Source organism: Mesoplodon bidens (genome assembly GCF_964165515.1).
Source record: "Mesoplodon bidens genome assembly, chromosome: 15".
NCBI classification, from domain to species: Eukaryota; Metazoa; Chordata; class Mammalia; order Artiodactyla; family Ziphiidae; genus Mesoplodon; species Mesoplodon bidens.
This window is the reverse complement of record NC_138171.1, coordinates 28309515-28449549: the sequence shown is the minus strand read 5'-3', so window position 1 is coordinate 28449549 and position 140035 is coordinate 28309515. Positions and strand designations below refer to the sequence as shown.

At 45.6% G+C, this 140035-nt stretch overlaps 4 protein-coding genes and 1 pseudogene across 10 annotated transcripts; 2 read left to right on the top strand and 3 right to left on the bottom strand.

Annotated features, from left to right (window-relative positions):
- The first annotated feature begins 26433 nt into the window (after positions 1-26433).
- On the top strand, positions 26434-45267 carry SDCBP2 (syndecan binding protein 2). Its single transcript, XM_081255222.1, is given in 10 exon segments — positions 26434-26503; positions 35328-35400; positions 36068-36075; positions 36077-36129; positions 36753-36853; positions 41074-41232; positions 41889-42064; positions 42144-42315; positions 44313-44404; positions 44662-45267. Coding segments are annotated over 9 exon segments (870 nt in total). The 5' UTR covers positions 26434-26503; positions 35328-35346; the 3' UTR covers positions 44717-45267.
- A 3676-nt stretch (positions 45268-48943) lies between these two features.
- On the bottom strand, positions 48944-86601 carry SNPH (syntaphilin; the record flags this gene model as incomplete). 4 transcript variants are annotated; one of them, XM_081256184.1, is made up of 6 exons in its annotated part: positions 48944-50173; positions 53348-53497; positions 57804-57911; positions 58595-58691; positions 86222-86328; positions 86573-86601. In XM_081256184.1, the coding sequence occupies 4 exons, from the start codon at positions 58642-58644 to the stop codon at positions 48985-48987; spliced, it is 1497 nt and encodes a 498-aa protein (XP_081112310.1). In that variant the 3' UTR covers positions 48944-48984. The 4 variants fall into 4 exon arrangements, with proteins under 4 accessions (XP_081112310.1, XP_081112307.1, XP_081112308.1 ...); XM_081256181.1 differs by lacking the exons at positions 86222-86328; positions 86573-86601 and having other exon boundaries at positions 57804-58010; positions 58595-58776; XM_081256182.1 differs by lacking the exons at positions 86222-86328; positions 86573-86601 and having other exon boundaries at positions 58595-58776.
- Positions 86602-102933: 16332 nt separating this feature from the next.
- RAD21L1 (RAD21 cohesin complex component like 1) lies at positions 102934-132342 on the bottom strand (the record flags this gene model as incomplete). Of its 3 annotated transcripts, none has more annotated exons than XM_081255614.1 (13): positions 102934-103122; positions 110719-110796; positions 113338-113433; positions 115640-115764; positions 118783-118882; positions 119114-119340; positions 120669-120779; positions 121750-121845; positions 122793-122963; positions 127211-127317; positions 128988-129081; positions 130655-130784; positions 132199-132342. In XM_081255614.1, 13 exons carry the CDS (start codon positions 132340-132342, stop codon positions 102934-102936), a joined length of 1668 nt encoding a protein of 555 aa, XP_081111740.1. The 3 variants fall into 3 exon arrangements, with proteins under 3 accessions (XP_081111740.1, XP_081111741.1, XP_081111742.1); XM_081255615.1 differs by having other exon boundaries at positions 113338-113430; XM_081255616.1 differs by lacking the exon at positions 120669-120779.
- On the top strand, positions 105081-105258 carry LOC308628560 (small ribosomal subunit protein eS27-like; annotated as a pseudogene). The gene has a single exon. The product of its transcript is annotated as a small ribosomal subunit protein eS27-like (transcript).
- On the bottom strand, positions 116422-118176 carry LOC308628559 (non-selective voltage-gated ion channel VDAC1-like). The gene has a single exon (XM_081255617.1). The coding sequence runs from the start codon at positions 118116-118118 to the stop codon at positions 117267-117269; it is 852 nt and encodes a 283-aa protein (XP_081111743.1). The 5' UTR covers positions 118119-118176; the 3' UTR covers positions 116422-117266.
- Positions 132343-140035: the final 7693 nt, after the last annotated feature.

Sequence of the window (140035 nt, the reverse complement as noted above, 5' to 3'; positions counted from 1 at the left end):
ACTCTGTACCTATTTATCACATATTTATTCATCCCTCTGTCAGTCTGTCCCTTTATGTTACATTTCAGAATAAACAGCAGACATCACTACAATTTCCCCTAAATAGGTATCATTAGAATTTAATGTTTGTTTACACTTTTGTACCCTGAAACCCTATCAAAATACAGAAAATCATCTCAGAAAGTTCCCTTATGCCCTTTCCCAGTCAGTCCCCACCCCACTCCCAGAGGCAACAATTGTTTTGTTTTTTCTACCATAGTGTTGCCTGTTACAGAATTAAATTTCAGTATGATCTTAAATGCTATGTCTTCCTGCACTCAGACACATAGGGAAGCTTTTAGTTCTCACCGAACTTAAAAGTTCAAAGAAATCATCTGGATCAGGGTCAGGTATCTGTGACAGGCAGAACTCATGGCCCCAGAGATGCACACATCCTGATTCCCAGAGCCTGTGAGTACCTTACATGGCAAAAGGGATTTTGCAGATGTGATTACATTAAGGGCCTTGATGTGGGGAGACTGTCACAGATTACATTGGTGGGTCTAGTGTAATCACAGGGGTACTTAAATGAGTCAGAGATGTGAGGACAGAAAGACATCTGAAGATGCCATGCTGCTGCCTTTGAAGATGGAGGAAGGGGCCACAAGCCAAGGAATGCTGGCAGTCTCTAGGAGCTGGAAAAGGTGAGGAGAAGAATCCTCCCCTAGGGCCTGAAAGAACCAACCCTGCCAACACTTGGATTTTAACCCTGTGAGACCCATTTTGGACTTCTGACCTCCAGAACTGTAAGATGATAAATCTGTGTTATTTTAAGCCACTAAGTTTGTGGTGATTTGTTACAGTGGCAGTTTGAGCAAGAGGAAACTCATACAGGGTCTTTGTTTCTTTTAATGTATAACAGAACAGAATAATAACAAATCAGGATTTTAAAAAAATCTCCAGGATGCTACAGCTCTAACAAATCAGACTTCAGTTTTCTTTCCTTCTTCCCCTCTAGTTCTTGCCCTAGGCACCTGCCATTTTTAGTTTTAGTCACACAGCCTAGTATAAATTTTGCATTCTGGTTTTTTCTCCACTGAATGTTTTTGATTAAGAATATTTGTTCTTGTTGCTGTAAGGTCTTTATAACTATTTTAAGAGGGCTGTAAATAAAATCAAATGAATACACTAAATTTAACTGCCTTTTTTTTTTTTTTTTTTTTTCTGTCCACGGCTTGCAGGATCTTAGTTCCTCGACCAGGGTTTGAACCTGGGCCCCAGCAGTGAAAGCACCAAGTCCTAACCACTGGTCCGCCAGGGAATTTCCCTTAACCACCTTGTTAAAGGACAAATGTTTTTAGGAAGTAAAATCATGACTCAAATACAAAATGAACATGTGAAAGATTTTAGTTAACTCATTAATTAATGAGAGAACCGGTAAGACGTTTTAATAATAAGCCCAGTAGGAATGCTGAAATGAATTTGCTTAATAGATACAAAACTGGCAAAATTGGCCAGTATCCACACACAATGAGTTAAATTCCACTGGATGAAATCTGCATTTCTCTGCACAAGAATCATCTGCATTATCAAGTTTCCCTCAATGTACATCATTGTAAAGTAGCTTAAAGAGAGTGAAAGGTGGAGACAACCCAGAAGCGGGTGGAGGGTGGATGGGTAAATGGAACACCCAGTAACTGGGGAGGGAGGGAAGCTCTTTCAAAGTCTTTCACATTTCCTGACACCCTATTGTTGGTTACTTAGGTTATTTCCAATCTTCTGCTTTTATTAAAACAAAAGGTCAATATACATCTTTAAACATGTAGTTTTTTTCTTTCCTAAATATCTTGATTCTATAGGATAAAACACTAGAAGGAGGACTGTAGGGTCAAAAGAGATTTTTATGACTTTCAGTTTGTGTTGCCAAGTTGTATAAGCCTTCTCCCACGCACCGAAAACAAACCCCACCTACGTTGCATGGCAGAAAATGGGTTGTCCCTTCCATGGTCTCCTTAAAAAACAAGCACTTTCTTTTTCAAGACACCCACCCACCCACCCACCCACTTTTCCCTCATGTTCCTTGGTCAGAATTAAAGCTGTGGAGAATTGACTGATCTGGACCAGAGACACATCACCCCTTCCCCAGTGCTGGCTCCCCTGAAGCCCAGAGCCTCTGAGCCCCACCCAGAACAGTATCCAGGATCTTCTGACGTTATTTTCCTCTTCTTCATTTTTGTTTTATTTTTGAGAAGCATGACGGTTATATTCACAGTTCTAAGGTTCAGGAGAACTCTAATTCTGCTTCTGACCTTTGCTACAGCTTAGACACTGAACTACCCTGTGTCTGAGTGTTTCCATTTGTTGAATGGATTCAGGGTGGGGGCTGGGGCATGCATGGTAGGTCAGAGTGACCAGGTGAACTTTAAGATAACTTCCAACTCTAAAACTGTAATTATCATTTGGCCACACACTCCCCCGCCCCCCAATAACCAGGATGACAGTTCTGAATATAAAAAAGCATTCTACTGACCCCTATTTGTTCCAGGAAAGGGCTGGCCACACACCCTCTGCCCCTTATTTGAAATGTCCCCAAACTGCCTGGCCCCTTGCAGCTAACCGAGGATGGCCAAATGTACTTGACTGGTTAGTCTGTCCCTCGTTCCACAAATCCTGCCTTAGGGAACGTTTTCCAATGAGATACTGCGTCAGTATTTCCTTTTTATTCAATAAAATACACTCCCTGACACCTTTGAACCGCTGCTGAAGCAAAGGTGACAGCAAAAGAGTTCCCATGCTGCAAGTTTCTGAATAAACAGGCTTTATTAACTTTATCTTGGACTTAGATTTGTCTTTGACACATGTGGGATGTGTGTCTGTAAGAATTCTGCCCTCAGCATGCACCTGCTTCCTGGATAAATGTGGGTTCACTTTGGTTGACAGCCTTGGACTGAACCGTGTTCTTAGGAACCACCGAGAAAGCAGAGTTTAGGGATTCTTGTTCAGCTCTCTAATTAAATTCAGTGAATTAATAAGAGACAGCTGACACCAAAAATGCATTAAAATTAAAATGCCAAGGGCAGCACTCCCCTGGCTTCTGCCCAGAGTGGGTCTTCTGAGTTCCCCGAGTTCCCTACATGCATCGGGCAGATTGATTACAGACCATCAGAAGCCAGGCTTTGCAGCAGCTGCCCTATAGAGTACACGGGAAAACAGCTGTCAGCTTTTATTAGGAAGGTGGAAATATTTGCTAGTCAGTATGTAGGTCCGATATATTGTTGGATCTGTCTGCCAAATGCCACTGTAGTTTTTCCTAGTTGAGAATTAATTTGTATATTTCTCAAAGCAATAGATGCCCAAGATTTAGGGAAATAAATTCAGTTAATCACAGAGTATATTTATGGTATGCCATCCCTGTGATCAGTGCTGTTCTAGGTGTTAGAAGTGAGTACAGGATAGGAAAGAGAAAGGTGCCACCTGCAAGGACCTTCCATTCTAGTGGAGTTCCAGAACATGAACGAATAAATACTGTCCGGTATCCAGCGTGTGACAGCGGTGAGGAGAGCGGTGAAGTAGCCACAGCTGAAGGCTGAGAGGAGAACTGTTCCAGGATAATGGAACAGCAAGTGCAGAGGCTCTGAGAGGTGGTGAACTAGGGGTGCCGGGAGAACAGCAAGACCTTTTGAGGAGAGCAGAGGTGTGAGGGGAGGAGTTGGGCAAGGGCCAGGTAAGGCAGGGTGTTACGTTACAGGTTTATATAGTGAGCGTGGTGGTGGCACTGGTGGATTTCAGCCGGGGAGTGATGTCTTTGTTTTTAGAAGATGTCTCTGGAAACCGGAAAATTGAAGGAGATCATGGTAGCTGGTCTCCACAGACGGCCCCCAGTGATTCCTATACTCCCCTTGATTCTGGGCTGGCCTCGTGACTGCTTTCACCATTAGCAGGCAGTGGAAGGGATGTTCTGGGACTTCCAACCCCAGACCTTAATAGGACTGCCAGCTTCCACTTCTTTCCTCTTGGAAGCTACACGGAAAGGCCAAATGGAGGAGAATTGAGGCCTGCAGCCCACAGTCCCAGCTGGTGACCCAGCCAACTTCCAGCACCAACTGCCAGCCAGGTTGAGTGAGCCACACCTAGACATTCCACCCAGCCAAGGCCCCAGCAACAGCACGTAAACGATCAACCACCTCAGCTCAGGGAAACCACAGAACCGTGAGACTTAAGACCCAGGTTTCAAAGTGGTTTATTTCACAGCCATGGATAATTGAAACGGGGTTAAGGAGGGAAGCACACACCAAGGAGCTGGCTGTTGGGGTTGCTTCGGCCAGAGATGAAGGAGGCCTTGACCCGACTGGTAGGAGCGAGGGTAGTAAGGAAGCGGTCAGGTTCAGGATACACTTTATCAGTGTGACTTTCAGGCTGGACTGTGAGGGAAGGAGTTCTCCTTTCCTGCCTGGCCCTTACTCCAGCCAATCCATAGAGACAACTACTTCAAACTCCTCACTGTCTCTTCTACAGCTACCACCATGTTGCACCAATTGCTTATACTGTTGTTGTTGTTGAAGAATATAAGATTAAAGTAAAACTTTAGAAAGAGCCTGCTTAATCAAGAAACAGAATCTCAGAGACATAAGGGAAATTATTGATAGATGTGACCACCTAAAAATGAAATAAAGAACAAAAGTTCTGTATCATAAATACCATAAGCAAGAGAGCCATAATGGAGAGAAAATTTTTGCAAAATACAACAAAAATCTCATACCCTAAATATATAAATAATTCTAAAGAAAAAGGCAATTTAGTAGAAAATAACATTAAGCTACTCTAAGAATTTTACATTACATTTCTGTGTCTTGACCTATCACTTTTAGATATCTTCTCATGTGGCCTCTTGTCCTCCACTAGACATGCCCAGGCCTCTTCACAGCATGGTGGTCTCAGCTTCACCCTGCACTAATGTGATCAGGGTGCTATGGACAGCGCAGGGTGGAGCCCTGTCATTCTCCTTGCTCTGCACTAAGCAAAGGTTCAAAGGGGCAGCACCCACCCCCTCACAGCCAGAGTGTGGGGGGAGGGTTACAGAGAAGGGGGAGCTGCAGAAAGATTCTTTCAGTTTGTGTATGAAGTCCTGGGCACACACTCAAGTGTCCTATGCGTGAAACCCACCAGAATTAACATACAAAAATCGTTGAGAACTGAACTGTGAAGTGGAATACTGCATGGTTTCAGATTGGCTTCTGGGTAGCGCACAAGCGAGGCAGACCAAAATAGCCCTGAATTTGGAACTAAATTGACATTCAAACACACAGACCACAAAAGTGAGCCATGATGTGCATTCTGAACTGAAACAGGTTGAATGAATGCTAAAATGGAAGGTTTAAAAAGGGAACAGAGTCTTGTAACATAATACCCAAAGAAGTCCAGGATAAAATCAAATATTACCAGTCTGAACTGGAATGAGAAAAGGCAATCAACAGATGCCAACATCAAGATGACACAGATGTTGGGATCATCTGACAAGGATTTTAAAGCAGCCATCATAAGAAAAAAGGAAGAGGGGAGGGGGAGGAAGGAAAAGGATCAACAAGCAACTATTAACACCCTTGAAACACAGAAATACAAGATATAAAGGAAAACCAAATGGAAATTTTAGAACTAAAAAATACAAAAATAAAAAACTCGTTGGATGGACACAGTGGCAGAATGGAGATAACAGAGGAAAGAAGCAGTGAACCTGAAGATATACCAATACAAATTATATAACCTGAACAAAGAAACAATAGATGAGAAAAACAAACAGAACTTTAGGAGCCTGTGGGACAATACCCAATCCGCCAATACTTATGTCATTGGAGTCCCAGAGGAGAGGAGAAAGAGTGCAGTGCAGAAAATATACAAACAAATAATAACAGGAAAATCCCCAAATTTGGCAAAAGAACATAATAAACCTTCAGATTTAAGAAGCTGAGTGAACCCCAAACTGAGAAGACATAACAGTCCTAAAATAGTATGCACTAAAAGCCAAATTCATAGAGACAGACAGTAGAATGGTGGATTCCAGGGGCTGGAGATGGAAGAAACTGGGAGGTATTGGTCAAAGGGTACAAACTTCCAGTTGTAAGATGAATAAATTTTGAGATCTAAAGTACTGCATGGTGACTATAGTTAACAATACTGTATTATGTACTTGAAAGTTACTAAGAATGTTTTCACCACAAAAAAAGAAATGGTAGTTATGTGAAGTGATGGAGGTATTATCTAATGCTACTGTGGTAATCATTTTGCAATACATAAATGTATCAAATCGTCACATTGTATACCTTAAACTTACACAATGTTATACGTCAACTATATCTCAATAAAGCTGGAAAAAATGCAAAGTGGAAAAAAAATCTAGAACAGAATATCTATGAATTGTGGGACATTTACAAAAGATATAACATACACATAATGAGAAAATGAGAAGGAGAAGAGAGAAAGAAGCAGAAGACATATCTGAAGTAGTAATGACTTACAATTTTCCAAAATTAATGATAGACACCAGACTACAAATCCAGGAAGCTCAAAAAATACCAAGCAGGATAAATACCAAAAAGTATACAATTAAGCATATCATATTCAAACTACAGGAAACCAAAGACAAGAGAAAATCTTGAAAGAAACCATAGGGTCGGGGGGACATCTTACTAGCAGAGGAACAAGGATGAAAATTACACTGGCCTTTCTCATCAGAAACCATGCAAGCAAGAAGAGAGTGGAGTGAGATATCCAAGTGCTGAAAGAAAATAACCACCAACCTAGAATGTTGTATCCAGCAAAATTATCATTCAAAAATGGAAAAGCAAACTCTTTCTCAGACAAACAAAAAAGTGAAGGAATTTGTGCCAAGTAGACCTGCCCTGCAAGAAATGTTAAAAGAAGTTCTTCAGAGAGAAGGAAAATGATACAGGTTGGAAACTCAGATCTACATAAGGAAGGAAGAGTATCAGAGAAGGAAGAAATGAAGGTAAAATAAAATCTTTGCTCCTAGTCTTAGAGATAATTATTTGTCCAAAGTAATAATAGCAAGAATGAACTGGGTGATTATAGCATATGGAAAGTGAAATGAATGGCAGCAATGTTACAAGGGATGAGAGGGAGGAATTGGGAATACACTGTTATAAGGCACCTGTACTGTATACCCATGAAGTGGTATAGTGTTATTTGAAAGTGGACTTATAAACAAATATCAAATCATTATGTTATACACCTTTCAGGTAATATAATGTTATATGTCAGTTGTATCTCAATAATTAAAAACGTAAAAGAAAGTGGACTTAAATTAGTTGCAAACATATATTGCACACTCTATGGAAACTGTTAACAACTTTTTTAAAGAAGTAATTGAGAGAAGAGAGAAAATGGAATCATAAAATTAAAACCCAGAGAAAGTCAGGAAAAGAGGGGAAAATTTTAAAAGAAAAAGCAGAATGAATACAAAACAGTTACAAAACAGTAATAGCAATAATTACTTTAAATGTGAATGGTTTAAATACACTAACTAAAAGATCAATTCAAATCCATTGTCAGCGTGGATGAAAAAACAAGACTCAGCTATATGTTTTCTACAGGAAACCCACTTTATAAAGACACACATGGATTAAAAAGTAAAGGGATGGAGAAGGATATACCATGCCAACATCAATCAAAGGAAATCTGGAGTAGCTATATTAATTTCAGACAAAGCAGACCAGAGCAAGAAAAATTATCAGGGATAGAGAGGGGCATTACATAATGATGGAGTCATTCTATAAGAAGCAATAAAAATCCTTAATTTGTATGCACTTAACAACAGAGCAAAAAAGAATATGCAAGGCAAAAACTGATAGGACTGTAAAGAGAAACAAATGAGTCCACTGTTAGAGTTGGAGATATCAACACCTCTCAATCAGTAACTGACAGATCCAGCCGGCAAAAAAATCAGTAAGGATGTAATTGAACTGAATAGCACCAATGATCAACTAGATCTTACTGATGTTTACAAAATACTTAACAGCAGCTAAACTCACATTCTTGTGAAGTTCACATGGAACATTCACCAAGACAGACTACATTCTGGGCCATAAACACACCTTAAAATTTTGAAAGAATAGAAATCATACAAAGGTTGCTTATAGACCACAATGGAATTAGTTAGAAATCAATAACAGAAAGACAACTAGAAAATCTCAAACTATTTAGAGACTAAACAACACACTTCTAAATCGCACATGGCTCAAAGAAGCCTTGAGAAATTTTAAAATATTTTGAGCTAAACGAAAGTGAAAATACAACTTATCAAATTTGGGGGATGCAGTAAAAGCAGTGCTTAGGGGGAAATTTATAACATTAAATACATACTTTAGAAAAGACTATTGATTAATCTTTTTGCTTAATTATTGATTAAGCAATTATCTGAGCTTCCACCTCAATAAATGAAAGAAGAGTAATATAGGCAGAAGAAAAGAGATAATAAAAAATTAGACTGGAAATTAATGAAATTGAAAACAGGAAATCAACGGAGATCAATGAAACCAAAACTGGTTCTTTGAAAAAAAATCAAGAAAAAAAGAAAGAAAACACAAATTACAAATATCAGAAATGAAGGAGGGGTCATGTTTATTGATCGTGTGGACATTGAAAGGATAGTAGAGGAATATTATGAATAGCTTTATGCCTACAAATTTGATAACGGGTGAAATGGACCAATTCCTTAAAAAACAAAAACTACCAAAACTTATAAAAAGAGAAATAGATAATCTGAATAGACCTATATCTATTAAAGAAATTGAATCAATGATTAATAACCTCGCAAAACAAAAAGCACAAGGCACAGATGGTTTCACTGGCTAATTCTACCAGACATTTAAGGAATAAATGATATCAGTTCTCTATAATCTCTTCCAGAAAATACTTATAGAAGCAGAGGTAATACTTCCTAACTCATTCTGTGAGGCCAGTGTTACCCCAATACTAAAAGCAGATTAAGACATTTATAAGAAAGGAATATTACAGACCCATATCTCTCATAAACACAGATGCAAAGATCCTCAAAAAAATCAGTAAATTGAATCCAACAATGTATAGGAAATTATACAGCATGACCAAGTGAGATTTATTCTAGGTATGGAAATCTGGTTCACCGTTCAAAAATCAGTTATAATCCCTCACATCGATAGGCTGAAGGAGAAAAATCATACGATCGTATCAATAGATGCAGAAAAAGCACTTGACAAAATTTAACACCCATTAATGATAAAAACTCAACGACCTAGAAATAATAGGGAACGTTCTCAAACATTGATAAAGGGCATTTACAATAATCCTACAGTTAGCATCATACTTAGTGGTGAGAAATTGGATGCTTTCCTCCTAAGATTAGGGAATGCAAAGATGTCCTCTCTCACCACTCCTATTCAGCATCATACTGGACATCCTAGCTAATGCAATAAGTAAAAGAAAGGTATACAGATTGGCAAGAAAGAAATAAAACTGTCTGTGGACAGATGACATGATTATCTATTTATAAAATCATAAAGACTTGACCAAAAAAAAACTAGAACTAATAAATGATTATAGCAAGGTCACAGGATATAAAATTAATATGTAAAAATTGATTGCTTTCCTATACGCCAGCAATGAACAGTTGGAATTTGAAATTAGAAACACAATACCACTTACATTAGCACCAAAAGTGATTAAGTACCTAGGCATAAATCTAACAAAATATGTACAGGGTCTACATGAGGAAAGTTATAAAACTCTGATGAAAGAAAGAAATAAATGGAGAGATATTCCCTGTACATGGATAAAAAGATTCAATATTTCTAAGGTGTAAGTTCTCCCCAGTTCAATCTATAGATTCAACACAATCTGAATAAAAACCCCAGTAAATTTTTTTGTTGACATTGACAAACTGATTCTAAGTACATATGAAAAGGCAGAAGATCCAGAACGGCCAGCACAATACTAAAGAAAAGTCAGAGGATTGACACCACCTGACTTTGAAGCCTTATTATAAAGCCACAGTAATTAAGACAGTGTGGTATTGGTGAAGGAATAGACAGATTGATCAATGAAACAGAATAAATAGCCCAGAAATAGACCCACACAGATATAGTCAACTGATCGTTGACAAAGGAGCAAAGGCAATTCAATAAGGGAAAGGATAGTCTTTTTAACAAATGGTGCTAGAAGTCTTTTTAACAAATGGTGCTAGAATAATTTGACATCCATAGGCAAAAAAAGTGAAGCTAGACATAGCCTTTAAATTTACTGCAGAAGTAAATTAAAAATGGATCTTAGACCTAAATGTAAAATGCAACACTATAAAACTTATAGAAGATAAATTTGAGCAAATCCAAGTGAACTTGGGTTTGATGATGAATTTTAAATTCAGCACCAAAAGCACGATCCATAGAAGAAAAATTGATTACACTGGACTTTATTAAAAGTAAAAACTTCTGCTCTGTGTTAGAATGTTAAGAGAATGAAGAGGTAAGTCACAGATTGGGAGAAGATATTTGCAAAACACATATCTGATAAAGGACTGGTATCCAAAATATACAAAGAACATTTTAAATTCAACAGTAAGAAAACAAACAACCCAATTCAAAAATGGGCAAAAGATCTGAACAGACACCTCACCAAAGAAAATGTACAGGTGCAAAATAAGCATGTGAAAAAATGCTCAACATCATATGTCATTAGGGGATTGCAAATTAAAATGAGATATCACTCCATACCTTTTGGAATGGCTAAAATCCACCGTACTGACAATACTAAATGCTGACAAGGATACAGACCAAAAAGAACACTTATTCACTGCTGATGCAACTGCAAAACAGTACAGCCACTTTGGAAGACGATTAGCAGTTTCTTACAAAACTAACATATTCTTACCATACGATCCAGCAATTGTGCTCCTAGGTATTACCCAACTGAATTGAAAACATATCTACACAAAAAACTGCACATGCATGTTTATAGCAGCTTTATTCATAATCTCCAAAAACTGGAAGCAACCAAAATGTCCTTCCGTTGGTGAAAGGATAAACAAACTTTAGTAACAAACCTTGGTAACCATTCCTTTTGGGGAACTACCTATATTACTATATTGGTTCTCCTGGAATTCGAGGGAATGTGAATGTGAAAGACCTTGTGGCATAGCAAGCACTCAGCCTTTTTCTCTGCTCTGGAAGGATCCTACCCACTCAGAGAAAGTAGCAACAACTGCCAGGTCCTACAGGGAAAGGGAGAAGCCCAGCCACCACCTGCTGCATCTGCTCTTGCCCCTGTGGCCACCTTGCTTCCATGAGATCTGTACCCTTGGCTAAATCCTTTTGATATTAGGGTGTGCATTTGAGTGTGTATTCTCTTCCAGGCAGCCTGGTGTCCCCACGGCCATCAGATTAAAAGTGGAAAGGGAGCAGATGTTCGGAGCAGGGAATGAGGCTGTCTCTTAACCAACCTCCCCTGCAGCACAGCCTACAAGAAAGCAGACGGCCGAGTGACAGGATTGAAAGAGGAGGTCTTTTGGGGCCCCAGTCCGGGGCTGTGGGGCCTCTGCAACAGCTGGACACTGGGAGGACATTTCTGTACAGGCTGGGAAAGAGGTGGCCACAATGGCAACCATGTGGCAACTCCAGTGGCAGGGGTCACTGGCAGTTGGGGGCATCCAGGGCACTGGAGATCAGCCCCTTCACGTGGTGGGGGGGGGGGATTAAAGGCCTACGGATAGCTAGGCAGCTGAAGCAGGACGGGTAACAGCAAGCGAGGCTGTGCCAGCGTGGGTTCGACTCCTAGAGAGGTGTCCAGGGTTGGAGCAGGCATGCATTTGTCACTTGCTTCTGCCCCTAGGCCTGACCTCTCCATCACCCAGGCTGAGTAAAGCAGGGGAGGGATAACCCATCCCGTTGGAAGCACAGAGAGGGTGTGACTTCTTAAAGACACACAGCTTGTTATAACGAGTCAGGCCTGGGACTCAAGAGGCGATGGCTCCCTGTTCTGGGCTCCCTCCCTCCTTCCCTCATTCACCCCTCTCTGGGGATGCCCAATGGTTAAAGCTTGCGTTGATCATCAAAATGACACTTACCAGGGAATGAGCACAGTGGAGGGCCAAGGGTGGGCAAAGGCAGGTTGCGCAGTGCAGGCAATGAGCGGGGTGTTATCTGTAGAGAGTTCAGAAGCAATAATGAAAGCACTGAAAGTTGCCTGCTTTTTGTTATCACCCTGCACTGGCAATTCTAACCGAAGTCAGTGATTAAATTTCTCCTCCTGGTAAAAATTTTTTGTTAGTCTAGGTTCTAAATAGTCACTGTAGTTACTGTTAAGTTTTAATAATAGGCTATTAGCACATTTTAAAACTACTTTTCCTGTAATAAACACTGTGTTCTGCATGGAAGCTAATGCAGAGAACTTCATCATACACTTGGCTCCCAACACACCCAGATTCAACTACAGGCATCCGTTTCAAGTTTGGTAACATTTTGTAATGGTTAAACTCAACTCCAGACACAGCTGGTGCACCCTCCGGTGCTCTGCACACCCCTGCACCTGAACAGCAAGTGAATAAGCAGTGACAGCGCTGTGACCGTGAGGGGCAGAAACAGAGCCCGAATGACCTCACACCATCGCTCCATGTGCAGATCACACTCCAAACTTCTCGGATTCACTTTTTTGGAAGCATTTCTTAATGTGTTGTTTTTTGTAAAAACAACAACAACAACAAAAACACATTAATATGACTTAAAAGTATGAATTCATTACTGTTTTCCTCTTTTTTGTACTATAATACTGTATTTGTTGATTTAGTTCATTTTTTCACTGCCACAGTTATATAAATGTGAAGTCTAATAAAAGAACATTTTCACACTGAATTTCTTTTCTGTACATTATTCTTATTATTTATTTTATTTTGTGATCATTAATGACAATAACTATGTTGCATACAGGAGCGGGTAGTGAGAAAACAGCTGATCATGAAGGCTAATTACTAGTCAGGCTGTGCTCAGCCCTGACCTCAGCCAAAATTTTACATCGACCCCATGAGATGGGCTTTTGTAGCCCATTTTACAGGTGAGGAAACTGAGGTTCAGAGAGCGGGGGAAAGAACCCAGGATTACACAGGTAATAACTGGCAAGAAGAGGATTCAAATCCAAGCTTGGCCTGACTCCAGAGGCCATGTCTGAAATGCCAGCAAGTATTGAGACCCTGCCAGAGAAATGAACAGGGACATGGACTAGGGTGGTCAGGGAGGGCTTCTTGGAGGACGTGGTGCCAGGAGGGTCTATGGGGAGCAGTGAAGCATGAGGACCATGTGAGGATTCAGAGAACAGGGGTTCCAGCCTGAACCCAGGTCACTCCCTGGCCATATGGCCTTGGACAAGTCCCTGGACCTTGGTGTTTCCTCTCTGGAGTTTACAAAGGCCCAGGATTCATGAATCAGGCTGAGACAGTGGTCTGGGCAGTGAGCTTGGCTGGTGAGCGAGTATGATCTTTCCCTGCCCCGGCTAAGAATTGGACCCACAAGCCCTCCCTGGCCCACCCCACCCCAAACCTCTGGGGTTAGGAGCCCCGCTCCTGGCTGGAAGTCCAGGTGGCATTAGTTACAAACATAAGGCTGGGGACTGGACAGGCCTGGCTTTGAGTCCCAGATCCACCACCTCCTTCTCAGATGAGTGACCCTGGACTTGACACTTCTTGTCCCTGTTCTTAGTGTCCTAAACCTTAAAGTAGATCATATTGTTCTCAAAGAGCAGTTGTGAGAATGAAACAAAATGATAAGACCTGATATTTATTGGGCAATTCTGATATGCCAAAACTGCTCTAAGAGTTTTACATTGATTTTTCTCATTAAATCTTCCCAACGACCCTGTGAAACTATTATTCTCATTTACAGATGTGGCAGTTGTGGAAGAGAGTGATGTTACTTGTCTAAGGTCCCACCTCGTTCTGCTTAGCTCAGTGCCTGTCCCACAGCAAATGTCTCATAGTTATGATCGTAGCTACAGTAGTTCTGACACATGGGTCCCACACACACATTTCACCGGTTCTGGAATGAGGAGGTGTCCCACAACTGATGTCCAAGGAACATGCCAGCCAGCAGGCAGAGAGGGAGTTTGGTGTCCTCACTGTCTGCTTCCAGTTGCTCGGGTGGCTGAAATCCAAGCCTGATGGAATTTTACCAGATTGGATCCTTAATTATCACTTAAAGTGACTTCTGAAGTGATGCCACATGGAAATAAAAGGTTACTGAGTGTTCAAAAGGCTATCATCAGCCAGGAAAAATAAAAATTGCGGAATTCATCCAAAGAATGTGAAGAACTTTGATCAAGTCACCAAAGAGACTTGATGTGCAATTTTAGAAATAAAAACATACTACTGTCCATTTTTAAAGGGCACACCTAATATGCTTCTTTTTTTTTACCAAGAAGTTATTAAATACTGTAGATATATTTTTCTTAAAAAAAAATCTTACAATTGATGGTGTCATAGAATCAAGTAAACCCCAAAATGGTCATGATTCTTTAGGTTGTGAGCACCAGAAAACCCACTTCAAAAGGGCTTAAGTGGAAAAGGTATTTTATTGGCTCTTGGACAAGGAAAACCTAAGGGTAGGCAGTAGGCTTCTGGCACAGCTGGACTGGAGGGATGAGGCTACAGCGCCAAGCCCTGACGCCCCAGTCCCCAGCTCTGCCTGCTCTGCAAAGGCTCCATTCCCAGCAGAGGCAACTCCAGCCGCCAGCCCTCCCAGGTTTGATGCTTCCATTCTTCTCAACATTTGGGACAAGTCCTAAGCCCGACTGCTGGTGACTGGAACAGGGCTGCATGACTACCCCCTGGACAGTTCACCAGAGCCTCGGGGAATGGAACTCGGGTGTCGGCCTGGCCTGGTCACTCTTGTCCCCTTGTAGTCAGGGATAGACTCAACTCCACCCACTGCATGAGGCTGAGGTGGGAGGAGGAAGGCTTCCCCTGAAGAAAATTGGGGGTTGATACCATAAGAAGGGAAAGTGGATGCTGGGTGACCCCCAAATTACAGCCATCTTTGGAAGATAATAATTGGTGATGAAAGGAAGATTCAGAGAGGTGACTTGTACCAGATCATACACCTGGGCAGCTCAGGTGGCCCCAGAAAGGGAAAGTGCTGTTGTCAGACCACCTGTCAGAGTGGGAAGAGTCCTTGGAGGTTCCTGGTGTGGTAGGGATGGGAAGCTAGAGGCCCAGAGAGGGAGAATGACTGGTCCAAGGCCATACAGCAGCCCCCAGAGGGGATAAAACCAGAACACAGATCTCAGGTATCCTGGTTCCCCATCCAGTGCTCCCAGCTGACCTTGTGAGGGCAAGAAGGCTTCGGGAGGGGGGCCTCCAGCTGGTTCATCATTTTTGGAGGAGAAGCCCCATCAGCCTCTTTGGGAAAAGGGCTTTCTCCCAGCAGATGTAGTGGAGTGGCTTTAACAATCCCCCGCCTCATCCCTGCTGCACGTGGGGATCCCAGTCTGTCTCTGTTGGGAGTAAGAGGTGCCCTAGATTCTCACGTGCCCTTCCAGTCGTTGGCGGTGCCAATTTGACGCCTTAATCTTTTGTATAAAGTGCAAGCCCCAGCCCAGCGCCTCTACCTGCTCCAGCTACCCAGGCCTTCTGGAGATTCTGGAGCCACCACCGCTGGCCAGGCTGGGTCTTCCTGTGTCTCCCACGGCTCTGGGAAGGGCCGGTCTTCACCCAACCGGATCCTAAGAAACCTGCAGTGTTTCCTCACCTTGTGTTCAAAGCTGGGAACCGGGCAAGCACGAACCCACCAGCCTGCTGTCTCCGGAAATTCTCTGTGGGAGGAGCTTGGGTGCAGCAGTCTAATTGGAGTGGGAAGGAGGCGGGTCTTAAAGTTTCATTTGCGTAATAAACACGTCATTTTATCTAGATGGTGCGTCTTTTTAGGTGGTGAAGGTGCTTCTGATGGAGATTAGGAGGTTCTTAAGCACCCACGAGCCCACCCCTGGGTGCCACCAATTTAAGTTAGAGGAACCAAACCTAACTCAATGATAGGGCACCAGTGGTGGAAATCCAGGCGCCTCAAATGGTGGGAAAGACGTAGGGGGTGGGGGCAGGGCGCATGGACAACATCTCCCCAGAATGTTAGGACTTTAAACAAGGCTAACTGAGGACTATATTTATGACATAGAAAGCTGTTAATGCTTTAAGTGAAAAAAGGAAATTTACGAGAAAATGTGGGGGTCGGGTGGGGTAGGGTGTATAGTTTATGGTGGTTAAAAGCATAGGATTTGGAGCCACACTGACTAGGTTCAAATCTCGCTTTCACCTCTTACTTACCTTGGGCATTTTATTTAAACTCTCTGTGCCTCAATTTCTTCATCTGTAAAATGGGGCTAAATAGGGATAAGGTGTGGATTCCTCTAAAGGGTTGAAGGCAGGTCCTGGCATACAGTGAGTGCTCAAAAGATGTTAGTCGTTAATCTCATTAGTCTCCTGCTCAGGGATCTCGTTCCCACAGTCTTTGTGGCCGCCAGGCCCCAGCCCGCCCCACCCCTGCTCCGGAAACCAGCAGCCCCGCTGCAGCCGCGGCCCATTGTTCCCACCTTCCTGCTCAGCCCTGCTCTGGGAACCCGGCGGAGCAGCTCCAGCCGGCTGAGGGCGCATCCGGGATGAGGGGCCCGGCCCCGCGCCCCGCCCCGTGTGGCGCTCCGCCAGGCCCCTCCCGCGTTGAGCGCTGTGGGTTGGAGCACTGGACTGCGAGTCCCGAGGCCTTGGTCATACTCACCCTAGTTTCCTCTCTGGAAAAATCGAAAACAGCGGAGGTGCTCAACTCACAGGGTCGCCTGAGGGTTCAATGAGATCACACGTGCAGAAGACCGAGCCCCACGCCTGGCTTCCCACCCTGAGCACAGCTGTCCTCGCAGGTACTGTCTCCCTGGGGTCGGCTCGCCAGGATGCAAGGGGGACCGGTTCAGTCCTAGTGTCTGGACCTGAGTGGAGTTCTTAGATCACGCTGCCTCTCCTCATCCCACCCGCTCCACCTCTCCCCCAGCACAGGCCAAAAGTGGGTGAAAGGGCTGGGCAGCTTTCCCAGGCTGGCAGCCAGAACAGATAGGACCTGGAGTCCCTGCATCCTGTCTCTGCTATGGAATTGCTGTGCGACCTTGGGCAAGGCCTTCCCCTCTCTGTGCTCCAGTTTCTATCCTCCAATGGCTGTAGACCCCTGGCTGTACCACTGGCTGGCTGGGTTACTGTGGGAAAGCTGGGCCCTCCAGGACTCCGTTTGTCCTATCTGCCACATGGCCTGCACACCTAGATTAACAGGATAACTCCAGATCTCGGGAAGTTTCTTTCTTGTCTTTCTGCCACCCTGTCCCCCATTTCTCCGCTCAGAGGAGGAGCTGTGCCACCACACTGGGGCTGGCCATTTGAGGCTTCTGGAAGTGTACGAACAAGCCTTATCGACGTGTCTCTCTGTGCTGGGCAGGACCAGGATCCCGTTTTTGATATGCTTCTCACCATCCTCTGCCCAGGAAGCAGAGCAGGCCTCCATGTCCAGCGGTTGGCTTTGATGTGACATGGACAACACAAAGCAGCATGTTGAGTGACCACTGTGCAGGAGTGAGCCTCCTGTCATCAGAAGGAGTTTGCTCAAAGCCTGAGGAGTGGGAAGGGACTGGGGCTTACATCACATCTCACCTTCAAAGCCTCACCCTATTCTGAGAGTAGCCTCCTGCTGCCTTCATGCACCCAGAGGACTTCCCTAGTGGTTATGTACACGCCACCCTCTGTCATCACGCTGCCTTCCCTCTCCTGCTCCCCTCTTTTTGCTCCCCCATCTTGTGGACTGCCGCAGGAACCCCCGAATCTTCTCTTCCTGTTATACAGAACAATCGATCTGTTCCCAATTTCGATAGGGGCAGTTGTGGGAGCTTGGATGCCCCCATAATCTCCATCAACTCCCCCCAAACCATCCCATATAAACAAGGTCACCCCCAAAGAAATCTTAGGAATATTTTGTGCTTTTTAAGCACAGTTTTTAAAATAAGCCCCTTCCAACCTGCCTCCCCCAAGCTCCATTTTGCCAAGCTCCTGCTCTCAGATTTCCCCACAAGAGTTCATCAAAGGGCTCAGAGGGCAGAGGGTCTTCCACTGAAAAGTTCTTTCCTTCCGTGGAAGGCTGCTGGGAGTATAAAGGCACATTTCCCCATGTTACTCATGTATTTTAATTAATCTTCACTAAAATCTGCCAGATGGGAAATACTATTCCAATTTTGCAGAAGAGGAACCTGCCTCCTGGCTGGATTGGAAGGCCTGTCTGGCATGACAACCCCAGGCTCTGGGGTGTCAGATGTCTTTCTTCTCTTCAGCCCCCTCACGCTGGGTGGGTCCCCGCTGGGCTCAGTGCAGCACCGCCCCACCCCCAAGACAGAGCTGCTCCCTCTGCCCCTGCACAGGTGACCACAGCTGCCTGGCACACACCCCAGACAGAGGCCTGAGGTGGTCCTTACTGTCATTCTCCATATTATTTCCCAGGCGCTGCCCTCCAGGCATGTGAGTAGGTGGCACTTCCTGTCCCCTTGTGATCGAGTGGGGTCATATGTCCAGCCCTGGCCGATGAGGTGTGAGTAGAAGTGACTTGTGTCACGTCAGGCTGGAGCATTCAATTGCCAGGTGGAGACCCTCTTCCTCCGCTGTGGCTTCGCACAGCCTTTGATGTGGTGGCTGCTCCATCGCCTGGGCCCTGGGGGGAGCCCCGCCAGCCCTCCGTCGACGTGCAGGTGCCTGGGAAATAACTTCATGTTGGGAGCCGCTAAGACTTGGGTTATTTGTTATTATTGCAGTACGACCTCGCCTACTTTGACTAGTACAGATCTCTGGAAAGGAAAACCAAGATGGAGCTGAGAAATGGCGTGGAGGACTTCTGTCTCTGGAGACGTATTCTTTTATGAGATGGCCCATCAGCTGCGGCCACAGAGGAGACAGAGGAGAGGCTCAGGAAAACAAAGGTTCTTCTACGCACAGGTCCTAGAGATAGGAGGCACGCGTGCCACATGTGGAAAAACCCAGGGTGCTCAGGAGGGGCAGGGGAGAATGCTTAGGCCACAGCCTTTATTGGGGTTTCCATGGGAAAGACAAGGCAGGGCAGGGTGAACAGTTTGGGCTAGACTGGTCTGAATAATTATAGTGGGCTCTGGGCTGTAGGGGTCTTTAGCTGCTGGGCCCCTGGCCCTGGGGTGTTTAAGGCAGAGGAGTATGGCCTCCTGGGGTGCACGGCCTGATAGAGGTCTGGCTCAGCATGTGTGATGCCAAAAGCCAAGGCTGGATACCTATGGTGTCTCGGCCCAGCAGGGACCAGGTGATGCTGAGTTGGGTTGGGTCTTAGCACATCTTGACATGAGTGATTGAGGTTGCTTGTTGCCTACCCAGTACCCATGCTTCCGTTGTCCTTTGTAACAGAGCCCCAATATTATCTGGTAACATGCCCCGCCTCGCATGCCACTGCGTGGCCGCATGATTAGATTCTTGCCGCCTAAGTAAGTTGAAGTCCACGTGGACTTCTTGGTGGGCTTCCTACGGGAGCTGACTCAGCTGGAGGTCCTTCCGCCTCCTCCTTCCTGCTACTGGAAACAGAGCTGTGGAGGCTGCAGCCCCAGCAGCTGTCTTGGGTGGTGCAGGCGGTAGACGGTGAGCGTGAAAATTGTGAAGACTGGGAAGACATTTCAATATCTAATGAAGGCGTCATAAAATCTCCTATAAAAATTGACTGTCCCGGAAGATGGGCCACAATTCCCATGTGGCTTTGTACCCAGCTAGCAAAGCCCTACTGTATCAAGTAAGTCACAGAAGGGGCTGGAAGAGATATCTCTGGGTGGGCTGAAGGCACTGGGGACATTTCTCCAGCCCTGGAGGAGGGCAATTCTTTGGCAGAGCAACTCAAACAACTGGAGAAGCAGGGCTTTGAACGTACATTCTAGGGCTCTCTTCACCTTCCTTCTCTGGCCCAAGTTGCACCAGGGCCCCCGTACTCCCACCCCACAGCCTCCCCCAGAAGCTGGCTCTCTGCCAGGCAAAGGTAGGGGGGAGGGGTGTTCCCAGCTGGCTCTCCAAGCCGCCTTCAGAAGAGCAGCTGGGCCTCCCCAGGAAATGGGGCGGAGAGTAAGTGAGAGAAGGCCAGTGTGGGGAGACCCCAGACCTACAATGACTGCTTCCTGATCTAGACAAATCCCTTCCCCCAACTTAGGTTCCCTATCTATAAAATGGGATAATAGTACTCACCCTGCCTCCCTCCCAGGGATGCTGAGGGGTCAGCCTGATGAGCTAGGAGGCACGCAGGAGGCAGGTGAAAGGCAGGTGTGCAGTCTGGAGGGGTGGGGGGCTGGTCCCAGTCACAGGAAGCAGAAAGCAATGACGTATGTCCTGGTGGTCCCCAGCCCTGGCTCAGGTGTCTGATGGACCCAGCCTCAATAGTGTGACCTGTCACTCATGCATCTTATGATCCTGGACCTGAGCTTTCTCATCTGTAAACTGGGCATTATTTCTGTAGCTAAAGATTGAAGCTAACAGATGTGAACCCCTTGGCACAGTGCCTGGTGCATGGCAGACCTCAGCAACTGGTGGGTCTTTGACCACCCGTTCCTGGTCTCAGTTGGACATCTGCATTCTTACTGGATGCCCTGTTTGCAAGCCACCTTCCCATGTCTGGTGAATGCCCCACCTAATGACACTTCCGACAGAGCAGCCTCAATTTACCAGCACGCTTTGTATAAGGGCTGAGCACAGGACCTAGACTCCCCCAGTCACACCCCCCAGCACAGAGCTTTGAGGGAATCCATGGCCACAGAGGCAGGGGCACACAGACCCACTTTGGCAGTGCCTACATACAGTGTCTGGAGTCACCAGGGACAGAGGTTCTGCAGGAACTGGCCAAGGTCTGGGTGTCAGCGGGACAGGCTGCCATGTCAGTGCCTCATGGTGGGGGGCTGAGGGGTGATCTGGCCATGAGACCCCCAGGTTGGGCTCACTGAGTCTCTCAGAGGTTATGGGCTCCCCAGTAACCTTTAAGGGAACCTTAAGTTCCCTTCCTGCTTAAGTAACCCACAGCCGGTTTCTGTTGATGGGTGATCACAAACCCCAGCTGACTCCCCTCCTCAGGCCCAAATGCTGACACTTTCCCTACCCCAAGTTGCCCGTGTATATTTAGACGCTCCTCCTGTGCCTCTGGCCAAGAAGCTTGGCTGTAGCAACCAGCTTTCACCAGCAAATTACGGTTAGACCCCGGCCCAGACTAATGAGGGTACTCAGTCCAGCCACATTTATGGGAGAGCAGCATCTGCAAGGGGAAAGCGGACAGATTCTGGGTTCAAATCCCAGTTCCACGGCTTACCACATGTGATCATGGGCCTACAGCATACCTCTCTGAGCCTCAGTTTCTTTATCTGTCACAACACCCCAATGGTCATTTTTTGTATGTTTTGGGGGTTTAAAGGAGGTAAGGGATGGAAAGTCCCTTGCCTCATGCTTAGCTCACTGTAGGCATTGGATCTGAGAAGAAACTGGGTCAGGAAGGAGCAAGACATCCGTTCTCACGTTATAGTTCACATCTCAATCACCTGGAAAGGTAAGTCAAATGCAGAGCTGGATGCAGCAAGCCTGGCTGTGCCCCTGGGATCTGTATTTTTAGCAAGTGTTCCCTGCCCAGAGGTCTTTGTTGCAGGTGGCTGGGGTCAGTACACTTGGAGAAATACAGGATCCAAGGGCAAGAACAGAGGAGGGGAGGGCGCAGATAGCTGGGCCACCACAGCAGTGGGGCCTCTGAGGACCTTAGCTTCCCTCTTGATGGAAGCTTCTACAGTGACCGTCTCAGGGAGGATCCAACCTGGATTTATGTTCCAGAAAGGATGTAAGTAATTTCTGTTTGTTTGATCTTTGATCACATTTAGAACAGTAGTGGATACATTTTTCTCACTTGGATAATGCAAAAATCCAATAATGTGCATATTATAATAGTTCAAATTTAGCTGGCTCTTCCCATGAGCCCCACAGTACTTTGTCTGTGCTAATACATACAAAGTGAAATCATTCTCCCCATCTCACAGGTGAGGAAACTGAGGCCCAGAGAGGCAAAGTGACCTGCCCAAGGTCACGTGGCCTAAGTGTAGGGAATTAAGCCCAGGCAGGCTGGGATTCCACAGCCATACAATATGCTGTGGCCCCTTTAGGATATCACTTTGGGGTACTGTAAGGGTACTGTAGGTACTGTAGGTTGTGGTCTCTGGCAGGTGCCTGTGCTTCCAAGCAAGGGGCTGGGGTCCTGGGCAGGACTAAGTGGGGTGAAGTGTGAGGGGGTCTGCTCCCCGCCAGGCCTCTGAGTCACCAGGGCCCTTGGCCACCACCTGGGAAATCCATAACTCAGCTGCGTGGGGATGGGAAAGGCTCCCGGAGCCCCAGTGGCTCCATTCAGTTCACAGCCAAGGCCTGTTCACACACTCAGGCTGTGTGACCTTGGGCAAGGTGCTCCACTCTCTGAATCTGGGGGCTGCTGGGAACAGTGTGAGACCGGGTTCTACCCCATGCCCAGCAGAGTGCCCAGCATGCAGACAGAGCACTTCCTGTTATCATTCAGTTACCATGTAACTTGGGTTTTCTACACCATGACGATTCCATGCAGAGGGTGGAAGTGCACAGCTGGTGCTTCTCTCTGCCCAGCAGCCATTCCCCCTTCTTCCCCAAAAAGCACCCCCATTTTCACTTGAACTGATGACTTTTGTTTCTGTAACTTGTAGCTGGACTCACTCCAAGAGGAAGTTGGAAACTTACATTTATTGAGTGCCAGCTATGTCCTAGGCACTGCGCATGATTCATTTAATCCTCAGGACAAGCCTGTAAAGCAGGTACCAATACTCCATTTATACATGTGGAAACCGAAGCTCAGAGAGGTTTAATAACTTGTGCAATGTCACAGATCTGGGACACAGATCTGATGCCCCAGCCCAACCCATATTTTAAATGTTAGCCATGACATTTATAACTGTGATTGACTTTTCTAGGAGGGGCATTCATTCACTCAGTAGATACTTACTGAGAGCCTGCTATGTGCCAGGCATGATGCTAGGCCCTATGGTTAAGAACCCCACAGACAAGTCCCTGCCCTCAGGGAGTGCCCATTCCAGATGGCACAGAGGTTTCCTCTCACAGGCCAAATCCAGGTGGCACTAGCTACCTGCAACATTACTGTGAGAGAATTCTGAGCCGCCTCTGGGCTCAGCAGGAAGGGGTGAAGTGGCTGATTACTCAGATCTGTGAAGGGTGCTGTTAGAGAGTTTCCAAGTATATGGTCCATATTGGATACCCATGGTTTAGACTTTTGAAGACTGTTCATACAAATGTATAACAAAGCAGAAACATATCCTGGTCAGAGCACAGGTTCCAGTTTTCATTTTGAAAATAGCCACTGTAGATCTAATAACTAGGCCATACCCTCAAGGAACTTAGGGTCTAATTTGTAGCCTAAGACAGATGAACAATACAAGATGATTACTATGAAAGAACAGAACGGAACAGCACAGTCTGATCCAGCGCTCAGAGGCGGGACAGGCCACGTGGATGGGGGTGACAGGGAGACTTCCTGGAAGACAGCTCAGTGGATTTGGCTAGGTGGAATGGGGGCGGGGGAAGGCATTCCGGGAGAAGCAGCAGCACAGGCAAAGGTATGGAAGTGTGAGGTGGGAGTGGAGAGGACTGTGGCTTGGCTGGGGTAGAAGCACTGGGGGAACAAGGCTGAAATGGTAATGTTGGGGCTGGACTGTGAGTGTCAATGTCAGGCCCGGGAATTTAGTCCTGATCCTCACCCTCCCTCCTTCCCCCTTTAGTAGGAAGCCACTGAAGACTTTGAGCAAGGGCATGCCAACAAAAAGTACTTCTTGGGGCTTCCCTGGTGGCGCAGTGGTTGAGGGTCCGCCTGCCGATGCAGGGGACACGGGTTCGTGCCCCGGTCCGGGAGGATCCCACATGCCGCGGAGCGGCTGGGCCCGTGAGCCATGGCCGCTGAGCCTGTGCATCCGGAGCCTGTGCTCCACAACGGGAGAGGCCACAAGAATGAGAGGCCCGTGTACCGCAAAAAAAAAAAAAAAAAAAAAAGTACTTCTTGTTGGCTGGAACAGGGGAGAAGTCAGAGATGGAGGTGGCTGTAACACCAGGGCATGGAGTGAGTGCCCCTGCACGTAGGTGGAGGTGAGGGGATGTGGGTTCTAGTCCCAGATCTGTGCCAATGTGCTGTGTGACCGTGGGCAAGTTCCATACCCTTCTGGAAAAGGCCCCTTTTAGACCTTGGCTGAGTGAACTGACGTATGTATGGGGGAAGGGGGTGTCACTTGGTTCAGTTAGGGTCTCTATTTTCTACTTTTCTTTGGTCTTGGAGACCTGACCTAAGGTGGGTCCATCACTCATGGTTTACTACATGCTTCAGGACCATATGGCTCAGCCCTTGGGTGTGTCCACACCTCAGCTTCAAGTGCATTTGTCTCACAGAAGAGAAAACAGAACCTTGGAGGCACTCTGCAGCGGTATTACTTGAGAGAGGGACTTTGCCTCTCACCTGCTTCACAGGGATGGCAGGAGCCGCTGACATAATGACTGTGAAGCACCTGGGGCAGGCTCTCGTACTCAGCAGGCCATGAGGGCTCCATCATTGGCCACTGCCTTTCTTGCTATTGTTCCTGTTTCTTGCTGTTGTCTCCAGCGTGGGCCTCTTTCTTGGCTGTAAGCCCCTGAGGCTGGCAGTGTCTCCTGCATGGGCTGAACACCAGCTGGGCCCCGGTCGGGATCTGACGCCCAAGGCTAGTGCCCCTCTGCCCAGGATCGTCCCGGGGACTGTGACGTGGGCCCGCCTGGCCTGCCCAGCAGCCCCGATGCTCACCCCACCCTGGGCGGCTGCCCTGCGTCATTCCTCCCGGGACCACCCAGCACAGGGGGTGCGGCCCTCCCCAGGCACCAGGTGTGACAGGCATCTCTATACAACCAGACCCACCAGGACCTCAACTAAATTCCTCCCCCTTTTCTGTTTAATTTTATATGATTATTTGGGGGGATAGTCAAAAGTAAATTTTTTCAAAAATTAAAAGGCACCAAAAAGTGCGCTATTCAAAAATCCCCTCCCACCTCAGCACACAGCCCCCTAGTTCTCCTTCCTGGAGACAATGCATCTAAATTCCTTTTTCAAACAATTAACCTGGGCTTCCCTGGTGGCGCAGTGGTTGAGAGTTCGCCTGCCGATGCAGGGCACACGGGGTCGTGCCCCGGTCCTGGAAAATCCCACGTGCCGCGGAGCGGCTGGGCCCCTGAGCCATGGCAGCTAAGCCTGCGCGTCCGGAGCCTGTGCTCCGCAACGGGAGAGGCCACAACAGGGAGAGGCCCGCGTACGGCAAAAAAAAACCACCCAAAAAACCAAAACAATTAACCTTAATTTGATCCCCCCGATTACAAAAATCATAAACATTCAAAGCAAAAACTAACTTCAAAAGAAAAAACAAACCCCCACCACCTTGAAACAGACACAAAAGTACAAACCAAAACCCCACCCACAATCCCACCATCCGGATTTCCAGCGTTTTAGGCTATGCCCTCACAGACTGTTTTCAGTGCATATTCACTTTTCAAAAAATGAAGACAAAACACAAGATGGTTATCACAATATTGATTTTTCAATATCTTGCCGGAACATTTCCTCATGGCTTCTTCCTTAAATGACGTTGATAGCTTTGTGATCTTCCACAGATGCTGCCTTATTTAACTGACCCTAGCGATGGGCATTTGGGGATTTCTAGATTTCTCTATTATAAGAAACACGGTGATGGGCCCTGAGACCTCACTGCCTACTTGTTTATTTTCTTGTAACAAATTCCTAGAAGAGGAAACGCTGGGTCACAAGGTACGGCCATTGTTGTTGTTGTTGTTGTTGTTGCGGTACGCGGGCCTCTCACTGTTGTGGCCCCTCCCACCGCGGAGCACAGGCTCCGGACGCGCAGGCTCAGCGGCCATGGCTCACGGGCCCAGCCGCTCCGCGGCATGTGGGATCTTCCCGGACAGGGGCACGAGCCCGTGTCCCCTGCATCGGCAGGCGGACTCTCAACCACTGCGCCACCAGGGAAGCCCAGGTACGGCCATTTTTTAAGACCCATCAAACTGCCCTCAATGAGTTCAGCAGGACTGGTTGTCCAATCCAAATCCGATTTCCTCAAGGCCAAGAAGTCTTGGTTCATAGCCCTCTCAACAGGAGCTGTGAGCCCCTAACCCCACCTCCACATCCAGACTAAGGCCAAAGCCCTCCTCTGAGCCCAGTGACCTAGGGGCAGGCTGACTCAGCCGCAGGTCCTTACCTGGGCCCATCCCAGTCCTGGGTGAGTCAGCTGACCAGGGAGCAGGAACCCAGCTGGGACAAGGGCCACCACCTTCCAGGGAGGGGACCAGACTCCGTCAGCAGTGGCTAGAGGACGGGCAGCAGCACCTGGCCTGCAGGTAAGAGCGGGGCAAGGGGCCCCTAGAGGTGGGGACAGGGATAAGGGAGACCTGCTCTCACCTGTCTTCTTCCCTCCCTGTCCTGACCCTTCTGGGACTTCCAGGCCTTTTTCTCTCAAGGTGCTTTTCTCTGGCAGTGAAATGTGAACTGGGGTTTCCTCTTCCGAGCCCAGCCCTGGGCCAGGTTCGAGGGCTGGGTGATATTTATCCAGACATCACTAGGGCTCCAGGCTCCTCCTCACTGCCTGGGTCAGTTCTCACGGAGATGGGACCCACACTTTGCTCCTTGAAATGGGCCCCTGGAAAGCCAAAGAGCAACTCCTACAAGGAACTGAGTGCGGGCCTCAGTTTCTGTCACTTACTTCTCTGCCTGAAGCTGTTTCCATTAACAAGCTCCCTCCCACGGGCAAGGAGAACCTGCTGGGGGAACTCAGCCAGTGGCCTGATCTGAACACTGGTTTCCTCCTGTGGGGACTCCCATGCAGTCAGGGGAACTGAATGAGGTAATGGATATAAGGGGCTGGAACATGCCCTCCACACAACAAGCCTCAGAAAAGGGTGCTTAAGATGGGGCTGCTGTGTGCTGGGCCAGCACTGCACTGGCTGCTGTACATACGGTGGCCCCAGCTACTAACAACTGCACCACCATCACTTCTCGCCTGGGCTCCCTGTCCACCCGTGCCCCCTAATCTATCCTCCAAATGAAAGTCAGACCATGTCACTCTGCTGCTCAGAATTTTCCAGGGGCTCCCATCTCATCAGAGTAAATGCCAAGCCCTCAGCATGACCCACAGGCCCTACAGGATCTAGTCCCTCTCGCTACCTCTCCAATCTCCTCTCCTGCTACTTCCCCTGTGAACAACTGGCTTCAGTCTCACTGGCCAGATGTTCCCTAAACAGAGGGCAGTGGCTTGTCCTCAGCCTCAATGCTTCTCCCTCCCCACTTAGGCTTTTACTCAAAAGCCACCTGTCACCCCCCCACCCACCCCCTGGCAGTGAGGCTCTTCCAGACCTCCAGGCTCTACCCTCCACTCTGCTTTATCTTTCTCCCCATCACTTCCCACCACCTAACATGGCATAAGCGCTTATTTAATCCAGCTAGAAAGTGACACTCAAGGACAGGTTTTTCTTTTGTTCCCTGCCTTATTACTGGTACTTAGAACAGTACTGGGACTTAGGTGCCCAGTAAATGTACTGAATGAACAATAGCTAACAATTATTGCATGCCCCTTATGTACTAGTGCTTTCTGTACATACCTCTTTTATTTAAGAATCTTTTAATTAATCTCCACAATAACTCTGTGATGCAAGTATTGTTACCCATATTACAAAGGAATAAATGACATGCCAAAGGGACTTGTCCGTGCTTGGGCTCCTGTGTCAGAGGCAGCAGCCTGAACCCATCCTGCCTGCCTCCAAGGTCCTCGGCTCCCACTCTGCCTCTCCTGGGCCTGAGTTCAGGAGTGTCCGCACTCCTTGAAGAAGTCCACAGCTTTTCTCCAGCAGGTAGTACAGCCTGAGAGAAGGAGGGGAGTATATGCTGGTGGCTTAGCAACAGCCTCTTCCTTTCCTACTCACCACATCCCTGGGCTAATTTGGCCTTCCAGGAGCTATTCCTCTGACACTCTAACCCACGCTTCCCTCCCGCACACTGTCTTCTGAAGGATGGATGAGCTGTCCACAGGAACAAGTGGGCGTCCCGTAGTTTCAGCTCTTTGGAACAAAGTGTTCCAAAGGAGTGTTCTCATTCCGAAGTCCAAAGATGGGGGCTGGCGACCCCTTTTCAATCCTGCTGGTCCAGCCCTGCTGGACCTGATTGCTGCTTTGTTGTGGGAGTTGTTATTGCTCAGAACATTACAAAGTACATCAGCTCAGGGATGGAAATCCTGGAAAATGCAGTGGGAGAGGAAAATTTCTCTGGGTGAGATAGGTTAGATGGGTTCCTTTCTTTTCAGAGGAGCCAGTTAATTTCGGGAAGTCATCAGCACCGAACTGAGCAAACTCTTCCATTGTCAGACTGCAGGAGCCAGCCTTTCAATCTGCCTCATCAGGGCACTGTTTTTACTCCCCTTCTAGGCCAGGGTTTTTCTTCAAAGGACTTTTTGGGGCTTTCTCTTCCCCTTGGGTCTGCTTTTCTACTTCTTTAAGGAACAGTAACTGGATGCCTGCTGTGTAGCAGGCAGTGGGCACAGCACTGGGGCTTCAGAAATGAGTGACATTCCTGACCAAAGAGGGAGACAGGCAAACAAATACAGCTCAGTGGAAATCCAACCCAGGAGATGCAGAAGACCTTGCTCACAGTGGGTGCTTAATAAACAGTAGTGGGATGAATGACGAATACGCGAATATGAGATTCTGTGGTCTACAGAAGGGAGGCTTGCCTAACTCTGTGTTTGGTTTTGGGGATTTGGGGGGGAAAAGAAGAGGAGTTCACCAGATGAACAAGGTGGTGGTGGCTGGGGGGAGGTGTGAATGGCATTCAAGACGGAACAGCACCTGTAAAAGCACAGAGGCATGAACTAGCAGGGTGAGTTTTAGGATCAGCAAGCAGTCTGGAATTAATGAAATGCAGGGTGAGTGTGCAAGAGTGAGGAGGTCACCAGGAGTCAGTGGAGAAGGTACCAGGAGTCACGTCCTAGAGATTGGAATGTCAAGTTGAAGTCCCATCATATTTTCTCCTGAGGGCAAGAGCTGGGTATGGCTGGAGAGCAGGAGCTAAGGACAACTCCCAGATTTCTGGCTCAGACCATGAGGTGCATTTGGTGGTGTCACTGTAGAGGGGCAGCAAAGCCGGGGAAAAATGAACGCAGTTTGAATAAACTGCAGGAGGTAGTAAAGATCTGGAAGGCAGCTGGACTCTTGGGCCTGGGCCTCCCTATCCCTGGAGTAACATACTCCACTCTCACCCTGCTGAACCTCCATCCTTCACGGTCCACTCGGCGTCTCCTACCTTCCTCCAGGCCTTCCCCGTTGCCCTAGACTTTTATCCTGCACCCCGCAAACCCAACTGCCTGAATCTCTAAAAATGTGCAGTGGGCCCATTGTTGCTGTGGAAAGTGATCTGCCTGGCCGAGCCCAGGACCTCTACCCTGGGGGTCAGGCAGTCATTCCTGGGTGGGATCCCAGAGTAAATCTTCGTGGAGTGGGGCGGGGCACGTGCAACTCAGCACTAGGACTGGAAGTCAGGGCCGGGCAAGAAACCTGGGACGGTGGGAAGGACGGTGACGTCACAACGGTAGGGCATACTCGGGATCCAAGGAGCTGCCTCTTCATTATGAGCAACAGGCAGCCCGCAGCGCAGGCGTGTCAACTTTGCTCTCCTCCCTCCCACAGCTGCCTTAGAATGGAATCTTATCAGCCAGCAGGGGGCGGCTCAACCGCACCCTCGCCCCTTCGGGAAGCCGTTAATGCACCAGGGGTCGGGGGCGTGGGGAGGCGAAGGGACACTCGCCCCTTTAAAGCGCGATTTGATCCGCGTAGGCTCCAGGCGCGTAAAGAGCGGACGCGGACCCTGACCGAGACTTCCCATCTCTTACTCTGCTGCTTTACCTGATTGTGTGTGTGTGTGTGTGTGTGTGTGTGTGTGTGCGCGCGTGTGTGTGTGCGTGTGTGTGTGTGTGCGCGCGCGCGCGCGGCGCCAGCAACGAGCGCCTGGAAAAAGCAAGAGGCCGGGTGAGTTTAGCCGGCCATCAACCCGCGGGGCACGGAGACCGCCACTTGCCATCCCGCAATCGCGGGATACTCTGGGAAACGCCGGTAGCCACGCGCAGCCCTGTGTGGGTGACACGCATGCGCCCTAGCGGCCGCAGCGCGTTCTAGCGGCTTGGCGGGGTTTCTGCGCAGGCGCCGTAACCCATAGCAACCAGGGGACATCGCCTCAAGCGGACTGTGGAGCTACCAGAGCGTCAGGGTGGGGAGTCGTTTGGAGAGCTTTGATCCAAGATCGTTGGACAGATTGGGAAACTGAGGCCTGGGGTGAAGAACAGGCCCTAGGAACCGTTGGGGCTTTCTCCGGTGCCCGAGTGCTCGGAGTTTTGTGCCTGGCTGCATCAAAAAGCGGGAAATTGAGGCTGAGGGAGGGGGCGGGTTCATCTTGAGTGGTGGTTCAGTGTGCCCCCCACCCCGGGTTAAAAAAAAATCAACGTGATGCCCTCTCTGTACTATAAAGGAGAAATGAGAGCAATGAAAGTAATTTATAATAAATGAATATGTCCTACACTATGTAAAAGCTCAGACTGGATGACACCCGGTCACGTCTGTACCTAACTTAAAATGAGAAAGTTTGGATTTAATAGATAGTATTCAACTAAATTTTGCCAAAGTTTACATTCGGCATCTTTTTTGTTTGTTTGTTTGTTTGGCTGCGTGGGGTATTAGTTCCCCCGACCAGGGATGGAATCTTCCCTGCGTTGGAAGGCGGATTCTTTACCACTGGACCACCAGGGAAGTCCCTATATGTGGCATCTTGAGTCAAAGGTTAAATGTATTTGTATACAGGCGTGCCGTCACTGTGACAGCTACAAACGCAGACACACATGGGTGCGTTCTGGTGACTCACCTGTTCTCGGAAGGATTGACAGTGATTTTCCACAATGGTGAACAAAACAAAGAATAACTTCCTCGGTTAAGCTGGTGTATACATTTCTGGATAATATATTGTATATTAAAACCAGGGAAAGTTTCATTGTATTTGTATATAAAACAGGTTATAAACAGGTTTTTTGCCTCCATGAAGGTTTGGCAGGGTATTGGAAAGTTGTGCAGGACAGCTTTGTCGTGTGACACCCAAAAATGCCCCCATATATTTCCAGTCTGTTCCTTGGAAAACCACTGATTTATTCAGTCGAATCCCAATTTTTGCCGGCATCCATGTGCTGGGTGCTGTTTTGGTGGGGAGGCACAGGGTGGTGAACAGGACACAGTCCCCACCCTTCTGAGTTGGGGCCCAGTATGAGGAAATACCCAGATAATAATCATACAATATGATAAATAACTTGACAATAGGGGCAGTACAAGTCAGTTTGGGAACACATGAAGACCCGGCCAACAAGCAGGGGGTCCCATGGTCTGAAAAAGCCAACCAGAGAAGAAACTTTTGAGCTGAGCCTTGAAAGAGCACCACGCAGAGAAGGGTGGTGTGCCAAGCAGAGGGATTAGCATGACTGAAACAGATCCAGTGTTGCTAGCACGCAGTGGACACCTAAATGTTGTCAATGAGTAGATGCATGACTGAATGAGACACGCATACTTGCTGGCAGGGAGCCATTCCCCACTATATCATGAACCGCTAAATGGCAGGGGAATACCTGCCTCTTGATTCCACCCAGAGCCCAAACCTTAGTTGAGACCCAGAGTAGGTGGCAATGGTGAAAGGGTCCCAGACACAGAGGAAGGGTTGTGTGGTCTTAGCCTGGGAGTGATTTCCAGGAAGTAGATCTCTGATTCTGCTCTCCCAGAGGGCAGCTGCTAAAGCTATAACCGGCTCTGCTGCTTCAGTGTTTGAAAAAGCAGGGCAGGGGTGCCTCTTATTTTCACACCTGTCGTTCATGTGTGATCCTGGTAGCAGGGCATGTTTTTGGCACATGGTACCTCCTGAGGACTGTCCCGAGATAAAAGTCTCCCAGAGTGTGTGCACAGTGGGGAAGACCACAGACAAAGTGGTCTCTTCCCCCAGCTGATTTAAAGGAGGTCAGGGCCAGTCTCTCTCTCCCCCTAGGACAGTCCCTGTCCTCTTGAGATGATCATTCCTGCCCCAAAGGCTAAGGCAAAGATCTGCAGCTGCCTGCCTGCAGGAGCCAAGCAGGCAGCGTAAGTCAGCTGGATGGGCACTTCGGGAAACAAGGAGGTGTGTGCAGCCCCATGTTATGGCGGGCTGCGACTTGGGCCTGGCTGACTGTTGCCGTGTATGATTCCTGCTCTTGCATTGCCAAATAGTGTGATTTTTCTTTTCTGTACAAGTTAGAAGTGAAGAATTTTATATTTCCAGATTTTAAAATGTTGGCACTAATTCAAATGAAAACAAAAAACAAGCCTGTGAGAGGCGAACAAAACCTGTTTGGGACCTCTCATCCCTGTTTCCATCCTAGGAAGGTTCATGTCCATAGGACGTCAGAGCTTTACTTTACAAGGAGAAAAGTGGGAGCCCGGGCAGAATGCATTGCTTCTGGAAATATTATTGCGTTGGTGTCCATGCTAGGGGCTAGGAATTCCATAGCAAATTAGAAGGTCCAGTTCCTGCCCTTCTGGAACTCCCAATAGGTAGACAAAGAGGCAACTACAGGAGTAGTGAATGATCAACAGAGTAAGAACATGAGTTGGGTGAGGAGGGGGGTTTGGGGGCGGGGGGAGCACAAATCAAGGCAAGCTTCCTAAAAGAAGAGCCCTCTGGTCTGGGACTTGAAAATAATTGGGAGTTATCTAGGTAGGGAGTGGAGGGGGTAGAAAGGTATTCCAAACAGAGGGAATAATAATACGTGCAAAGGCCTGGGGACGTGAGAAAATTCGATTAATTCAAGGATCTGAAAGCAGCTCATTATGGCTGAAGCTGAGGGTGGGGGTTGGGAAAAGGACGCGTGGAAAGAAAGAAAGCAGGAGAATTAGGCAGGGGGGTGCAAGCAAATGTCTGTATGGTCTCAGTGCCAGTGAGTAAAGCGCTCTTGATGTAAGAGACAGCAGAGGCTGGTGGGGCCTGGGGCGCCCGGGAGTCAGCTGCGACTCAGCTGTAGCCACTCAGCAGCGGTCCAGGGTTGCCAGAGTGTCCTGTTTTTCAGGAGCAATGTGAAGTTAGATTATTAAAAACAGCGTCTTGGACTTCCCTGTTGGAGCAGTGGTTGGGAATCTGCCTGCCAATGCAGGGGACATGGGTTCGAGCCCTGGTCCAGGAAGATCCCACAGGCCTCGGAGCAACTAAGCCCATGCACCACAACTACTGAGCCTGCGCTCTAGAGCCCCTGAGCCACAACTACGGTGCCCGCGTGCCTAGAGCCCGTGCTCCGCAACAAGAGAAGCCACCGCAATGAGAAGCCTGCGCACCGCAATGAAAAGCAGACCCTACTCGCCGCAACTAAAGAAAGCCTGCGTGCAGCAATAAAGACCCAACACAGCCAAAAATAAAATTAATTAATTAATTAATTTTTAAAAAAGGCGTCTTGAGTTCTGCATTTGGGGGCTACTTTGAATGTATAAAGCACTTGGCAACAGATTTTTTTAAAAAACATCTTTATTGGAGTATAATTGCTTTACAACGTTTGCATCTGGCCTTTGAGCCACCAGTTCCAATCTTTGGAGGAAACGTAAAGGGAACATGGGTGGGCTCGATTCTGAGAGCCTGGAGCCACTGGGGGCTTTCAGCAGGGCGTGACATTCCAGGCTGATGCAGAAAGGGCCTGTTGGCTGGAGAACAACAATAGAGAAGCTAGGACTCACTGGAGATGTTGTGGTACCTGCAGAAGGGCGGGGAGATAGTGGAGGTCTGCAGACAGCATGGGGATTAGGGATGGGTTGTGGCAGAGATGGGATTTGACGGCACATTAGGAGGGATGGGGGAGGTCGTTGGGGAGTGTTAAGGTTGATACAAGGGTCAAGGCAGCAGGTACAGAGGAAGGACGAGAAACACTGATGGATGAAGATGACCTCAGCCCCTGTGGGTCACTCAGGGGAGATGCCCAGAGGATCTGGACCTGGTGCAGAGAATGTGGGCCCAGTGGGGTGAATAGGACACCCCTTGACCCCAAGGAACTGCAGTTCAGGTGGGAAGAGAGACTGAGGATGATTGAAGAGTCCAGGGCCGGAGGCCGGCCCAGAGTCTCTTCTGAGGGCAGGGCCCTTGGGAGCAGCAGTGACCTCATTGTCTGAGGAGCCAGGGTGGGAGGGCGGGGCAGAGACACCAGCTAGTGACGACTGGCCCAACAAAGGCCCGGAGATGTGACACAGACAGTGTGTTGGTGTAAACGGAAAAGATTCCAGAAAGACAAGCTGTTCCCTCCTCACATTTCAACTAGGAAGGAAATAAAGCATTTCTGTGAGGTAATTTCTTTGCATTTCTTTTGGCACCTTGCTCCGAGGTCCTACTGGTTCTCCTCTGGGCAGGTAGAAGGCGTTCAGTAAATGTTTATCGTGCTTCCCCCCATTTCCTTCTCCCTCTGCAGCAATACTCTGCTGAGTGTATAAATTCTGCTAGTTTGTGTGCATGTTTTTAAGAGTTTCCTTTGGTCTTACCTCACTGTGGTCAAGATCAAGAGTCACCAGCAAGACTGGAAATGGCTGGTATGCAGTAGGAACTCAAATGCCCAGAGATGGAGAGGTGTGTGGGGGGCTGGAGAGGACTTCTAAAGTGCCTGCTGCCTTTCTGTTGTAATATTAAGTCCCCGCCCACTTGACAGTGGGCTGAATCCTGCGTAGTTGTGGGATGATGCTGTGCAAACCCTTAACGGTGGCCGGGTATACAGCAGGTGCTCACTACCCACCAGCTGGACTGGATTTAGGTCTTGTGTGATCAGACCTCATAAGCCTGTCTGACCTTTGAAACAGGACAGGGAAGGACGTGGCCCCCAGTTCTGCTTTGCCTGGTCAGCATGTGCTAGGTGACCCCGGGTCTCAGGTTCTAAAGCCTAGAGTCAGCTGAACACGGTGGGATGGGATTTTTGCGGGGCTGAGAGCACGGGCTGGGGAACCAAACAGACTTTGGGTCAAATCCCAGCTCCCCCATCTCTAAAATGGGGATAATAATACCTTTGTGACGTCTTTCTCGTCCTGAGAGTGCTGAGTGGCACACATCCGTGCCTCCTCTCAGCCCTCAGCCCTCCTCACCCTCTGTGCCCTGCAGGGTGTTCCAAAGAGCAGCCATGTCCACCCTGTACCCATCTCTGGAGGACCTGAAGGTGGACCAAGCCATGCAGGTAAACTGCCAGGCTATCAGCCTGGGGTCCCCTGACGGGGTCTTCTGGATTACGTCACGGTAGCTAAGGGAGGCTAGTCTTGGGTCAAGTGTTGGGGACCCCTGGGAGTTCCTGACTGGCCCTAGGGCATGCAGGTCCCCACTGCAGGGCCTGCTGGGCAGAGCAGGTGTCCAGAGGCCAAGGCAATGGAATTACAGCAGGTAGAGAAGACCAAGCAGCTGCAGACCGGCCCGTCTGGTGCCTGCTCTATCCCAGTGCTTCCTCCATCCGGGTTCGTGTAGAACCCATGCTCTAGGACAAGCTTCCAGAGTAAACCCCGTGGCCGTGGCGTTTGGCCTACTCAGCCCCCAGAAGCCCTTTTCTCCTTCCATCCCGCATGAGGTCCTAGTGGGTTTTGAGAACTGGGGGCTTTTTGACTGAAAATTTGCCTTAGCTGCCTCAGGTAGTAAACGAGTTGTGACATTTGGTGGGTCGCGGGCCCCTGGGAGAACCTGCCTCCAGAAGCGTGGACATCTGCAGAGGCCACATTTACTCCAAGGGTCATGGACACCCCCCCTCGGGCCGCCAGCATACCTAATGCCCTGAGCCCCAGCCTCAGGGAGCCCCAGGCCTCAAGGGCTCTGGGGCTCATGGCCACAGCTGACCGGCACTCCCCATCCATCCCCAGGCCGAGGCCAGTACCCAGGAAGCCCGCCCTGCCGGGACAGGGAACAGACTCCCAGCCTTCAGGTGAGCGAATGGACTGCGGTTCTCCTGGCTAAGAGTGACCTCTGCTGGACATTTCCAAGAGCCTGCCTCCTTCCTGCCTCTGAGCTGTGGGCACTATGCAGGCTGACCCTCCCTAGAACCCTTTGAGGGGGACACTGAGAAAGCTGCAGCTTTGTGAGGGCACTGACTGCCCTGACTTGGGGCCACCAAGGAAGGCTGGAGACCAGGATGTGTGTGGTGGCCCTGGAGCTGCTCGTGGCCCTCTTGATGCAGGCCCTGTGGTAGCAAACTTGAACTCAGGCCCAGCTTTTCTCCTCACCGTGCAGTTCCCCAGAGCTGCCCTCGGGTCTGGCCGATGCCAAATAAAGTCAGTTAAATTGAACACCAAAGTGATACACGAGGTACTCAGTGTCCCAGGCTGCTCCTGGAGAAAGCAGACCGTCTGAGGGGAGGACCCACAGTGCCAGCGAGCGTTCCTGGGATTGCAGGGCCATCTCAGGGGTATACTACATTCTTGGGAGTAAACAGCATCCCCAGGCCCTGTTTCTTAATAAAAATGAGTGACCACCTGGGAGCCAGGCAGGTGTGGCTAATCTCAGGCCCGGAGTAACACCTTTCTTCTTCCTTCCTTCCCTTCCCATCAGTTTTGTACCCAAACCTGGCGGAATTGGAAGGTTATATGGGTCTTTCGTTCTCCAGCCACGAAGTCCAGCAGAACCTGCCTCAGATTCCAGAAGGTGCCAGTGTAGGTATTTGTCTCTTGCCTGATGTGGGTCCTCCTTCTTGGTCTTACCATTTAAACAGACTTGAATCTCCTCTTTCCCCAGCGTTGCTGCGCCTCTGTTTTTTGATGGCACTTTGTATTTTCAGCCTTCATTAAAAGTGCTGTGAGGGGCTTCCCTGGTGGCTCAGTGGTTGAGAGTCCGCCTGCCGATGCAGGGGACTCGGGTTCATGCCCCGGTCCGGGAAGATCCCACATTGCCGCGGAGCGGCTGGGCCCGTGAGCCATGGCCGCTGGGCCTGCGCGTCCGGAGCCTGTGCTCTGCAACGGGAGAGGCCACAGCAGTGAGAGGCCCACGTACTGCCAAAAAAAAAAAAAAAAAAAAAAAGTGCTGTGGGGTTTCGTGGTTTCCCGCGGGCCTTGGGGCTGAAGGGCCACTGACCTGCTGGCCTGAGCCTGCTGGATGAGAAGGGAGGACATTAAACCCGGCCTGAGCCTGGGCGCTTCTGATGAAGGGCTGCCTGTGGCTTGACAGCAGCTGCATGGTTAGGCAGAGCTCAGTGGGGAGGAGCTTGTCATCCAGCCCCACTCCCCAAATCAAACAGTAATGCTTGATTGCTGCTCCCCATGGCTTCAGAGAGCAAAGGAAATCATAACAGGGAAATACTCACTCCTGAACATGTATTCACCTATAGAATCAGTCCCAAACCCTCTCCCACTCAGCTCCAGCCTCCCCGCGGGCCATCTGTCAGTTGTCCTTGTCTGCCAGCCCCTCCCTGGTCCAGTGCAAATCGATTGCAGAGTGCAAATGCAAATCTTACTAAGGCTGCAGGATTTCATGAAATTGATGGAAATGACGGTGAGAACTGCCACACTGACAAATGAGGATTTCATAGGAAAAATCAGAAAGGATGAGGACATGTGGGACCCTGAGAAAAACTGGGGACACCCTGGGGTGTTTCTCCAAAATGACTCTCTTGACAGTCATGTAGGGAAGTACACACATGAAGCAAAGTAGGTCATGTTGTAGATAGTCCAATTTTAATCTATCGACTTAATCCCTCTTTGGTCCAATAATTAGGACAACCTAAATTTTGATAAAAAATGACAGATAATGCATTTTTATAATTAAAAGTTTTAAATTATTTTTCTTTCATTTAAACTTTTTATTTTTAAGTAATCATAAATTCATAGGAAGTTGTGAAGATAGAGAAGTCCTTTGTACTCTTCACTCAGTTTTCCCAGTGGTTCCATTTTATGTAACTACACTATAACGTCAAAACCAGGCATTTTGGGCTTCCCTGGTGGCGCAGTGGTTGAGAGTCCGCCTGCCGATGCAGGGGACACGGGTTCGTGCCCCTATCCCGGAAGATCCCACATGCCGCGGAGCGGCTGGGCCCACGAGCCATGGCCGCGGAGCCTGTGTGTCCGGAGCCTGTGCTCCGCAACGGGAGAGGCCACAGCAGTGAGAGGCCCGCGTACAGCAAAAAAAAAAAAAAAAAAAAAAAAAACCAGGCATTTTACATTGGTACAATGTGTGTCTGTGGTTCAATGTCATTTTATCACCTGCAACCACCAGCGCAATCAAGATAGAGAACTATGTCATCACCACAAAGGTATCTCATAATCGTTCCCAGCCTCCCCCTCACCATCCGCAGCCCCTTGGCAACCACTAGCGTGTTTTTGTCCCTATAATTTTGCCATTTCAGAAGGTTATGTAAGTGGAATCACACGGTGTGTGACTTTTTCAGGTGGACTCTTTACACTCAGCATCATGCCCTGGAGATCCTTCGAGGCTGTTGCCTGTATCAACAGTTCATTCCTTTTTATCGCTGGGTTGTGTTCCATGGTGTGTCTGTACCCCCAGTTTGTTTAACCTCTTGAAGGACATTTTAGTTGTTTCCAGTTTTTGTCTATTATAAACTAAGCTATTATGGATGTTTGTGTACAGATTTTTGTACGGATATAAGTTTTTGTTTCTCTGGGATAAATGCCCAGGAGTGCAATTCCTAGGTAGTGTTATAAATGTATGGTTAATTTTTTTTTTTTTTGGCGGTACGCGGGCCTCTCACTGTTGTGGCCCCAATTGTACTTCTAAGTACTAACAATGAACATGTGGAAGCTAAAATTAAAAATACAATACCACTTACAATCACTCAAAAAAAAAAGAAATACTTAGGTGTAAATCTAATCAAACATATTCAGGAATTGTATGCTGGAAATGAAAAACCACTGATAAAAGATATCAAAGAAGATCTAAATAAATAGAGAGATATTCTGTATTCATGGATTGGGAAAACATAGTAAAGCTGTCAACTGTCCCCAGATTGATATACAGATTTAATGCAATTCCTTTCACAATCTCTACAAGATGTTTTGTAGATACATGCAAGGTTAATCTAAACTTTATATGAAAAGACAAAGGAACTAGAATAGCTAAAACTATTCTGCTAAAAAGAATAAAACAGGAGAAATAACTCTACCAAATTTCCAGATTTATTATATAGCTACAGTAATTAAGACAGTGTGGTATTGGGGAGCGACAGACACATGGATCATGGAGCAGAAGAGAGAATCCAGAAATAGCCTCACACAAGGAGGGGCAACTGCTTCTTAACAGAGGTGCAAGAGCAATTCATTGGAGAAAGAAGAGTTTTTTCAACAAATGGTGTGGGAGCAATTGAATATCCGTGGGCAAAGTATGAGCACTGACTTCACACCTTATACAAAAAATTAACTCAAATTCAATCATAAATTTAAACATAAAACTATAGCAGTTTTAGAAGAAAGTAAAAGGGAAAATCTTTAGGAACCAGGGCTCAGTGAAATTTCTTAGGACACCAAAGCATAATCCACAAAAGAAAAAAATCAATAAATTGGACCTCATCAAAATTAAAAACTTTTTGCTCTGCAAGAAACCCTTTTAATATGAAAGGAGAAGCTACACAGTGGGAGAAAATATTTACAAACCAAATACCTGACAAAGGACTCTAGAATAAAGTCTCAAAAGTTGACTTAAAAAAACAATCCATTTAGAAAATGAGCAAAAGATATGAAGGAACATTTTACTGAAAAGAATATACAGCTGGTAAATGAGCACATGAAAAGATGTTCAGCATCACTAGCATTAGGGAAATGCAAATTAAGACAATGATAAAGCATTGCTACACACCTACCATAATGATTAAAATTTAAAATAGTGATAATACCAAATGCTGGCAAGGATGTGAAAAAACTGAAAACACTCATGCATTGCTGGCAGGAAAATAAAATAGTACAGCCATTCTGGAAATAGTTTGGCAGTTTCTTTTTTAAAAAATTAACCATACATGCGGCTTCCCTGGTGGGGCAGTGGTTGAGAGTCCGCCTGCCGATGCAGGGGACACGGGTTCGTGCCCCGGTCCAGGAAGATCCCACATGCCGCGGAGCGGCTAGGCCCGTGAGCCATGGCTGCTGAGCCTGCACGTCCGGAGCCTGTGCTCCACAACAGGAGAGGCCACAACAGTGAGAGGCCCGCGTACTGCAAAAAAAAAAAAAAAAAAAAAAAAGTACAAATGATTTTTTTGTATATGTTGGTCTTGTATCCTGTGACCTTGTTGAACTCACTTATGAGTTCTAGGAGTTTACTTGTAGATTCCTTGGAATTTTCTAGTGAAGTATCATCTCATCTGCAAATAGAGACCATTTTATGTCTTCTTTTCCAATCTATATGCCTTTTATTTCCTTTTCTTGCCTTATTGCTCTGGCTAGTTCTTCCATTACTGTATTTAATAGTAGTGGTACGAGTGGACATCCTGTCCTTCTTCCAGATCTTAGGGGGGAAAGCACTCACTCATTTTGGTACTTTTACCTTATTTTTTTTCAAGGCAGAGATCAAATGGGGCCCATTTACCCCCATCATTCACTATTTTCTGTGGAACTTTTATTTTTAAGTGGATTTGAAAGGGCTCTTCTCCTGACACCAGTTTGCCTTGGGAAACGAGCACCCCTTTCCTATTCACCTGTCCTCTCTTCTCGCCCTACTTTCCTGGCTGTTTTTCAGGGGTGTGGACTTTGACGCCCCCTAGTGGCATCATTGAGCCATGTTCCCTCTCGTCCGCATGCGGAAAAGTGTGTGGGCTGGGGTGGACTGCGGCCCAGGGTCCACTCCATTCTCCTTACCCACTCCCTGCTCCCACCCCGGGGACTCTTGTGGCACGAGGCCCCAGGAGCTGGCTGACCGCCTGCTCTCCTGATGTCCGCAGGCAGCGGTCTCGGGACCCTCACCGGACCAGGTGGTGGCGCTGGTGTCCGGGAACAGCTTGGGCGTGCTGCCTGGGGAGGTGAAGCCCGGGGTGCGCGAGATCCACCTGTGCAAGGACGAGCGCGGCAAGACGGGGCTGCGGCTGCGGGCCATCGACAAGGTGGGGCTGGGGGTCGGGGGGGAGAGGAGGGGCCACGCGGAGGAGGGCGAGCCCGCGTGCTGGACAGCGCCCGCCCGCAGCCCGAGCTGTCCGCCCTCCTCCGCGCGCCTCTGGGGTTCTGGCCGCCTCGTCCACCAGCGGGAGAGGAGGCAGCGCGGGGAGCCCCATCCACAGTAAGGAAGGGGCTGCGCGGGCTGGGAGCCGAGGCCCACCTGACCCCTAGGCCAGGCTCCTCTTCTCAATCCCCTCCTACAAGGCCCTAGGGCTGGCTCTGGGTTGCGCCAGGGATCCTCTACCTGCCCCTCCGTGGGCTCCTTGCCTCCTTGCCCCCCAGTCAAAGGGATCTGGCTTCTGGGCAGCTGTCTGCAGACTGTGGAAGCCGGGGGCCCTGGATGCCAGTGTGAGAGGCCTTGTAGTCCAGTGGTTGGGGGTGCAGCCTCCAGCTGGGGTTGAATTCCTGACTCCGTTGCTTCCTAGATGTGTGGCCTTGGGTGTTTTCTCTCCAGGAAAATGGGATTGCCTGTGTACGCTGCACAGAGCTGCAGTCCCAGTGCCCTGCAGGCTCCGGGAGGATCCGGAGGCAAACAGCAGCTTGGAGGAGGGACCTGGGCTCATGGTGGGCGGGGAGAGCTGACTGTGGGGACTGCCTCCCCCAGGGGCTCTTTGTGCAGCTGGTCCAGGCCAACACCCCCGTGTCCCTGGTGGGGCTGCGCTTTGGGGACCAGATCCTGCAGATTGACGGGCGCAACTGTGTCGGGTGGAGCACAGACAAAGCCCACCGGGTGGTGAAGAAGGCGTCAGCTGAGAAGATTGTCATGGTTATTCGGGACAGGTGAGTAGCTGGGTCCCAGGAGCCTCTCTGTTCATCCCCAGCCACGCCCCAGGCCCAGCTCACTGTCCCTCCCTGCCAGGCCATTCCAGCGGACCGTCACCATGCCCAAGGACAGCACAGGCCACGTCGGCTTCGTCATCAGGAAGGGGAAGATCATCTCTTTGGTCAAAGGGAGTTCTGCGGCCCGCAACGGCCTCCTCATCAACCACTACGTGTGCGAGGTGAACGGGCAGAACGTCGTTGGGCTGAAGGTAAGCAGCGGCTCTGTCCCGGGACATCGGGGGCTGGGACACGCCAGGTGGTGGGCAGGTTCGTGTCTGCGGGTGGGCTGCTGCCCCCACCCCGGCCTCAGTTCCTCATCCTAAGGCTGCTACAGGGATTCAAAGTGACAAGGTACACAGAGCTTCGAGCTCAGTGCAGGCACAAATTAAGTGCTCAGTAAACATAAGCTATTGTTACTTACACATGGTGGCCAGAGGTGTGACTGGGAGCCGGGGTGTGTGTGTGATGGGGGGGTTGATGACCTGTGTAAGGACGTAGGTGCCCAGGTGGCTCCTGGCTGCATGGACACCTCCTTACTCTGTGTGGCACTTCTGTTTGTATCCCGGATCTTGTTCAGTAATAGGAATATTTTAGAAAATTGCTCTTCAGAAGTCCATTTCTCACCTCTTTTTTTGCCCTCCCAAGGGGGTCTGCGTGGCAAGTTTTATCTTTAAATACAAGAAGGAGCAAGTGGTCTAGGCCCAGTGCTGTGACCTGGACTCGGGGGTGGGTGCTTTTGGGGAATGGACCCCGGCGGAGGATGAGTCACGCCGCTTCTGGTCCCTGGATAAGCGAGAGTGGTTTATCCCGACTTGATGCCACCAGGACCGAGAGTGCTTCTCAATCCCAGCTGTGATCTAGAGTGAGGGTCCCTGCCCTCCTGCAGCCAGGGCTTCGGGGCTCACAGGTAGGGCTCCCCGGGTAGAGGTGGCTTGGGCGGTGGCTTCTCACTCCACAGGTGGCACCGTCTTTTAAGCCAGTTCTCCTCCCCTTCACAAGGGCCACCACCATCACCATCCCTGTCGCACATCGTCCTCTCTGTGCCTCACAGTCTCCCCACCTTCCCTGGAGGCTTATTCTGCTGCCTCATGAACACTGTGATCAGCAAGTTCTTCCTAATGTCTGTCTGACGTCCCTCCTGCTGCATCTCTCCCCTTCCTTGGGGATCAGGCATGACAATCCAAAGGGAATCCATTGTAGCTAAAAAGCTGAGTACGGTAATACCAGTTCTGAGTGGCTGGCTCTACTGGGTGTCAGGGAACTCACTCCTTCCAAAGCATGACCGTTGCTTGATCTTAACTGTTCTGGAGAGCAGTCATTCTAAACTGTGCTGCAGATTCTCTCGTCCTCACTGATGGCTCAAGGCTTCACTATGAACCTATCAGTTATCCTACCAAACAATGGTGTAAGGCTCTAAGGACTGGGCCTGACCCTTTGCTGAATGGCCCCAGATAGCTATGCTTCTTGAGCTCACTTATCTTCTCAAAGGTCTATTTCTACTCCGTGGCCATCACTAGTCCCACCTCGCACATCTTCTCCCATTTATCCTGGAACAGCTAAGAAAACACATACCTGGGTTAGACATCTGTGTAAAGTAAAGGCCATGGTGTCTGAGTAAGGGCCAGAGGCTCTTCTAATGGCCATAGCGTTTGTCTTTGGACTGTTTGGCGCACTTTGTGTAGATACCTTTTGTTTCTTGTTCTCCCCATGATCTGAATGGCTTCTGCGGGCCTCTCTTTTCACTAGTCGACAAGATGTTAAGAGGAAGAAGTACCACACGGGCTCGGCTCAGGCTGACAGGCGCCCAGTGAAGGGGGTGGGGTGAGCCCCTGCTGTCCCCCCACTGCACGGTTATTCTCTTTGTGCTTTGGGTCCAGAACCCGAGTGTGATGGGGTCCTGGGAAACGGCATACATGTGTGCTTGGTGAGATTCCCAGGGCTCTTTGGGGGAAGTCACGTTTGTGAGGCCCTGTTAGGTGTCAGGCCCACACAGGCCCTCGAGCTGAGGGCGGGAGGGGCACGCTCATTTTACTGACAGGGCCTCAGGTGGGAGGCCCATGTTCTTGCTCACCTGAGGGGCAGCCCTGTCCCTGACGTCAGAGTGTCAGTGGCATCCTTCAGCGGGGGCCGTGCTGACCTCGCCACAGAGATGCCTTCAGAGTTGCCCCTGGCCCCCGGGTTGACCGCTCACTCACCCCTTCTCCAGGACAAAGAAGTCACGGAGATTCTGGCCACAGCCGGGAACGTCATCAACCTGGCCATCATCCCCACTGTGATCTATGAGCACATGGTCAGAAAGTAAGGCTGGTCCCCTCCTGCCTCCCTCTTCACCTCCCCACCTCCCGTCCACCCCGACTTCCTCAAGGCTCCTGCAGAGCCCAGACCAGCCTGCCCTCTGCTCTCCTGCCCTTGCCTCCCTTCACGCTAGCCAGTGGCTTCTGGTGATTTGAAAGTCTTTGACTCGGAAGTGAGGGCCCACAAGGCATGCACAGCCTTTGCGGGGAGGGGGAGAATGTGCTGCCAGTGTTGGCGACTGTCCTTGTTGCTGTATCTAGGTTGTCCCCAGCCCTGCTCCACCACACCATGGACCACTCCATCCCTGACACCTGAAGCCATGGCAGAGCAGCTCAGCCCTCTCACCCTCCAGCAGGAAAGGGAGAGTCCTCAGGGGACAGGCTGTGGAGGCCTCTGCTTGGGGGCGGGGCTGTCTCGAGGCGGGTGTGTTCTGGGTGGGGCAACATTGGATCACATGGGCCTGTCACTTACACACACTGGCCTCCTTGGAGCCTCAGCCTCTTAACTGGGCTAAGGCAGGGGCAGGGCCCACAGGCAGTGATTCTCTGAGCCGATTTAAATGCTGGGCACGTAGGCAGGCCGACTAAACACTTCCTAAAGTTGCAGCTGGGTCCCTTTCAAACTTTTGCCTCTACCAGTAAAACATTTCCATGGTTTGAGAGAACAAATACATTTTTGGGGGAGAACTGTTTCTTTTTCCTTTACTTGTTCTTTGTCACAAACTGTATTTAGTTATAACCCATCACTGTCTTTTGAATAAAGATTTGGTTTTACATAAAATCCCTTCCTCGAAAGTAACTGAAATTCCAGAATCTTCTGTCTCATGACATGCCAGAGCTGGTTTTCTTTTAAGCAGGGGTGAGACCAAGGCCTTTGCTATGTATTGCCTCTGAGAGCAATGACTGTGCTTTGCCACCGTCACATGCCGCCGGTCTGGGACATGGATGACTAGAGGGGGACGGTGTGGGGCCCTGGAAGGGGGCCCTCGCTTTCGCGCACCCCCTGCTCAGCGACTGCAGCTGGCTTCCGCATGTGCAGAACGGGCGTGAGGACCACTTCAAGGGTGCTGGAGAGGATGGAACACGTGCACTTACAGGGCCCCACGGGTCTGACGGGAGGGCGTGGGGTGCGCCAAGTGACCCCCTGGAGGGGAGTCAGAAGCACGGCAGAGCTGAGCCAGCACGCAGCTCTCTGGTTCCCTCAACCTCAGGAAAGATCTCTGTCTGCTCAGCTTTTCCCAGGATGCGTGTTATGATGTCCGTGCAGGTGGGGACAGGTGTGAGCCCCCTTTATCCCCCTCGCCCCCACCCCCAAAAGACACAGTATAAAGAAAACAGGCCAAGGATCTTGTGTTTTCATGCTTTAATTCAGAGCTGTCTGCTGTAGGTACAACTCTGTCTGACCAAAAGGACAAAGAAGACAAAAGTGAAGACCCTTCCCCACCTCCCCCCTTCCTGTATCCCCTGAATTCTCTGTCAAGGGCATGGCTGAATGTGGCAGTGCACCGTGACTTGTGTGCACTGATTCCTAGGTCAGAGGGGGTCATGATTTCCCTGGGCAGAAGCTCCTCTGTAGGCCTTTACCCCAGAACCTTGTCATCTGCCCCCACCCCACCCCCCAAGGTGCTGCCAGATACCCCTGTGCTAGTGGCGACTGGGAAGGGTATTCAGTGAAAAGCTAAGTTATCCCCTTGGGAGATATTGGGGATAAACTCCATTTGAGGCCGGCTCTCTGAGCAGAGTCCCGGCCCCAGACTGATTTCTGCTTTGAGCCTGGACAAGAGGAGCAGCAAAGCAGCTCTGGCCTGGACGCTATAACTTAGGAGAAGCCACTTCTGGAGGTGGGACCCTAAGGGACCAGCAGTTCCAGAAGGTGGTTCCTGAGAACACAGTCCCTTAGGATCTAATCAGCTCTGGCCAGAGGTTGGGGAGAGGGGAGACCCCAAAGATTTCTGCTGCAGAAGCAGAGGGTGGGAGGGAAAGGTCACAGCTCAGCAGGAGGTGGTATTAAGCAGGAAGGAAAAGGGGAGCCTTGGAGGATGAGCACTCAGCGGGAGGCCCCCGGGCCCTGGCCTTGCTTCATGGTCCCACATCCTGTGTCCTGCAGTCAGGGCTTGGAGCCTGAGCCCGTGGGCCGCTGCGCCTTCCGCCTCCGCCCTGGGAGGGAGCTGCCCCTTTTGCATAGATGCAGGATACCGAGCACACACACGCGCACACACACACAAGCCGGGGCCTGGCCGACACGGTCCCAGCGTCTGTCCCAGGCCTGGGCCAGAGAGCTGCCTCCTCCACCGACAAGAGGCAAAGCCCGTCAAGGTCCCACAAGACCCCCCAAAAGAGAGGCATCCCCAACACTGTGGGCTGGAGCCCCTCTGACCAGACAGGCAGGTCTTGAGCCACAGCAGGAGCAGAGGGCGGCGCCAGCTCCGCTCAGCTTGTCCACAGTCCTCGGTCCACGCTCTTCATGAGTGGCTCCTGCAGCATCAGGGACAGAACGGACCACAGCCCCGGCCCTGACCACGTCCATCAAAACACAAGACACAGTAGGAAGGCCACGGACAGCAAGACGCAGACCAGAGCAGAGGGGCTACGCAGCTCGACTAGATTCCAGTGGAGAAAAATATATAGATTTTATGTTGTCAAATATAATAGTCATTTATTTTCTCGGCAAAGCTTTTGACTATTTCTAAGGAGACACCACGCAGCTCCGTGAGTACGCGGCACGGGAGGCGGGGTCCGCAGCCAGTCCTGGCTTGGCTTTGGATTGGGTTTGTCCACTGCCCCTCCACGTCACGACCCCCCAGGTCCTGTGGGGCAGCCCAGCCCGGCCCCCAGAGTTTGGGTTTGGTTCGACTGGGGTGGAGGGGTGCTCCACAAAGGATGGCAGGTGTGAGGCCCAGAGCGAGGAAGGGGAGCTTTGGAGGCACAAAGCGCGTGGCAGAGGGGCTCTCCCCACGACGGCTGGGCCGGCTGCCCACCCCCAGTGCATGCAGGCATCCCCCCTCCAGCAGGGGGCACAGAGAGGAAGGGCAGAGCCCCTGCGTCAGGCGACAGCTGTCGGAGCAGCGGGGGCGGGCAAGCAAACTTGCCAGAACCAGAGTGGCCCCTAGGCCCGAGAGGTGAGTGAGACACAGGGTCCCACCCACACCCCCCTCCCCCACTGCAATGTAGGGCCTAACTCTGAAGAGTGGGTGGGATGACGAGATAGGTATAAGCCCTGCAGAGGAAGAGGAATGGGCTTACTCTGTAAAATAATAATGCAAATAAAATGTCAGCAGCTTTGCAGGGGGACCTAGATGTGGTCCCGGGGAAGGAGGGGGGCCAGTGAATCTTCCCAGGCTGACTGGGCTTGGGCTGGGAGCCCCACTCCACCCCCTACCTGGGAAACATCCCAGGACACCCTGCTTAGGCCTGGACGGACATCATGGCTTCAAAACCTCATCTTGCCATTCAACCTGCTGGAATTCCCCTCAGAGGCAGCAAGGTGTAAGGTCTAGGAATCCTCATCCTAGAAAGCAAGCAGCCACCTCACAGGAGACCCTGGGATGCGTGAGAAGCAAGCCCCAAAGTGAACATAGTGCAAAGCAGGAGTTGGTCCTAAGGTCCCCGGGAAAACGAGGGCAAGCTCCAGGGCAGTCAAACCTGGAGCGGTCGCTGGCGGTTGCCGAGTCCAGCCCTGCCTCCCAGAGTGCAGGGCCCTGTCTCAGAAGGCCGGAGGTGCCCCCTTAAGCTGCCAGCCCCCGCCGCCTCCTTTCCTGCTGGCAGCGTCTCCAGACAGGAGCTGGGCTCAGGCCAGCGTTCACACCCCGGCACTCGCCTGTCTGGCTCTCACAAAATTATCTGACACACTCAGAAGCGCCAGGAGGAAAACAGATGTGGGGAAGCTCTGGGATGAACAGACAGACACAGAACCCACACTGCCCTCTGCCCATCACCATCTTTCCTCCAGCCCATGGCCTTGACTGTGCTCCCGAATCCCAAAGTGGGGAGCAGCCTGAAGGGGATGGAACTCAGCCCAGGCCAAGTGGTTCCAGACCCACTCGGAGGCCCGGTCAGTTGCCTGTGCTTTGGGTCGCAGCTGCCTCCACATGAGGAGGTAATACCGGCCCAGAAGCCTGGGCTGAGGGCAAGGGGTGGCTTGGGAGAGAAGGCTTGGGGTGAACAGGGAACTGGACAGGACGTGGGGGTCGGGGACGGGGGAGGCTTGGCAGACAAGTCAAGCCCGGCCTCCCCAGATCAGCACACCAGAGACTTCCTGAGCAGGGGCTGCCCTGTGTGAGAGGCCAGGTGGGCCGGGGGCGGGGGCCAGGTCGGGGGCCTCACCACCTTCTTTCTCTGCAGTGTGTCCCATGCCTGTGCCTCCCTGCCCTGGGTCTCTCTTCCCTTCTCTCCTGTTGAAGTTTTGGGACACCTTCCCCCAACCCCCACTCCCAGCCCCTGACACTGTTACCATTCTGAAAACACCACCTCCAAACCCAAAACTAAATAAATAAGATGATGCCCCACGGGAAGGTGCGAGAGGGAGGACGGCACCCCTACAATCGGTAGTCAGGCCGCCGGAGCCCGGGCCGGGATGGGGCCTCCTCAGAGCTGGGAGCTGCCGCCTGCAGCAGTGCTGGCGCTTGGGCCCTGCTGGCTCAGCGAGCGACAGCTGATCCTGCGGATGGAGTGCAAGGCCACGGTGCAGCAGCCCCGCAGCAGGGAGCTGATGTTGTAGATGGGCTGGCCCTGGCGCCGCTGGGAGCGGCAGAGCCAGGCCACCGTGGGCACGGCCGGCACCACCACCGCCAGCAGATCCACGATGTAGTGGCGGCTCCAGTAGCTCTTGGGCTCCTTCTCGGCTGCGGCCGCCTCCTCCTCCTCTTCCACGGGGCACGCCACGCTCACCGACGGGCTGGGGTTGGGGTTGGCACCAGGGTGGTGTGGGGTGGGCCCCCGCGTGATGGGCTCTGGGGCCTCGAGCTCGTCACCCACCATCACCACCACTGCAGAGTTGGGGTCTCTGGGCCCCAGGGGGTGGGGATCCGACTCCGGGCACCTGTCCCCTGACTTGGGGACTGTCCCGCAGACCTGGGCCTTGGTCACTTTCTCCAGGATGGTGTCCAGGTCCGGCTGGTACTGCACGAAGTCCGTCTGGATGGCGCGCTCCTGCATGCAGCTGGCCTGCACGCCGGCCTCCGTGCCGCAGAGCAGCTTCTCGTAGGTGTTGCTGGCGGGGAAGCGGGGGCCCAGGCTGAAGGAGCCGTGCAGCGAGGAGCCCTCCTCGGGGCCGCAGTCCACCCCCGAAGACAGCAGGCTGCTGGCCTCCAGTGCATCCGTCCGGCTCAGAGTGTCATCGGTCACCACGAAGCCACTGTCAGCCCCGTCCTCCACAGAGGTGCCTGGGTGGTCACCTGGCAGGCGGTCGCCGCAGACAGCGGGGTCACTCAGCTTTGTGTAGGTGGAGCTACGGGTAAGGGAGCGGGCGGGGGACCCGCCGGCCGACTCGGCGGCGCCGTCCTCCTTGGCGAAGCCGTTCTGGGCCACCTCCATGCTGTGCAGCAGCGTCTCCAGCTTCTTGTTCTGGATGTTGATGTCCACAAAGTACTTCTGCAGCCCCTTGTCCTTGTCAATCAGGTTGTTCTTGACGGTGTCGATGACCTGCTTGAGCTGCTTGATCTCCTTGCGGGCCTCCTTCAGGGCCAGCTGGGCCTCCACGCGGTGGCACTCCTCCTCGATCCAGTCCTCCTGCATGCGTGACAGCTGCATCTTCAGGTCATCGATCTCCGTGTCCCTGTGAGCAGATGAGACACACACGCTCACCGCCTGGCCTGTCACTGCCACCAAGGACAGACAGACAAGGAGGGGGCTGTGCCCAAGGACAGACAAGGAGGGGGCTGTGCCCAAGGACACAGGGCCTGCGCTGCTACCCCTCAGAGCTGAAAACAAAGGAAAGACTCAGAGCTCCTTCCTCACCCTCCTTATTCCATCGGGGAAGCAGTGGGGACGGGAGAGGGGCCAGGGCTCAGGACACGAGAGGCCTCCTCTTCAGGAACAAGAATGAGCCACCACCTCATTCCCACCCCCTAGAGCCAAAATGTAGACGACTGTCCACATTGACATCCACTACCCAGAGAAGACAGCAGACGATAAAGATTCTCAGTTTAAAGATGCTACCGCTATAAAAACTTAATACATCCATTTAAAAATCTTAACATAAAACAACAAAAACTAAACCTAAAATCTCTACTCTGCAGAAAGGGATGTGGCCTCCTACAAAAGCAGGTGGTGGAAATTTTCAGTGGAGGGCTATTTGGCCAGAGACCAGGGGGAGAGGGTGATGAGCCACTTTGTTTTTATGAGAGAAATTACTGCCTTGAATGTAGCTGATAATTTTACATCTTCCCTCAAGTGGAGGGATGAGAAGTGGTGGATGAATCAGAGGAGAATGATGAGAACAGAGTGGCTGTCTTTTATCCATGCTAGATGTTTCCTCTCTGTATCTACTGTAGAGAGGGAAGACCCAGAAGATTGCCGAAAAAGGCACAGAGCTATTCCCGAAAGAAGAGGCAAGAGCAGGCAAACTAGACGGTCAGAGGACGCTTGTCCAGAAACTCTCAGGCTCTTAAAATCCCTGAGGCATAGATGAATCCGGGGGGTGCAGGGGAAGGAGGTGAAGTAGAAAATGATGCCATCGAGTCCAGAGGTAAAGCCAGGGTGAGACTGAACAGGATGGACCAAAAGCAGTTAGAAAGGAGGAGACTCATTCATGGGACTGAACTCCCACCCTGGGTGTTCCTCCTTCAGCAAACGTCTTAATGATCCGGCCCACACGCAGCCACTCAGCCCAAACCCTACATTCACGTAAATAAAATCCAAAATGGCACGACCATCACTTTGGATTTTATGAGTCCAGCAGAGCGACCGACCCAGATCAAGCACCATGCACTTTTCAAAGTCAAATTAGAAATTCAGGAAATGGGCCCAGGAATCTCACTCCACAAAACACTGAAGGGACTGGGCCTGCGGGGCTGCAGTGGCCACAAGGTCAGCAATGGCATCAACTGGAAGAGGAAGGAGGGGAAGGGCTGCCCAACAGGATACAGCTTGGTGACGGACGTGGGATGGCAGCAGGGACCTGGAGCTGCTCAAGAGCCACGATAACAGACATCCCCACAGGTGTGGGGATAATGTCCATTCCTCCTGCCTCAGGGTGGGGGGCTCACTCTAGGATAACCCTCCTCACTGACTCTGAGCCCTGGCAGGAAGACTGAGTTTGAAAGGAGGGACTGGGCATGCTCAGCTCAGCTGGGCCCCACTCCTCCTGGGAGCCAGCAGGACCCCAGAGCTATGGCTTCCCAGCCCTGCCTAGGTCTCAGGGGGCTGCAGGATGTTACATTTGAACTGGGTCTTATAGGATGAGCTTTCCAAGGAAGCAAGATGAGAGAAAGGGTATCTTAGAAGTGGGGACACAATATATGAAAGCACAGAGTGTAAAAGCAGAGCTCCTTCTTTGAGGAGGAAGTAGGCTACTGCGGGAATGAGAGGTATCAGACTAAACGTTCAGAACCTGTGAGGAGGTTGACAATACAGCAAGTACAGAACGGCCACAGGTACTGCAAGAGTATCAGGCGGAGAGGCCGGGGAGCTGAGGTGCAGGCGTGTCCACTACAGGGCATCCTGCCTAAACCACACAGGGCAGACTGTCTGCTCTGAGCCACAGGGCGGCCCTAGAAAGGAAGCAGGGAGATGGGCTGTCTGCTTCCTGAGGACATCAGTGTAAATGGCCAAGCAGACGCAGGGCATCAGTGAGAAGACAGTGGGAAATATAAATAGAAATCCTAGCTCTACAGACAAGGAGGTCCACAGAATGCCACCTCTACCCTCCCCAAGTTCAAAAGCACAACAGATACAAACTGGACCAGCTACCTGGCAGAGCTCTGGTCAAGAAAGACACAGTCACGCTCACTGTGTGCTCCAATTTACATGGAATATAATAGACAAATCCACAGAGGCAGAAAGATTAGTGGTTGCCAGGGACGGGGTGGCTGGGGAGAGATGGAGCGTGATTGTTACTGGGAACAGGGTTTCTTTCTGGAGTGATGGAACTGTTCTAGAATTAGATACTGTTGATGGTTGTACCGTTCTGTGAATAGACTAAAAATCACTGAATTGTTTACTTTAGATAGGTGAATTGTATGGTACGTGAATTATATCTCAATAAAGCAATTATATTACAAAGAAAGAAAGAAAAGATGAAGGAAGGCGTGGTAGCGGTGGGCTCCCCGCCTGCCCTCCAGCGCCCTGCACGGCACCCTGTCCAGCTCACAGTCGGCTGCGTATCCGAATTGACACAGTCTGGAGAAGACGGGTAGGTGATGAAGAGATCAGAGGGCAGCCCTGAAGCTTCGACCATAAAGATGAAGCCACCAGCCTGGAAAAGGGGAGGCCGGGAGGATCAGGTCTGGAGAATGAGCCCAGACGGGCCCACGGGGGCTCCTGGGAGACCCCTGGGCTGGGTGGGAGCTCAGAGGAAGGTTTCTCACGATCTTACATCATCTATACGTGGATGAGGAGGAAGGCTTCTGGGGCCTGAACTGGTGGGTCACGAGCCCCTGGTGACCCCCTGGGAGGAAACAAAGGAGGGCTAAGGGGTTGTTTCTCCCCCACAGAGACAGGTCAGCCAGGAAGAATGCCCTGTGCTGCTCTTCCCCAGGTAGAAAGGAGCCAGGGCATGAAAAGTGGCCAAAAGGGGCTGCCAGGCTACAACTGGGAGAGCACTGCCGTGGGTGGGAGGCCCGATAGACCCTCACAGGGGAAACTGCTCCCAGCCTGGCCCCAAGCAGCTACCTGATGCTTCGAGGAGCAGCTGAGGGGAGGGCAGGGACAGCTGAGGCTTTGCTGACAGAGGAGCCCCCAGCCACGCCTTCCTCCCAGAGATACTGCAGGGCCCTGGCCACCCGCTTACCGGTCCTGGAGCCGGTCCTGCGTGTCCTTCAGCCGGGCCTTCAGATGCCGGATGCACACCTCCTTCTGCTGCAGGGGGGTCAGGTACTGCTCCGGGGTGGGGGGCTTGATGCCATGGTTGTCACTGCACAGCGTGTACTTCATGGCGCGCCTGCCGGGGACGCTCGTCAGCAGGGAGGGAGGAAGGGGCCTGGCGAGGCGCTGTGCCTCCAGGAGCTAGGGGCCCCGCCTACCCATCCTGGTCCCCTGGCCACTGGAGCGCTGCAGGCCAGGCCTCCCCCACGGGGCCCCTGTGGGCACGAGAACACGCAGCCCCTTTGGGAGGTAGGTTTTATTAAGGCTCTTTCGAGCACAGCGTCAGGGTGGGGAGCTCAGGGCTCCTCTAGCTCGGGCTGGGGAGACACGTCACAGAGCGCGTGCACCAGCCTGGTGCCATCCGGGGCGGTGCCCCCTCTGCCAGCCCAGTCCCGGCGCCGCAGCCCAGAGCTCAGGTGTCCACTCCCCCAACCCAGAGACCAAGGCTGAGGGTGGGAGAGGTCTCCCCCTCCGTGTAATTATCCTGGGGCCTGCATGGTGGGCCAGGATTTATCTGCTGTGTATGTGTATGAGTGATTGTGTGTGAAAATCTAGTAACTGTATGGCAGCAACCGTTCGAGCCTTTTCTGTGTTGTCATCATCACCACCACCTCAGCATTCATCATGTAGAACACTGTGTGCAAGACTGGTCCTAAAGTGGCAGCCTGTCCTTACACTGGCATAAGGTGGGTGATAGTTGATATAAAATTAATAATGCATTCGTTTTCTTAGTGTTCTACAACTTTGCTTTCAAAGAATCACATTACCCTATAGTATGCCTTTCTCTCCCAATTGGAGAAAATGCCTATCAGCCTATCATCACAGGTAAGAGGTTTTTAGAAAAATGTAACAATGTTTCTAATACCATATTTTGAATATGACTGTCATACTGTATGCCATAAAAATTTTATAATGATTCATTCATTAGATAAGCTAGGCAACCATTGCTAGCTTCTCTGTTATCAATGCATGCACACTATACCTGTAAATAAATACAAATTCCTTTTTCACATGATCTTTTCATTTTTTGATGTCTAGTCTTAGTAATACATGTAACAGCTACAGTGTTTTGTATCTTGTAAGACAATATTGATGTACCGATAGATGATTCATTTTAAAAACAATGTAAACTTACAGTATCAATAAATACAGTATATTGCTGTAAATGTATTTTCTCTTCCTTATAATTTTCTTAACATTTTCTTTTCTCTAGTTTACTTTATTGTAAGAATACAGTAAGTCCCCTACATATGAACCTTCAACAAACTTTCAAAGATGAACGTGTGTTCCCATGTCCAATCACATAAGTTAGTTCACATGGCTGGTGTACTTTTCCAGGTACTATACTGTAAGATTAAAAATGTTTTCTTTATTTTTTGTGTTTGTTTGTTTTTATGTATTATTTGTGTGAAAAGTGTTATAAACCTATTACAGTACAGTACTATATAGCCAATTGTGTTAGTTGGGTACCTAGGCTAACTTTGTGGGACTTATGAACAAATTGGACTTAACGAATGCGCTCTTGGAACATAACTCGTTTGTATGTAGGGGGCTTACTGTATAGTTTATAATACATATAACACACCAAATACATGTCAGTCAACTAATTACGTAATCAGGAAGGCTTCTGGCCAACACTATTAGCAGTTACGTTTTGCAGGAGTAAAAAGTTATACGCGGATTTTCAACTGCATGAGGGATCAGTACCCCAACCCCCTTGTTGGTTCAGGGTCAACTGCTCTAGGACACCAGCCCATGAACACGCTCACACAAACGCAGGCAGACCCTTTCCATCTGCATGTGCACGCTCTGGGGGCACACGTGAGCACACATGGGAACACTGGCTGTCTCTGGCATCGCCCTGTTCACAGCTGTACCCTGCAGCCACAAACACCCTAGCACAGGGTGGTGCAGATGTGTGTGTGTATGTGTGTGTGTTTGTGTGTGTAGTGAGCACGCCCTGGTCCCACCAGGGCCGAGGAGGAGGAATTCCCACCCAGTGGAGGAGGGAGGGCCGAGGCTTTCACCCAGGGAAGGGAGCACCCCAATGCCATCAGCAGACCACGGCCAGGCCACCTCAACTCACGGCTTCCTGCCGGCTGTTCTGTTTGGGGAGAAACCTCCTTGGATTTTGGCTTAAACACCTGGGCGTGTTCTCACACAATTTGGCAGAGGCCTTGCTGCCATCCAACTTTGTTCCTTTAGGGGACGGGGAGTCCCAGGTCTAGCAAGAGGCAATCACATTTTATGGCTGTAGATAAGACAGGCCCTGGTGGGGCCCATTTGCTGAAGGAGCCAAGTTGGAGGCAGTTTAAAAAGTTTTGGGGAAGCTGTCTAACGTTTACCGAGGAAGAAGTATTTGTAAATCGCAAACTGTTGAAGAGAACGTGTGGACAGAAGTGGAGGGAAAGAGAAACGATTCTCTTCTCCTCACTCAGCTCCTGGCCTCTAAGTTTAACTCAAGTCAAGTCACACACTGGCTTGTTTTCTGTGTGGCAAGGGGCAGAGGCGCGGTGTCGGGTGGGACCTTGGGGTCCCCTCTGATGGGCTCTAAGAAATCTCCTTCCAAAAGAGAGGAAGCCAGCAAGGGCCCTGAGCCCCACGTGTTAGGCCAGTAGACATCCTGGTGCCCTGCAAAGGCTTTGGCGAGAGGGACCCAGAGCTGTGGTGAGAAAAAGAGGCCTTTGCCCTGTGCCGGGGTGCAGGAACCAGGATTACTTAAACTAGTAAGAGCTGAGGATTATAAAGGAAGTAACTATTTTAACTTTTTTCCATACGCTTTCACGAGTTTTCCTTCTCAATATAACATTTAACACTCATATATTTTTAGTCACTAGCTCTTTGTGGGAAAAAATATTTTTTAATATAGTATATATTTACATATATACTATACGTACCTGAGAAGAGAAGTATAATACAATTCATGTCCCTCAGCTATTCACACCTTGGAACACGTGGCTACTTATAGTGAGGCCAGAGCCGAGGCACTGCTCACCAGCAACTCTGATGGTGGCAAGGAGACCCTTGCATGGAAGCAGCTCTCAGCCTCAGGGTTGGGACTGCCCCCATGGGTTGCAGTTATGACATGTGTGGCAAAAATCTGCTACCAATAAAAAAGTATTAAAGTTGCCAATTATACACTTTTCAAAAGGTAAATTAATGCATCATCGATCTCACTCACACATCACCCCACCCCCCATTCTGGGGGCAGTTACAGACAGGATGCTGGGGCATGGGTCCAGCATATGTGTGCCACCCATCATGCGTGTCATGGTGGAAAACTCAGAACTAATGCCTCAGTGTGATCTGGTCACACAAATGACACTCACTCAAGACAAGCCTTCCCAGGAGGAGCTCTGGCCATGGGAGCTGCAGGCCAGAGTCTCCTGGCCTTCTCTTGCCTACGATTCTCAAGTTGAACCAAAGTCCTAATGAGAGCGGTTACGCGTTACGGGCCAGCAGCAGTGTGTGGTGGGTGCAGATATCAACTCCCTGAAGCCTCCGGATTGTAAGCTCCACTTTACAGATGAGGGAGTGGAGACTCAGACTGAATCACATCCTAAGCCCGTGCTCCCCCCTCGCGCTCCTTGTATTTCAACGCAGGGAAGCAGGATGGGCGCTGCCATCACAGCCTGCACATCCTGGTCTCTGAGGACCCACTGTTCTCCTTACCCGTCTCCCCAGCCCGATCCTGCCTTTCCTCTTTGCTGAGAGCCCAAAGCACATGCTGCACTTGTGACACACTTCGCATTCTAAACCAACTCCACTCTGCCACCCTCACGGTGTACCACCTACAAGAGCAGGCTGGCGGACGCCGTGAGTTGCCTCCCAATATCCATTCTTGCCTTTTCTCCAACAGAACTCCCAGTTTGCTTGGGTGGTCCTACACTGGGAACCACTAACTCTCCCTGTAGCCAGTCATACCTGGCACCAGCCAGCACAGTATAGACAGAATTTCCTGGGCAATGTGTCCTGTCTCAAAAACACGAGTCTCTGGGGGTTCAGGGGCTTTGGCCTTTCTACCTTCTTCCTTCCTGGATGCTGACCTGATGCCTGGAGGTGTAGGAGCCAGCTGTACACCAAGGATGGTGGAGATGGGGTCCCTGACACTTCGGGGAGCTGCCCGCCTCTGGCCCCTTGTTCTGAAAGCATCATCCCCAGTTTGTCTCAACTACTGACTTTGGTTACGTGCAGCTGCGTATGATCATACCCATCTTACAGATGGGAACTGAGGCTCAGAGAGAAGTGACCTGCTCACGGTCACACAGCAGGGAAGTGTGCTAGAGTTGGGGATGGTTAGAACGCCCACCTCCCCCGAGCCGCAGGGCACTCAGGGTCCCAGCCAGCTCGGCCGGGCCGGGTGGGAGGGAGCGGCTGGTTACCTGGGCGTGGGGCTGCTGTCGCTGCCCTTGCAGGAGCCCGAGTTACTGCTGCTGCTGAGGGAAGAGGTGCCGTGGGCATCCCGCACGCTCACGGGGGGAGAGGTGCGCCTGGAGGCAGGAAGAAGAGGCAGGTGCTCGTTCTGGCTGGTGGGCAGCTGCGGACACTGGGCGAACACCGCCAGGCCGCTGCGGCCCAAAGGGCCCCCACTTCAGGGTCACCGCCGGGGAGAGAAGCGTGGCAGGGGGATGCACAGACAGGGGTGACAGAACAGACAGTGCAAATCAAGGTGGAAAACCAGAAGGAGGCCGGTCCTCGGGACTCCCCAGAAGGCTGAGCAGGGCTGCGGGCCAAGGGTGGGGTCCCATCTACCCCTACCAAGGGTCCTCAACTTCCAGGGTCCCCCAAGCCCCAGAGGGAAAGGTCCCTGCACGGACTGAAACAGAGGTGGAGAGGGGGCAGGCAGCAGGAGGGACAGGAGGAGGGGCACACGGGGAGGCCAGGGGAGCCTGGGTGGAAGGCTGCATGCCGTCCCTGCAGTAACTGTGAAGATCGAACAACAGTACTGGTGACGGTAGGGATCCAGTGGTTTAAGTCTTCAGAGAACTTTTATACCCACTGTGTCATTTGAGCCCATAAATAGTTCCTGAGGCCAGTGTCAGCAAGCCCATTTTAAAGATGGCAAAACTGGGGCAATGACTTGCTCAAAAACAAGCCGGTGGTGGACTGGAGACAGAGACCCTCCCTGCCCCCACCTTCAGAGGCCAAGGCTCCGGGCATTGGGGAGACTCACCTGCGGGATCCAGCAGAGGCCCGTCTACTGCCTGGCAGGGACATGGCCATGAGGCTGTGGGTCCGGGTGAGGGGCGGGATGGGCGGTGTCCCCGGGGCTGAGGAGAGAGGGCGGGTTGGGGGGGCCGCGGGGGTGGCCGGGCCCGGCCACGTCATCCTCTCGCTGGGGTCGCTGCCCGGCATGGCTTCTCCTCTCACCCTTCAGCAGGACACCCAGGACCGAGCGGGGGGCTGGCAGGCCAGGCTCTGGCCACAGCTGCCTCCACCGACAAATTTAGCAGGCTCTCATCCCACCACCCGACTTAAAATCATGATCATCAGAGCCTCAGGGCGGGCAGAAATCATCAGTCCAACCCCGTGTCCTCCACATGAATGAATGTGCCCCAGAGAGAACAAAGGCCTCGCCCAAGGTCACTGACACTGGGGCAGGGCCTCCTAATTGGCTCGGCCCAGCACTGAGTCCTCTATGCTATAAGCCAGGCCCCCAGACCCCTGACTCTTGGACCCCCACCCCCACGCTGGTCAATCCTCCCTCGGCGGGGGCTGCAGACTGGAGGACTCCCGGAGCAGGACCAGGAACCCCAGATTAGGTTGCGCTAGTCTCGATGTCACCTTCCCAGAGTGCCTGCTGGCGCGTGGCTCGGGGCTTCCCGTCTACAGGGGAGACAAGACAGACCAACACACCACACACGTGTAGAAAGACATATGGATACACGCGAATATGAAAAGGTACCACGTCCCCTCCATTCCAAGGCATGCCACGCATGGCTCATGCTCAGGGGGCCTGCCCACAATGCAGGACATGCAGCCCTCACCTGCCCCGACCCCCCACTGCCCACATGCTGCACACAGGCATGCCCGCACCCATCCGTGCAAATGCTCGTGCTCATTTTGGGGTGCACCAGGAACTCAGGGCACAGGCTCAAAGCAAATGAGGAAGGAGACAGATGGGAGATGAAGACTCCTCCCTGTTCCCAGGGGGTGTCTCTGTAGGCCGGACCCAGTAGGAAGTGACCATGCCTGCAGAGATCCATCCTTGGCCCTCTTGACAAATCAGTAGAGAGACTCAGACCTGGCCTCCTGCCCAGGAATCCCAAGGCCCCTTTCCCGGGTAGAGGTTTGGACTCCAAGGGCAGCCAGCCCTTCAGAAGTTTAAGGAGGGGAGAGGCCCCATCCTGGGCTGGTGTTGGCTGCTGTGGAAGGGAGGCCTGCACTGGGCATTAGCCCAGAGCTCCTGGAGTCCGAGGTGGAGAGGCCTGGGCTCTTTGCAGCCAACATGCTAGTGCTGTGCCAGCTCCAGAGACCCTAGTCCACTCCTTCCACGGTCAGAGCAAGAACTAAGGACAGTAGCCTGGGTTACAGGAGACTCAGCCAAGGACACAGTGCGCTGGACCTTCCCCCATGCTGGCAGAGAAGCAGTGACCAAGCCCTGTTCCACACCAGACCCCGTGCCAACCACATTACGTACATTACGCCATCAACTCCTCCCAACAACCCTATGAGGAAGTGCTGTGATTAGTCCCTTTACAGATGAGGAACCCGAGAGGGAATGGACTGCCCAAGTCCCAGCCCCAGTGTGGCAGGGCCAACACCTGAACCAGGCCAACACCACATGCTGAGGGGCTGAGTCTCAAACCCCAGAGCCCCTGCCCAGGGCACCACCCCTTCCCACGTCAGGGCCTCTGGGGATCCCGGTCATCCCGGCCAGCGGCGGGGCTGCGTCCTGAGTGGACAACGGCGCTACTCAGGTGGCCTGTTTCCTGGCTGTGACACAGACGTGGCGTGTTCCCTGGAGGGCTCGGACATTGCCAGCATTGTCTGCCCAGAGGTGTCAGGTGCCAGGCACAGGAGCCGCCGACACCCCACCTGTCACCTGAGCTGCTCGCCCCAGCTTGGCGATGCATCCCACCCATCATGCCCCAACCACCCAGGCCTCCTGGAACTGCAGGGCCGGCTTCCGGAGGAGGAACAGTGAGACAGGGGCTGAGGGGACAACAGTGCTACTCCACACTTGCCAGGAAGGCCACCAATGGCTCACCACCTCCTGGGCACAGGAGGGCCTCAGCTAGGAGCAGCTTGGGAGGGGCTGATAGTCCTCGCTTGTGGGTTGACGAGGGCTTCAAGGATCACCTGTCACTGATTGAACACTTCTGCGGCCAGATGACCATGCTGAGTGCTTTTATGTGCCTTGGCCCATTACTTCAAATAAAAATCCTTCAAGGCAGGATTTTTTTTATCACATTTGGGTCCAAGGTCACACAGCTGCACGTCCAACAGACCCTGGCTTCTAGCCCCAGTCGGCCTGGCTTCACTGGCCATCCTCCCATCACCACTTCTGGCTTTTGGGAGGATGCTGTGCTTTCAGGAGGACTTCTCAGCAGAGGCAGGACTCAGAGCGGAGGCAGGGCCTCGCTCTTCCAAGCCAGCTCTGGTGAGCATTGCTAAGGAGCTCAGAAAGTCCGGGTGGAGCTCTAGGCCCAGGTCCTGGGAGGCGGGCACGATGCCTGCTTTGCCTTGGACTGCGTGTGGCCTTGGTACAATGAGGGCTTTGTTGTCGCTGTCCCTGCTCCTACCTTGCTTGGCAACCCCACGCCTCCCTCCTCTCTTGCTCCCTCTTCCTTCCTCTCTGGCCAGGGGGGTGGGGGTGGGAAGGGGATGGCATTTGTACCTGGATGGAGCCGACAGTCTCCTGGGAGGCCAAAGCCAGCCATTCATCTGGGACAGAGGTGGAAGTGGCATTTCCCCTGCTGGGACGGGACCTTGCAGGCTGGGGTCCCTCTGGGAGGGCAGTAGACACCCAGGCCCAAAGGGAGTTGCCTCCCCAGGATCTAGCCCAGAAGTGTCAGTGAGCACCCTGGGCTCTCTCAGGTCCTCCCTCCCCTCTGGGCCCCAGAGAGGAGGCAGATTGCCATGGCGTTTGTCTCCATGCCACCTGCTCGGCCTGGAGTCCCGCAGGCCTGTCCCCAGGTAGCCGCTTGGAATGGAAGGTGGAAAGGAAAGCCCTAGCTGTGGGGAGCTGGGCTGACAGTTGCTTATCACCTCCACCCCAGGGTAAGCCCAGCCCCATTTCCCCATCCTGCCCGCACCATGGCAACCATGCCGCTTCTACCCCTTTGATTAGTGACTCACACACCGAACAGTGGGGGTTCAGGAGATAGAGCAGGATCCAGGGAACAGCAGATGGAAGGAGTCAGAAATAGTCAAAGATATCTGGGCTCAAAGCCCAGCCCTGTCACCCTCCAGCTGCATGCAGTGGGCGAGTCACACCACTTCTCTGAGCCTTAGCTTCCTCATCTGTAAGTGGGGCTGTAACAGAATGCACCTCATGTGGTTACGGTGAGAATAACACAGGATCATGCATGCACAGGGCTTAGCCCAGTGCCCACCACGCAATAAACACTCGAAGATGGGAACTCCCAGGATTTTGGCACTAGATAATTGCATTGCAATGTGAGCTTCAAAACAGAAAGACTCAAGGCATAATAGTGGCTTCAGGAGGGTCAGGGAAAGCGTCTCCAAAAGGAAATTTACACTGGGTCTTAAAGGGTGAATAAGAGCTCACCAGGCAGAGAAAGTGAATGGGAGGGATGGAGAGGTGTGGGCAAAAGCCGTGAGTAATTCAATAGCATGGCTGCTCAGGAAACTAGGGGGCCTAGTGGAGGCAGAGGCACAGTGGGCCTGAGGCTGTAAAGGAAGGTGAGGCCAGGCCACACGGAGCCATAAAAGCCAGGATCTTGTCCTGTGAGCAACAGGGAGCCATGGAAGGGCCTTAAAAGGGGGACGGACACAATCAGACTTGCGTTTTAGAAAGCCCCTGTGTAGGGGGCCTTTGTGGACTATAGCTGGAAAGGGACAAGAATAGAGGCAGAGAGACCAGTTAGGAGGTTATCAAGAAATTAGAAGGGCCTGGGTCAGGGCAGCAGCAGGAGCAATGGAGAAAAGGGCCTGGAGCCTTCTCAAAATTCATCAGAGGCCCCCGATTAAGTAAAAATTAGGGCAAAACTCTTGATCCTGGCATTCAAGGCCCTCTTGTCTATACCCTTTCCAACCTGCTCTCAGCTGCTTGCTGACCCCAGGGGAAAGCCCCATTTGTTGCTCCCACATCTTTGCAAAGGCTGTTTGCCCAGCCGACAGCACCTGCCCTGCCCTGCCCTGCCGTGCCCTGCCCTGCCCTCATGAACACATCACACTTTCTGTAAGGCTCCGCCCTACAGGACTTTCCTCTTAGGACTTCACCCGTCACTTTCTCTCTTGACCACTTAGCATACCATGCCTTAGGCTGAAACTCAGGGAACACCCCCCTCTGGGGAATTTCATAAAAATAAACACAATCAACACACAACCATTAGAAACGCAATGAGTTAAACAAGCACATTTGATAGACCAAGGGGTTGGATTAGATGGTCTCAAAGACACCTCTGGATCCAACATTCTCTGATTCTAGGGCTGTAAATGCAATAGAGTTCTAATTGATGCTTTCTTCCCTTTCAATTACTAGGACTCCTGGATTTCAGTTTCTACATCTGTAAAACTAGGAAGCTGCATTCTTCAAAGAGACGTTATGGCATTTTGCTCAATCAGCAAGTCATGGGGGAGAAACTAGGCACTAGTTTAATCTAATATTCTAGCTAAGTGAAAGTCCCTGTATGCACTATAAATTATCTCTTTTTTTGGCAAAGAATTAGCCATCAATAAGAGAAGAAAGCTATCCTAAAATCCAAAGGAACAGAACAATCTGTGTCTGATGACTCAAGCCTCTCACAATTGTGGAAAGCAGAGCAATGCAACCAATAGAACAGAACTTGGGAGGAATCTTCTCTCTGCCAAGGCAACACCAGAATGCAGAACATTCCACCCGTCAAACAGCAGAATGCCTGGTGCTCCTAGAATGCTAATGCAGAGGGAAGTGGGAGACGGAAGACGGGCCTGGGAGTGCTCCAGCCAACCTCTCTGGACCTCAGAGGATTAGTGCTATGAGGACTACTCATGGCTGAGGAGTTTGGTAAACCTTCCGTTGGCTTCACGACCTCATCAGCCACTATGCTTCTCTGCACTATCAGCAAAACCAGGACCTTTCTTCCTAGACTTGGGAAGGGAGGCAGTGGTGGCATTTCTCCAGTTTGTTTCCTGTTTCCTACACAAGCTGTCCTCAGAGCTGGAACCATAGATGGAGCCACTGGACTCCTTCTCACTGTGGCAACCCTAGTACAGTGCAGGGCAAACCCACAGCTTGGCCAAATGTTGCAAGGGCTCCCAAGGCAACCAGGATGGGCGTGAGGGTTGAGGCGTCTCCTATGCAGGTAGTCTCTGGTGGTTCGACTCAGATTCCAGAGCCTGGAGGGCACCAAGAGCCAGTGGTCTTCAAACCACCTAGAGAACTTGCCTCTGGGACTATGAGGGGGTGGGCTTAGGCCTCCTTCCCCATTTCACCTCGAGAGAATCCTCTTGTACCTGTTCTACATATGGAGGGTCTGAAGTAAGACTACATTTTAAAAAAGGTTTTGCAGGTTAAAAATCTATGTAATATATATTTTCCACAATGAGATACTATTTCACATCCACTAGGACGGCTATAATCAAAAAGACAGACAATAACAAGTATAGGCGAGAATGCAGAGAAATTGAAATCCTTGTGTACTGCTGGTGGGAATGTAAAATGGTACAGCCACTGTGGAAAACAGTCTGGTAGTTCCTCAAAAAGTAAAACATTGAATTACCAAATGATCTAGCAATTCCACTAGTGGGTATACACCCCAAAGAATAGGAAATAGGTGTTCAAACAAAAACTTGTACAGGAATGTCCATAGCAGCGCTATTCACAACAGCCCAAAGGGGGAAATGACCCAAATGTCCATCAACGGATGAACGGACAAACAAAATGTGGCCTATACATACGATGGAATATCATTTAGACATAAAAAGGAATAAAGTACCAATACACGCTACAACATGGATGAACCTTGACAATATTATGCTAAATGAAAGAAGCCAGACACAAAAGGCCACATATTGTGATTCCATTTATATGAAGCGGCCAGAACAGGCAAATCCGTAGAGACAGAAAGCAGATTAGCGGTTGCCAAGGGCTGGGGGAAGGAGGAAGAGGGAATGACTGTTAATGGGATTGATGAAAACGTTTTAGAATTAGATAGTGGCGACAGATACACAGCTTTGTGAATATACTAAAACCCTTTGTATTGTACATCTTAAAAGGGTGGATTTTATAGTATGTGGCTATATATCAATAAAAAACAAAAATAATCTATATAATATATATTTTAAATGAACCATTGTAAAAGGACAGGCATGGTCCAGGAAGGGGAAGGGAATGGCCCAGGATGGCTTAGCAAGTAGTGACAGGACAGGAACTAGAAGCAGCCCTCCTGCCTCTACCTGACTTCAGGCAGCTGGGCCCAGGGCAGGCACTGCCCTGGTCCTCCTGACTCTGGGTCAGCCAACGGAGGAGACAGGCGACTAAGACTGACCCTTTGAAGGTCTGGCATGTCCCCAACCTCATCTGATCCTCACAAATTCCCTGTGGAGGGAGGTCAGGTGGAGACTGATCCATAGGCCACATGGGAAACCTGAAGCTGCGGAGCTTTCCAGATCACTCAAGGTCACACCTGGACGTCTAGGTCATGAGTGCCTGCATTTCTACTGCATCATGACTGTCTCATAGTACAAGAGAACTGGGACACATACCGCTATGCTGCATGAAAAAGCAAAAATCTACTTTCCCAGGAGATTCTAAAATACCAGGGTGGAGATGCGGGGGTTACATCCCCGCATCCTGGGCTCCTCATCCTTCCATAAAAGCAGAACATCGCATGTGGATAAAAGGGAACCCTTGTATACTGTTGATGGGAATGTAAAATGGTGCAGCCTCTGAGGAAAACAGTGTGGAGGTTCCTTAATATACCGAAAATAGAACTACCATATGATCTAGCAATTTCACTCCTAGGTATATATCCAGAAAAAACACTAACTTGAAAAAGTACATGCACCCCAATGTTCAACAGCAGCACTATTTACAATAGCCGAGACATGGAAACAACCCAAGTCCCATAAACAGATGATTGGATTAAGAAGGAATGGTATATATACATACACACACACACACACACACACACACACACACTGAATATTATTCAGCCATAAAAAAGAATGAAATATTGCCATTTGCAACAATGTGGATGGACCTAGAGAATATTATGCTTAGTGAAATAAGTCAGAGAAGGACAAATATATGATATCACTGATATGTGGAATCTAAAAAATAATATAAATGAATCTATATAGAAAACAGAAATAGACTCACAGATATAGAAAACAAACATGTGGTTACCAAAGGGGAGAGGGAAGGGGGAGGGACAAATTAGAGGTATGGGATTAACAGCTACAAACTACTATATATAAAATTGATAAGCAACAAGGATATACTATAAAGCACAGGGAATTATACCCATTCTCTTGTAATAACCTAAAGGAATATAATCTGAAAAAATACTGAATCACTAAGCTGTACACCTGAAACTAACCCAATATTGTAAATCAACTATACTTCAATAAAAAGACAATAAATAAAATAATATATTCCTGAAAAAAAGAAAGTGGACATCACAGAAACAGGAGGTTAGCAGAGCAAGGAAGATTGTTGAAAAAGAAATTCTTCACGTGTCTTCTCCCTAAACAGTGTAAGTCTCTCCATGTCCCTCCAAGAATCAGCCATGCGGGCAAAGGAGGAGCCCTCACCATGAGGACTGCTGTGTTCAACTCTTCCAACAGCTGCTGCATCCTGCTCACCAGCGCAGGTGCTGTGCGAGCCCAGCACTGAGAGACCCTCAGCTCCTCAGGCCACATCACATGGTCCCTGTCGGTGACCTTGACCTGAGTCTCAGCTGCCTCATGCGTTCAGTGGGAACCACCCTCCTGACCCTGCCTAATCCAACCAAGGCAATGAATGGAGCAACGGGGGAATTCTAGACAAATAGAGGACAGAACATTTCTTGCCTTTACTACTGCTACCACTACCTCTTAGAGGGGGTATTTTCTCCTTTTTCAGAGGTATTATTCCTTGCTTTAGGGCAAGTCCGAGCAAGCCCAGGTGGTGGCTCTGAAATTACTGGCACCCTCTGCCGGGCCGACTGCCCTGGGGTGGCTCTCCAGGCCAATGCCTGGCAAGCCTCCTACATGGGGAGGGGCAGCAGGGGCGACGCTGGTTTCCATCCCTCCACAGCTGTGCCAGAGGGGCCCTGGTGCTAGCCCCAGCTTGGCAGCTGCTTGGCAAGTGGCTCCTGGCAGGTGGAGGTCCTTCAACGACCTTGGCCACAGCATATGCTTCCCGGCTGATAGAGCTGTCAAGCCGCAGCCTGGCTCCTCTCCTGCCACCGCCTCCTCCTGAGGTTCCAGCTTTAAAGCATCATAGGATGGGGCCTCTGACCCTATGGACTCTCTCTTTTCTTCAGATCTCTGCTGTGGTTTTTAGGATCCTTGAGTCAGTGTCCACCCCGCCCGTGCATTTACCCTAAGTACCTATGGGAGCTAACACACTCACAGAATTCTAGAATGGAAAGAATCTTGGGTAGACTTTGTCGTAGCCCATCGTTTTACAGAGAGAAACTGAAAGCCAGAGGGAGCATGCCATATGTCTAAAGTTGCTCAGCAAGTGGAGCACAAAGCCTGGGCTGGGAGCTCACCTCCTGACTCTAGTGACAAAGCTTCTGCACTGCAGCCCCACCCCACACCCCTGTTTGAATCCAGGCAGAAGTCTGATAAAATAAGAACAAAAGGCGGCTTTTTGAGTAAAGAAGTCATGGAAGGAAAGCCAAGGGTAAAACAGAAGTCTCACCAATTTTAAGGCAGCTCACAAATGGCACAGTAAACTATACATTGAAACCGAGGCCTGGGGAAGAAGGGAATACCACAGCCTGACCACACATGCAAACATGGCAGCAATAACGAGGTTCAGAGTCCACTCTGAGCTTCCTGGCCATCAAAGCAAAAAGAGAAATTATGCCCAGTCTTCTTGTTCTTATAGTTAGGGGAGAGTGGGAAGCAGACTAGTTCTTCAGGAGACATAAAGCTCTCCCTAAAATGAATGCTAAAAGAAACATTATTGCATGTGATTTGCTGTAGGGATAGAGGACTGCCTATTGTGAATCTGCAAGGAGGATCCCAAGATAAAGGAAAGATGGTGGGCTCAGAGCTCAGCCAAGTTACCTGTATGTGCTGTGCTCTGCTGACATGAGATTGAAGGACCCATGGAACACAAGGACCAAAGGGCTAAAGGGATGTTCAGATGTCATCTGATCTGCCTGGGACCACAGCTCCTTTCCATGGAGATAGCCCCCACCCAATCTGAGATCAGAGAGCTCTATCTTCCCGGGAATCCAAAGCAGGGAACCACATAAACGCATGCTGTCTCTTGCATTCTCTCTCATTCTCGCTCTCTCTCCGGGCATTTCATGACAATCTAGTCCAACTGCCACATTTTCTAAGCAGAAACTGATGACTTGCCAAAGGCCACAATGTGAGCTGTAGGAACAGGGGACATGAGACTGAAGGTGGGCCAGCTGATTCCAATCCCACCAGCCACTGTGGGCATGCTGCTCCTGTTGGAAGCCAAGTCTCACCTATCTTCTTGAGGCTCCTGGGGGCTTTGTGTGGAGATACAGGCCCAGTTCACCCAACTGTTCCTGTATATCCCAGGAGCCATGCTGATCCCAAATCAGCATCCTTCACCTCTCCTCCCAGATCCCCTTTCTTTCTCCAGCTGCCAGCTTCCCTGCCACCCTGAGCAGCTGATTCCTGTCCAACTGATTTCCAGTGGCACTTCCCCCATCAAACTGAATTCTTTTGCCTTCACTAAGATCCAGGGCCTTTGACAGCACCCAACATGGCTCACACTTGCTGAAAGAGGGTGGGTAATTATAAACCTCTCTCCCCAAAAGACCTCCTACTCTGGAGAAGCTGCTCCACCCCTTAATTTAGCTAAAGTGAGCATTTTTAAATGTTTTCAAAGGGAGACTCTGTAAAAATCTATGTCTATATTAAAATCCCTTTGTCTCAGGATGAGTTTTTCCCCTTTGCTGGGAGCCTAATTTAACAGAAAGAAACCATGGCTTCGGGCTCAAATATGCCAGGATTTGAATTCCAAACTGCACCACCCACTATCTTTATGACAGTGGGAATACCACTTTACTTCTCTAAGCCTCAGTCTTCTTATCTGTAAAATGGAGCTAATTACAGATATTGTGCACGAGTACAGTCATGATGAGCAGTTATACATGCTAAATGCCTAGCAAGGACCTGGCATAGGGAAAGCACTCCATAAACAGTATTTATTTATTCACCTAAATAGTCTAGTTCTTAATGTTGTTCATATATGTTACAGCTTTATTTCACTCCAAAATCTTCATCTGAAATATTATAATAGTTTGTATTTCAGGGGTCTCTTTCTCCCCATGCTTTATTTTCTCCACAGTCCTTAGCAACAGCTAATATATTTATGTACTTTGTTTATTGTCTCTAGAATATAAGCTCTAGGAAGGTAAGAATATTTGCCCATTTAGTTCTTAATTTAGTTCCCAGTGCTTAGACCAGTGCCTGGCACCCCACAGGCCCTCAACAAATAGTTGCTGGATGAATAAGTGGTTCTGCACTCACTTGGGTTGATATCACTCGTGCCAAGTCAAAACAGGGGCAAAAAAAGCTTTGCAGTACTTAGTTTATATTATTAGAGTCCTTCTCACACATGGCGTCCTATTTAGGTGGGCTGGTCTCTCCTGCTAGATTTGTAAGCCAGGGATTTATCCATCTCCAAATCCTTAGTATCTAGCAGGGTCTTGAGTACAAAACTCTTAAAATCTGCATCTTAAGGGAAAGCATGAGAGCACAGTTTGAAAGCTGTCATTTAATCAGCCTCTTGCCAGGCACTGTCCTGGGTGTTCCACATTTATCCTCTCAATTCACCCTCACGTTAGGGGGTGTGCCCTCCATTTTACCACCAAGGAAGCTCAGGCTCCACAGACCAGCGAACTTGCAGGAGGGCACGTGGCAAGTAGGTGGTAATACTGAGAGTGGAACTCAAACGGTTCCAGCTGCCCCTCTAAATTACATCTCCGCACTCAGAAAATCCACTTTGTTGTGTCAACAACCCCAAATCCTGACAGCAGCCCTCAGAGAAAAGTGAAAGATACAACATCACAGTGGATCCTCATGGTTTGCAGATTCTGTAGTTGTGAATCATCTACTTGTTAACATTTATTCATAAGCCCCAAATCAATACCCAGTTCCTTCACAGTCATGGGTGGAATGCACAGAGTGGTGAAAAATTTCAGTTGCCTGATGCCCATGTTCCCAGCTGAGTGGAACAAGGCAACCTCTCGTTTCATTTCTTTTCTTCTTTCTTTCTTTTTTAAATAAAATTGATTTTTAAAAAATAGTATTTTAAACTGAACAGTTTCCAGGAGTACACAGTTATCAAAAATGCACACACTTCACTTAGCTTGGTTCCTGTCTTATACTATAAACAAGTGTCCTTTTTGTGGTCTATTTAGAGCTATGTTTTTAGCTATGTTTTTAGCATATGTTTTAGCAAAATGCTAAAAACATAGGGCACACATTTGCTGGTGTGGGGGGGTAATTTTGCTATTTAAAATGGCCCGCAAGCATAGTGCTGAAGCGCTGTCCAGTGTTCCTAAGCTCAGGAAGGCTGTGATGTGCCTTACAGAGAAGATGAGTGTCAGATAAGGTTCGTCCAGGTGTGAGTTATAGTGCTGTTGGCACGAATTCAATGTGAATGTATCAACAATGTATATTAAAGGAGTCTTCAAACAGAAACACAAATAAATAAAACAAGGTTATGTATTGATCGGTTGATGAAAATGTTGTGACCAGAGGCTCCCAGGAGCCTAATTCTGTCTTTTCCCTCAGGAGCAATGGTTTTGTACTAATTCAGGGTTCACAGCTGGTTTATAGAACATCACTACTGCAAATAACAAGAACTGACTGACTGTATCAAGCACAGGTGCCCGGCACCCAGATCTGCACACAACGGGTCCGGTTGTGTTCATGCACAAGTACACGTACAACCACACTCGGCTGTGTGCTCAGCTCCGTGTACTCAACGCTGCTATCCGCACCAGCACCAGCCGAGCCCTCCGGGGGCCGTGAGGACTAAATGCAGGAGCTCACGGGGTAGAGCCAAACACTCCTGGATTCAAATCCCAGCTCAGCGGGCAGCTGTGTGCCTGCAGGCCTGTCATAATCAGGGCCAGTTTCCTTACATGAACGTGAGGTTAATCATTGTCACGATGGTAAAGTGGGGCTGTGCAGGTCAAGCTGCCAAGTGCAGGGATAGGGATAGGGCTTGGGGCAGGCAGCAGGACAGAGTCTTTTAAGCCCTTGTATCTGTACAGGGCATGTATGGGGCCCAGGAGAGCCAAGCTGAGGGCCTCCCCCTCCTTAGCAGACTGGCCTCCCTGCTCTCGCAGGCCTGGGCCTCCCTCTGCCCAGCGCTGCCTCGAGGAGCACCTGGAGGCCAGGAGGCCAGGGACCAGGGACCAGAAGGTCAAAGCCAGAAGGTGCTCAGAGACAGGCAACTCCAGGGGTCCCAAACTGGCAGCCCATAGGCTGTATCGTGCCTAAAGACCACAATCCTTTGGCCTGCATGTACGTGTATTTTAATTTCAGTCAACATTTATAACTTGAGAGATTTCATACTTAAAGAAACCCAGATTTTTAGCTTGCCTTAACCCCAAAGATCCTGCAGCTCTGTGCCTGCATTCCTGCATGGCAGTGATGGGCTGAGGCTGAGGGGTGGCCCCCTTCTGCCAGTTCTTACCTGCACTTGTGCTCTTTACCTGGGCTGTTTTGTTTGTTAGCTGCCTGGCATTGGAGTTTGGAATCTCCAGTCTAGTCTAATCCCATTTTATAGAGAGAGGATCTGAGGTCGGGGGGAAGGGGTGGCACTTGCCCAAGGCCCCAGGTAAACTGGTGGAGCTGAGATCTGAACCCTTGCAGCTCTGAACCCAGGGTGCTGGACACACAGGGAGGCTGGGAACACAGAACGGGGGACTTGGGCTGAGGGGCAAATCCTGTTCAGGAAAAGGCTGCTGGCACCGAAAGGTAAAGCAGAGACCAGCAGCTCTGGCTGCGGTCAGCAAAAAGCTCTCCTTGCCACCTGCGGGCAAACACCGGCCTCCCCCACCCTGTAAGATAAACTCCTCCCCAGCTCTGTTGACACAGGGCTCTCAGGTGTCCCTCTGCCCTGCCTTTTCCCCTGAGCAGGCAAAGATCTTCGTAATCGCAGGGGCCCCCCTGAAGGTGTGCAGAGCAGGGGCTTTTCCTAGAGCAGAATCTAGCTGGAAAACCTAGGTCTCAGCAGAGGACTGACCATGGGCTTTAGCCTCCTCATCTGCAACATAGGGTTTCAACTGCGAAGATTTAATCAGATAATGCTTGTGAAGAGCCCTGGCACACACTGCCCAATGAGCAGTAATTTCTTTCCCTTATTTTATAAACCAAGGCCCAGAAACAAGTGAATAATTCACCCCAAGAAGGTCACGGAATTAGCTCCAACTGGGTAATTTTTAAATGCTAAATATAGTTCTATTTATGAATGTTATTATTATAGCTATAAAAGTAGCACACATCTTTTTTTTCTTTTTTAAAAGCCTCCATTTTTGCTACTCAGAGATAAACCACTGATTAATTTGACTGCTACTCCTCCTAGCTTTTTTCTAAGCATAGAAGAAAAACTACTTTGGAGGCCGGTTTTGTTATTTTTACATAGTTATAAACATGGTAGAGAGGCAACTTTATATCTTTTTAAAAAATTTAACATGGTTTATGAATTGCCCATGATATGGCATATTCTTTATAAGAAGTATTTTATAGGCTGTATAGTAGTCCATTTCAGGGGTCCATCGCTGTTACCTTAACATCCCCCTTTGTTGAACATACTTTTTTACTATCAAAAAGAATGCTACAACAGACATCTTCATGCATAATTATTTTTCTGTATTTAGAATTATTTCCTTAGGAAGGATCCCCAGTAGTAGATTTATAGGGTCAAAAAGTATGAATATGCTGCCAAACTGCTTTTCTAAAGGGCCGAGTTGCTAGTTGATTCTCCCCCCATAACATATGCACAGCAGCTGTGTTTCCCCTTGACAAAACCACAGGCACTTAGCCTTGCCTCCTGAAAGGCAAGGAGTTCGAGCTCAAAACAGGAATTACCAAAGATGGTCTTTCCGTGTCTCTCTGGCCTTGTGACAAGTGTCTTCACCTCACGTGGCAAAGAGGGAAACTGAGGCCTCCTGGAGAGACGTAGCTCGAAAGTGGCCTAGCTCCGAGATTGGAAGCAGGTCCCCTCAAGCTTCTCCTCTCTCCTAATCAGAGTATTTCTTATCTGTGTGGCAGCTCTGGCAGGGATATTTCAGTCAATGTTTACCAAGTGTCTATGTGCGCTGGGTTCTCCACGATAGTCCCAGTAATCAAAGCGTGTGTCAGGGAGGGGCTGGGCAGAGGACAGAGGGAGCCTCTCTGCAGAGCTCAGGAGCAGGCTTCTGCAGATGGATGCACAGCTGTCTGTGGAGGAGCATTCCAGCTTCAGTGCAGGGAGAGGGGGTCAACATTACAGAAACATGCAGCAGAAGGGGAGATACAAGGGGCTGGGTACACGAGACCAGACAGTGTAGGGACAAAGGGGAGCAGAGAGGAGACCAGGCACGGGGGGAGCACTTCTGAGCCTACAGACAAAGTTCTGAGCAGAGGAAGGACGAGGTCAGCTTTAGATTATAGACGATAACCCTGTACCAGCTCAGCTGAGAATGGGCTGGAAGAGATGACGAGGGGCACCAGGAAAGCCAAGACGGGAGAAGAGGACAGGAAGTGAGAGAAGTAAAGATGGCTTCGAGAGAAATTTAGGGAGTAGACAGGGACCAAAAGAGATGGGCCGTGGGAAACCAGGGAGAGGGAAGAACCGTGATGATGCCCAGGCCTCTGGGTACGTGGGGGTGATGCCCTCCTGTGGGGGAGATGCCCCCTTCTCCCTTAATAACCGAACGCTATTTTTCTTTTTTTTTTTTTTTTTTTGCCGTACGCGTCCTTCTCACTGTTGTGGCCTCTCCCGTTGCGGAGCACAGGCTCCGGACGCGCAGGCTCGGCGGCCATGGCTCATGGGCCCAGCCGCTCCCCGGCATGCGGGATCCTCCCGGACCGGGGCACAAAGCCACGTCCCCTGCATCGGCAGGCGGACTCTCAACCACCGCGCCACCAGGGAAGCCCCTAGAACCCTATTTTTGTTCAGGGTCGGCAATATACCCAGCTTAAAACATACAAGTATCCAGAGTGGCGCTGGCAGTTCTGGCCTGTGCACTGTGAGCATCAGCACCGGGCTTGAGAGTCTGGCTAGTTGTCATTTAGCCTGCGAGGGCCGAAAGAGAAGTGGGCATCACGCCTTCAGTGGCTCAGTCTCCCAGGTGCCAGGAGCAGGGCAAGATTCAGCATCAAGGGCTAGCAAACACGAGCTGAAGGAAGTCAGGCAGCCAACCAGGTGATCTGGGACCTGAGAACCCCATGCACAGTCAACCTAGTACCAGGAAAATGGCCTCGAGGCCACCGTCCATCTCCCCTGGGACACAGCCCAGCATAGGAGAGAGAGCACAGAACTGGGAACCCGTATGCTCAGCTCTGCCACTGACTCACAGGCCTGAGGGCACCCTTCTTTTGAGTCGGTACCTCAGTGTCCCCATCTGTAAATGGAGAGAATGCCCCCACCTCATGGAGCTGTGTGACCACCTGGCCCCTGCCATCACATCTGATTCACCTCATGGATTCACCATGCTTTCGCCTATGCAGTGCCCTCTGCCTAGAAAGCCCTTCCAAGCTTCTTCTACCTGCTTATCTTCCAAGCTCAATTCAAGCATCGATGCCCATGTGTGGCTCCACAGGAGACAGAGTTCACAGCTCTCGCCACGGTGGCCCCATTGCACGTGCTCTTATGTTATACCAGGTATACCAGGAGGACACAGGCTGTTTACACACATCCGCTGTGGATCACTATCTTCCACTTTTTTAGGGTTTCTAAGTCTACATACACATACACACAGACACACAGACACAGAGGTGTTTGGCTTAAGCAGCGATGTGCACTGCTGGCGAGCTGTGAAAGGGCACTGGCAGAAGAGGTAGTGATGCCCTCAACCAGGCTCCACACACCCAGAGCAGAGCAGAGAAGGTTGCCCTGCACTGTTCCAGCCAGTGCATCTCGAGCCTGGCCCAGAGTGGAGCTCAACAAACATTCCTTAATGAATATATGGCTCCTCCTCCTCTGTCTCCCAAATGCCTTTTGTGACAATAGATGGTGCTGACACGCTCCTTGTCCTTGGAGTTGAGATGGTCAGCTACAGAGCTCTGCACCTGCCTCTCACCCACAGAAAGGCAGTGCCGTGCCCATTGTACAGACAAGGTGAGGGAGAAAGGTGACCTGCTTCACCAAGTGTCACCGGAATCAAAGGCATCAAGGCACCCAGCATGGGCCCTCTTCCTCTAGAGATCAGAGGTCTGTGTGGGCTCTGAAGCTACACCCCATGGTCTCAGGGACTCAGGCCCCCTGTTTGCAAAACAAAGCTGTGGAGATGTGCAAATTTTAAGTACCTCTAGGTGCTGTCCTGTGACTCCACATGATAGTAGAGAAGGACTGAATTCAGAGGCTCCAATCTCTCAGGAAGCAAGTCTCTTTCTGAGTCTCTCTCTCTCTCTCACACACACACACATACATACACATGCACGCTGAGTCTGAAACTCCCACAGGGCTCTCTGGGGCAAGACACAGATTGGGAGAAAATAGCTGCAAAATATATATTTGACAAGGAACTTGTATCGAGTATGTATAAATAACTCTTACAACTCAATAATATTAAGACCAACAGCCAAATAGTTAAATATTTAAAAGTTGGCAAAATACTTGAACAAATAATTCACCAAAGATATATGGATGGCAAATAAGCACACAAAAAGATGCTCAACATCATTAGTCATTAGGAAAATGCAAATTAAAGCCATAAGGAGATACCACTATACACCTATTGGAATGATTAAAATTAAATAGACTGATCATACCAAGTACTGTTGAGGATGCAGAGAAACCAGAGCTCTCATACGCTGCTGCTGGGAATGTAAAATGGCACAACCACTCTGGAAACACTTGGGCAGTTTTTTAAAAAGTTAAATATATATTTACCAAATGATCTAGCCACTCCACTCCACTCCTAGGTATCTACCCTAGAGAACAGGAAGGCATATCCATACAAAGACTTATACACAATTGTTCACAGCGGCTTTATTTGTAATAACAAAAAACTAGAAAAAAACCAAATTGTCCATCAACAGATGAAGGGCAAAACAAATCATGGTTTACCCCTACATACAATGGTGTACTATGTGTACTCAGAAATAAAAAGGAATAAACTACTGTACACAACAACTTGAATCTCTAAATAATCATGCCGGGTGAAAGAAGTCAGACCCCGACCGCCTCCCAAAAACTATATTCTGTATGATTCCATTTATACAAAATTCTAGAAAATGCAAAGTAATTGATAGTGACAGAAAGAAGATCAGTGGTTGCCTGGACAAGGGAGGGGAGAGGGAGGCATGAGAGGAAGGAATTACAAAGGTGCAAGAGGAAACTTTGGGGGTTGATGGATGTGTTCATTATCTTAATTGTGGTGATGGTTTCATGGGTTACATACTACGTCAAAACTTACCAAACTGTACACTTTAAGTGTGTGCAGCTTGATGTATGTTGTCTGTACGTCAATAAAGCTGGAAGGAGGGGAAGGGGCAGGGGAAAGAGAAGAAGGCAGGGCAGCAGGAAGCAGGACGGGTCTTTCTGGGAAGCCTGGGACCTGGACACAGACACATGGACGTACATGCACTGAGTATGAAACTGCCACTTGGCCTCCAGGGGAATCCTAAGAGTCTCTCAACTCAGGATTCCATCTGTGAGAAACACCAAGGCTATTTGCCATTTGCTCATTATTCTTTCCTTCTGACTGTGGATGGAAGGGCACTGGCATTTATTAAGCACCTACTGTGTGCTAAACCCTGTGCTGGGGGCTTTACACATATGGGATTTCTAATCTAGTTTAATTCTCTACCCAGCTTTGCTCCTGTCAGGCTGGGATTATGATTATGATGCCCATTTTTCCTACTGAGGAAACAAAAGGTCAGAGAAATCAAGTGACTTGCCCATGGTCACAAAGTAAGTCCATGGTCGAGACCAAAATGGCAGTCCAAGCATGTCCACCTGCAAAGTCCATGCTCTCTGTCTCGACCACTCAGAGAGCAGGGCGAGGGGTCTGAATCTGCCTAGGCTTGGATCCTGGTCTCCTTCATCTGAAGGCTAACCTCTGGGATTCCTTTCAATGGCGATCTCCTGCCAGTCCTAACAAACTCTGAAGCCCATCCTCTCCCAGGCACGGGCCCCACCCGCTTCCTTCCAGAAGGCAGCCACAAAACAGAGAGTCGGCTCAAGGCGTCCTACAGCTCCAGGCTGGGCCCTGGGTACTGCCCAGCATGGGCTGCTCTCTGCAGGGCAGGGAACGGGAGGGCACGGAGGGTCAGGTGCTCTCCGTCCTCTGAGAGTGCAGACCTTGGTCTGGTGACTAGGAGCCTGGGCTCTGGGAAGGAGCTGATGAAGAGGGACCCCTGAAAGATGGCATGTGAGCCGGGCCTTGAGACAAATGGGAACATGGGGAGATAGCAGTAGTGGTGGGAAGAAAATTTCAGGCAGAGGGAACTGGGGTGAGTAAAAGTAATTTAGGTAGAAAGGAAAGGCCCGTGGAGGGAATACTGCTGACCTGGGATAGAATGTGACCAAGGGTCCCTTAGGGACATTTCTGAAGTAACAAGATGCCTTTCTCTAGCTCTTAGGCCGGCTCACTCCAATCAGGCCCAGGGCTGGTAATCTTGCTCGTAAGAGCCCAGCTAAGGGCTGAGGAGGGACGAATGGATACTCACAGGCCTAAGAGAACAGAAATAGGGAGAGAAAGAGGATGAAAAAGCAAAGAGAGAAAAAGGGGTGGAGAGAAGGTGGGTTCTGGAATCAGATATTTGGTAGCGAGGCCGCATATAACAGACAAGTTGCTTAAATTCTCTGTGACTCAGTTTCCTCTTCTATAATAATACCTTCCTCACAGAGCGGTAGGAGGATGCGCTAAGTCACACATCCCTGCACCTGGTATGTGGTGTCCCTCTTATCATTCACCTGGACAAGGGTTGGGACCCAGTGGGCAGAGAAGCGATTGAGGCCGTGCAGAAGAGGGGCATTTGTGGGGACATCTGCTGTATGCCAGGCCCTTTCAGCAGATCATCGCCCTCCTTTCAGGCAGGAATGATCAATCCCTCTTTGGTAGATGAGAACATGGCCCGGGGGTAAGACAATTTGTCTGAGGTCCCAGGCTAACAAGTAGCAGATGTAAATTTTATTTATAAATAAATTTTATTATTTAAGTAAATTTTATTTATAAATTAAAAAATAATAAATAAATAAAAAGCCCCAGAGAACAGGGGAATGCCCTTTGCTGAGAAGCACTAACCCTACAGCCCAGCTAGACTGGCGGGCTCACCGCCCTATGACTTGCTCACCTTACCCAGTCCTACTCCTCTCCCTTTTCGCAGCCCTTTAGATCCTGCTCTAGTTCCTCCTCCAGGAAGCTTTCTCAGATAGCTCCAGCCTACAGTTACGCTTTCTCCTGGGGTCGCCAGTGGTACCCACTGCTTGCATCACCTGTGACCAGTCCTATACTAGAATTCCAGATCCTCTAGATTGTAAGACTGTCAAGCACAGCCATTCCAAACCCCATTACATTGCAAGAATTCCTTCTAGAACATCCAGACCTATGTGAGCTGCTCAGAGATGAGGAGCTAGCTTTCAAAACATATTGTTTCATTGCTAGATGGGTTTTTTTTTTGTTTTTTTTTGTTTTTTTTTGCGGTACGCGGGCCTCTCACTGCTGTGGCCTCTCCTGTTGCGGAGCACAGGCTCCAGACACGCAGGCTCAGTGGCCATGGCTCACGGGCCCAGCCGCTCCACGGCATGTGGGATCTTCCCGGACCGGGGCACGAACCCATGTCCCCTGCATCAGTAGGCGGACTCTCAACCACTGCGCCACCAGGGAAGCCCTGATAGATGGTTTTTCAATTTAGAATGTTCTTCCTAGAACTGAGCCAAAATTTTCCTCCCTGGCTGGCACTTGTAAGTGCTGGTCTGGGGTCTACCCCTCAGGGCATATGGAAGCCTGGGCTCTTTCTTGTGACTGAACTTTGAGTATCTGGAGACAACTATCTTTTATCCTCAATGGCTACTATTCTGTCCCAGCAGTGTGCGAAGCCATGTCCAGTATGCCTAGATTGGGGTCCCAACCCTACCACTTCCTGGTTGTATAACTCTGGCCAGTTCCTTCTTTCCACTAGTCCCAGCTTCCTCAATTATAAAAACTTCTAACCTCACCAGGTGGCACTGCCTCCCCTGTCGAATGTGGTAGTTTTATTGTTTTGTTCATTAACCACTTCTTTAGAGGCAATATGGCTTAGAAGAAAGAACATAGCTTCAATGCCAAACTGACCAGCATTTAAGTGTAGGCTCTGCTACACAGCAGCTGTGTAACTCCAAACAAACGACTTCCTCTCTCTGAGCCTCAGTGTCCTCACCTATAAAATGAGGATAATATATGCTAAGTGGGCCTGAATTGTTTTGCTTCTTGTTTTCTCTGACCCATCTGTGTCTTGGCCTTTCTTCTGGATCTGCCCAGTTTTCCAAGTTAACTATAATGCAGCTACCCTTTTATTGAGCACCAGTGTGTGGCGGGCACAGTGCTGAGTGCTTCAGATGAGGATTCCATTCCATCCCAGTACCCACTCTTTAAAGCAGGTACTCTGGCTAGTATCTTTTACTCATAAGGCACACAATTGAACAGCAGCTGTTATTAATATTTCTATGAGCCAGGCTCCATGTACCATCCATATATATTTATCAGCCTAAAAAGCTCCCTAAGGGGAGGGACCACATCTTGGGGCCTGCTTACAGAGCAGACACTCTGTACACACTGGCTGATGAATGGATGGAAACACTTCTTTGCATTCTCCCACGGCGGCCCGGATAAAGCCTGACCACAGTAGGTGCTTGATGAATATTTGATTAACTAGAGCCATAAAAATGTAAACTGTCCTCAGTGGCTTTAGTCTGAATCCCAGAATGTCCTGAAAGCATGTCAGCGGGGCCCCTCCTGCTAATTGGGAACTCCTCTGAGGTCCTTCTCTGAGAAGGCTCCAGGCTTCCTCCACACTCAGATCCCAGCTTTTCCTCGGTGGTGGCTGTGTGGCAGAGCTCTCTACAGAGAGACCACTTGCTGTCCAGACCTCATCACAACCCAGGCAGAGGGGCAGAACCAGCAGGGCTTCCAGAGAACAGGAAGCACCTCTCCCACCGAGGAGCTGCCAGAGCCTCTCCTCACGCCTGCCTCTCATGTGGCTTCTGTGCCGGCTTCACACGCCATCAGCCAAGTTCCCTCTTCTGAGGCTGCCCACCAAGTTTCCAGAGACCCTGTGATAGGGAGGCCGACTAGTGACAGCTTCAAGGGGGCTCAGAGGTGCCTGGAGGCCTCAGTCTCCAGAGGCTCCATTCTGACAGTGCTGCCAGAAGGGAAGGGGCACTAATCGGGCCTTTGAAGCTGGGGGCCCAGAAGCAGAAGATCACAAGTGGCCAAAGTAATATGTTCCCTTGCCTTGCAGACAGGGCATCCCTGGCCCAGGCCTGCACTTCCAGCCTCGTTTCCCTTCTCCGCCCTCATCCTCAGGTGACAACTATGAGCACTATGCACCTGGCATCTAACACTGTACCTCAGGGGACACAGACTGATGGCCTGACACAGACACACATTAATGCGTGTGTTGTAAAGTGTTTCCTAGTTGGCCACATTAAAAAAATCAAGAGATGTCACAAACATCCAGATTTCTTACAAATGAGCAGATCTGACAACATGAGGCCCAAGTTCTTGCGTGGCAGCGGTGGCGAGAGCAGGCTAGCAGCCACCTCTTTCAAGCAGGACTCTCTAATTTGCCATCACCCCCAAAGAGCCCAACATAGACAACAGGGTTTGAGGTCCCTTGCTTTTCATGTTTTATCATGGCATGCGGACCTCCTAATGACCTTATGAGGTAGATAGCATCATGTCCCCATTTTACAGATGAGGAAGCAGAGGCTCTGAGAGAAAAAGTAACTTGGCCAGGATTCGAACCCAAGCAGCCTGACTTCAGAGCCAAACACAAGGACACTGGTCTGCAGCAAAAGTATGGACAATGCAGTGAGTTTTTAATAAAGCAAAATGCATTCAGTTTGAAGGAATACTTTTTTCTGATTTTATATAACCTTCTTACTTTGGGGCTAAAGGTATTAAAATGTTCTTTCTCTCACTATATGATAGTAATAGTAAACAGAACTAGTGTCATGTGTCTTTGCCTGGCAGAATAAAAAGTTGGCCAACCTAGGATACATTCCCAAATGTACTGATCTTTTTTTTTTTTTTTTTTTTTTTTGCGGTACGCAGGCCTCTCACTGTTGTGGCCTCTCCCGTTGCGGAGCACAGGCTCCGGACGCGCAGGCTCAGCAGCCATGGCCCACAGGCCCAGCCGCTCCACGGCATGTGGGATCTTCCCGGACCGGGGCACGAACCCGTGTCCCCTGCATCGGCAGGCGGACTGTCAACCACTGTGCCACCAGGGAAGCCCCTGTACTGATCTTTGAAATCTAAGTCTGAGGACCATTGCTCTGCTATACAGCCTTCTTATCACAGAATGATAGCATGTTTCTGCTACTCCTCCTGGTTCAAAAAAACCCCACCTCTATCTACAACTCATCCTATCTTTGAAGAGGTGGCTTTTGAACTGAGCTTTTCCCAAGCCCTCTCCCTCCAGCAAACTCACAGAGCATCTGTTCATTCCTCTTGTTATATTTATCTCATTCTTCCTCAAGTTACAGTTATCTGTATACTCTTGTACCCCCTAAAGTGGTTCTGGAACAGAGGGAAGAGTTACTGAATTATTAGCCAGTCAGCACTTGAAGAGCCCTTAGAGATCACCACCTCTGACTATCATTTTGCAGGTGGGGAAAAGCAAAGAGTCTCGCCCCAGGCCACCCAGGGAGTCCTGGCAGAGCTGAGGTGAGTCTCCCAGTCCCGCAGTGCTGGCTCTTTCCACTGCACCAGGCTGCTTCCCAGATGCTCCCTTTTGGTTGGCTCAGCACCTCAATTCACAGGTGCTAGCATGTGACAAACACTCATAAATATCTCTCCACTAAGCAGTAAAAAGCAGCCTGGGAACACAGGCCTCATCCTGTATAAGGGCCCTCAGCTCAAGCGTCACATCACCTGCATCAAACCTCCCACCCAGTGCAAGCTGCCCATTAAATGAAGAAACAGCCCCTTAGGTCCCTGGTGACCCAGATGTAGAAAGATCCACATATGGCTCAGAAACGCAATTCCATTAGGCCAGAGTTCTGATCCCAGCCTTGCTGAGTAACCTTGGGTAAATGCCTTCATCTCTCCAGGGGTCAGGTGCTCCAGAGAGGTGAAAGAATGACATGAGAAAGAAGTTCCCAAGCCTATTGGATTGTTATAGGCACTAGACAGGCTTTCCAAGAGAAGCCTCAGAGTCCTCCCTCTAGAGGCCTCTGATGACAGGGAAGGTTCAGGCCCACCTGAGACAAATGGATGGTTCCTTTGGAACTGTGTCACAGAGTGAGTTTGGATGGTCCCTCAGACTCTGTGGCCACTTTTTGGGTTGCTGGGGTCAAGAGCCAAGAACTGTTTGGAAATGTCCTAAGTTGGGTAGAACATTTATTATTATTATTATTATTATTATTATTATTATTATTATTATTATTATTATTACACACAAATTCAACACAGAAAATGGCATCACCCTCACCTTCCTGACCCACTGAGTAGGAAAGGCCATCCCCCCTCCCTGTCCCATTACACCCACATCAGTATTATCACAGCTCCTAGATGGTTCATCATAACTACACATTTAGATATTTGTCTCCCTCTGTTAGCCGTGAGCTTCTTGAAACTAGGGACTGCCTCTCACTCCTTCCTTTATCCTGTGCACTTGGTCTAGGGCCTGATAAATAAATAATAAACAAAGGCTGATACATGTTTAGCTAGACAAGGAATCCCCTCCACTCCTGTGCTGGGATAAGGCAGCATTTAGGCCCCTTAGAGCCATAGATGCATCCAGCTCATTTGTGACATGCAGAAGGAAACTGGCCGATCCAAAATCACTCCGTCAGTGAGAGGGCTCGGACTAAAAGCGGCCTTTCCAACCCTCAGGACAGTGCACTTCCAGCTAAACTGTCTCGAGTTCTACCACACATTAGCTGTGTAACTCTGGGCGAGATCCTTTGCATCACTGCGCTGGCTTCCTCACCTGTAAAATGGGTAAAACTGTAGTGCCTACATTATAGGATTGTCTGAGGAGTAAGTGAACCTGTGTAAAACAGAGCACAGGACATAGGAAGAGCTCAAAAAGTGTGCCTGTCATGATTGTCATTCACTCCTGGCTGTTCTCCTTGGTAAAGGGGCACCCACCACCCATCAGCAAAGCAGAGCTCACAGTGCAAAGAAGACTTTCCAGCACTGACTTACACACTCTTCAACCCAGCAAGTCCCCTGCAACAATCCCTTTGGGGAAATGCCTGATCTTTTGTCACGAATCCTTCACAGCTTTCCCTCCTCCAACGCCCTATGCACCTGTGCAAGTGTACACACAATTCACAGTGATGACAAGGGGAGGTTGTGAAACCTTTGCAAGAGCTCACCCTTTCAAGTCGGATAGACCGGGTGTCAGATAACAAGTCTGCCACTTCGAGCTGTGCAGTCTTAGGCAAGTCACTCTCTCTAAGCCTCAGTCTCCTCATCTTTCAAAGTGGTATAATCTGTTATGAGGATTACCTGAAATATGTAATGGTCTGCTATTCCATAAATGATACTGAGAGTAATAATAGTTGTCTCATTTTTATTTAACAAAATCCACTTGACAAAATGTCAGAACCAGAAGGGGCCTTAGGGATCATGTGGTTCAGCCTTCTCGTTTTATAGCTGGAGACCCAGAGGTCTTGAGTGGAGGTGTGATTGGCCCAAGGTCACACATTGACGTGGTGGTGGAACAAGACCTGGGACCTGGGTCTCCTGATTTTTTGCTACATGTCCATTTTGGCCCGTTTGATTCTCCGTATCTGCCCCCTCCCCGAAACACAGGAAGTGGCTGGAATCACTCTTTTCCCATCCTCTTCCCTTCATGCTTATCTTTCACCAGCCAGAACCATCTGTTTGTCAACATAATCACACCCCCCAGGCACATCTAGTCCCTTCAAGCCTGACTTGAGGAGAAGGTAAAACAACTGTTGGCCCTTGGCAATAGCAATAATAACAGTAAGAGCAATAAATAACGACAGTCAACAACTGGCGCAGTACCCTATACTTTAAAATGCTTTTCCCTACACTGTCAACACATTCTCACAGTTTCTCCCTAACCTGGTTGGCTTAGGGACATAATTTCCTCCAACTTATTTGATTCAACACTTCCTGAGGACCCGCTTGATGCCTAGCCATGGGCTAGAGATTAGAGACACAGAGAGGAAAAAGTCCATGCCTCTACCGGAAGGAGCTCACAACCTAATGGGGATTGAGGGCAGGTGGGGACATAACTTCTTTTGGCCCAAATGGTGCAGCAGTAAAATGCCCTGCCCCACCCTATGGGGAGGCTTCTTTATCATGCTGTCAAGTGGCAGAATGTATCTTTGAAATAAACTGGAGCAAGAAAAGATGAATGAAAGGCTGAACAGGACAGCAGGAGGGAAGATAGAGAATAGAAAATACAGACACCAAAAACCTGACCTCCTTGTCTCATGGAGATTCCAATGAGAGATTCCTGGGAGGGCTAGGGAGCAGCAGTGGGATCCATGTGAAACCAGAAAGCCACGGTCCCTGCCTCCCTGCCAGCACACAGGATTCTGATGCTTCTGTTCCCTTAGGGACTCTGCCCTCGGATGCCAAGATTTTCCAAACCCAGTGCTGGGCTATATATGCCTCCTTGGGACCATCGTTGCTGGAATGACGTCAGTGTCCTTGCAGTGGAAATGTCTGTACCTCCTGACTGCTTCCTAGGCCCCTCAGCCTGGCAGCCCAACACACTCCAGCATTCATTATCCCCTGGCAGGGAACCATCCACAGGGATGTAAAAGAGACCGGTGGGGTGGGGGAGGTGGGAGAGAACAGGACAAAGAGCAGCCACCCCTCCTCTCTTCCTCCAGTCTATCTCCCAACTCCTGTGTCCCTGAGAACCTACTATGTGCCAGGCACAGGCACTATTTTAAGTGCTTTCATATATGTCTCATTCAATCCTTACATCAACCCTCTGAGATACGTACCCTTCTTCCCAGATTTACAGATGAGGAAACTGAAGCTTGGGGAAGGGAGGTAACTTGACAAAGGTCATCCCAGTGATGGCGCAGAGATGACAATATAGGACTGTCTGATACCTCCAGTTCCACGAGGCCCACACAGTTAATGTTTCACTTGAGAAGTCTCGAGTTGAAAAAGATCAACTGAGGAAACCCCAATTATTTCATAGACCCAAGTTTAAATTCTGGGTTGCTTTAATAGGGATGTCCCCCTGACAGGTAAGAGCTGCTTGAATGGCATATTAAAATTGTACAGACCATCTAATCCAATGCCTGAATTTAACAGATTAATAGACAGACACCCACGCCTACAGAATTTTAAGATGGCTACTTGTGGCCTACGAGCAAGCTAAAGGACTAGAACCCCAATCTCTGGCACTTTCCCTACCCGACCCTTCCTGCAGAGATCACCTTTTTCTGGGAAGCAACTCCAGCCCATCCCACCTCCAGATGAGCAGAGAAGGCAGAGGAAACAGGCAGTGTGTCGCCAGGCCTCTCCTCAATCTGCTGGGTTGAGTAAGGGAATATGGGTGCTTCCCAGGCTAGGAGGTGTTCCCAACAGCCCAGCTCCCTGCCAAGGATCAGAAGGAGAAACCATCACAGCCTGTGGAGAATCCATGGAGACTGAGGCTTAGATTTCCTACTCTAGGGGTCATGGACATTTTTTTCTTCTCAGGGGAGAATAAGGGAAGGAAGCAGTCATTGGCACTTGACCTTGGGCTGGGTGTGGGGTTCCCTGCTTCCCCCACCCCCAGGTACTCTTGCTCCTCCTCCAAGAAAGAAAGAGGCTTAAATGTTTGCCAAATGCCGTAAGAGGAAAACAAATAGGAATGGGGTGATCCCTAAAATCCTCCAAATAGCCCACTTCGGGCATCTTCTCTGCTGCCACCAGCATCCTCTAATTAGTGAATTTCTAGGTGGTGGTGGTGGGGCGCTTCGAGGGATGTAGGGGAATGAAGGGATGGTAAGAATGAGTCACAGTTAACCCCTCCTCGGCTGGTGCCCTCTGAGGGATTCTACCGCAGAGAGCAGCCCCCGCCCGCCGCCCGCCGCGGTGCAGCGCAGGCCCCCATCCCTGCTCCGCCGAGGCCTCCTCACCTGAGTCCACTCGCCCTCCGCAGCCCCGCCGCCTCTCACCACTCCGGCCCGGCTTGGCGCAGCGCCTCTGCAGTCGCTGCTGCAGCTGCCTGGCCCAGATCAGCAACCTGCGGCGGTGGGGAAAACAGACAGACAGGGGCGGGTGAGCGCGGGCGGGGACAGCGGGCAGCCGAGTCCCTGGCCGCTGACAGCTGGGCCGCCGCGGTCGGAAAGCCTGGAGGGCCGGCTGCCCGCCGGGCGCTCCGGCCGCTCCCCTGCGGGGCCCGCGCCTCCCCTCCCCCCACCCCGCACTTGGCACTCTGGGCTGCGGCGGCACAGCTGAGCGGCGGGCCCGGAGGTTCCTGTCATCACCTGCGGAGGCTTCCATGGCTTCGGCTGCCCTGCCCAGGCCGCCGAACTGCTCTCCGGAGCCCCTGCTGGAGGCGGCTAGCTGGGTGCTCGCCGGGGCTGGGGCTGCCGGGAGGGAGGGAGGGAGGGAGGGGAAGGGAGGGTGAGGTGGATGGAGGGGACCAGCCAGTCGGCGGCTCGCCGGCAGCTGCGTAAGCGGCCCGCTTCACTTTCCTTCTTAAAGAGATAGTTAGTGTCTTGCTCCAGAGAGCGCAGGAGGAGACGCCAGCATGCGTGGAGTAGGGGCCTCTCCCACCTCCACACCGGCCTGTACTTAGAGCTGGGCGGCGGGGCCTGGCGGAGAGCACGTTGGCCCACTGACAGGTCGTGTGACCCTGGGCAAGCCCCTTCACCTCTATGGGCCTCCGCTTTCTCATCTGTAACATCGGATGATGATAACAGTCTTACTCCCTGTCACACGGTTGGCTTAAATAGTAATTTGATCCGAATTCCTCTGAGAACATTTTTCACTCCTCAAATCAAGTACCTCTGAGTATTTAATGCAAACAGCACTCAGACTACCTAGAAAAATGATAGCAAGAATCATAAATAAGTGAAAACAAAAATGCTTTTCCTTGAGGTATTAAGATGGTGAATCATTGGAAAGATGGAAAGATATGCAGTCACAACCTAAAGTAAGTGTTTATTATACACCTTTCCCCTCTGTGTCTGTCTTCCACCCACTATCACAGGGGAAAAATAGGAAAAACAAGTGGGAAAAGTAAAGAAAACTGGACTCTGCCTAGCGTTTCCACTTCTAGCCCTGCAACTTTAGATAAGTTAACTCACTCTCTGGGCCTGGTTTCTTATCTGCTCCATGTGTGGGAAGTGGGGCTCAATGGGAAGGGGCTCCCTCCTTCTGAACGAGCCCTAACTATCTGATTTGTCATTCCTCTGCTCAAACCATCTGTCACTTCTTCCAGATCTCTGCTCAAATGTCACTGTCCCAGGGAGGCCTTCCTTGACCACCCAAAATAAAATAGTGATTCCCTCCTCCCTCACTTCCTCTGCCCTAGTTTTGCTGTATTTCACCACCAGATTGTATTTTTACTATTTGTAGTCTTTCATTATTACCCCCACTAGAATGTACACTCCATGAAGGAAGGGACTTTGTTTTGTCTCCTGCCATATCCCCAGTGCTTACAGTGGTGACTAACACATATCAGGTGCTCAATAAATGTTGACTAAGTGAATGAGAGAGCAGGCATGCATTGTGCCAGGCCCTAGTCTTCTATAAGAACACAAGGCCAGATGCTATCTTCATCTCTTAAGACTTTTAAGTCCTAAAGTCTCTGTCTACTTTTGGCAAGGCTGTACTTGGTACCCTCCACCCTAAACTGAATTTTCCAAGAGAAGTATTTGTAAAGTGACTTCACTGACTTCATATCATGACTCTGCAACACTGGCCTGATGAGAAATAGTTAATATTTATAATGTACATGAAAAAAATAATTATTTTAAATTAACTGTTACTTTTCAAAGTTAAATCTTTTTTGTAGCTCTGATTTGTGGTAAATCCATCACTCTATAACAATACATATAATTTTGCAACAAATGCCTATAAGTTTTTTTTACATTGGTAATATTTTTCCCTCATTCAATTAAACTGAATTCTCCTATCAGATGGCCATCATTATATTATGCTTTGTGGAAAAACATGACAGCAATCGTGGCAGAAATAGGAAATTGTAGTTGAAAAAGCCATGTGAAATAAGGCCTTCTGTCTAAAAACAAACAAACAAACAAAAAACTAATACTAAGTTAGCAAGTTAATTGCTGAAATGTTTTATCTGCCCTAAGACCCACCTAAATTATATAAGTGACTTATTTACACTTAAAGCAAAACCAAAGGAAGCCATGTAATTGTTGTTTGTTTATCAGGAGATAATTTCTGAGATCCTTATTTAAACAATATTTTTTGTTTGTCCTCAGGTTTTTTCCCTTGGTACTTAGAAGACTACATTTCCCAGAAATATCCACAAGGAACTTCACCCCACAAAAAGAGAGGGGACCTCTATCCACATTACTCCCATCTGGGATGGTGTTAAGAATCTCTCCTCAGCAACATAAAGCGTGTGATTGAGAAGAAGAGAACCAATGTTTAGTTACAACATAAATTGTAACAAGTGAGGATTTTAAGCATAAAACAAATTATTCTAAAGAAATTAGTAGTTTTTGTTTTGTACACATTGGGAAATACTTAAATTTGTTTAGTTTCAACAGCAATTTTGGTTCCAATTCTGGGTAAGCACATTCCTCCCACTGAATGCCGCAATAAACCTGAACAAAATGTATGTAGCAGCTACTTGAGGACTCTGAAAATACTAGCAGGAAATTGGGGAAGAAGGATAGAATCTGACATACCACTGACTAGTGAATTTACCAGTTTTTCTTCCTCTGGTATCCCCCAGCCTGGTCTGAAGGAAGCCCAAAACCTGGACTTGGGGAATCAACACAGAGAGAGTGCCCATGAATCTCCCTAGTTCTGACTTTAGGGTTAGGAAAGGAGACCCCTAATGCTCAGGGTGAGAGGGGGAAATAATTTTTCTTTTATTTTTTAACCTCTTCTCCATTATCTCATGCCGCAGCTCCCAGGGAATCCTGCAGTGGTGGCTGTGACATCAGGGACCCACAGATCCCTAAAACTCTGAGGGAGGAAAAACTTCTCCAATCAAGTATCTGTAGTCCTAAGAGAGTGTGAGCCTCTGCTGGTTTTTTGTTTTTATTTTTATTTATTTATTTTCTTTTGTCTCTTTCCATCCTCCTACCATTTGGCTCCAGATGCAGGTGCAATTGTGGGGAGAAGGCAGCAAAACAGAGCAGAGTAAATAAAGCTACAAGCTTCAGCTTTCTGGTGAACCCCAAAGAGGATAAACCAAATCATAATAATGATAATAATAGAAAAATAATGATTCCAGTTACTATTGAAGACTAAAAATAAAGAAAAAATCTTGCAAGCAATCAGAGAAAAATGATGTGTTAATTACATAGGAATAAAGATTTGAATAACTGTGAATTTCTCAACTGAAACCATGAAGGGCAGGAGAAAAATGGAACAAGAATTTTAAATTGCCAACAGAAAAGAGCAGTCAACCAGTATTCTACACCCAGCAAAAATATCTATCAGGAATAAAAGTAAAATAAAGACATTCTTAGATAAAGGTAAGTTAAGAAAATTCATTGTCAGCAGACCTGCTCTGAAAGAACTGTTAAAGGAAATTCTTCAGACAGAAGGGAAATTGTATTAGAAGGAAACTTAGAATATCAGGAAGGAAAGAAGGACAATAAAAATGGTAAATATTTGGGTAAACTTAATAGACTGTCCTCCTCTTGAATTCTTTAAAATATGTTTGACAGTTGAAAGCAAAAATCATAACACTGTCTGATGGGGTTTCAACGTAGGTAGATGTAATATATGACAATTTTGATTACAATATAAAGCAGGAAGTATGAAGGAACTTATATGGTACAAGGTTTCTACACTCCACTTGAAGTGGTAAAATACTGATTCTAAGTAGACTATGAAAAGTTAAGTATTTATTTTGTAATCCTTAAAGAAACCATTTTAAAATATCTATAACAAAAGATATAGTAAAAAACAACAGATAGGGGCTTCCCTGGTGGCGCAGTGGTTGAGAGTCCGCCTGCCAATGCAGGGGACACAGGTTCGTGCCCCGGTCCGGGAAGATCCCACATGCCGCGGAGCGGCTGGGCCCGTGAGCCATGGCCACTGAGCCTGTGCGTCCAGAGCCTGTGCTCTGCAATGGGAGAGGCCACAACAGTGAGACGCCCGCGTACCGCACCCCCCCCAAAAAGAAAGATAAAATAAATGGAATTCTAAAAAAAATGTTCAAATATTCCAAAAGAGGGCAAGAAAGGAGGAAACAGAGGAATGAAAAATAGAGGAAACAAACAGTAAACAAATAATAAAATGGTAGATCTAAATCCAAACATGTCAATATTTACATTAAATGTATAAACATCAATTAAACAGAGATTTTCAGGATGGATAAAAAATGACTTAATTAGATGCTTTCTACAAAAAACTCACTTTAAATATAATGATATAGGTAAGCTAAAAGTAAAAGATGGGGAAAGATATACCATAATATGAATTAAAGGAGAGCTGGAATGGCTTAATATGAGAAAAAGTAGACTTCAAAGCAAAGAAAATTACCAGAGATAAAGAGAATCATTATATAAAAATAAAAGGGTCACTTCACAAGGAAGACATAATAATTGTAAATAATTGTAGAAGAGCTTCAAAATACATGAAGCAAAACTTGTCAGAACTGAAAGAAGAAATAGATTCACAATTATAGTTGCAGACATGAACACTCCTTTCTCTGTAATCAATAGAACTAGTAGACAGAAAATAAGCCAGGATATAGAAGAACTGAATAGCGCTAACAAACAACTAGGTTCAATTGACATTTATAGAACATTCCACCTAACAACTGCAGAATATATTCAAGTGCCATCCATCAAGACAGACCCTACACTAGGTCATAAAACAAACCTTAATAAATTTAAAAGAATCAAAATCGTTTAACGTATGTTCTCTGACCATAATGAATTAGACTAGAAAATAATTGCAGAAAGGTAACAGGAAACTCTCCCTTGAAAATTAAGCAACATACTCCTAAATAATCCACAGGTCAAAGTGGAAGTCTCAAGGGAAATTAGAAAATATTTTGAACTGAACAAAAATGAAAATACAACATGTCAAAATTTGTGCAATGCAGCTAAAGCAGTGCTTGGAGGGAAATATATAGCATTAACTGTTTAAAGAAGGTCTCAAATCAATTAAGCTTCCACCTTAATAAAACTAAAAAATAAGAGCAAAATAAACTCAAAACAAGCTGCAGGAAGGAAGCAATAAATATCACGCCAGAAATCAATGAAATTGAAAAAGAAAAGCAAAGGAGAAAATCAGTGAAACCAAAAGCTGGTTCTTTGAAAAGACCAATAAAATTAATAAGCCTCTAATATGATTTAAAAGAAAAAAGAGAGAAGATACAAATTAACAATACATGAAATGAAAGAGGGGTTATTACTATGGACCCTGCAGATATTAAAAGGATAATTAGGGAACACTCTAAACAACTCTACACACATAATCACCAATTTTGATGAGATGGAACAATTCCTTGAAAACCACAAACTACTAAAACTCACCCAAAATGAAATAGATAACTGCATAGCCTTACAACTATTTTAAAAATTGAATTCATAGTTTAAAACATTCCAAAATATAAATCTCCAGATCCAGATGGTTTCATGGGTGAATTCTACCAAACACTTAAAGAAGAAATAGTACCAGCTCTACACAGTCTTTTCACAGAAAAATAAAATAGGAGGAAACACTTTCCAAGTTATTTTTATGAGGTCAGTACTTCCCTGATACCAAGATCAGAAAAAGGCAGTACAAGAAAAGACAAGTACAGACCAATATCCCTCATGAACACAGATGCAAAAATCCTAAACAAAATACTAGCAAATCTATGTGAAAAGATGATCAACATCATTAGTTATTAGGAAAATGCAAATCAAAGCCATGAGATATTACTTTATACTTACTAGGATAGCTATAATCAAAAAGGGGCAATAACAAGTGTTGGCAAAGATATAGAGAAATTGGAAATCTCATAAATTGTTGGTAGAAATTTAAAATGGCACAGGTACTTTGGAAAACAGCTTGACGATTCCTTAAAAAGTTAAACATAGAATTATCATATGACCCAGCAATTCCACCCCTACATATACATCCAGGAAAGATGAAAACATGTATACACAAAAAATTATAAACTAGTGTTCACAGCAACATTATTCATTATAGTTAAAAAATGGAAACAACTCATATGTCTACCAACAGATGAATGGATAAACAAAATGCATATCCATATAATGGAATATTAATTTGGCCATTAAAAGGAATGATGTACAGATACATTCTACAACATAAATGAGCATTATGCTAAGTGAAAAAAAGCCAGAAACAAAAAGCCATATATTATACGAGTGACAGAAAGTGGATTACTTGTTGCCAGGAGCTGTGGGGAAGGAGGGAGTGAAGAGTCGTTGCTTATGAGTATGGGGTTGCTATATGAATGATTAAAATGTTCTAAAATGAGATAATGGTATTGGTTGCATAATACTGTGAATATTTGAAAAACCATGAATTTAACACTTTATAAAAAGGGTTTTTTAATACTTTAAAACTTTTATCATATGTGAATTATATCTCAATAAAGCTGTTAAACTATATTAGCAAATTGAATCCAATGATACCTAAAAGAAATAATATACCATGACCAAGTAGAGTTTATCCTGGATATGTAAAGCTGGTTAAAAATTCAAAACTTGGTTGGTGGGCTTCCCTGGTGGTGCAGTGGTTAAGAATCCGCCTGCCAATGCAGGGGACACAGGTTCGAGCCCTGGCCCAGGAAGATCCCACATGCCGCGGAGCAACAAAGTCTACTCACCACAACTACTGAGACTGCGCTCTAGGGCCCAAGAGCAACAACTATTGAGCCTGCGTACCACAACTACTGAAGCCCGCACACCTAGAGCCTGTGCTCTGCAACATGAGAAGCCACGACAATGAGAAGTCTGTGCACTGCAACGAAGAGTAGCCACCACTTGCCACAGCTAGAGAAAGCCCACGCACAGCAACGAAGACCCAACACAGCCAAAAAAACAAACAAACAAAAAAACTTGGTTGCTGTAATATTTAATAGTCTAGAGAAAAACCTCAGGATCTAATTGTAAGGCCAACTGACCTGAGGCAGGGGAACGCAATCAGATTCACAGGTTGCATCAGACCGAAACTCTCCGGACCACCCAGTTCCAGAAACTGACCTGGAGACATTCCGGACCACCCAGTTCCAGGAACTGACCTGGGGGCTTCCACCCGGCCCAGCCTTCCCGCCTTTCGAGGGGTGGGACTAGCCATCCCAAGACTGATGTAACCGGCACCAGATATTGCCACGATACCCGAAGAGACCACCAAATAAGGAATACCCTGCGCCCTCCCAGATTTACCACACCCCTTTCCCTTCTTCCCCTATAAAATCTTGCCCAACCCTCGCCCGGGTGCGACTTCTCTGGCCCCTTTCTCTCGGACCAGTGAACCTCGCCCGGGAGCGCCCCCTAATAAAGCTCACTTGAACCTTTCCTCTGTTTCACCATTCCGTTTGTTAAGATCCGACCTTACACTAATCAATTCAGAAAAAGCATTTAACAAGTTTCAACATACACTCATTAAAAAATATATAAAACCGGACTCCCTCTTGCAAGAGCACTGGAATCACAACTAACTGCTGAACAATCATTGACAGGAAGACACTGGAACTCACCAACAAAGATGCCCCATATCCAAAGACAAAGGTGGAGCCACAGTGAGATGGTAGGAGGGGTGCAATCACAATAAAATCAATTCCCATAACTACTGGGTGGTTGACTCGCAAACTGGAGAACACATATACCACAGAAGTCCACCCACTGGAGTGAAGGTTCTGAGCCCCACATCAGGCTTCCCAACCTGGGGGTCCAGCAAAGGGAGGAGGAATTCCTAGAGGATCAGACTTTGAAGCCTAGCGGTATTTGCTTGCAGGACTTCGACAGGACTTGGGGAAACAGAGACTCCACTCTTGGAGGACACACACAAAGTAGTGTGCACATTGGGACCCAGGGGAAGGAGCAGTAACCCCATAGGAGGCCAAACCAAACCTACCTACTAGTGTTGGAGGGTCTTCTGCAGAGGCAGGGGGTGGCTGTGGCTCACCGTGGGGACAAGGAAACTGGCAGCAGAACTTCTGGGAAGTATTCCTTGGTGTGAGCCCTCCCAGAGTTCGCCATTAGCCCCAACAAAGAGCCCAGGTAGGCTTCAGTGTTGGGTCGCCTCAGGCCAAACAACCAACAGGGAGGGAACCCAGCCCCACCCACCAGCAGACAAGCGGATTAAAGTTTTACTGAGCACTGCCCAACAGGGCAACACCCAGCTCTACCCACAACCAGTCCATCCCATCAGAAAATCTGCACAAGCCTCTTAGATAGCCTCATCCACCAGAGGGCAGACAGTAGAAGCAAGAAGAACTATAATCTTGCAGCCTGTGGAACAAAAACCACATTCACAGAAAGATAGACAAGATGAAAAGGCAGAGGGTTATGTACCAGATGAAGGAACAAGATAAAACCCCACAAAAACAACTAAATGAAGTGGACATAGGCAGTCTTCCAGAAAAAGAATTCAGAATAATGATAGTGAAGATGATCCAGGACCTCGGAAAAAGAATGGAGGCAAACATCAAGAAGATGCAAGAAATGTTTAACAAAGACCTAGAAGAATAAAGAACAAACACATAGCAGAATTAAAGAACAAACAGACAGAGACGAACAATAGAATAACTGAAATGAAAAACCGACTAGAAGGAAGCAACAGCAGAATAACTGAGGCAGAAGAATGGATAAGTGACCTGGAAGACAGAATGGTGGAATTCACTGTCGTGGAACACAATAAAGAAAAAAGAATGAAAAGAAATGAAGACTGCCTTAGGGACCTCTGGGACAACGTTAAATGCAACAACATTCGCCTTATAGGGGTCCCAGAAGGAGAAGAGAGAGAGAAAGGACCTGAGAAAATATTTGAAGAGATTGTAGTTCAAAACTTCCCTAACATGGGAAAGGAAATAGCCACCTAAGTCCAGGAAGCTCAGAGAATCCCAGGCAGGATAAACCCAAGGGGAAACACACCAAGACATATAGTAATCAAATTAGCAAAGATTAAAGACAAAGAAAACTTACTGAAACCAGCAAGGGAAAAATGACAAATAACATACAAGAGAACTCGCATAAGGTTAACAGTTGATTTCTCAGCAGAAACTCTACGAGGCAGAAGGGATTGGCATGATAATACTTAAAGTGATGAAAGGGAAGAACCTACAACCAAAATTACTCTACCCAGCAAGGATCTCATTCAGATTCAACAGAGAAATCAAAAGCTTTACAGACAAGCAAAAGCTAAGAGAATTCAGCACCACCAAACCAGCTCTACAAAAAATGCTAAAGGAACTTCACTAAGCGGGAAACACAAGAGAAGAAAAGGACCTACAAAAACAAACCCCTAACAATTAAGAAAATTGTAATAGGAACATATATATCGATAATTACCTTAAACGTGAATAGATTAAATGCTCCAAGCAAAAGACACAGGCTCCCTGAATGGATACAAAAACAAGACCCATATATATGCTGTCTACAAGAGACCCATTTCAGACCTACATACACAAACACACTGAAAGTGAGGAGATGGAAAAAAATATTCCATGCAAATGGAAATCAAAAGAAAGCTGGAGTAGCAATACTCATATCAGATAAAATAGACTTTAAAATAAAGAATGTTACAAGAGACAAGGAAGGACACTACATATTGATCAAGGGATCAATCCAAGAAGAAGATAAAACAATTATAAATATATATGCACCCAACATAGGAGCACCTCAATACATAAGGCAACTGCTAACAGCTATAAAAGAGGAAATCAACGGTAACACAATAATAGTGGGGGACTTTAACACCTCACTTACATCAATGGACAGATCATCCAAACAGAAAATAAATAAGGAAACACAAGCTTTAAATGACACAATAGACCAGATAGATTTAATTGATATTTATAGGACATTCCATCCAAAACCAGCAGATTACACTTTCTTCTCAAGTGCACACGGAACATTCTCTAGGATAGATCACGTCGTGGGTCACAAATCAAGCCTCAGTAAATTTTAAAAAATTAAAATGATATCAAGCATCATTTCTGACCATAGGACTATGAGATTAGAAATCAATTACAGGGAAAAAAATGCAAAAACCGCACAAACACATGGAGGCTAAACACTACGTTACTAAATAACCAAGAGATCACTGAAAAAATCAAACAGGAAATAAAAAAATACCTACAGACACATGACAACAAAAACACAATGATCCAAAACCTATGGGATGCAGTAAAAGCAGTTCTAAGAGGGAAGTTTATAGCAATACAAGCCTACCTGAAGAAACAAGAAACATCTCAAATAAACAATCTAACTTTACACCTAAAGGAACTAGAGAAAGAAGAACAAACGAAACCCAAAGTTAGTAGGAGGAAGAAATCATAAATATCAGAGCAGAAATAAATGAAATAGAAACAAAGAAAACAGTAGCAAAGATCAATAAAACTAAAAGCTGGCTCTTTGAGAAGATAAACAAAATTGATCAAACATTAGCCAGACTCATCAAGACAAAGAGGGAGAGGACTCAAATCAATAAAATTAGAAATGAAAAGGGAGAAGTTACAACAGACACCACAGAAATACAAAACATCCTAAGAGACTACTACAAGAAACTCTATGCCAATAAAATGGACAACTTGAAAGAAATGGACAAGTTCTTAGAAAGGTATAACCTTCCAAGACGGAACCAGGAAGAAATAGAAAATGTGAACAGACCAACCAATCATAAGTAATGAAATTGAAACTGTGATTAAAAATCTTCCAACAAACAGAAGTCCAGCACCAAATGGCTTCACAGGTGAAATCTATCAAACATTTAGAGAAGAGCTAACACCCATCCTTCTCAAATTCTTCCAAAAAATTGCAGAGGAAGGAACACTCCCAAACTCGTTCTATGAGGCCACCATCACCTGATAGCAAAACCAGACAAAGATACTACAAAAAAACAAAATTACAGACCAATATTACTGATGAATATAGATGCAAAAATCCTTAACGAAATACTAGCACACAGAATCCAACAACACATTAAAAGGATCATACACCATGATCAAGTGGGATTTATCCCAAAGATGCAAGGATTCTTCAATATACGCAAATCAATCAATGTGATACACCATATTAACAAATTGAAGAATAAAAACCATATGATCATCTCAATAGATGCAGAAAAAGCTTTTGACAAAATTCAACACCAATTTATGATAAAAACTCTCCAGAAAGTGAGCATAGAGGGAACCTACCTCAACATAATAAAGGTCATATATGACAAACCCACAGCAAACATCATTCTCAATGGTGAAAAACTGAAAGCATTTCCTCTAAGATCAGGAACAAGACAAGGATGTCCTCTCTCGCCACTATTATTCAACATAGTTTTGGAAGTCCTAGCCACAGCAATCAGAGAAGAAAAAGTAATAAAAGGAATACAAATTGGAAAAGAAGAAGTAAAACTGTCACTGTTTGAAGATGACATGACACTACATAATGAATCCTAAAGATGCCACCAGAAAACTACTAGAGGTAATGAATGAATTTGGTAAAGGTGTAGTATACATAATTAATACACAGAAATCTCTTGCATTCCTATACACTAATAATGAAAAATCTGAAAGAGAAATTAAGGAAACACTCCCATTTACCACTGCAACAAAAAGAATAAACTACCTAGGAATAAAATTACCTAAAGAAACAAAAGACCTGTATGCAGAAAACTGTAAGACACTGATGAAAGAAATTAAAGATGATACCAACAGATGGAGAGATATACCATGTTCTTGGATTGGAAGAATCAATATTGTGAAAATGACTATAGTACCCAAAGCAATCTACAGATTCAATGCAATCCCTACCAAATTACCAATGGCATTTTTTTACTGAACTAGAACAAAAAATCTTAAAATTTGTATGGAGATACTAAAGACCCCAAGTAGCCAAAGCAGTCTTGAGAGAAAAAAACGGAGCTGGAGGAATCAGACTCCCTGACTTCAGACTATACTACAAAGCTACAGTAATCAAGACAATATGGTACTGGCACAAAAACAGAAATATAGATCAATGGAACAGGATAGAAAGCCCAGAGATAAACCCACGCACCAATGGTCAACTAATCTATGACAAAGGAAGCAAGGATATACAATGGAGAAAATACAGTCTCTTCAATAAGTGCTGCTGGGAAAACTGGACAGCTAATTGTAAAAGAATGAAATTAGAACACTCCCTAACACCATACACAAATATAAACTTTAAATAGATTAAAGACCTAAATGTAAGACCAGACACTATAAAACTCTTAGAGGAAAACATAGGAAGAACACTCTTTGACATAAATCACAGCAAGATCTTTTTTGATCCACCTGCTAGAGTAATGGAAATAAAAAAAATAAACAAATGGGACCTAATGAAACTTAAAAGCTTTTTCAAAGCAAAGGAAACTACAAAGAAGATGAAAAGACAACCCTCAGAATGGGAGAAAATATTTGCAAACGAATCAATGGACAAAGGATTAATCTCCAAAATATATAAACAGCTCATGCAGCTGAATATTAAAAAAAAACCAGCCCAATCCAAAAATGGGCAGAAGACCTAAATGGACATTTCTCCAAAGAAGACATACAGATGGTCAAGAAGAATATGAAAAGCTGCTCAACATCACTAATTATTAGAGAACTGAAAATCAAAACTACAATGAGGTATCACCTCATACCAGTTAGAATGGGCATCATTAGAAAATCTACAAACAACAAATGCTGGAGAGGGTGTGGAGAAAAGGGAACCTTCATACACTGTTGGTGGGAATGTAAATTGATAGAGCCACTATGGAGAACAGTATGGAGGTTCCTTAAAAACCTAAAAATAGAATTACCATATGACCCAGAAATCCCAATACTGGGCATATATCCAGAGAAAACCATAATTCGAAAAGACACATGCATCCCAATGTTCATTGCAGCACTATTTACAAAACCAGGTCATGGAAGCAACCTAAATGCCCATCAACAGATGAATGTATAAAAAGATGTGATACATATATACAATGGAATATTACTCAGCCATAAAAATGAATGAAATTGGGTCATTTGTAGAGACGTGGATGGATCTAGAGACTGTCATACAGAGTGAAGTAAGTGAGAAAGAGAAAAACAAATATCGTATATTAACGCATATATGTGGAACCTAGAAAACTGGTACAGATGAACCGGTTTGCAGGGCAGAAATAGAGACACAGATATAGAGAACAAATTTATGGACACCAAGGGGGGAAAGGGGTGGGGCGGGTGGTGGTGGTGGTGTGATGAATTGTGAGGTTGGGATTGACATATATACAGTAATATGTGTAAAATGGGTAAGTAATAAGAACTTGCTGTATAAAAAAGTAATAAAATTCTAAAATTAAAAAGAAAAAACTACAATGAGGTATCACCTCACACCAGTCAGAATGGCCACCATCAAAAAATCTACAAACAATAAATGCTGGAGAGGGTGTGGAGAAAAGGGAACCCTCTTGCACTCTTGCTGGGAATGAAAATTGATATGGCCACTGTGCAGAACAGTATGGAGGTTCCTTAAAAAACCAAAAATAGAACTACCATATGACCCAGCAATCCCACTACTGGGCATATACCCTGAGAAAACCATAATTCAAAAAGAGTCATGTACCACAATGTTCACTGCAGCTCTATTTACAATAGCCAGGACATGGAAGCAACCTAAGTGTCCATCAACAGATGAATGGATAAAGAAGATGTGGCACATATATACAATGGAATATTACTCAGCCATAAAAAGAAACGAAATTGAGTTGTTTGTAGTGAGGTGGATGGACCTAGAGTCTGTCATACAGAGTGAAGTAAGTCAGAAAGAGAAAAACAAATACCGTATGCTAACACATATATATGGAATCTAAGGGGAAAAAATTGGTTATGAAGATCCTAGGGGCAGGACAGGAATAAAGATGCAGACATAGAGAATGGACTTTAGGACATGGAGAGGGGGAAGTGTAAGCTGGGACGAAGTGAGAGAGTGGCATGGACACATATGCACTACCAAATGTAAAATAGATAGCTAGTGAGAAGCAGCAGTATAGCACAGGGAAATCAGCTGGGTGCTTTGTGACCACCTAGAGGGGTGGGATAGGGAGGGTGGGAGGGAGACACAAGAGGGAGGGGATATGGTGATATGTGTGTATGTATAGCTGATTCACTTTGTTATAAAGCAGAAACTAACACACCATTGTAAAGCAATTATATTCCAATAAAGATGGTAAAAAAATAAACCAACAAACCAACAAAAAAATCTACAAACAATAAATGCTGGAGAGGGTGTGAAGAAAAGGGAACCCTCATGCATTGTTGGTGGAAATGTAAATTGATAGAGCCACTATGGAGAACAGTATGGAGGTTCCTTAAAAAAGTAAAAATAGGGCTTCCCTGGTGGCGCAATGGTTGAGAGTCTGCCTGCTGATGCAGGGGACACAGGTTCGTGCCCCGGTCTGGGAGGATCCCACGTGCTGTGGAGCGGATGGGCCCGTGAGCCATGGCCGCTGGGCCTGCGCATCCGGAGCCTGTGCTCTGCGGCAGAAGAGGCCACAGCAGTGAGAGGCCCGCGTACCAAAAAAAAAAAAAAAAAGTAAAAATAGAAATACCATATGACCTAGCAATCCCTCTACTGGGCATATACCCAGAGAAAACCATAATTCAAAGACACATGTGCCCCAATGTTCATTGCAGCACTATTTACAATAGGCAGGACATGGAAAACAACCTAAATGTCCATCAACAGAGGAATGGATAAAGAAGATGGAATATTACTCAGCCATAAAAAGGAATGAAATTGGGTCATTTGTAGAGACATGGATGGATCTAGAGACTGTCATACAGAGTGAAGTTAGTCAGAAAGAGAAAAACAAGTATCGTATATTAACACAAATACGTGGAATCTGAAAAAATTGGTATAGACGACCTTATTTACAAAGCAGAAATACAGACACAGATGTAGAGAACAAACGTATGGATACCAAGGGGGAAGGGGGGGGTGGGATGAACTGGGAGATGGGGATTGACATATATACACTATTGATACTATGTATAAAATAGATGGCTAATGAGAACCTACTGTATAGCACAGAGAACTCTAGTCAGTGCTCTGTGGTGACCTAAATGAGAAGGAAATCCAAAAAAGAGGGGATATATGTATACGTATAGCTAATTCACTTTGCTGTACAGTAAAAACTAACACAGTATTGTAAAGCAATTATACTCCAATTATAAAAACAAAAACCATGCACTTATCATATGACCCAGGCCTAGATATTTACCTTAGAGAAGAAACTTATATTCACACAAAAACTATACACAGGTATATGTAGCATATTTATTTATAATTGTCAAAAGCTGGAAACTTTAATGTCCTTCAGGGGGTAGATGGATAAATAAACTGTGGTATATCCAGACAACAGAACACTACTCAGCAATACATAGGATTGAACCACTGATGCTTGCTACAATTTGTACTGAGCTCAAAGACACACCCAGTGAAAGAAGCCAGTCTCAAAAAGGTTACATACTATGTAATTCCATTTGTATGACATTCTTAAAAAGCTAAAACTATAGTCATGTAGAAGAGTACTTGCCAGGAGTTAGAATGGAGGAAGGGTGTGACTACTAAGGGATAGTACAACATAGTTTTTTTGTATTCTAGTTCTGGTGGTGGTTACAGGAATCTATACATGTAAAATTCATAGAACTGTGCACCAAAATTAAAAAGTCAATTTTTTCTGTGTGCTGATTAAAAATTTAAGGAAATTTTAAATGTAATTTTTAATTTAATTTTTAATGTCAAAAATGCTCAGTAAACACCACATAAAGAACATTTATTTTAGTGATCTTTACTTGAATTGTAGCTGCAGACAACATGCTGAATGAGTATCCATTAATTTTTTTAATGTTAAGAAGCAGTTTTGCTGATACATAAATAATGGTCATAATAATCATTAAATAGTATATAAATAGGTTGAATGATACATTATTAGACTAAAGCCACTCAGATAATTAAAAACCAAGGTGAATTTTATAACTCTTCAATTAAGATATTCGATTAAAAGCCGGGGCACATCAAATCAAGAATGATATGCATTAGAATCAAATAAATTATTGTCTGTGGGGAAATAAGAAAGTGTTAATTATTAATTAATTCCATAAAATTTAAGTAAATAATCCAATTTTTAAAAAATCCTTGAATGTTTCTTGAAGGCATATAGTAATTTAAAAATGTATTCTAAATGCAACATTCAAGTCAGGGAAATGGTAAATGATATGCATTCAAGTCAGCTAAGTTAAAATATTACTTAGCTATAATTAAGTATTTCGGCAAGCATATAGGTTTCCAATTCTAGCTATGGTTATTCTGAGCTTACAAAGAGGAAATAGGAGATCGACCTATCTATGAAATGGGTCAGACCTTCAGCTGCTTCCAGACAGCTTTGGCATTAAACTGAACAATCTATAAAGAAATTCCAATGGTGACATAAATCTGCATGTTCTGGATTTCCTTCACATTTTATAGAACATTGGTCCCACTGTAGCTATAATATCTGCATAGGGAGCACTCTGGCTCAGCTCAATAGCCCGCTGTTTTTTTAGGACAAGAAAACTATAAAATTTGGCTGCAGCTTGTTTTCGGTCATTATTTCTGCAGAGCTTCATCAGACTAAAGTACTGCATTCCCATCTTGTTGGATTCCTGGGGAAACAATTATAAAAGAAGAAAGGAAAGGGAAACAAGATGATTAGAAATAAAGCAGGCTGTGGATGCATAATGAACAACAAAATATTGATATTTTTGATAAGTGACTGTGAAATTCTTAAATGGAGAAATGCAAATGACTCATTAGGAAACATAAAAAACATCATAGGTCATTGAGCACAGCTTGGTTCATTGAGAAAATACATGCAAAAGAACTCTAAAGTGTTCACAAATTTCTAATGTGTTATACAAATGTTAGGTCTTTTAAAAAATTGATGTTAACATAAATGGCTCCTGGAGAAAGTGCAAATTAATTTAGACTTGCAGGCAGAAAAAAGTCCACAGGACCTTGGGAATCTTCAAAATCAATGAAAATTATCAGCCTATCAGGCTTGTTTTCTTTAAAGGTACTGCAGGATGGGGGTGACTAAACAACTCTAGTGGTAAATGTAATGGCAGGGGAATATGACTAAATACATCTCTCAGTTTCTTTGCACAGATTAAAAAGATGTTGGATTCACTCTAGGACACCTGTGAATCTACTAGAAAAAACTGAGGTACAATAACGTATTTAATTAGACTATGTACTTGGAATCAGATTTCTAGAACAGGAGTATTGTTTTTTAGTTAGAAATACTGTGGTGAATACTGGTCAGTATCCCTGTGAGTACTGTATTCATTTGATAGCTGTGAAGCATTTTTTAAAAAAATAACATATACAAGGGTTTTTTTGTTTTGTTTTGTTTTGTTTTTTTGCCAGTCCATAACATTTAACAAATTAATAAGTTAAATAATTTATCATACTTTATCTCAACCAAAGGAGCAGCCCAGTGTCAGCAACCTTTCAGAGATGGCATGCCAAGCCTTCATGTATCCCCCCCTCTTGAGGAGACAAAATGTGGACCGGGTGGCTTTTTCCCCAGGGAGAGAGCAGGGACAGCCTTCTCAATTCCAAGAATCCTTTTGAAAAACATCCTGAGAGGATTATTCTGTTTCCTCCAGAAACTCCTCTAAAATGAAGGTAAAGGAATAAAGGAAGGAGAGAAATACAAAGTGGAAGACTATCAGACTTAGAGAAAGCCGAACCCTACATGCCAGCAGAGAGGAAAGCCAGCAAAAAGCAAGCCAACTTGAGATACAGAAATTTGACCCTGTTTGAGGAAAGTCTTTTAGGAACTTATTTGGAGAAAAAGGATTTTTGAGGAATGCACTAACCATTCTGCCTCTAGACTGAGTTTCTTGCTGGCTGTTCTAATCTATAGATCCCAGACTTGAACTGCAACATCCAATTGGATTTTCAGCCTCCAGCTAGCCCTGCTCACTTCTGACTGGCCAGACCCTACAATCTGAATTGGCTTGAGCCAATTCCTTAATCTATCTTGTTGCTACTGCTTCTCATGACTAATAGGGGTTTTGTACAATTCAGTGGTTTTTGTATACTGACCCAAAAAACTACTTAGTTTGTCTAAAGTCTGAAGTCAAGGGGAGATTCTCTCAGCAAGCAAGGACCTCTCAGTTCAGTCCTGAATGGGCTTTTCCTCTAACTGCAACCCAAAGCTTTACATCTGTCTTCCTGTCCCTATAGAGTTTACTTGTGCCACTAATTGTGTAAATGTATATAGACAGAATGTTACTACCCCCAGATTCTCTAATTATTTAATATATTCTACAATGTCTAATATATCACATCCTTAAGGCCATCCGTCCGTTTATCTTTACATTTCAAAAATCTGGACATAAGGCCAGCATGTACTTCTGCTCAGTATTTAATGGTGAAATTTAAGTACAATAAAACATGAAAACTGTAAAAAAAAAAAAAAAAAAAAAAGCATTTCCAGCAGTGACAGCCTCCCCGTGAGTACGTGCCTCTTGCAAAGGATCTCCTTCATCCCTCTCCAAAAGAGAAGAGGAAACATGAGAAGAAGCACCTGGTCCAGAGCCCCAATTCCTACTCCATGGTTATGAAATACCCAGGATGCCATAAAATCACTACCATCTCTAACCATGCACAAACAGTAGTTTTGTGTGTTGGTTGCTCCTTGTTCTTGCCAACCTACAGGAATAAGAGCAAGGCTTACAGAAGGATGCTCCTTCAGACAGAAGCAGCACTAAAAGCATCCTGAATCAAGATGAGAGGGATACCATCCCTATAAACACACTTGAATAAAACAGAAAACAAAACCCCAAAGTGAAGCAAAACCTAGGAAAAGCTCAGGAATTGTAGGTAGCAGTATGTCATAAGCTGGAAATGAGTGGTGAAGCTAAAAACATGAGAGTCCCTTAAAAGGCTACTTGGGAACAGTTAGATCCTCAGGTCTACTCCAGCACCTCACAGAACCTGAAGACCAGACCACTACTCCCATACCTAGCAGGAAGCAGGAAGTTGTCTTTCTGGAGATATCAACCAGTGAGGCTCTAGACTTGGAATAACAGGCACTGTGAATGGTGGAGGGGAAGTGTTACAGACTGGGGGAATAGGGGAAATTCTAATGTCTAAACAGTGAGACTGCAGCCTCTCCCTTACTCCCTTTGGTTCCTGAACCATGGTATATCTCCTAGGCAGTAGATCTGAAGATTAAGCTGGGAAAGTGAACATTCCAAGGAAAAAAATCCTATAGATAATGACATTTGTGTGTGTGTGTATTGGGGGGGCACCACCCAATTATCTCACTATAAAGACCACAAGTCTACAAGCCCCATCCATGTTTATCTAACCTCCAATCAGCTTTTTGGTGTCTCACTCTTTAAAAAAAAAAAAAGAGATCTAACAGACATTTGGATAAAATTTCTAACATTCTAGAGCAGAAAAGAATGCATTCAAGAGAATCACTAAGGAAGCAGACAATACACAATACAGGCAACTGAAGAAAACTATAGCCCCTGAAAATTAAGAGAAGATACTGCATCCACAAAAAATGATTAGGATGATATTGAGAGAAAGCATCAGTGGTTGTTTGGGGATGGGGGAGGGGGACAAGTGGGAGAGATGAGACAAGGGATTATCAAGAGACACAAGGAAACTTCTGGAGGCTGTAGATATGTTCACTGTCTTGATTTTGGTGATAGTTTCACAGCTATATACATACATCAAAATTTATCTAACTGTATATCTTAAATAGGTACAGTTTATAGTTGTGTTAATCATACCTCAATAAAGCTGTTAAAATAAATAAATAAAAAGATTAGGATGCTATAAAATAAAAGAATAATTAATAACTAAGAAAAAAGTCTTGGAAAACAAACAAACAAAAAGCAATAAAGATGAAGTTGAAGAAATCTCTTAGAGAGCAGAAAAATAAAAAGACAAAATTAACACAGGGGGTAAAAGATTTTTTAAAAAGTAAAGGTGCGGGCTTCCCTGGTGGCGCAGTGGTTGAGAGTCTGCCTGCCGATGCAGGGGACATGGGTTCGTGCTCCGGTCTGGGAAGATCCCACATGCCGTGGAGCAGCTAGGCCCGTGAGCCATAGCCTCTGAGCCTGCACGTCCGGAGCCTGTGCTCCGCAACAGGAGAAGCCGCAACAGTGAGAGGCCCGCGTACCGCAGAAAAAAAAAAACCCCAGAAGATCCAACATCTGACCCATAGGTAGTGCAGAAAAAGAGACTAGATTAACAAGGAGGAAATCCAAGAAATACAAAACAATTTCCAATGCAAGAACATGAACTCTCAGAATAAAGAATCTATTACATGTTTAGCACAATAAATGAAAAAGACCCATACCAGAGCACATCATCATGAAATTTCAGGCCACTGGGGATAAAGAAAAGATCTAAAAGCTTCCAGAGAGAAAATAAAGGTCACCTACAAAAGACCACCAACCAAGCAGCATCTGACTTTTCAATAACAACACAGATGCCTAGAAATGTTACAAAGCCTTCAAGATCTGAGAGGTATTATTTTCAAACTATGTTCAGATACATCCAATAAAGTTAAAGGTAAAATAAAGACATTTTCAGACTTGTATGTAGGGTCTCTATCTCTTATGAACTCTTTTTAAAAAAATTAATTAATTAATTAATTAATTAATTAAATTTTTATTTATGGCTGTGTTGGGTCTTCATTGCTGCGCGTGGGCTTTCTCTAGTTGAGGTGAGCGGGGGCTACTCTTTGTTGTGGTGCGCGGGCTTCTCACTGTGGTGGCTTCTCTTGTTGCAGAGCATGGGCACTAGGCGCGCAGGCTTCAGTAGTTGTGGCACGCAGGCTTAGTAGTTGCGGCGCATGGACTTCCTTGCTCCATGGCATGTGGGATCTTCCTGGACCAGGGCTCGAACCTGTGTCCCCTGAATTGGCAGGCGGATTCTTAACCACTGCGCCACCAGGGAAGCCCTCTTTTTTTAAAAATTAAATTAAATTAATTTATTTTTTATACAGCAGGTTCTTGTTATCTATTTTATACATATTAGTGTATACATGTCAATCCCAATCTCCCAATTCATACCACCACCCGCCCCCCGCCCCCCCACCACTTTCCCCCTTGGTGTCCATCTTTGTTCTCTACATCTGTGTCTCTATTTCTGCCCTGCAAACTGGTTCATCTGTACCAGTTTTCTAGGTTCCACATATATGTGTTAATATACGATATTTGTTTTTCTCTTTCTCACTTACTTCACTCTGTATGACAGTCTCTAGGTCCATCCACGTCTGTACAAATGACCAAATTTCGTTCCTTTTTATGGCTGAGTAATATTCCATGGTATATATGTACCACATCTTCCTTATCCATTCGTCTGTCAATGGGTATTTAGGTTGCTTCTATGATCTGGCTATTGTAAATAGTGCTGCAGTGAACATTGGGATGCATGTGTCTTTTCGAATTATGGTTTTCTCTGGATATATGCCCAGTATTGGGATTTCTGGGTCACATGGTATTTCTATTTTTAGTTTTTTAAGGAACCTCCATACTGTTCTCCATAGTGGCTCTATCAATTTACATTCCCACCCACAGTGCATAAGGGTTCCCTTTCCTCCACACCCTCTCCAGCATTTGTTGTTTGTAAATTTTCTGATGATGCCCATTCTAACCAGTGTGAGGTGATACCTCATTGTAGTTTTGATATGCATTTCTCTAATAATTAGTGATGTTGAGCAGCTTTTCATGTGTTTCTTGGCCATCTGTATGTCTTTGGAGAAATGTCTACTTAGGTCTTCTGCCTATTTTTGGATTGGTTTGTTTGTTTTTTTAATATTGAGCTGCAGGGGCTGTTTATATATCTTGGAAATTAATCCTTTGTCCATTGATTCATTTGCAAATATTTTCTCCCATTCGGAAGGTTGCCTTTTCGTCTTATTTATAGTTTCCTTTGCTGTGCAAAAGCTTTGAAGTTTCATTAGGTACCATTTGTTTATTTTTGTTTTTATTTCCATTACTCTAGGAGGTGGGTCAAAAAAGATCTTGCTGTGATTTATGTCAAAGAGTGTTCTTCCTATGTTTTCCTCTAAGAGTTTTATAGCGTCCGGTCTTACATTTAAGTCTTTAATCCATTTGGAGTTTATTCTTTTTTTTTTTTTTGTGGTATGTGGGCCTCTCACTGTTGTGGCCTCTCCCGTTGCGGAGCACAGGCTCCGGACGCACAGGCCCAGTGGCCATGGCTCACGGGCCCAGCCGCTCCGCGGCATGTGGGATCTTCCCAGACAGGGGCACGAACCCATTTCCCCTGCATCGGCAGGCGGACTCTCAACCACTGCGCCACCAGGGAAGCCCTGGAGTTTATTCTTGTATATGGTGTTAGGGAGTGTTCTGATCTCATTCTTCTACATGTAGCTGTCCAGTTTTCCCAGCAGCACTTATTGAAGAGACTGTCTTTTCTCCACTGTATATCCTTGCCTCCTTTGTCATAGATTAGTTGACCTCCTATGCACTCTTTGTCTCAGGAAATTATGAGAGGATGTTAACCACCAAAAAAATTCAAGATAAAGATCAAAGCACCAAAAATAGAGGAACTAACATAGGAAAGAGACAAAGGAATTCTCATGTTATGGTAAAGGAATGTCCCAAGACAAAAACTGTGGAGCAGACCTAGAGAGCAACTCGTCTAGATTAGAACAAGAGGAGGATGAGCTCTGGGAAGGATATTTTCAAGAAAAAAAAAAGGAACTGATGAATCAATTGATGTATTTGACCATACTAAAAGGGGTTTTATTTTATTGTCAGAGAGTTTTGGAAAAGAATTAAGGATGGGTATATCGATACTAAGCAAATGGGAAAAATGAGGTAAAGATTAACGCCAAAATAAAAAACCCATAAAGTTGACAAGAAATGTAATTATGCTTATGAAGCCTCAATTTAAACTAATTTTTACATAGTGGTGGCAACTGATGGTTGTCCCTTAATATCCATTCTCTTCTTCCTCCATAGTAATAGAATTATTAGCTGGTCCCATGGTTGCCAGTTAAGGACTATATTTCCCAGTTAGATGTGGCAAGGTGATTAAGTGCTGGTCAGTTAAATGTGAAAAGTGATACATACAATTTCTGGGATGTACCCTTAAAGGAAACTTTGCTGCTGATTGGAATGCAGACATGGTGAATAGTTAGCCATTTTGGATCCCAAGAATAAAGAAAATGAGATAAAGGGAACCTGGGCCTCTGACAACTTTGTGAACATAGCTGCCATACCAGATAGTACTCTACCTGACAGAGAAATAAACTTCTATCTTTTAAAGCCACTGACATTTTGGCTCTGTGTCACAATCAAACCTGCATCATGACTATTCTAATTACAACATTGTAAGCATTGAATACTGTGCTGAAAATAGACTGGGGTTGCGGAGATATAACTAAGCTAAATTTTCATTTTCTTCTAAAAGAAGTCAACAGATAAAATATAAAGCTGAAATATTAGGAAAGAGCAGTAAGAACATGTAATTAGAAACATAGATATAAATACTAAAAGAAACACTTTATATAGTTTCCTCTGGTAAGCAGAAGTTAGGAATAAGGAGGGGTGGGACAAAAGACTTGTGTGTTTCCCTTTCGGCCTTAAGCATAGTACTACTGAACTTTCAAAATTATATACATGTATTATTTTGATAAAAATATAAGTTAAATTTTAAAATTATCTGTTTTATTCTTTTTTTTGTTGCAGTACGTGGGCCTCTCACTGTTGTGGCCTCTCCCGTTGTGGAGCACAGGCTCCGGACGCGCAGGCTCAGTGGCCATGGCTCACGGGCCCAGCCGCTCCGTGGCATGTGGGACCTTCCCGGACCAGGGCTCAAACCCATGTCCCCTGCATCGGCAGGCGGACTCTCAACCACTGCGCCACCAGGGAAGCCCTGTTTCATTCTTAAACTGTTATAAATTTAGTTTCACATTGAGAATTAGTTGACAGATTACTAAACACAAGAATGGGACATAGAATAGATGTCTAGGGACGTGAAAATAGGTAAGAATTGATTAGAACATGTAGGCACTAAAAACAAACTCACATTTAGCCTCGGGTATATAGCTTAAAAATCATTTCACTCTAGTGTAATTTGGCCTCAACGAAAACACAATGAAAATTGTTTTATTTTTATTAATATTTAGAAGGTTGAATTCAACATTTTACTTATTTTTAAAAATAAAAATAGGGTTGACAAACCCTACTAAGTCTTACCCGCAAGCTATGTAACATCTGAAGTATTCTTCGATTCCATCTCTCCACCTCAATATTTTGTTCACTCCCCAATGACTCCTGTTTGAATAATTGATATAATATTTCATTTAACCAGATTTTACTGAATGTTTACTATTTGCCAACCATAGTGTTAGCTGCCGCAAGAAACACAACTGTAACACTGGGTCCTGCCAAATAAGGAGCTTATAGTCTGATAATTGAGAGAATAAGACTAACATACAAATATAGCTCAGTCTTTACAGGATTATATCTATACTCCCAGGCTATCTTCTGACAAGGGGTTCCAGAGTTGGAGATTCTGCCATCTCTATTGGTGATGCATCCCAGGCATTGTGCACTTACTTTTAAAAGTAAAGATGACCACTTTTTGGCTAGGACTGTCCCAGCTCTGGTCAATCTGAACTCAGATGACAGGAGTAAACAAAAAGCTATAGAAGAACTACCTTGTAAAGGCCTTTATATGAATTTATCTGGTGATATAAAAGCTGTAGCAATACCTGATGTTTAGTATGTACAATTGGGTTAGGAATCTTACGAATTTCAAGGATGCCTTGTCCGAAAAAGATCAACCCACGGCCTTTCATGTTATTTGAATAGATTCAATCTTTTCAGTTTTTAGCCACTTTCAGAAACACCTTAATATTTTAAAATTGTAGAGTTGAAATCCCTTCATAGGAACTCATTCTAAGCCCTTACCAACTAACACCTTATAAGTTGAGAACAGAACTGGGCATAGGAAAGGTGCTGATGAGTCTGATAAAAAAGCAAGCCTACAGGGCTTCCCTGGTGGCGCAGTGGTTGAGAGTCTGCCTGCTGATGCAGGGGACACGGGTTCGTTCCCTGGTCTGGGAAGATCCCACTTGCCGCAGAATGGCTGGGCCCGTGAGCCATGGCCACTGAGCCTGCGTGTCCGGAGCCTGTGCTCCACAACGGAAGAGTCCACAACAGGGAGAGGCCCGCGTTAACGCAAAAAAAAAAAAAAGCAAGCCTATAGAGGGTTGGGGGAGGCAAGTGGCACAGATCTGACCTACTTTATAATTTTCCCAATGCTATCTCTGACCATGAAACCTAACAGCTTCTGTGTCACCCTTATCACAGCTCCACTGTTTGTCAAGCTTTCGTGTATACCTCTGGAGCCCAGACACTTCTTACAATTGCATTCAATTTCATGAACTCCGAGATGATTTCAGAGAGCTTCAGAATATCCTGTATGATATTTTAAATCTTTTGAGGCTAAGGGGACTGCCAAGTCCCCATTCTTGCCAGCTGTACTGGCTTCCTGGTTTTGCCTATACAGCATCCTTTCTTACATTCCAAAGATAGTGATCTGAAAACATGGTCAATTTTATTCTGAAGAGTTTTCTAAATTCCTCCAGGTAAAATTTATGTTTATTCCTTTCTGGTTTATTCTGGGATAAACTAGTTCACCCAATTACTAACGTTTATTTTATTGTTAAATACACAAATATATTTTTCAAATGTAAAAAGCAATGGCCCAACTCTTTGTTAAAGATCCATGAGACTGCAGCTTCACCTATATTGCACAACTAAACCAATCAGGAAAAGGCTCAGAAAAAAATAGCCTGTGCATTTTGCTGAAGCCTTGATCTATCCACTTGATCTATCTGGACACCCTACAGCTGAGTCCATTGTGTGGAAAGCCCCGTGGATTATTAAAACAGCTGAATTGTGCTGTGTTGTGGTTTTCTTGACCATGTATGAAAATAACCTGTGTCTAGAAGCAAAGAGAAAGGTGAAAGTGACTCAGCTCTCTTCTGGCTCAGCTGTTTGGGTGTTTCAGGTAAAAATTTCATGTATTTTTTCTGTCCTAGATTATCCGGAGAAGTCAGTCATATGAAAAAACAATTTAATAGTCTTGGAACTCATTGTAAAGATAATTTATTTAAAAATAAACTAACATTAGACATTAGTAGGTGTTTTGATATTATTTAACTAAGAAACTTTTGTTAAAATTCATTACAATCTTAAAAAATGCCTTCAGCACTATGGGACAAGGACAAGAGAAATAAGACAGTAATCTATATGGAGTCAGGTGAGTCACATGTTAGCTCTGGCTTTGCTATTGACTTGTGGTCCTCTGTGCAGACCATTCCCTTTTTCTGATCTCTAAAAGTCTTGACTCAGACCTTGGTCTATATCAGCCAAGGTCTTGGTACAGACCGTGAGTCATTGTTTTGGGAAATAATGCCCATACATTTTTCTTTAAATAAAATAAAATTTCAAATGCCCTAGGACATAGCCATAATATAGCTCTGCTTCTTTACAGATGTTATAAGAATAACTTAAAACAATGATTCTCAACATTTTAAACCCATGACTACCTTTGATAAGCATAAAAATCCCATACATTTCTTTAAAATTACTTAAAGTTTCAAAATAAGTTAAAGAATAAAAGATCAAAGGAATTCTGAATATGTTTTATCAAGCTACTCATACACATCTTTGTTAAGAACACAAATTTAAATTGTAATTTTAGAGAGTAACATGACAGCTAAAAACAATTTTTAGGTAAATAAGGTGTTAACTATTTAGGAACAAAGTTTTAAATAACGTTCTTAAGACTATACATCTATTTACCAATTCAATTGGACAATTTTCAATTTCTTGTGCTAAGATGGCATTCATTAAAGATGATTCCTCAGCAGCTGAAGATACCATTTCAGCAATACCCTGCTAAAGCAAATTAGGGAAATATAGGTAAGTTATCACAGTAGTAGTAGTCATCACAGGAACAATCTCATTTTGTTAAATGCTTTAATCACATGGATGTTCATTTCTAAAACTAATTTAAAATACTACCTGCATTCTCAAGATATTATTTCTGAAATATCCCAAATAGGCAATCCCTGACTTAAATATTCCTGTTTTCTTTATGCTTCTCGCAATGAAGAACTTGCATGTTCTGCCCTCCTTGCTACCTATCTTTTCCCTTCCTATTTCCCTCAACACTACAGATGTCATATCAAAAGTCTCTGCTGCTGCACAGCTGAGACCACTTTCTTTGAAGCAGTTTGTCTTTGCCCCAGTCCCCTACCTCTATTCTCATGCCAGAACCAGGTGGCAGAGGAAGAGGAACTGTAAGCAGAGGGAATGAGAATGGTGGAAGGGATATTAATATCCCTACCTAGAGCCATGACAGGATTCTTGCCACTGCTGCTGGAGCTGCCACTAGCAAGAGGGAAGAAAAACTGTGTCCTCTGGAAGGGGAGCGAAGACATAAAGGAAGATGGAAAAAGAGAAGTTCTCCATTCACCAACGCCCTCCTTTCTCATTGCTATGGAAGCTTTTGGCCCCTTTTTCATCTTCAGCCTGTCTCCAAGCTTCATTCCCCAGCTGTTATCTGTGGTTGTGATTAAGTGAGAAGCTTCCCACAACATAGCTTACTTGATTTTTCATTTTAGCTTTTAAAAATTTTCATGAGTATGAGGTTGCATTTTATTCTTTAATATACATGTTTGTGGAGCCCTATCATGTTTTTTCCCTTTTAATTTCTATGAATAGTCTACATTTTAGATACTCTCAATTGTGCAGTTATTTTACAAAAAATGGTTTAAATTTTGGAAAGATTTGAAAATGATTATCAGAATCAATATTTTTCTGTCCATTTAAATTGACTGTGCTTCCATTACTGACTATATTTCATATCTGTTCAACATTTTTGGAAGCAGAATAAGAATGGAATTGAAGGTTAAAGCATAAGTATAGGGCAAAGGAGTAAAAGGTTCAAAAGAAGTAGTGCAACAGTCTTTCCTTCACTGCAAGCACCAAAATTTTGTCACTAAGTCAAAAAATAATAAACTAAACAGATTTGCCTAATCATAATTTCAGTAGGTGCATTCTAAGAAATGTCTGAATCCAAATAAGGAAGAGAGTAGTACTGGCAACCCAGTATCTCAATATCCAGTATATGATCAAATTAAAACACATTCTGTTTTAATGTATTATGAAATTGTCTTTCCTTCCAAGGGCATTCAGTTTCAATGTGGATTGACTCTCAATTCCCTGAGTGGTTATCAAAATTCAGTGATGATGGAACAAACCAGAAAAGCACTGGTTTATTTTTATCTGGTGTGGTATATTTACACTTGTGCAAGTCAATAAAGTGACATTGGGAAAATATTTTACAGCACACTGTTTCCAACTACATTTTTTTTTTTTTGCGGTACGCGGGCCTCTCACTGCTGTGGCCTCTCCCGTTGCGGAGCACAGGCTCCAGACGTGCAGGCTCAGTGGCCATGGCTCACGGGCCCAGCCGCTCCGCGGCATGCGGGATCTTCCCAGACTGGGGCACAAACCCATGTCCCCTGCATCGGCAGGCGGACTCTCAACCACTGCGCCACCAGGGAAGCCCCTACATTTTTTTAATAACTGTTTTTCAAATAAAAATTATGTCTTCAAGTAAAAATTAAAAAAAAAATTTTGGGTCATGGATTTTTAGTCTTTCAGATTCAAGGCTAAGATAATTGGTGGGTCTAACACATATTATTTTTAGAGTTAAGAAGGGTGAACTTATGATCAGAAGCAAAACATAGGTGTATTTTCTAGAGTTCTAAAGGATTCCATGACATATTGAATGTGAGACCTCAGCATATAACCAGATTCAGGTATAATAATTTATTCAGTGTACTATGCAAAATACTATTTCAGTATGAAACTACTTATCTTGTGATTTACTATCCTAAACTTCTAGAAAATACTGCTCTGCAGATGAAAATTATGTTTTACCCTGTAGTACTGCTACATACTAAAGAAGTTATAGAATACCATAAGATGAAATATAAACTATAAATATAAGACGATATACCAGAGTATCAATGTTCCTTCACTGTATGTGACAGGAAGATAATAATATTTTTATTACTCCCTTTGGTTAACTTACATCAGAGTTAATATTTTTATTGGTATCCTCACAAGAGCTACACTTAGATCCATCAGTCGCTTCCTTCCAAGTTTTGGATTGACTTAACTCTTGCAGGGAATTTGGCTCTTCCATCATGGAGGTCTCTGAATTATTAAGGAAGCAAAAAAGATTTCACTAAAATATCTTTCAAACTTAAAATTGGGATATGGTTATTACAAAAGAAAACTTCTGACAGACAACTTAGGATCCAAGAATTTAAGGGTGCACAAACTTTCTTATAGCACCCCAAGTCTCACATATTTATCTTCCCTTTTCCTTCATCTGCCTCTTTATCACCTCTATTCCCCATGTTCCACCACCTATCTCCTCCACACTCGTTCCCACACATTTAACTCACAAGACAACATGCATATACCAAGCCCATCTTAGTATATTGCTCAGCAGATTTTAATGCCTTCAGTAAGCAGAGGTTCACTCACCACATAAGTTGGCTTTATTATTCCTTTATAATAGTCACAATAATAATTCATTATTAATATTATTAAAATTTCATGTATCCTCTAGGTGGATAGATATATTTATATCTCAGGTTAACTGTATTGTTTAAATGCTATTCTTATCACTAAGTGATTTTTCATGTTAGTTGTCTTAAAGTGAAACATTATCCTACGAGATATAAAATTCTCTTTGTTGAAGGCTTGCGAGTACTGCCTTTGCAGGTGGAGGAGGTGGGAAAGAGTGAGATTAAGAATAGTCCACATAGTATATATACTTCATCTTTTTTTTTTTTTTTTTTAAGGTTTCAATATTTTATTCAAGTTTTATTTTAAGTGATGTTAATTACAGCATTTGAAGGGGAGGAACTAATTCCACACAAAATGGAAGACTCTAAAATGTACCCATTAAACTAAAAAATAAACTGAGTGGCGAGAATACAACAGAAGTTCAATTTAGATTCTGAGTGTTGTCACCATGTGATTACAGTCACAGAGACTCTTCCCAGCTTGCAGCTGGAGCTCTTAGAAGCTATTTCATACTCTGGTGCAAGGGCAAAAAAACACAACATGGGAAAAAACACAGTTAAGTCCTGAATTATTGGCTTCATCACATCCACCTTCTCCACCCCAAAATGGCACAAAAGAAACAGCTACCACGCCCTGCAGACTACTTTTGGTGTAAAAGAGGTGATGGATTGGGGTGGAAAAAGTCCCTGCCTAAAAAAGTCCCTTTCAGATGAGTTTGTATACACCATCAAACAGCCTCTCCTCAATCAGGGTAGGAAACCAAAGTTCAATTCTCAGGAAGTCACAATTTCATTCATTTACTCAATACAAATTTACAAAGTGCCTGCAAATTATCAACTTCCACTTGCAGCCATTTCTAGGTAAAAAAGAAACCTGACATCTCTAGAGGGGCCAGCAAGCTCCCCCTCAAGTCTACAGCTGAAAGGACCTTTTTTGAATTGGGTTTCTTCTGTACCTCTGAAAGGGTAACACCCTAAAGCTGAATCATCTTTAACCTGGAAGTCTAACATGATATTTAGCAATACTTGCATCCCAGACATACAACATTAAAAGGGACACTAAATTCTGAAGGTAGCTATGCTGCAAAATAGTTTAAAATTAAACGATTGTACAGTATCCATTTATGCTTGAAACTCCAGTCCTAGACCAAGTTTGTGGCCACCAGCGTTGACATTCTTGCCATCCAGCAGAGCTGACAGTGTCAGTTTGATACCTGGCTTTAGGGTCTGAGTATATCCTAACCCTATCAGGCTGGAGTTGTTCACTTTAGCCGAGAAGCAGGCGTCAGGGTCGATCTGGTACTTGGCTGCTATTCCGAAGCGAGCGTTACTGTTTCCCGCTGTCCAGACTAGATTAACAGCAGTCTCCAACTTCTTATTCACCTTCTGATAAATGGAGCCACCAAACTCTGTCCCATCATTTACATTAGTGTGAAGCTGGAACTCATCAGTCTTGTAGCCAACTGCAAAGTTGCTCTGGGTCACTCGAGACTTTGCAGTCTCAAAATTCATCTGGTAGCCAGCCAGCCAGCCCTCGTAACCCAGCACCAGAGCACCCCGGATGGAAGGCCCGGCAATGTCGAAATCCACGTCACAGCCCAGGTTGATATGTTCCCGCTTGTACCCTGTCTTGATTTTAGCATTCTTTTTCCCAGTGTTTGGTGAGAAGGATGAATCGAAGGTCAGCTTCAGGCCATGTGCAAGCTGATCTTCCACAGTAATCTCCGTGCCTAGTGTGTTGTCAGTGTTCCATTTCTCCGTAAACGTCAGACCATATTCGGTCCATCTGTACTTGGTTTCCAGACTGCCCGTCACTTTGGTGGTCTCGGTGTTGGCTGAACCTGAGCTTGTAAATTCCAGTCCATTCTCAGATTTTGTTTTCAAATCAAGTTTTATTAAGCCAAACCCATAGCCCTTGGTAAAGACATCCCTGGCAGATTTGCCAAGATCAGCATACGTGGGAGGCACAGCCATCTTCTCAGAAGGGGTGGCAGTGGGCTCCGCGGCGGCTATGGCGGGGGCTGCAGCGTGAGGACCATCTTTTTTTAAAAAATTTTATTCAATACATATTATTTGAGAGACAGCATAGTATCTTTTTTTTTAAGACACCAATTGTACTTGAACATTTGTTACTTTTTTTTTAATTTATTTATTTACTTTTGGCTGTGTTGGGTCTTCGTTTCTATGTGAGGGCTTTCTCTAGTTGTGGCAAGCGGGGGCCACTCTTCATCGCGGTGTGTGGGCCTCTCACTATCACAGCCTCTCTTGCTGCGGAGCACAGGCTCCAGATGCGCAGGCTCAGTAGTTGTGGCTCACGGGTCTAGGTGCTCCGCGGCATGTGGGATCTTCCCAGACCAGGGCTCGAACCCATGTCCCCTGCATTAGCAGGCAGATTCTCAACCACTGAACCACCAGGGAAGCCCTACTTCATCTTTTTAAGGTAGTTTGTTGGACAAAAATTAATCCACATAGAAGAATGCAAGGCTGATCTAACAATTTCTTTTAAGTTCAAGTACTCTTCTAAGAGCATTTATACTTGGAAATATGTAATTGGATCCCATCTTAATTTTGAAATGTAAAATCAAACTTTTGTTTCTACAACATTCCCCTCAACACCAACAGAATTAGGATGTCTCACCTACTATGTTTTCGCTTCTCATTTCTTCCCTTACTGACTCCTTCTGCATCAATTTTCTTCCATGTTTAAAGCCAGAGGACACAAAGCATTTTGTAAACAACTGTAAAAATATACATTTTTGTTTCTCGCTTTTGTACAAGTAAAGCAATTCAACAAAATACAAGCATATATGCTAAAAAGTTAAAACTATTATTCATGCACACACATCCAGCAAATTAATTCAAAAGGGGGTATTTTTTCACAAGTTTAAATTCCGTTGTATATATGAATATAAATATGTATTTATTTACCACCAAACATTGCACCCATGTAAAAGAATAGAAACTATTACCATTTTCAGTTCAGCATGAGTCAGATCCTGGGCAGCAGTTGACAGAAGTGTGTCTGCTCCTCCCCTCTGCTTCCACATCATCAACCTTTGGGTAGGAGGTGCAAGTTCCAAAACCATGAGTGTGTCCGTAAAGGCAGTAAGCTGTCTATGCATAATTTTGCTACTGATCTCCTTGACTGGATCTATGAGCAGTTTCCTCTTCTTGCCTTTTCTTTTTTCAGCAATGTCTAAATATAATAAATACATACAAATGTGATAGATTGTACAACTTTGTATAATGATATTCTAGGCACTGCATATCTAAGAAATGTCTACCACAATACAACCTACAGAGTTGACTTGGGAAGAAAATCCCCTTCTCTCTACTGAAAATTATGTTTTATATGGTTTTTGCACAGCTAGTGTGTCTCAGCAGCCAAGGGTTAACACATTTTGTAAAGTGCTTAGGAGGCAGGCACCCTGTTGATCTACTAAGTGGACAACTGAGAAGTGTGGAGCAGAGAGTATATTGAGAGGGAAGTCACTCAGTTCTGAAGTTCCTTAAAATATCTACCTAACAGGATAACTTTTTAAAACATTAATTTGTATTTGTCCAGTGTATTTTTCTCTCCCCCATTGAAATTCATATACAAATTCCAAGTAGGTAGTTAGGGCCATGGGATTTTGCTCCTTTAACTAATTTGGCCAGGTAGAAAGCAGAAGTCAAGATTTTCCTTAGTAAAGATGCAAAAGGGGAGTGGGGGGCAGTTAGATTTTCTGGAATGGGTGGAGATCTGAGATCAGATGGAGCCAAAGGAACCTGCTTGCTGATGTGCCTCAGTAAAATCTTGGGAATATGACAAGATTCCAAAGGGGCTGGCTATGTGATGACTCCAGAGGTTATGTAGGCTGGGACACTGGGTATCACACGGTGGTGTGGCTGATGACCAGAGGTTCCCTTCCACCTGCTGTACCCCTCCCCCAAACTTTGATACTATACATGGCTCAGGGCAGATAGGGGAGGTTTGCAGATTGCATTTCTTGCCAACCAAGTGGGATAGAGGCTCAGAGTTGAATTTCGCAAAGAAAAAGTTGAATGCTTTATTCTTTGCATGCCTGAGTTTATAAACTGAAATATCAATTATACTACTTAAAACTAGGACATTCTTAAAAGATCTAGTTATATATTAGATTCATATTCAGTGCCTCTATTCCGATCCTTTTACTCTGTCTTATTTTATATTGCATGCTTATTTATCTCCTGATCAGACTGTAAGCTTCTTAAAAGCAGGAACTATGTCTTCATTTCTGTGCCCAGAATCATGGCTTGATAACTATTGGAACTGAACTCTGTTTTACATTTTCCAACTTCCCAAGCTGGATAGATGGTTTGACCAGGACTGAATACAATGAAAGGACCATCCCAAATTTTCTTCACACCTTTCCCTTATTGTATTATAAATGTTATTACTAGATTGACTACCTCCTATAATATTTTAAGAATTATTAAAATATCTCAGGGTAAACAAGATAGTAGTGCATCAAAACTAAAAATAAAAACATGAATGACTCTGACCTGAAGTAACAATTGGGTCAAGGGTAAATCCTTCCTCTTCATTTGATAATGTGGTTTCATCCATTTTTTCATTTTCAGGTGGACATACACACTCTGGATTATCTGGTTCTACTAAAAGGATTTGCCATAAAAGGATTTATTAAAAAAAATAATGGTTATGTTGCGAACTAGAGGACTGTATGAGAATTAAAGTGAAAGATAAACTAACTGTAGATTTATATTGCTAACTGGAGCCACATCTGAATTCTTAGAATCATGTATTTAATACAGCTGAAGAGACTCAGAGATTATACAGTCTGGGGCCCGCAGTGTTCAGGTGAGTCAAGTAGTATCACCCTCTTTTGCACCTGTCACATCTAAGGCTGGGCTACAGTCACATCAGAAGTGAAAACAGAGATAGGAACCACAATAAATGATTGACATAAATTTGGCAATATGTCTGCTAAAGAATTTGTGTTCTGTTAATGATTAGTTGACCCATAAAGAACCACACATAACTAAATTTTTATTGCCTCTTTTTACATTTAAAATTTCTACTACTGTGTTAGAAAGCAAATGCAACATCAAAAAGAGTGAAAAATCAAAATGGGGCTAATCATTCTTTTAATTCTTAAGAAAAATCAGACTACAAGACTTCAAGTCATCTGAGGTACTTTCACAACAATTTCAAGTAGAAAATAGCCCCCAATTTATAATTTCTATCAAATTATATATAGATTGTCAAGCTACATTAATATTAATGTGATATTAATAATTAATAACCATGTTACTGTCAAACATTAATGATGCTTTTACTATGTAACATATATTATTTTAATGATTCAAAAGCAGGGTATTTTGGCAGAGCATTTAAATGTGCTCTCATAACAAATAAACCCAATCCCGATTAAATACCCATCATTGTACTTTTCCCAGAACTTAGTTTTCTATTCTATAATTATCTAAAGTCAGACTAAGAGTTTGAGGGACAACACTCTTTATTATCTTTCACTATACTATACTGCTACTTAAACCCATATGTTTTGAGGCTTAATTTGAATATTAGTATCTGTTCACATTCTACACAAAAGAAACAACATACCCACTATAGTATCAGGAGGCTCAGGAAGCACGGAAATTTCTCTATTTAAATGCATGTCTTCTAACAGGATACTCTGATCATCTTGCAATAGATTGTCTTGAAAACACGATAAACACTTTGGTTATTCAGAGCTGAATCTGTCATTTGTTCACTAAACACTTGACAGTATTGCATGCAAGGAGTTGTGATGGGATACAAAAATGAGCGAACCCTACTTAATTAGATTTGACTGGTTATATAGACTACCACATTTCATGCAGTATGACATAGAATTTTATATATTTAATTTCCTTTCCTTTATTAAAAGTCTACTTATAAACAGTTATTTCAGGAAATATTTACTAAACTACCAAGATAGTAGCCTTGTTACAAAGCCAGGTTTAGACTTCAAATTAAGAAGTAAAAGTTTTCAAACTCCTTTGGTAGAGATCTAAGGTAGAGCCACTATTTTTTGTAGTTTTCAAATTTCAAAAAGTTTGCCATAACCAGCCTTTTACTATAAACTAGAGAATTAAAAAAAAGATTTGATATATAATGGTCAGTATCTTTAAAATTAAGTGCATTTCGATTTCCAAGTTTTCTCTGTCCTATTTCTATGATGACTTTATAATAATATCATAATATAAATATAAAATAATAATATAAAATGCTGGACAGATCCTTTAGAATAGCTGTCCCACAATTTCTGCTAAAGAAAACAATGTTTTCTAGTATACAATCTAGTATATTTTGTGAGGAATATATTTACCTCACTTCTTCCTCTCTAAAGACTAGAAATTTGTAAAAATAAAAACAAGAACCTGTATGATAAATGTGTTTCACAACCTATATGATAAATGTGTTTAAACAGAAAGCTATTTACTTGGAACTAGCCTAAATTTTTAAATATACCATAGGCTTTGAAACATGTGTAAAAAAATGTGTTGACCTATATGACACAGAAGCATATCTGAAATTTTAGTTTGATGGAATATAACTTCCAGTATGTTATGTAATTTGACTGAAACAAATATCCAATTTCTATATGACCAGATATAGCATACCAATCATATCTCCTGCAGTCGCTTCATCTCCAAATCCATCTCCATTGTCATAGAACAGAAATATTTCTGCAGTGACGTTTCCAGAACTATGTTCAACTAAAGGACCACTGGAATTTAGCAATATGTTGTCATCAAAGAAGCTATGTCTTCTGAGAATTTCAGGTTCCTCCTCTAAATAAATACATATAATTAATATTGAGTTAGTCATAGAAACACAGAATTTTAGGGTTAGAAGCTAGAATTTAGATATCATTTTGAATAGCTCCTTTCATTTTACAGATGAGAAAAATGAGAGCTAAAAATTTATTTGAATTATTCAAAGAAGACATACAGATGGCTAGTAGGCATATGAAAAGATGCTTAACGTCACTAATTATTAGATAAATGCAAATCAAAACTACAATGAGGTACCTCCTCACACTGGTCAGAATGGCCATCATTAACAAGTCTACGAATAATAAATGGTGGAGAGAGTGTAGAGAAAAGGGAATCCTCTTGCATTGTTGGTGGGAATGTAAGCTGGTGCAGCCACTATGGAAAACACTATGGAGGTTCCTCAGAAAACTAAGAATAGAATTACCATATGATCCAGAAATCCCATTCTTGGCATACACCTGGACAAAACTATAATTCAAAAAGATACATGCACCCCTATGTTCATAGCAGCACTATTCACAATAGCCAAAACATGGAAACAACCTAAATGGCCATCAATAGATGAATGAATAAGATGTAGTATATATATATATATATATATATATATATATATATATATATATATATATACAATGGAATATTACTCAGCCATAAAAAAGAACAAAATAATGCCATTTGCAGCAACATGGATGGACCTAGAGATGATCATACTATGTGAAGTAAGTCAGAGAGAAAAAAACAAATACCATATGATATCACTTTTATGTGGAACCTAAATTATGGCACAAATGAACCTATCTACAAAGCAGAAACAGGCTCAAAGACATAGAGATCAGACTTGTGGTTGTCAAGGGGGAGTGGAGGAGGGAGACAGATGGACTGGAAATTTGGGGTTGGTAGATAAACAACAAGGTCCTACTGTATAGCACAGGAAACTATATCCAATCTCCTGGGATAAACCATAATGGAAAAGAATATTAAAAAAAGAATGTATATATGTATAAAACTGAGTCACTTTGCTGTACAGTAGAGATCAGCACAACATGGTAAATTAACTCTACTTAAATTAAAAAAAGAGAAAGGAAAAAAATTATTTGAATTATTCAAGTCATTCTGCTAATCAGTGGAGACTGGATTTCTAGTCTAACGCTTTTTCCAGTACAATAAGCAAAAATTGCCAAAATATCAGGATAGAGTTTTTAGTGGTTGTACAGTTTAATACTTCCCAGAAGGGTATTATTGGCAGTCGAATGATTTCTTCTACCTTAGGTGGGTCATATCCCACTTGATCGAGTATTATTTCATATTATTTCATGGACAGTTGCTTGAGTTTTTTGTCCATAAGGAGGGATTGGAAAATAAGGAGTATGTCTGCCTTCTAAGTAATGGAAAGGTAGGTAAAATATTAAAGAATGGGCTTATAACATTTGTTCAATAGATATTTATTGAATGACTGGGTATTAGGCAATATGCTAGGGGTTGGCTACAGCAGTAAAAAAGATAAAACCTGGTCAGCTAACAAACTGAGTGGTTACTATGTGCATTGTATTATGTAGTAGAGGATACTATTATAATCCTCATTGTACAGACAAGGAAACATCCACAGAAAGGTTTCATAACTTGCACACAGTCACACCCTAATAAATGATAGAGCCAGGATCTGAAGGCAGCAAAGATCGTCTTAGTAACGGTGTTAGAATTCTGTCAAAATGGATACTAATGAGAGAAAACTCCTAAGACACTGACAGCAGCTGATAAAATGAACTCCCTGCTTCAAACTGACCTGCTTCCAGATTGGCTGTCAGTACATGCATATTCTTTCCCTTCCTTGGGTTTGAATCTTTGGGTCCCGAAGTCTGAAACCCCAGAGGTCAGAGTCTAGAAGTCTGAAATCCCAGAGGTCAGAGGTGGGTCCTCTCTTTCCTTCCTCTAGCAACCCACGTCACTGCTAGTCAGTAAAGAAACTCATGAAGTATCGCTCACTGGAAATTTTTCTACAGGCCTACATCTTCTAGAAAGAAAGAGCTAAAAAAGGCAACCTTCATTGTATTGGACTAAAGATTTGCTCAATAGAAAAGATTAACTTTTTCAAAAGAACTAAAAATATTGTTCACATCTTCCAGGTGCACCTTGATAGCTCCCAAAAGAAAAATCAGTCTTGGTCAATAAGATAATAACATTTATGAACAGACAGTATATTCTGAGCACTGAACATCATGAGAACCTGAGAGTACACCAAAAAATTAAAGAAATAATCTTTGTTTTCACTCTTATACTATAATCCAGAATAGGCTGGATTAACATTAAATATTTCTTAGAGGACATTAGGTTTGAACTAGTTTTTGAAGGAGAGAAAATCCCTTATTGGTAGAGAGTACTAAAGGAGAGAATACGGGAAATAACTGTGATGTTGCTAGTAATATCCCGATTTTACATATAGGGCAGTAAGGCTCAGAGAAGCTAGGTGATCTGCCCAGTATCACACAGCAAATCAACAGAGGAAGCCCAGATTAAAACCCAGGTCTGTCAGTCTACTCAGGACATGTTCTCCCCACCTTCTTGAATTGTAGTAGACAGAACGGAGAACAACTAAATTGTATTGGTTGACTGGTAAGACATTTGCTTGACTAGAGCAAGAAGTCTATATTAAGGTAAAACAAAGTTAATAAAGATGGTGATAAATTGGTAGAGGGCCTTGAGGAGAGGCAGGAGTATCTATCAGTAAGTTATAGGGACCCAAGGCACTTAAGAAGAGAAATGTGATGTGGAAAAAAAAAGGAATTTAAGGACAATTCCTCTTGCAGAGCTGTATAAAATGTGGGGCCTGGAAGAAACGGTGTAGGAGGGTATACAGCACTTCAGCACTTTAGTACTGGTGAACTAAATACATATATATATTTAGTACTGGTGGCTAGGGAAACAGAAAGAATACCTAAGAGACATTTCCAATTTTTTTTTAATTAGCACTGGTATGAAGCTTATAGAAAGCATAGTTAAAAGTGATCCTAAAGTTTCAGGGCTGAAGAAGAGCAGTAGCATTTACAGGGAAATGTGTAAAGAGTATCTTGGGCAGTAGGAAATATGATTAACTTTTTACCAATGTGTTACATTTCAAGGTTTGGGGTAACAGCCAGTAAGAGATGTGCGCTACTCAAAGTAGGGTCTGTGGACGGTGTTGGTCCACAACAGAGTAAATACACAAATTAGAGGTCAATGTTTACAAAGTTTTAATATAACGTCGCAGAGTAATTTTATACATGTTGGATCTAATAACAAAAACTTGAGGCTTACGTGTTGATTTTTAAGTAAGTTTTTAAATTTTTCTAGTAATTAATTTTTATTATATTTTACAAAAGTATCATTCCACGACAGATAGGAAATTGACAAAAATTATAAAACTGGTCCTCCACCACAGATCATTTGAGAAACACAGCTATAGATCATAAGAGTTATGGAAGGAGAGTCAGGATGAGAAGTGGAGGTTACAAGGTAGCTCAAGCATTACTGATGCTTGATCACCCTCCTCTACCTAAGACAAATTTAGGCCAGACTTCTCCTATGCTCACTGCTTTGGGCACCATAAGAAAGTCAAAGATGAATGTGACACAGATCTTACCCTCATGGAGTTTTCAGAACAATACAGACCAATACAATAAATATCATGATACAAATCAGAGAGTGGTAAACACCATAAAAAAACCCAAATACTATATAGTTAAATTACACCATATAACTTTAATTCTAAAATACATTAAACAGTTTCTGTTTCCCGATCAGTGTGTATTTAGTGTGTATTTCCTCCTCACTCCCAAGCTATTTTAAAATCTGTTATTGATATCATATTTAGAGGAAATATATTTTGAAGGCTCTGTATGCAGCACATGTGTAGAACCTTGTGTATATGTTAACTACAGCAACTGTTTATTTATATGTCTCTCTCCCAGCCTGAAGCTCCTTGAGAGCAGGAAATGCTTCTTTAAACTTTGTATTGCCCATGCCTGTGATAGCACCTGACATACAGTAGATATTTAATAAACGGTTGTACACTGAGAAGGGAAGCATAGGCTAAGCCTGAGTCTCGGCATTGACACCTATAGTAGAAAAAGGCAAGAATAAACTTATTGGGGGGTTATATTTATACATAAAAAATTCATTCTAAAGATATTTCTACTGGCATAGAAATAGCTTTGGCATTGTTTTAATACAAAAATGCAAATATAATTGATTATGACTTGTAATTTGAATTTCTCAAATATTCTCACCAAAGCTCCCAGTGTGGAAAAGTAGATCATTGTCATAATCTTCTCTAAGTGTGATTTCTTCTGGTTTGCTTTGGTTCTGAGTAAAGTGTTCTGAAACATCAATAGCACTATGGAGAAATATAAGATTGAGGAAAACATGTGAACAGAACACAATGATTTTGCAGTATACTGCAAAACAAACACCCTTAAACAAAAAACATGTTTTATTATAAAAACAAAGGAGAATTTTATTTTCTCAATAGTATTCCTTACAAACACTAGTTCATTATACATATGATATAATGAACTATGATCTCCAGGCTGTCAAATCCAATGGGCAATTCTCAGTCCTTATCTTACTTACCATACCCAACAGCATTTGAAATTGATGTTCACTCCCTTCCTCATGGAACACATTCTCTTCTTGGCCTCTGCAATACTACTGTCTCTTGATTTTCTTCCTACCTCACTAGCTGTTCCTTTTTCATCTCCTTTATTAGTTCTTCCTTATCTCCCAGATTATTAACTATTAGGAATGACCCAACGTTCAGTCCTCAGACCTCTCTCTCTCTCAAATCTACACTCATTCCCTCAGGGATTTCTTATGACTCATGGTTGAAGTTCTGTCTACATACTCACAACTCTCAAATTTATATAGCCCATCAAACATCCTTCCTGGATTTCAGACCCAGATATTCAACTACCTACCTACTCCCCTTGGATGTGTAACAGTCATCTCAAAACCTATATCCAAAACCTAATTTACTTCCTTTACCTTGCCCTCTTTAACCTTGCCATGCTCTAGTTATCCTAATCTCATTAAACTGGTAACTCCATTCTCATGCCAAAACTCATATAGTCAACCTTCACTTCTCTCTTTCTCTGTCAGCTCTGCCTTCAAAATATATCCATAATTTGACTGCTACCACCTTGATAAAATGAAGACTGAGAACTGATCACAGAGACTATCATCTCTTGTCTGGACTTCTTACTGCAATAATCTTCTCACAGGCTCTCTGCTTCCTTCCTTTCCCCCTTATAGTATGTAGCCAGAGGAAGCATGTTGAAGTCAGGTCAGATCCAGTCACTTTCCTGTTCAAAACCCTCCTGTGCTCCCTACCTGAGTAAAAGAAAAGTCCTCATTATAGCCTATGACACCCTCCATCATCTGCACCCCAGCTACTTCTCTGACCTCATCTCCTACCACTGGGCCCTTCATTTACTCCAATCCAGTCTCACTTGCCTCCTTACTGTTCTTTGAATAGGTCCAACATGCTCTGACTTAGAGCCTTTCCATTTGCTTTACACGGAACATTCTTCCCCACATTACTGAATGATTTGTTCCTTCATTTCCTTTAGATTTCTGTTTGGACCTTATTAGAAAAGCCTTTTCTGATCTCTCTATTATTTTATTTTCTATTTCTCTTCATAATGCTCATCATCTCCTAGCATACTATATATTTACTTGTTTGTTTATTACCTGTCTTCCCCAACTAAAATAGAAGATTCATGCGGCCAGGAGCTATCTCCTTAGTGCCTAGAACAGTGCTTGGCATATGGCAGGCACCCAACAAATATTGAATGAATGAATATACTGTCAATATTGCAAACTACTTTCAGCAAATATAATGATACATTTTTGGTTTTGTACTTCAAAATTTCACACTAAATTTAAGTCTTTGTCAACTGCATGTGTATTTCAGTTGTTAACTATGTTCCATCTGCATTCATGAAATCTGAAAATGTAAAACAACAAAATATCAGGAAAATCAAATTGAAAGAAAATAAAACAATTTACTTCACATTTTGGGGGTCAAAATCATGAAATTCTTCTGGCAATGTGATTGCATTGTAAGCTGCTTCGAGATTCTCTTTTGGAAGGTCAACCAGTCCTGAAAAGGATAAAATACCACATTCAATAAGCCATGATATATAAAATCAACTTCCCACTAAATCTCTACTTCCTCTCACTGGACTAAATGTTTAGTCTCCTAACTGGTTTCCCTGTATCCACTCCTGCTCCTCTTCAGTCTATTCTCTACAAAACAGCCAGAGTGATATTTTAAATATGCAATTAGATCAGATCACCCCCATACATAAAATGACTCAGGGACTTCCCTAGTGCACTTAAATAAAATCCAAATTTCTAATCAGGGCCCTGTATCCCTACAAAACCTATAGTCACCATCTAACAACACCTTCCCGTACTCACTCTACTCCAACCGTACTGGTCTTTTTGCTCTCTGAATGAGTCAAGCACTTTACCACCTCAAGACCTTTGCTCTTGCAGTTCCCTCTGCCCAGAATGCTATTCCCTCATGGACTTCTTACATGGCTGGATACTTCTCATTCTTCAAGTCTGAGCTTAAATTCTATCCTCTCAGAAAGGCTTTTCCCAATTAGCCTAACTAAAATACACTCCTCTCTTATTTTCTGTAGTAGTACTCTTTTTATATTCCTTCATAGCACAATCTATAATTATTATAATAATTTTTTTAGAAAACCTTTTTCATTATCTGATTTTCCCACCAAGCTCAAAGGGACCTTATTTGTCTTGTTTGTCCTTGTATCCCAGAGCCTAACATAGTGTTTCACACAAAGTATGAGATCAATAAATATTTATGGAATATATAAGTGAAATAATGAACAAATTTATTTCACTGAACCATATTTGATATAATTATAAATCTACTAAGAGATTCTACAGATATTTTAAATAAAGAAAAAAAACCCTTGTCAATCCTGATTCACCCATATTAATTGAGGGAACAGTATGTGCAAGGCACTGAGACAAGCACTATAAGAGATTCAGAAAATAAGTATGACAAAGATGTTGCCGTCAGGGAGCTTGCAGAGTAGTGTGAAAGGCAAGGTCTGTACCTAGATAAACATAATACAAGGTAGAAAAGGACTAAAGTCTTAAAACTAAAATTAAAATTAAATAAAAATTTGAAAGCGTTCTATTTATGACACATGTAAACCTCTAGCACTTTGGAATGCCTAGAGATTTTCTATAATATTTCATAAATAGCATACTATTGTACTTAGAGTCTTGAGAATTGTGAAAACAATGACAATTACTGATATCTAGGTTTTGTCAATCACACTATTTCTAATTTATCTCATAAAGGCAAAAACAGATATGGCAAACCAAGTGACCCATTAAAACTGAATATCAGAGTTTCTTACACAAGTGTGGTAGCATTAAGTATATTTCTTGTGTAAATATGCAGGAACATTCCAAGTTTTTGAAAGCATAACCTCTTCCTGCAAACACAGGAAAAGAGCAAGGAAAATAATATAATTTGTTCTTAACCATGGAAACTTAGATTCAGTCAGAAGGAAGTTTACATTCACCCTACTCACACTGGAACTACAGAGTGCTGCCAATTAAAAGAGCCCACCCAAAATAAAAATGCAAAAGGGAACAAAGACGAGTGAGACAAATCAATATTGCATGTATACCTGGGCGAAATGTCATCTTCATTTTCAGCAATGCTTCATTGCAATCTGCCAAAAGATATTTTGCCTTCCTATCATAGATTCGAACAACTCCCAAAAGAAGGTGTCCTGAAGTTCGAAGTGCAATTTTCACCTTTCAAAAATTTTTTAAAGTATTAGAATATTAAAAATTAGATTCATAAACTCTGTTCTTTGAAAATTATAAAATAATAAGAATGTCTTGGGCCTCCCTGGTGGCGCAGTGGTTGAGAGTCCGCCTGCCGATGCAGGGGATACGGGTTCGTGCCCCGGTCCGGGAGGATCCCATATGCCGCGGAGCGGCTGGGCCCGTGAGCCATGGCCGCTGAGCCTGCGCATCCGGAGCCTGTACTCCGCAACGGGAGAGGCCACAACAGTGAGAGGCCCGCATACGGCAAAAAAAAAAAAAAAAAAAAAAAAGAATGTCTTCTCTTTAAAAAGCAGACATTTTGTATTCTTATTTAAGGTGAATCACTTAACTTTTACCTCACCTTGTAAAATGATTAACTTTTTTATTCAGTGAAGATAATCTAATGTGACATTTAAGTGAAGTATGCTATTATTGGTTTTATGGGAAGTATATAACCTTTGCAGTCGGGCAGACTTGGGGTCAAGCCTTGGCTCAGTTGCTGAGGCTGAGTCATTTAACCTTCCTGAACTTCAATTTATTAATAATGGCTACAATTTATTATATACTTATTTTGTGCCAGGCATTGTCCTAAGAGGTTTTTATACACTGATTTATTTAATTTTGACAACAACCTCTATTTACAGAAGAAAAAACTGAGACTCAGACATGATAAGCAGCATGCCCAAAGTAACAAAAATATTAAGTGATAGAGGAGGAATTAAATTTAAATTTGACCAACTCAGAAGTTCATGCTCTTAATTACCACACTTCACTGAGGCTAAAAGAAGCCTATCTCATAGGGTTATTGTGAAGATTAAGTAAACTAATGAACATACATAAAGTCTAGCCCAGTGCCTGACACATGGTAAATTTTCAATTATAATTCATCCTTCTCTCAAGAAGAAAACTACTTAACCTATAAAAATATTAAAATGATATTTTAATGCAAATTCTAATAGCTTGTTATAGTGCTTTATAATGAACATAGTACCTTGCTTATGAAGTGACTTCATATATATTTTGATTTATACTCAATCCTCCTTTCTTTCTACTCTCCCTATTCATTCACCCATTATTTTTCTAAGAAATACTCATTTGGTACCTACTATGTATACAGTATTTTGCTAGGGAATAAGAAACAATCACAAAATATGTATAAAACATGGCCTCTATCCTTCAGGATCCAATCAATTTATGATAAACATATAAGAGTTAATTACCAACAGAAATCAATATATGTTTATGTCCAGAAAATAAATGCTATAGGAAATAAAAAAGAGAAGACCATTTAAGAAGTAAAGCTTCCTTGGAAATATATTTCATGATATAATGTATTTTAATTCCTTTCCTCTCCATAAGTCATAGCAAATACATACTATAATTTTAATGAATAACATACCTTAGGTGAAAGAATTTTTTCAATGGTTATTTCTAGATTACATTCAAATACATGGGCCTTTGTGAGTTTCTTCTCCCAGTGAGCTGCAAGCCAGATTTTGGCCAATGGCCCTCGCTTACTCATAAGCACTTGTGTGTAGAACATGGTGCCTGTATTCCTTAGTAGTATTTAATGAACTACAGAGAACATTAAAAGACATTTAGATTTTGATACAAAAATCTTTCAGTGCTATTTTACAGCAAGCAAAACCATTTTTCATTAATTCTATAAAATAGATTATCTTCTAATTCAATACATTATTCAATTCAAATTATTTTCTTATAAAAAGAAACTTTTATTTAAAATACAAAACTATATTGGGCTTCCCTGGTGGCGCAGTGGTTAAGAATCCGCCTGCCAATTCAGGGGACACGGGTTCAAGCCCTGGTCCGGGAAGATCCCACATGCCGCGGAGCAACTAAGTCCATGCGCCACAACTACTGAGCCTGCGCTCTAGAGCCTGTGAGCCACAACAGCTGAGCCCGTGTGCCACAGCTACTGAAGTCCGCGCGCCTAGAGCCCGTGCTCCGCAACGAGAAGCCATCGCAATGAGAAGCCCACACACTGCAACGAAACGAAGAGTAACCCCCGCTCGCCGCAACTAGAGAAAGCCCGCGCGCAGCAACGAAGACCCAAGACAGCCAAAAAATAAATTAATTAATTAATTTGAAAAAAAGAAACTATAGGAAAAGAATCAGAGGAAGGGAAGGAAAAAAAGAATCAAATTTAATGTTTTGAAATAATAATGGTAAAAGAAAACCTTCACTTAAAGACAAAATAATTATGCACATTTCCACAAATTGTACTATTCTCAATAACATCATAAGGCTCCAGTATTAGGCAAAGGGATGTCATAACGCTTTGGCTGACTTCTAGAGAAGAATCAAGTCATTGTTTACATATAGGTAATCTTAAACTGCCACTAGAGAACCATTTTTTAACTTCTTTCCTACTTAAAGTTCTGATAAAAGAGAAAACTGAACCAAAGCGAAAACAAAAACAAAATCAGCCACGGAATTAAAAACTTAGATGACCTTTGATCAATGCCCATTTCCACCCCAAGAATCAAATCATTGGGCCCTAAATAAAGGTTATGCAATCTACCGAACCACATTCCTCAATGGGACAGCTAGAGATTTTAATGTGTATGGCCTATGCCTGCCTTGGCTCCATTTTCTTCCTTTCTCCTCTGTGTGTCTGGTATTTTAGAATAAAGTCCAATTTGTCTTTTTCAGTTGCTCCCAGGTGTATGATTACTAGTAAACTTTAAGAAAAAACAACCCTGTGATTTAGTATTCCTGAGCACTTTGATTTTCCTGAGACGTTGATTTTCCTACCTCACCTCACAAAAAAATCCCCCACAGAAGCCCCATTGTCCTGTGAGTTATTTCTAGGTTGAATTGACTTCATGCAAAGTAAAGCTAAGGATAGTACATGGACCTAGGAGCCAGGGAGGAGGCTTAATTCGTGGAAAAGGGTCCCAGTGAGGAGAGTGAGGGCGGTGGGCGAAGGGGAGCAGAGGGCGGGAGGAAGGGCCAGAAAGCGGACCCTGGTGGGGGGGGGGGGCGTCGGCGGGTGGAGAGAGCCACAGAGGGCGTTCCTTCCGGGGAGAGAGAAGGGGGCAGGGGCGAGGAATGGAAGGTGCTGGGGTCGGGGAGCGGGGCAGGGCTGTGAGGAGACGACGGCGAGAGCCAAGGGCTCGGACGCCTAGGGCTCCCTCCACCCGACTCCTCAGAGTTGAAGGCCGGGTTCTCAGAGAGGGACACCGAGGCTGAGGAGTGACCGCAAGCGCCCGCTGCCTCCCCTCAGGCGGGGTCCCTCAGGGCTCGTGCCGGTGAAGAGCCCGGCGGGGCACGTGTGGGGATGAGGGTGGCCGCGGGCCCCGTGATCCAGCCCGCCTCCAGCTCCAGGGTCCCGCCCGTCGCCCTACTTCCAGCGCCGGGTCTGAAGCGAGGCGTATCCGAACAGGGGCTGGAGGAGGAGTCGCCAGATGCGCGCGTTGGATCTCTGGCGCTCCGCTCCCTGAGCTGCTGGGCGTCTGGGAGTGCCCGGCCGGGCGACAGGGCGGGGCGGGGCGGGGCAGTGGACCGGGGCGGGGCGGGGCGATGGGAGGGGCATATGGGGATGGCCCGGGGCTATAGGCGGGGCAGTGGGCCTGGAACAGGGCGGGGCGGCAGGGTGGGCGGGGCTAAGGGCCGGCGGCGTGGGTGGGTGGGGCAAAGGGCGGGGCAGGGGACAGGGACGCGGACAGGGGCCGGGATGAGGGTCACTGAGAGCAGTTCCCCGCGTGGTGCTTGCTCGGGGAGTTTATCTGTTCAGCGACCCGGTCACTAGTCACTGCAAAACAATTGTGAAGTGTGGTAATGTCTGACCCCTCTGCTTGGCCTCTGAACATCACCAGGATGATGTCTCATCTTTTGCACTTAGAGTGAGGAGGTCCCTGGAGAGTTATTAAATCTCTTTAACCTTAGTTTTTCTCATCTGTAAAGTGGAAATGATGATAATAAAAGTACCTGTGCCATAGGGTATTGTAAGAGATGAGTGAGATGAAGCATGTAAAGAGTCTAGCAATAATAAATGCTCAATAAATATTAGCTATCATTATTGTTGTTGTTAAAAAGATCATTCATGTTGACCAGCACTTTAGGGACAGCAAACATTTTCCTGCCTGGAATATCACAGCTTTCAATAGCTAAAGCCAACTGCTACAACATAAGAAAAATCATACAAAAGCATATGGATCAAAGGCTGGTTTCCTCCCTTGAACTTCATAGTAAATACTGATAAATCTTGGGATAACAATGGCATCCAATATATAGGTTATTGATAAGGTCCCAGGCTCCTTGCTGATGGGTTGTCTTATTTACTCTTCAAACAACCTCACAAGGTAGTTAGTAATTTCCCTCCTTTTGAGATGAGGAAATGGCCTGGAGGGAGAAGCCACCTGTCCAGGGTCACATAGTTGGGGATATTAGAGACAGAATTCAGCTCGGGTTTAGCTCCCCTTTTCCCACCTCAGGGAATGGTGTCATAGTGACCACTCAGGCAGACATCTGGGAGATGCCCTTGATGCCAACCTCACCTCTGCCTTAATGTCACTCCATAAGCAAGCCCATCACTCCACCTTCAAATAGGACTTTATCCACTTCTCACTGCCTCTACCCTCTCCACCCTGGTCTAAGCTACTTCCCTCCTGCAAAAGCTCCAACAGCTTTCTCAGCAATCTCCCTCCTGTCACTTGCCTTCCTTGAGCCCATTGTCCACACTGAAGCCAGAAGTGTCTCCCCCCTTTAAAGCCCTCTAAGTCCTCCTGTTTCTCTTAGAATAAAAACAAACTCCCTCCTAACAATTACAGGGTCCTGCATAGTCTCCCCCTTACTTATTATTCTAGCTTCATGTCCTATTGGTGGATTTATCCTGACCACAATGAATCTTCAGTTTCAGGGTCCTTGCTTGCATGGGCCCCTCCAAGGCCCTGGGAGAAACATAGCAGTGTGTTCACCTGGGTGTGTGTTTTTGTAAACATTGCAGAAGTAAGACATTTAACTGCAATCCTTTAAGATCGATGTCTTTCAACTCTCCCTTTATCATACTGTATTGTGACAATGGAGTACCTGAAGGATGCAGCTAAGGCAGAGTTGAGTTAGGTGTACATTAATTTAGGTTCAGAGGTGTTATGGATTGAATGTTTGTGTCCCCCCAAATTCATATGTTGAAATCCTAATCCCCAATGTGATGGTATTGGGAGATGGGACCTTTGGGAGGTAATTAGGTCATGAAGACTCCACCCTGATGGGTTAATAATATGGGATTAGTGCCCTTATAAAGGAGACCTTTCAACCTTTCTGCCTTGTGAAGACACAACAAGAAGATAGCTGTCTGTGAACTAGAAAGCAGGTTCTCACCGGACACCAAATCTGCTGGCAACTTGATCTTGGACTTCCCAGCCTCCAGAACTGTGAGAAACAAATGTTTGTTGTTTAGCCACCCCGCCTATGGTAGTTTGTTAGAGCAGCCTGAACAGATTAGAACAAGAAGGATCAATTTATACGGTTCACAGCCCCTTTCATCTTTAGTTGTGTCATTGCTATCCGTCTCAGTGTAGGAATGGCTTCCAGGAATACCTCTATTGTCCACTGTGCTGACTCACCCTGCACTGTGACAGGAAGGTGCAGGGCCACATGTTGTATCAGTGCCCAGCATCAGTGCAAAATGGGTGGAAAACAAGATTTGGAACATACAGTGCCAGAGCTAGTCTACAGAAAATTCTTCTGATCATCAGATGTATTAAACTATATGCAGAGGATTTTGGTTCCCCACAAAGCCTGGTTACAAGCAGAAGTATATTTGGCAGTGCAGCCTATACAATTATAAATGCACTGCACGTTTTTTCTTCCTTTCTAATAGTAATTGCACAAACTAGAAGATATCAAAGTCCTATGTTTGTAGAGATATGGCGAACTGTAAACAGTGAGTATGTCCATGAGGGAATTTGAGTGTTGTATGATCTCATTGTGTTGGGTCATGCCTTACTTAGCATTTCTGCCCTAGCAATGTCTTACAGAAGAAATGACCTGTAGATGGTAACAAAAGTAGTATAGTAGGCCCTCCATATCCACAGGTTCCGCATCCGTGGTTTCAACCAACCTCAGCAAAAATATTTGAAAAAAATTTTCCAGAAATTTCCAAAAAGCGAAACTTAAATTTGCCACACAGTGGCAACTATTTACATAGCATTTACACTGTATTAGGTATTATAAGTAATCTAGAGATGATTTAAAGTATGGGGCGGGTGTGAGTAAGTTATATGCAAATACTATGTCACTTTACATAAGGGACTTGAGCATCCATGGATTTTGGTATTTGTGGGAGAATAATTGCCCCGCAGATACCAAAGGACAATGGTAATTCATTAAGAGGAATAGATACATTTCAAATCAGAGTAATGAATACACTTGTAGATTGTTGTGATAATCTAATTAATTAAAAGGAGTGAATTATATAAATACATTTGGAGAAAGATTCAAATATCTCACTTATTTGACATGAAATACTGATATGGATGAAGATAATGTAGAATTCATATTATGCCACCACATGGGGATGCTGACAATAAAACTAGTTAATGTGCTGTCAACCCAAACAGTATTTAAGCTTAGTCACTGTATAAATAGACCAACAGCTCATGTATGAAAGAAATTTAGAGGTTTTCTCAAATTTGACAATAATCCTAAGAATTTACATGGCATTAAGCTCTACAACTTAAAGAAAATTGTTTAAACTATCCACCAAAAAAGTTAATCAATCTTGTAAACACTAAATTATCATCTTCGTATTTTTATAAAAAGACAACAAAATCATTGTCTTATGAGTATATGGTCAAAGAATATACAGCAAAAAATGTAGAGAAAAAATTATTTTAGAACCATATCATGGTGGCTAATTAATAAAATATTATGCTATGTTTCCAGATTTTATGATTTTATGATTGTCAGCTTTTGACGTTTTATAATTTGTTGTTATTTCTTCTGTCATTCTAGAAACAATTTCCCTTTCTAACCTAGTTCTGTATTTATGACTTTATTCTTTTTCTTTAAGAAAAGAATACTCGGGCTACCCTGGTGGCACAGTGGTTGAGAGTCCGCCTGCCTTGCAGGGGACACGGGTTCGAGCCCTGGTCTGGGAGGATCCCACATGCCACGGAGCAACTAAGCCCGTGGGCTGCAGCTACTGAGCCTGCGCGTCTGGAGCCTGTGCTCCGCAACAAGAGAGGCCGTGATAGTGAGAGTCCCGCGCACCGCGAAGAAGAGTGGCCCCTCCTTGTCACAACTAGAGAAAGCCCTCGCACAGAAACGAAGACCCAACACAGCAAAAATAAATTAATTAATTAATAAACTCCTACCCCCAACATCTTCTTTAAAAAAAAAAAAAAAGAATACTCTACATTTTATAAGCTTCAGGCCCCATAAAACCTGGCGCTGTCCCTGCCCAACCCTGTGCTCTTGCTCCCTGTGCTCTAGCCATATTGGATCCCCTCTATGCCCACTGCTTAGGAAATTGCCTGGCCCACAGTGGTACCAGAAAACTATTTGTAGATAAATGAATGAATGAATGAATGAATGAATGACTCAGAAGCCAGAATGTTAGAATGTTAACTCCATGGAAACATGAATTTTGTCTGTTTTATTTGTTCTTACATTCCCACATCCAGAACAGTGCCTTGAATACAGCAGGTGCACAATAAGTATTTTTCTAAATGAATCCAGACCTGTTTTATTGCAGATAATGCTTCTTTTTATCGCCTCCAGTTATTCCATTTACAAAGTACTTTCCCAAGATCTCTCCATAACTCTCAGAGATGTCATTTTCATTTTAGAGTTAAAGTTCAGAAGAGGAGAACTGACTTGCCCCAGGTCATTCAGTCAGTGGCAGAGCTGAACTTCAAACCTAGATCTCCAGGGCCAGAAAGCCTCAATGTCCACAGCACTCCCAATAACCTGTCCCACAGTAGGAAAGCAGTGAAGAAGCCAGTCCCACAACGCAGAGCAGGACGGTTCCCAGAAGAGTTACTCTGCATGGACACCAGGTGGCGCGATCCACCGAGTAGTTACCCTAGTCTTTGATAGCAACTTGATAAGGTCAAAAAAGTTTATCAGAAACCAAAGTTTGAACTGCCAGTTTCATTTGCTTTCTAGTGCCCTGCTTTTCCTTCATTGACCACTTGCTCTTTGGGTCTCAGTTTCCTTTCTGTCAAATGGGAATATTAACAGGTACTTCCTAACCAGGCGATACCTTATGGTGCCCATGCACGGCCCATATTCAACAAACATACATCCTACTTCTTCCGATAGGGACGATGGTAATCTCCAGCTGTACAAAATTCTTCTTAGCCCTGCACATTGCCAGAGAATGATTTCTAGCAGGAATGAGAAGGAAATTCCTCTTTGTTGATCACCTACTGTGGTAGGTGGGAAAATGACCCCTACATCCTAATCCCTGGAGCTTGTGAATGTTACTTTATGTGGCAAAGGGAGGGTGGGGGGGTCCTCCTTTGCAGATGTGATTAAATTAAGGATCTTGAGATGGGGAGATTATCCTGGATTATCAGGTGGACCCTAAATACAATCGCATGTATCCTCAGTTAGAGGAAGACAAAGGGAGATTTTACACAGACAGAGCAGAAGGCATAGGTGTGGCTTCAAATCAAAGAATACCAGCAGCCACCAGAAGCTAAACAAGGTCAAGAACAGATTATCCCCTAGAGCTTCCAAAGGGAGTGCAGCCTGGCCCACACCTTGATTTTGGTCCAGTGAAACAGGAGCAGAACTGCGACCATGGGGCAGATGCAGGGCAGAAATCCCACCTATGAACTGGGTTCAAGGTATGCTGGCGGCAGGGAAGGGGGCACACTACTGGGGACACCCAGACTCTAGGTCTCCTCACCAACCATGGTGATTCCAGAGGGTGTTGTCTAGAGATGTCTTTGAGTTCCTTTCATACATACAGAGACTGTCTTGCCCCAGACTCTGCCAGAAGAGGTGGAGGGGTTGGTAGGGGGACATGTGAACCCAGCATCTCTGCATCCTCTTTCCCACGGCACCCCTCCTTCCACTGCTGCTGATGGGAAGAGCACCATGATGCTGTGGGTCGGAGGTCTGCTTAGGCAGAAGATAGATCTGAGATTTACTCAGTGTGTTATTTTGGGCCACTTAGCTCCACTAAAACTCAGTTCCTTCATCCGTTAAATGGAGATGTAATATCACCCTTGCAGAGCTGTTGAGTGGGTTCACAGCAACAG

What these genes read in the sequence shown, in the direction of transcription:
- LOC308628559 (XM_081255617.1), bottom strand. Translation starts at nt 118,118, where the DNA reads ATGGCTGTGCCTCCCACGTATGCTGATCTTGGCAAATCTGCCAGGGAT.